Source organism: Rhea pennata, chromosome 11 (assembly GCF_028389875.1).
Source record: "Rhea pennata isolate bPtePen1 chromosome 11, bPtePen1.pri, whole genome shotgun sequence".
In the NCBI taxonomy this organism is placed as follows: domain Eukaryota; kingdom Metazoa; phylum Chordata; class Aves; order Rheiformes; family Rheidae; genus Rhea; species Rhea pennata.
Window position 1 is genome coordinate 9,317,226 of NC_084673.1, and position 144,179 is coordinate 9,461,404.

Here is a 144,179-nt window from a genome sequence, read left to right on the forward strand (position 1 = left end):
ATCACATCATATAAAGTTGAAGTTTCATTTTTTTTTTCATTTCCAGTTCAAAATACATTAGCTTCCAACGGCGGGAAACAAAATTTCCACAAACCAATAAAAATCAGTCAAATACAATTAAGACATCTGAGCTCATAATCACCTGAAACACCTTATGTGAATTAGACTTTTCAAATCAGATTAAAACATATGCATTCAAAGTTACAAGGTAACATTCTGCTACTTTTAAACACAATAATAAATCCAAACTAACCCAGTTAAGGCAGTATGTCAGAATGTGGCCCAAAGCTTTATATGCAAAGATATGAAGTGTAAAATTTCAGATATTTATAGAGGTGTCTCATCCCAATACAAATCATACACTGACGTGCTTGTCTTTTTCCATCCTATGTGGTCCTAATACTATCTAGATCTTGAAAGTGATCACCACAAAAGACACACAGCACTGAGCAGCTAAGGCAGAGGCAGTTTTCATTTAACTGGGGAGCAAGAATGAATACTTTTATTATAGTTTATTAGTTTCTCTCAAATACTAAGAGACTTTCTTGTATCTTAACAAGTAAAATTGTACAAAATTACCTTTTCAGTGAATTGTTGACTTGAAAATGTACAAGAACAATTTGAATTCTCTCAAGTAAAAAAATAAAATCATCCTACTACATGTATGTCAACAGAAACGTCCTCTTAATTTAAAGCCTAGTCTTACAGCATAGCCCTTGCCCAATGGCAGGCTCCCAAACAGAAATTTTTGGTATAATTCTCTAGAATTCATGAGGTGTCCTGATTTATTCTTATGCTGTAAGAAGCTATTTCGTAAGTTACACTTCCACCAGAAAATAGTTAACTTTTGTATTGATTAGTTTGTGACACTAATTATTTAGTCAAAATAACGTGTTTTCTTTCCCTGAGCATCTTCCTTTTGCTTCTCCTGTAAAGTATGTCTAAACAGAGGAAGGTGCGTTTTTTCCAGAATATATTCAATTACTCAAACAGTTTAAAAATTCAAAGAAAATTAGGTTCCAAATTCCACTCATCTGTTTGAAATTTTTGCTTCTGTCAGTGGGTCATTAGCTTACCTGAAACACATGTGCAGTAATATCTGACTAAGACCAGAACTGTCATCAGTTTGTTTTTCTTTTTTCTTTCCATTTTTTTTTTTGGGGGGGGGGGGGGGGGGAGGGGAGAGAGAGAGAGAGAGAGAGTAAGAAAACAGAAGGATGAGAGGAAGTGACAGTCCAGGGATTGTTTAAATAAGGACTCAGGAAAAGTATTTTTCTGTGGGAGGATCTATTTTTGGAGTATTTCAGTTTCATGTTAGTGTCAATGTGTCTATCTGCCTGCAACTTATTTGCAACTGATGCACACAGATAAAAGTGAAATTTCTGTACTGCCTAGACAATAAAAAGGGAGAAATTCTTTTAAGGAGAGGTCTTAGGTTCAAATTTCATGTCAGACTTGGACAATCAGATCAAAAATAATAACAAACAACATCAGAGCTCACAGGAAAATGGAACAGAAGCAAAGTAAGTTCATCAGTCTAAACAGCCATGGATGTCATCCCTTAGAGAATGCAAGAAATACATGCAGAGAAAAAGAGACTGTAATTCACCCGGTAACTCCTAGCTGCTATTCAGTGATAGTACTTTGAGAAGTCAAACCTCAGATCTTTGATATCATTATTTAGCTTTTATTAGAAAGAACTTATTTAAACTTTAATAGTTGATCACAGTTGAGTAATATTTGCACTTCAGCAACCTTCCATAAAAATGAAAAGAATACTTAGTATCAATGAATAAAATCTGTTTAAAAGATAGCAGAAAGTCAGCAGTACCCTTGATAACACATTTGCTTTATATCCATATGTCTGATTTAAATAACTGAATTTGATTTACATGTAACTATGTATGAAATAAGCAGATGCTCATAATTTGTAGGATATAAAAAAAAATATCATTTTCATGATATTTCTGGTGGCAAGATTTAAGAGAAAGATTCTCTATAAAAAAGTCTTTTAAAACAGGACAGATATTCCAGTCCTATATTAGAATGAATAAAAATGTAATACTCGAACAGAAATCCAGAACTATTTTTCATAATATCAGGCTAGTATCTTAACTTCCAAGTTAGAGAGTCACTTTCTAATATAGTAAGAACCCATTATATTCTCAAAAGGAAAGGCCTTTACAGATCTCAAAATTATTTGTAAAATGAAAACCCTGTTGCTTGACTACCTTTCATGGGAAGATTTATTAGCACACATATAGTTTATACACCTACAGTTACAGTCTATGTAGCATTATATTTCCTATAAACTGAATGCAATATGTGTAAGTATATGCCCTCATGCTCTTTCTTTTTATATATATACATGCATGTAAAATACATATATATATCTGAATGTGTGTGTGTGTGTGCACACATGTATACATACACAAAACACATTTAATCATCACTAAAAGATGTGCAACTCTTGGAAAGTCCTGCTTAGATAGATTTCATTGAAGAAAACATTGACGAAAGGAATGTACTGCTAAGGAGCATGAGGATTTGAAAGAGGTATATTTCTTTAGACAGATCACTAGTATACTTTATGGTACTTTATGTGTGGTATAGTTAATTTAGTAATTATAACTCCCAGTCACTGTCAAAATTACTAGTGTGTACAGATAAAATGGTGTGCATGCTCCAAGCAAACAGACCAGAGGTGTGCTTCTCCCAAGGGTATACAGGTATAGCACCTTTAAACAGAATTTATTTCGGGAGTAGATAAATAAGACATAAAGGAACAGTGATTGGTAATTCAATATGAAAGCAAAAATACATGTTCAAAAATATGTTAAAAATATTTTACAAATAATACTTAAGACTAAGATATACCATAAACTTATGTAGTATGGTAAAATGAGAAATCACTGAAAGTAATAAAAAAGACTGCCATTACAGTTTATGTTTGGTTTTTTTTAATCTATTTACATCACCAACCAGCTTAGTTTCTTACAGAACCCAACTGACCTCTTTAGTAGACCTCTGTTTATTGAGATTCAGAAGGATTTAAAGATACCCTCCAAAATTCAGTGCTTTTTCTGATATGATAGGCAGCTCTCACATGAATGGCAGATTGTGTGCCACAGCTTTTGACATCGAGCGGCACTGAGCTTTGGTAGACATGCATCCATATGAAATACAGGCATCGACATTACAACAAAGAATGAAGAACAAGATCTGAGAGCCATCTTTGGCAGTTTGCATTGTAGGGCTACAAGCAGCAATGCAACTAATACACACTGTAAAACTGGCAACAAATATCTATTTATTTTTTTTGAACCATACATAGCACTAACCACTCAAAAAAAAAAAAAAATTCTAGAACTTTAGCTATAGACAGACATTTCTGCAGTGGTGTCGAGAGTGGCAATATGCATCAAACCAAAGGATGTATTTCTCCAGGAAGCTGACAGAGATGGGGCTCAGTAATAATAAATGCAGTCTACCCTACAATGAAATAACCTAGGGAAACGTGTTTGGTATTTAAAAGAAAAACGTAGAGTCTTCAATTACAAAAACAGCATTTGGTCAACTCTGTAATTTTTGTTCTTCACTTACTCTGACCTCTATTCAGCCAGAAATATTATTTCTGCAATTGAAAACTAGTACTAGAGAAACAGAACTGGTTTTGGCACTGACATATGCCTCATGACTCAGGACGCTAATACTCGCACAAAAAACCAACCAAACAAACAAACCTCACACTAAACAGAATGTTTTAACTGGCTTCCATTTATCCTTCACCTCCCTGAGAAGCGTAGAAATTCATATTCACCACACATTCACATTCAGTAAGTGCACATTACATTTTCGTGAGACTTTCATGAATCCATTTAACCACCAGAAGGAAATGAGCTCTCCGAACAAGATTTAGGCCAGTCTATGAAAGAACTTCTTAAGTAAAGTGATGTATACATGTATGAAAAAAAAAAATGGAAGAGAATAAAAGAAAACAGTCATCTACCACAGATGAAAATGAAACACTCTAAGAGGTTTCATTTTTTTTCATTGTGCATTTGGAGGGTTATTATATTTGGCTATGCTGATCCACATGAGAACTATTGATTATTGATCTCAATTAATAATCCAAATCCTAAAGGAACCTTTGTTTCAGGCATGTAATTCTTTTAATGTTTAAAATTATGCTAGATTTTTCTAGAATTTTCTCTTTTTATAGAATACAATAATAAGCACGAAAGTACTAGGAAAGGTAGATCTTCAGCTAGGTTAAAAGCAAAAGAACCAAGAATCTCATGAGTAGTAGTTTTCGCAGGAGTGATCCAGGTTCATCTCAAGTAACTGCAAGTACGTGACACATTTAAATTAGAAATGTGGTTATCACAGGTTCTCTTCATACTCAGTGTAAGAAAGTAGGCACTTCTGGAGAGTACGCAGTACTAAAAATCTAAAAATTAAAATAACCTGCTACGCTTAAGCTCTATGCCTTTTCACCGTCAGAGGTTTAAAAAAAAATAAAAAAAAGACTGAGGGGCAACAGTATTTTCACTTGGGATGCCTTAGTTATATGAGTAAGGTTAGATTAGATGAACCTAGATCAATATGTCAACTCAGTATTCCTTGATTCAAAAAATTGGGTAAGTTTCAATTCAAGCATTCGAAATTTTTTGGTACTTTTCTTAATCAAACATTAGTTCTATGTGTATGAATTTTACTCATCAAGGAAATCCAACCCAATTACCTTACAAAAAAAAAATCTAGATTAAAAAAAAAAAAAGAAAGAAAGAAACAGCAGAAAACACAAAACTCCGAACTCCTACGTCTTCCTGATGAATCATTCTACATTCAGGGGTAATTACCCACAACAAGTATCTCTGCATACTTCCTATCACCCATCGATAAGGCATTGAAGTAAACAGTTGTAGCAGCAGTAGCTGATATCCATCCACTAAACTATACTTTTTGCATAAACTCCTTCTGACATCAGGAATGAGGTTTCAAAACAAAACAACTAGTTACATGGTGGCACTGAGTCAATAAATACCACTATTATGTGTCTAACCACTGAAAGTGCTGCTTGTTTAGTTTGAATCTAAGTACTGCAAAGGTATAATAAATATGAATAGTGACACTGCCTAACAGATACATAAAGTTCTCCCAAGGAAAAGGATTTCATTATAGAAAATAAAATATTGCTCTGTAACAGTCATAGCTATGATTATGCAATACAATATGCTAAATTACAATACGTACTTCATTATTAATAGAATTTATTTTACAGACCAAATAGCCAGATACACATTTTTATAAGAGCGGAATAGCAAATGTGGAAGAAATTATAGGCAATAGTCATGGTGACATTCTGCAGTCCAAGAACTGAGGCAATGTGAACATTAAGTACAAGCCTATTTTAAATATCTTTACATCAAACATACAGTAATATGTAAGAATTCCATGTTGTAGTCTAACTGATGAAATATTAATAACTTTTTAAAAAGAAAATTACATATACTGTATACAACCCAGTTAAAAGCAGTGTTTATATTTCATTTTATTCTAGCAAACTATTATCATATAAGTCTTCATATAAGTGCAGAAAACAGGGTTCTTTATACTCCTTTGCTTCCTAAGAGATCTTGTGTTGTATATGAAATGCTAGTATTAGATGATGCACATTAAGCATTATTCCCTATAATGTGAGACAATATACAGGAACTTGCAAACAAGTTGCAAACAAAACAATGATATTGATTCTATTAGTTAATGAATCATACTAAATATCAAATTATAATGTAAACAAATTTAAATTAAAAGATGTTACCTATATAGTGAAATAACTTGGGAAAAAAACAGAAAGCCATTCTTTATCCATATACTTGCTAACAGTGCACTAAATTGTAGGTTCCATCAAATTTATGCTATCTCCTATTTTATCACACTAAAAAGCAAACCCCTGGATTTATGTTTTCTTCTTTTTAAACTAAAAGTACTTCAAAAGATTAAGTGTATACCACCTGGTATGCAGATATCATCTAGACTTCAGCAAGCAAAATGCAAAGTAAATTTTATTTTAAAAAGTTAAGTGAATACTTTCCAGTTATTTAAAAGGTGAATATTTATTAAAATTTTTGTGGATAAGAAAGCAGAAAGTACTGATTTTACACTACACTACTGTGCCTATAAAATGAGACAGCATTGATTTGATCAATTCTATCTATGATCCATAGCTGCAATATCATCATTAAAAATATTATGGAATAGCTATAAATAACACTTAATCCTCAATACATGTAATGGTGCTGTAAGTGATAACATTTTTTTTAAATGCAGGGAGTATAAAGAACTTCACATTCTCTTTTTAATGTATGAATAAAATTTATTGCTCCCTTTTAAAGTATTTATAGAAAATATTTCTAGTTGATTCAAATGAAATAAATATGGAGAAAATCTGGAACAAGATGATGATTAGAAGCAAAATGAGAAAGCAAAAGATTTACCATAATCGCCAACTATGAAGACTGATGGGTCACGTTACTTTTTTCTTAGCAAAACTACATTATAGAACACTGTAGCACAATGTACTAAAGTCTCTTTGTCTTTCTTTTTTTAAAAAATTCTTGCCCTTGATACCTTTCAGTAGGGCAGCTTGAACAGTTCATCGTCACTTCCAAACCCCTCTGGAGATCAGACGATAAAATTCTTCGGCAATCAGAGACAGGACAAAGGGCTTTCTCGTGCTATTTCCTTGTTTTCATGTTTGCTGGCTTAACATCATTGTGTACACGTACGACTTCAGTATATAACATCGGATGCGATGACGTTCAGAGCTGGCAAACAGAGAAACAGCATGAGAAAAGCCCTTTCCTGCATCATTTTCCCCACACATTGCAAAGTTTTCCTCCAAATAATTACCACATCAATCACTCTGTGGTTTGAGAAGCACTGAAATATTGTGGTTCTAAGCAAGCAACCATTTTTGGTGTGTGTCTCTGTGTGTGTTTTCAGGTTTCCATACATATAGAGAGAGCTGCACACATCTATGTACAGACAACAAACTGTTAAAATGGAGCCATATAAATCATTTCTTTGTATGTTATTCTAGGTTTCCAACTACTGCTTTTTGCTGTATCAGAACAAAACCCCCAACTGCTCTAGCAAGAATATAGTTATCAGAAGACTATCATACCACCTAGAACATGTTGTACATGGTTTTAGCAAATTTGATCTGAGAGCATAATTCCCAGAGCATAAAGTACTGGAAGAGTCATTTTGCATCGTTGACTCTATTCATGTTAAATATAGAGTCCTCAAAATTAACAGAAATTAATCCTTTCAGATTAATTATTCCACAGGAAAGAAAATGCTTTCAATAGCACATTCACCAAGACACTAGCTTCTTATTGGTCAGGAAATTGCTATCTATTGCAAACCAAGGAGTGCAAAACCTGGGAGAAAACAGGTAATAGGTTTGAAAATTAAACTGAAAGTCAAATCAAACTTCATTGCTGACAATGATTTACAGTGATACATCATTGAAAAAGTTAGGTTGTGAGCAGGTAAGTGTAAACTTTTCAGCTATCTTACTGAGAAATCAAGATGAAATGCACTTATGTTTAAGAATAGCCATTGTATTTATTTATCCTGCTGATACTCCAAGGCATGCCCCTTTAATGGAGGGAGTTGCATACCATTCTAGTTTACATGCCAATCACCAAATTGTTAACACTGAAACTTCATCTACCAGCTTAAGTATATACTCATTTTTAGTTTTCACTGGAAAAAAAAAAACTGTAGTTTTCTCCAAATTAGTTTTAACTTAAGCGTTCATATTTAAAATCTTTTTTCCCCCCTCAAAAACATCATGATTTTTTTTTCTTCCCTGTTGTGCTCTGTTTCTGTTCTCTACAATGGGGCAAAGGGGCATTCTATCAATATCCTCCCCCATGTTTTTGGGGTAAAAAAAAAAATGCTGTAAAAATAATTTTGAAAAGGTTTTTTTCAAAGCATTCCACAAAAGAAAAAAACTTTATTGACCAGTTTTGCTTAAGTTGATTTGCACACCTAAGTAACTGCTCACTAATCTAAGAGCCTCAGAATTTTCCTTATCCTTCATTTAGATTTTTTTTTCTCTAGATCTCCAGAATTTCAGATCTTTCTGAAATGTATATACATGGCAGCACATCAGAATTACCAGCAAAATTACCAGCCAAAAAATTAAGAGAAAATAACAAGAATAATCGGGATTATAGTAATCACTTCTGAAATGGCTTTTACTAACACCTATTTATCTGATATTTAAAAGAAAATATTCCTTGAGAGTAATTTACTCCAGAACATGGGTATGTCACATTAGTAGTTATATCTACACTCCTTAATTTATCAGAAGCATCAGTACTGGTTATTGACAATTGCAGGATACTAGATTAAACTCACTGGTCTCACTGTTACAAAAAACAATGTTGTCAAAAAGCTCTAACTTTGCTCCTGAAAAGCTGTACTCATCTGAACTTGTTACAGACGTGCTGTACCAGAGTAGATTTTTCAACAAGCAACAAAAGGACAGGAATCACAGCTCTGGATTTATATGACTTAGACATCAAATACCTATAGTACTTTTATTTAAGCATGAGGCCAAATGATAGAACCATTATCTTGGTAATATGTATGTGTACATCTACACCTACAGATGTACATATCAGAGTCTGCAGAGCTATTAGTTTCAAGAAAAGCACAGGATTCTTTTAATTCATATTCTAAGCACTCTGCTGTCATACTGAGTGAAAAACTATAATGACTTTCTCCACATTTTAAGTTGGAACCAGAAAACTAAATATACCATAACTGTAAGCAGGTCCAAACAATCCCCAGTAAGAGTAGGGTTCCCAAAAAGGCGATGTATTTTAAATGAGGTCTACTTTCCATTTAGATGTCTATAAGGAATATAATATCTACCTCCATTTAGTTTCCAAAAACAAGTGTCAGCAGAGACCACTGTGTTATTTAAAAATTTCCTTTCTACCCATAAGTGTGAATACGTCCACATACAACAGAATCCTAGCAACTAAAATCAACTAACGAAGATTTACATTAGTAAACATGAGAAAGTCAAGCTGCATACCTGTTCAATCCCTCAAAACATTAGTGAAGATGTATGCTAGCAGTGGAGCTAAGTTAACATTTACAGGACAGGAGTCCACCGGGAAGCAAGCAGAACCATCAAACAGCATGTAACTTCAGCGTATGATTGTAACTTCCAGTTGTAGCAATGGTACAGAAATCAAACGTGTACTGAAACTTAACCCTACTCCCCAGTGATGTTTCCATGAACAGTCATATTTCTTCGCTAACAGGAAGTCAGATAACATTTGATCAATTTCCAAATTCAAAGTTTAAAACAACAATACAAAAGGTCTCAGGACCCTTCCTCAATCACAGGTTCTTTTTTCACGGAGATTTGTACTGCTCTTGAAATCTGTGTTATTTTATTTTCAAAAGAAAGAATGTCTGAGATAACATTAATTAAAGGAAATTTTAATAAAGTTTTGTGGTAGAAATTTCTTTGAACCCCAGGTGTCAAAGACCCTAGTGTCTCCTATACTCATGCATGATTCAGTTATACAGCCTGATGTCTAGACAGACATTTCAGCTGTCTAAATATTATTCAAAATATTTAAGCAAAGATTTCAGATTTTTAAAATGTTACATACTGCATGAAAAACAGACCATCTTTGTTTTTACTTTCTATCATGCTGATGCAAATGCAGAAAGAGTTAAAAGATTTGTGATAGTATGGAATAAGTCATACACAGCCTGATCTCACTGAGATAAATGTCAAAAGCAATCGAGCTCTCATAAAGTCTGCAGACAGACAAATTTTAAATCTGCTGTATGCTTTTCTACCAAAGAAATACGTTCTTCCAAGACATTCACCACTAATGAAATGTTGAAAGTCTCTGACACTGTAAGCTGACTCTGTAATAAAACACTGTAAGTTAACTTGATTTTACAAGTCTTCAAATATCCTAATTTGAAAAACTTCCATGAACAAGAAGCCTGTTTGCAATTTATCACTAGGTAAAGCTTCTTTAGTACAATCACCTCAACTACCTCCCAAAAGAAAAGTCTGAGAGTTCCAATTCTCTGTCACTACTATTGATTAATTCCTGCTGTATGACTTCAAAATAATACTGATAAATACCTCGCTCCCTTGCCCTATCTCACACACAAATTACACAGAGAAGCTTGATTTCTTCCTTCTGTGTGTTACATTAGAAACATACTTTTCCCTCTTCAACTTGCTTAGTATAGTTCATGACCTGGTGTATCCTCTGCTGCTTCAGCAGTCTCTGATTCCTTCCTAATAAAAATTTCAGCTATTGCTTTGCAGTATTTATTAGTACATATGGTCACAGAAGAGATATTTTGGTTTTTAGCAGCAAAACCTTTCAGGTTTTGTGAGCACAACTGCTGTACTGATTTTGTCATTTTACAGATCAATTCGACAAATTTAACAGTTAAGCAAAGAAGTAATTTCCTTTTTTTAAAAAAATGAATACTATTCTGATACACACAAAGTTTAGAGCCTCACAGAAAAATGGATTTTTATGTATAATTCACTATTATTTCAAATATCTGAGTAGAAACTTAGTGTTTCACAGACAAAACTAATATGAGGCCTATTAGTATCAGCATCCATTAGAAACTAAAGAGAGACATCTTCATACTTAGTGTATTTTATCTTATCTCTTCCTTCAGAGAGATTTTGGCTTGTAAAGTGATGTATTATAGTAACTGTTAGTGATAAACTGTTTTCTTCTCCACATTAGACATCATTACTTTATTTTTATAAATCAGCATATTTGACTTTTTAACCAAAAATATTCTTCAATTCTCCTAGCTGTCCTACAGTTTTCTGGAAATTTCGAGAGTACATGACACGCAGAGGTATCATTAATCACAAACTTCCTGTTAGTCTCTGAGGTTAGAGGATGGCTGGGCAGCATGACTTCTGAAGCACCGTGGTAGAAGCTCATTTTTGTTTTGTTTGGATTCTTTACTGGATAACAGTGACAACTCTAAGAAAGACTGTCCTAAGTTAGCTACTAACAACCTGGAAGGAAGACAAAACTGTGCAAGCTACAACATAAAAAGAACAAGTTAGGAGCAAGACCAACTGTTTAAATGATTTACTAAGGTTAAAGAGATACTTTGTTTACACATATAATGAGATACGATTCTGTCTTTGTGATCAAAGTCCAACACAAAGGATTTAACTCAAATGCTCTTTCTTGTCCCAATATCACATATATTTATTAATGAAGTTACCTGTATTTTAGTCAAGTAAGTAACAAAAATATTAATTCAAATGTTTAGAGAAAATGTGGTTTTCAAACTAGTTTAAAAGGCCGTTGTGAGAGAGTAATTAATTTCTCCAACAGTATAGTCACTTCCATAAACAAAATAAAACTTTAAAGAAGGATAACCGTAGATTTATTAAAATCAACACAATACTAAACATTAAGCTCTTGTAAATTCAGAGCATAACAGTAACATAATTTCAGGTAGAGCTAAATTAAGGTAAGCTAATTTCAGGTCATGAGTATTCCAAAAAAATATTACTGTGTTTTTCCAGATAGGAAACTTCTGTTATCAACCTTAAGATACAAATAAATGAAAATGCTCTATTTCCCAAACCAGTTCAGCAAAAAGAAATTGTTTCCCATTCTGCTTTAAAAGCCTCTGAAGGACTGCATTAGTAAAAATCTAGAGTCATGTGCTCCCTTTCTTTATTAGCAGGCATGACAAAACGTTTTTGAGCATGCAATGGAAGATGACTTTTGGCTCAGAGGAACTATACCAGGAACTATATTTTACTAGACAGAATCCTTTGGATTCAATAGAAAAATAACTTAGATCAGGCTCACAGAGAGGTTGAGGACTGCACTCTCCTCAGTCAGACGAGTTCAAACAAATGAGTGAGAAGTTTTCTAATGTATAATTTAATTAACACATTCAAATATCTTTAGTAGAAAGAATGCAAGTCTCAAAAAACATGTAAAATTTCCATCTCTACTACTGAGGTATAAACAAGAAGAATTTTTTTTTAATTCTTTTTCTGTTAATGTATCTCTGCAAGAGATTCAAGCTTTATAAAGAAGCAGGAACTGGATTACTACATTGATTTGTATTGTTAAGGGGAATAAAAATAATAATCAAACAACCCACCCTGCAGTTTTCAAAATGATCAGTAGTATATTCTGCTATAGCTAAGCTGATATTAAATAAATAAATAAATAAAAAACCACACACCGAAAAATAAATCCAAAGCCTCAACTGGAATAAAAATAGACTTATTCTGAGCAAGAATATGAGAACTATAGAGGTCACTTCAATTTTCTCATTATCAATAATTTAATAAACTCTCCCAAAGTATTTCTTTGATGTATCAGTTCCTTGACCAATTAAAATGTAATTATAAAACTATTTTCACTGGAAACTGTGATACTCATGGAGAAAGGAAAGTAATCAGAAAAATAGCAATTACTACTGATAAAGCTTTCCAGAATGTTAGACCCAATTTCCTGCAACTTAAAGCCTTTCTGTAGTATTTTGAAGAAAAAATGTACTGTATCATATTTTATTTTAAGCTGAGGATCCTTTAGACATTTCCTATGCTGTACATTTCTCAGGAGCTAATACCTGGTTACCAGGTCTAGCAGCAAAAGTAGGTGCAATCATACAGACGTTTTTAATTTTCCCCTAGCTTCTTTTGTTGATTGTCAGTCTACCAGATGTTAATAGCCCAGTATGTTTCCATACTGGAAACATGTTTCTGAAAATGGTGCTGAAACCCCCAGAGGAAAATCCTTTTCTGCTTTTGAGAGACCTTGAAGGAAAGCTCTACTCAAATGAACGCAGTAGTTCCAGATGCCATTAATATTAAGAACCACTTATCAGATCCTGTAAAGCATTATTGCTTTCCAACTGGCCTAGATCACTTCAATTCCTGAGCATATAATACTACAGAGGACAGTACCATTACTCCTCTCTACCTTACAAAACCGCAGTACTGTATACTACAGTAATGCAGGAAGTGCCATACTGCCATCTACAGTCAGGAACACCCATCAATATAACAATGCACTACTTAATTTCCTTACAGTCAACAGTTACTTTATTTTAATGTTCTCCCTTAACACTGATCAATCTCAAATGGTTTACATTTCAATGCCTCTTTCAAACGTGACATTTCAAACTTTTAATTCTTGCAGATAAAGTTATTCTGCAGTGCTTAAAACTACAGCTATGAGAAAGGAAAAGACAGACAGAAAGGAGGAAGAGAGTACCTTAAACTTTTCATTACCTGTCTGGTGTGTATGGGGCCTGGGGTCTTAAAGCCTCCTTGACAGCTGCATTCAGAAACACTGTAAGGGTCCGAGCTGCTTGATGAGCACTTGGAGAGCGAGTCGCAGCCCACCACAAAGGTGTTATCTAGAGGCAGTTCCTGAATGACATGGTGCTTCTTAGGGGGTACAGGAGTCTCAGGTTTAATTTGAAAGGTAGGCTGTGGAGAAGCAGACTTGTAGTGCTTTGCTAAATCTGGGCTATCTGGCTTAAATGTGGTTGGTGTGGTGGCCCAGTTATATTTTCCCATAGTCTGTTCTTCTAGTTCTACAGGAATGTCTAAAGTGCCATTTATGTGCTCGTGGCCAGGATCATCAGGCTTGGATTCTTCAATTGTCACAAAGTTGAGGAGGAGACTTTTTGGAGAACGCTTCTTCTTCTTCTTCTTCTTCTTGATCTGCCTGTTCTCTTGGTTTGGAGAAACCCATTCACCACTCTGCTTGTTTTTCTGGACAACCTTGTGCCTGGGTGTCTGGCGGCATCGTACTAAAGCAGTAACAAAAATTACCAGGATAACTGTCATTGTGCCTGCAATAATTGCAATGATGATCTTGACATAATCATTTGTCTGTGGGGTTATCTCACCATCCCCAACATTCTGGCCAACTGGAGTTTCCATATTCCTGCGCACTAGCTCTTGAACATAGGAACTATTGGTGACTGTCTCATTCACAAATAAATGCACAAGAGCTATAGTATAGAGAGACTCTGGCTGTCCTAGGTCACTGACTTTTATCACCAGTCTATGCAAGCCATGATCTGACATAATTACTTTCTCCTTCAAAGTAATATTGCCTGTTAATTGATCAATTGTAAATAAGCCCCTTGAGTTCCCACCTATGATGCTGTAACGGAGCTCTGCATTCATTCCTGTGTCATTATCAACTGCAAAGACTTTAGTAACTACAGAGCCTGGACTTGCTGATGTTGGAACCAAATCATATGAATAATTAGATGAAGGAATAACAAAAACGGGCCTGTTGTCATTTACATCAACAACATTGATAGTCACTTTGGCAGTCGAAGAGCGCTGCACTCTTCCTCCATCCACAGCTTTCACCTGAAAAGTATATGACCCCTGCTGTTCCCTATCAAAGGTAATATTAGGTCTTATTACACCAGTAAGTGGATCAATAATAAAATTGTCTCTACCATTTAATATTGAGAGAGTTACTGCAGCATTCTCACCAGAGTCAGCATCTGTAACTGTGATAAGCCCCACTGTACCATACATGGGTAAGTTTTCTGGCACATAGAAATTATATTCATTGTGAGTGAAAGCAGGGCTGTTGTCATTCTGGTCCAGGACTGACACTGTCACAGTAGCATTGGTCTGCAAAGGTGGCATCCCATTATCCTTAGCCAGTACAGTGAAGGAGTACCTGTCTTGCTTTTCCCGGTCCAGCTTTCTCACTGCTGTCAGAATGCCTGTACGGCGATCAAGGTTGAAAATAGGGGGTGCATCAGGACCCAGGATATAGCTGATCTCAGCATTGCGTCCGCTGTCAGCATCTGTAGCACTTATCTTGGTTAGCTGTGTACCAGGAGCATTGTTTTCAGGGATGGAAAGACCTATGATAGGCTGTGTAAAAACTGGGGCATTGTCATTTTCATCTTTAATTTTGATCAAAAGCATAGCAGACTGATTTAAGGGAGGCTTCCCTGAATCTGAAGCCACTATTTTAATAGCATATTCCCTTGTGGCTTCATAGTCAAGAAATGTGGCTGTCTCTAGAAGAAACTGATTATCAAAAACTGGCTTTAATCTAAATGGAACATCGTGATCTGTAAAACAAGTAACTTTTCCATTCAGATCAGAATCCTTGTCCATTACTGTTATCAATGCAATTTTTGTATTAAGTGGAGCTTTCTCGGATAAAAGCACTGTTCCATTCACCGGATTGATGATGTATCTTGTGTCTATTGATGGGACATTGTCATTAATATCTGTGATATTAACAGTCACTGTTGCTCTTGATGGAGTTGAACTGCCATCACTTGCCAAAACAATTAATTTGTGTACAGGGGATTCCTCTCTGTCTAGCGGTTCTCGTATGGTAATTAGACCAGTAGCATTATCAATGGCAAACAGCCTTTTAGCCAAACTGGAGATCTGATTGCTGAAATAGAAGTGAATTTGTGCATTTGAGCCAAGGTCTGCATCAGTGGCATGGAGCTGAGAAACCGAAGTACCTACTGGAGCATTTTCTGGAATACTAACTTCAACATCATTCTCCTTAAAGACTGGGCGATTATCATTCACATCAGTCACAGTGACTTGTAGAATGGCAGTGCTGGATCTTGGAGGAGTTCCACCATCTTCAACTTTAATCTTCATCACGTACGTATCCTTCTGCTCCCTATCCAGGATCTGTTGGACAATCAGTTGAGGCCACTTATCTCCCTCAGGTGTCTCAATTATATCAAGACCAAATACATTTTGACCCTACAAGACACAGAAAGAATGCAATTCAATATGGCAAAATATTGAAAGTGGACAAACATCTCAGCAATGTTCTGAAATTCTCATGAAAGGTATATACAGTAAACAGAAATGTAGGTTGAAATCTTTAGCTGGATTCCCATTCTGCTGTTCCCTCTCTGGCAAGCAGAGAGGAAGAATATTGCAATTATCTTCTTTTCTTTTCCCTTCTCATCCTTCAGAGGAGGAAAGGATGTAAAGGCAATTTTTAAGCTGTATCTTCCATAATTGCAGATCACTAAAACTGACTGTGCCAGATAAACAGAAAAACAAAACAAAAAGACCTGAAGCTATTAAAACTCTATAAAGATGTTGAGCAATTAGAATTTTGTTTATATTCCTTACATCTATCATACTTGTAATACTGAATGATTGCTGCTGGCCTGGTTCGTTTTATTGTGCTTGCCTCTTACCTTTACTAATGAGTAAAGGTCATAATAGTGTGTGTGCTCTAAACTCTTTTGAGACATTTTCAAACAAAGGGAAAGAAAATGTTCCTAGTGCGCAATGTTTCTTATTTCTTACTTTTGCAGAAGATTTGCATTCACTGTATCTTAATGCCCACCATTAAGTGAATGCATTTATAGGTCTAACTCCATGTAAGGCTGCTGTTCATTGGTATGTTTTGTCAGCAACAGAATCGCTCTACATGAATAATCATTTCTTTCAAAGAAAAGAACCATTCATCTACGTTTCAAAAACAGTTTACCACTTGCATAGTATTTGTGACAACATTAAACAACAACTACTGACATTCTAAAGTGAATTAGCACCCATTTTGAAAGAGTAAAACAAATAAGAGTTTTGGCTTCTTCACTGGAAGACACGTAAGCATATTAGCCTTGAGAATCATTAAACTAAATGAAGTTTACATTTTGAATCAATCAGGTTAATTCTTAGAATGGTATTTCTGTGCACTCCATAGAGGCAAAGTGCAAGTTTCATCTTTACCATATTACAGTTCTAAAAGCATTTTCTCAACTTTAGAGTAGTGATTAATTGGAGATAATCTGACTAGTAGTTATTTGCAATAAATTTCATAATTATTGAAATGATGCATTACATATTGTATGTTTTAACACAGACTTCTAGAGGAGTGTAACAGAAGTGACAGGGGGAGGGAGGCACAAAACAAAAAGAAAAATACAACAAACAAACCCTTCAACTCCCTTTTACTTCATTTGCACACAAGTTAATGAATGTGCACTGATTATTCTGTCATTAGTTTCTCTTTCTCTCTCTCTCCTTCCCTCTTTCTCTCCTCTCTTCTCAGCTTTTAACTATCAAGAAAGAGGTATTTTTCATTATAGTGAATGAATCTGATACAACCTTTACCTCTCCATCACTAGCAGTAAGCTACTGAAGAAGCAGATAAGAATGCAAAGAGTTCTTCCAGATTAATTATTAATATTTTAGAGTTTTGGTTTTTTTTCAATGCAAACATGTTTTCCAAGAATATTTCTTAGGATTCATTACAGACATATACATCTTTTAAACTACCAAAATAAAGAGAAAAACATAGTTCTTATTCAAGCAAAAGTATTTTACATGGTTTAAGGGATAAGATTAGGAGTGTGACATTAAGCTGCATTTTAACAAACACATATTCTAAGAACTGACAGTTCTCCCATTTTAAACATTCCAAAAATTATGAAACATTGTAGAAACAAATTTTTAAGACTACAAGTATCTAATTCTCTCCTTTATGAGCAAAGAAACTCTGGCAGAAACATGCACAAAACCTTCAGGATGAAATTCCTGATGTTGAAGTAAAGAGATATGCTGTCATTAAAATTCATTGAAGCCAAAGTTTCCTCCATGAAGTCAGATTCTTGTTCAGATTGAATAGTACCTCCGTCACCACACTATCCCTGTGATATCAGTTTTGTTGACACTAGGAAGGGTATCAAAAAAGTGTTCATAGTAGAAGTATAATACATAATTAAAACATATAGTACCTTTTGCCATTAAAGTGACTGAAAAAAATAATCCACTGCATTATATCCATCAAAACAGAGGGATGGGTGTGAGGAAAAGCTTTTTTTTTAACCTTACAAAACAAACTAACAAAAAGACAGTTTAAGTAAAGCAATCTAACAATTTGGGCCAAAATGAGGTTCTGCCCATTTCAGAGACAGAATTAGTTTGAATAGGCTCCAAGTTCTGATCACAAGACTCTTTCTCAGGGCAATAAGCAACTCTGTTACCTCATTCAATTTTCACAGCATCCTTCTGAGTGGATTAATGAACTATATTGCAATCTCTGAAATAATAAAACCGATAGTTTTATCATGAACTTCCTGATGCATATTTACCTGATCATTAGTAATGGATCCAAAGGTCCTTTTCGGAGTTGTTTTGGGCTGTCATGTAAATAAAAAATTAGAGAGTTTTTTAAAATTGTAACATTCAGATAGATTAATAAATACATAATCAATGGAACACAAACACTTAAACTTGAGGAGCATCTAGTATTACAGAAAGGACTGCATGTGGCAGGGTGTGCCTGAAGCCTACACATAACTTTGTCTCTAGACACGCACACTGCAGAATCACAGTCTAATTGAACTAATGAAATACAGAGTACACGGATATTCTAATGAATGTTCTTTCAGGTCAATCTTCATGTGGATTTCACTGTCAAGAGGAACTGGAAAAACATCATTGTGGCTAATGCAGGTTCCAACAGTATTGTCTGTTGTGTCCCAAACATCTTACGGATTTACATTTTCACCAATAAGCTGAGAAAACACATTGATTTCTCAAAGAAATCAGGAACACAGGAGGAAGGACAGAATAATACGCTAAATAACTCCACAGAACAGCTACTTGTGATGCACTGAAATTGAGACAATCACTACTTGTGATATTTTAAAAACATCACAAATTATACAATTGTATATACAATTATTATATACAATGTAACAATTACACAGTGCGACAGACAAAGGATAAATTTACACTGTCCTCAATCTTTGTTCAAGAGGAGTATTCTTTAGAGAAGAGCACAGGAGCAAAGACAATGTGTTGTTTTGTGAGCCTGGCATGTAATTGGAATACTTTTCTTCATGTACTGCAAGTTAAGAAGACACTTTCCAGCAAGTGTAACTTCTCTAGCTCGACTGAAACTTATACAAGAGTTAATGGCTAAACAACATGCATATTATAAACTTTTACTAGTGACTTAATTTATTTCAATGAATACTGCAAGGAGCTGGAGTGCACACTTATTTACTGCACCTCATCAATCCTCTTAAAAATCAGTTAGTTTCATTATTTGTAACAATCTGACTTTGTTGGAAATGTAAAACAAGCAGATTTAAAATGAGGAAGTTCTAAAAGGTCTAATATAGCAACACCGGGAAATTAAATCAGGGGTGAAGATAAGAGGAGGAAATCAGGTTCCCATTACAAATTCTTTATGATGGTTTCCTACATGCAGTGTAAACCTATTTTCACTGGTTCAGCAATATATTAAAAAGTAATTACTTAATAGTAAAACCTTTGGCAGAAAGTAATGCAGTTGTTTGCTACCTGCTAATAATTTTGGATATAGCGAGGTAGTGATTCTGTGATTCTGTGAAACCCTTTACAGATCTCCCGAAAAATTTAAAGGTAGGTCCTAGCCATTGTTTCTTTGTCTGATTTTGTCAAAAGACATACATACTATACAAAAGACAACTATACTATACAACTAAAAGACAACTATACTATACAACTACAGCGTTGTATTCGCAAAGGAAAGATTACAGTAGCAGAATTTCAATTTCCAATGCAGAATACTGTTTAATAGCTATACAATGGACAGCTTTTCTTAACAAAAGCTGAAAATTAAACTTGCATTTTTCTTTCAAACATGACACTTTGAATGTGAAAATGTGAATTCCTGAAGCCAAGCTAAAGCCCTAAACAGAAAATATTGTATATGACAGGCATTAATGGATGTAAGTTCCTATAATAGGTGGATATTAGAACACTCAGAACTGTAATACCTTAAGTGCTGTAGCTCTAATAAAGGCCCCTTGTCTGCTATCACTTATACACTTTCCAATTTACATGTTCATGCATTCAAAAAGATTAAAGTCTGCTCTCCTATTTAAAGGATGCGGAGCTGCTACTCCCATCACTGTGCACAGCTTACAACTAAAGTTACTTGAAATGCATGCTATTAAAATACACGGTCACCTTACAAACTGAGTAGCAGGACCTCAAAAGAGAAAAAAAAATAAAAGATAGGAAATTTTTACAATAAAAAGCTTGACGGATAAAAAAGTTTCTTACCTATTTGAAACATTAACTGTTTGTCAAAAGAACTACAGATTTTGAGAACATGGCCCAAAATTCCTGCAAGCTTAATTCATTCCATGGTTTCACATGGTTTCCTTTGAAGTAAACCAAGCTTAAATCTGACTAAGTTGAACCTGAAATCCATAGCAAAAGTAGGACTTGGAGGCTTCCAATCATACATGAACCTGAAGTTGTTTGTTGATTCAGAATCCTAATTAGCTTTATCTGTACATAAAAGACTTAAAATCTATATAATAATTTGCTTTTTCTCAGCCTCTGATTATAAAAGAGGCTCTATGAATAAACAGCACTGCCACAGCTTTCTTCTCCACATATACGATCAAACAAAGCCTTATTCTTGTGAAGCAGATAGCAAGCAAAATGCTACAGTAGGGATCAGTAAAACAAAGATAATAATGAACCATTTTATGTTGGAAGGGAGAAAAGTAGAAAATACAATATGGAAGGAGTAAGTAGATGATCAGGGACATTAATAATGATTTTCTGAACAGAGAAAAGGCTAGGAAGTATACCTAAAAGGCTAGGAAGGCTAAACACAGAATTACTTCCTTGGAAACCTAAGCTTAATGTTGCTACAAAAAGACTGAAGAAGTTCGAACAATTACATCTTTAGAGCCTCCTTAATTCTTAGATGAGTTGTTACTTTCTATAAAGTGTTGCATTCAACCTTGTCATATTCTGAACAGTGCCAGCTTTACATTCTAGATAGATACGAGTATTTTTGCTGTTCTTCTCAATTAACTTCTTAGCATCTAACTCTGAGTATTTTTATTAGAACATGTTCACCTTCCTTAAGAATAAACAATTATAGACAGAAAATTGTACATTTTTCACAAATCTACTTTTTTGCTGACCCTGATTTCGTTGAACAGTCTACGTTTAATTATTATCTGCTTTGTAACTGTGCCCTAATATCATTTTCAGCACAGCACCAGGTTTTAAGAGAATCCCTTTCCATCTTACATCTTCAGTCTGCAAAATCCTGTTCGCCTTTTCTTTGGTGAGATTTATCTTCTTTTGAAGCACAGATTACAATTTTTCTTTTTCTTTTTTAACCAAAGTTTTTATTTTAATTTAGAGATTACATACCTCTACAGATTAGGATAGGAGTAAAGTTGTATCCACACTACTGCGTTATCATGACGTGAAACTACCAAGATGATACCTTAAAATAAACTAGAAGGCAAAACTGGACTGTCACTTGAATAGTCTTTCACAATTTGGTTCACGTGTACAATTATATACTTCAGCAAAATATTTAACTGCCCCACAAAACTTGAAGGAATTTATCTTTGCAATGCTCCTGCTATATGAACAGTATTATAATTGCCTATAGGCAGCAAATTGATATATAAAGATATTTTACCAGTTGTCCAAGGTTTATAGCTTGCCTGAAAGAGCCAGCCACTTCTATTAAATTATGACTCATGTCTTAAACTAAAATTAATAAATATAAGCCCTTCTTTTAGAGGTACTCTTCTCAAAGGAAGAAAGGTTAACAGCTGTAGATAAGGGAACTAGGTAAGTAATCTCCCTTTCTAATCCTAACAGTTGTTCAGATATGCATGCACACCCTACTGAACACAAAATGATTCAGTATCTGAAACATGGATTAAGTTATTTAATATGTTTGAAATTTGCAATAGGTTACCATATTCCTACAACTTCATAATGTTCCAGACACCTGTTCTGTTCCCCAGTATGTTCTCTTTGAATCGAAGTACAGATGTAATGAAGTAAAAATGTTGGATTTAGGTCAGGGAAAAATATATATATATTGCACAGGTGAATTTTGTAATAACACAATATAGTTGACAAATACAGATTTGTTCACCTTCCTAGTTAAGAATAGCAATGGGAATAGAACTTAATATATCTAAGGAAGGGAAAGTAGTAAGTACATGTTTTAGTGATAACTTTCTAATGCATTACTGTGGATCTTTCAGAGGTAACAGGTAACAGTTCTGAACTGCTTTTCAGAACAGCTGTTAAATCACAAGCCCATTTTGCTTTTACAGACATACAAGATACCTTAGGCTCCTAATCACACATTTTAGAGTTCTTTGATGAATGCTGATTGGGTGTTGGATCAGTGTGAACCTGCAATACCCTTCTGTTCACTACCTGCTCTATAACCAGACCAGTACTTTCAGGCAGAAGGGGATTCAAACTGGCAGCTACTTGTATGCAAGAAAATATAAAGTAGTGACACCTCTGAAAATTCCTCTGACCTAAAGCAGAGGTGGTCCAAGATCCTTACCTTTCAGTAATTTCAATGGGAATCAAGAGCTATGGACATATACAGATTTGGCTCATGACAAATGAAAAAAAAAATACTTATAAACTTACGTTTATTAACTTACTGGTATTATTTCGTTCACTCTTATCCACACCGAACAAGTATTTCAAGAAAAAGAGATGGTTTCTTTAAACAGATAGCAACTTTATCGAGTCAAATCCATATCTTAACTTTTAATACTGTAGTTTTACCAGGAAGTTATTTGGCAGAGTTATCTTATTTGATCTGAAGCCCTTCTAAACTTAACTGTCACCTATAAGTAAAATCCACAGTATGTTCCCTTTATGTTTACTTTCAGGAAAAATGTTGACAAAAGTTTTCATCTGAATGGCATGAATCTCACACACATGCACGTACACATCCCTCTCCTCAGGGAACTTAAGCCTGCAGAAGTATACTGAAAATAGAAGAACAAAATAAAAAGTTCTCTAGATTTACAACACAAAGACATTCTTTCATTTACAGAGACCAAAATACAGCATCATTGTATCACTCTTACGAATTTTGCCATTAAAAATACAGTCTTAATGCAGAAAATTTACAATTTACATGCGCAAAAACATAACAGAATGAGTAATAATTTCATATAATTGAGTTCTTTCATTTTCAGTAGTAATTCTGTCACCATTCACAAATAACTTTCAGGGGCTGTCAGCCTAGGGGCAAATACTGCTGAAATGACTGTGACAGTAAGCCTTTGTCAGACCTTCATTCTTTGCAAGGTTTTGTAAAACTCAAAGAAGAGAAAGTTTGTGTTAAGCACTTAACTACCTCAGAGGATCATTTTTGCTCCGATATAATAAAAATTTATCCTTTTTGCATTGTTCTGAGAAAACAACTGAGCTACTATATTAAACTGTAAAAGTATGTGACATATGCAAGTGCAAGATGCCACTTCACTACATATTGGAAGATAACAAATAACACTGCATTTTCAGAGTAATAAATCTGGCACAGTCACTCAGAAGATGCAGAGAGTGCCAGTAAGTACTAAAAATAGTACTAGAGATGTTGTAGAGAGATTGGATTCTTAAAGTGATTAAAAATATATCTGTTGACCATGCTGATTAGGGAACGCTGAGGACAGACATATTTTCTGATGTTGGATTTATTTATAAGGAAGCCAAATTGCCTCCTTCCTCCACCAGTATTTCTGACTCTACTTATCTGAATCAGTAGAACAAAACCAGAAGAGATAAAAGGAAAAACATTTCCATACCATAAGGTAGTAACTCTTGTTACTAAATCCTTTCAAAGCCAGCTCTCAAAAGAAATGTTATGTTATTGGAATGTATTGAAAGATTCACGAAATAAACAGTCACAACTTTCTATTTAGCAGATTCCCCAAAGCTCCTTCCCTGTGTATTGTTTGGGATCAAAAATCTTAAAATTGTGTATCATATGTGCTTTTGATCTTGTAAGTAAACATATTCAAGAATATACTCCTTTCTCTATATAAGAAAACCTAATTAGATTTCTAATTCTGCTTACCAATGACTCATATAACCCCGGACTGGATCCTCTCAAAGTTCTTCCTTGAGGTCAATTCAATCACCCTAGAATGGATGCTCCCAATGTACACATGTATACATAGTACAGTGATATGAAAGTTAAATGGTGCATAGTGCAAAAAAAAATCCCTTCATAATATGTATGCAAAGGAACTAGCCTGCTGCCTTCCTTTCCTTAGCTGAAAACAGCAACAGCTTTTGGGTAAATGAACATTATCACAACTACCAAATGCCAATGAGGCCCTACTAATGAATTAGAACTGAGAACTACCTCTAGACTTCTCATAACTACTCCACTAAGACAATAACCTCAAGTTAAAGACATATCACAACTCCCATAGAACTATTCTTACTTTGAGACACTTGCTAACAAAGACGGCATTTCAGCCATATTCAGGTTAGAAATAGGAAAATGATCATAAGAAAGTAGCCTCAGGGGATGATGACCCGATTCAATGAGAAGCTTAGCCTTCATATACTAAAAAGAGCATGATGAATATGCCAAACCAAAAACCATTAAAAGGTCCAGCTGGGCATTGAATACATTTGCCAAGAATTCTGGATGATGTTGGCAGTTCATGGCTTAAATTACTTGTATTGTAATTTTTATGCGTAAAAGACAACTATAGGATTGCTACAGAGATTAAAATAAATTCTAATAGAAAGCTAAGTAGTCCATACACTACAATAAACAGATTCATGTTCTGATATTTTATGACCAAAGCATCCTGGCTATTTATCTTGAACAAATATTTCATTCCTGTGAAACAACAGATGGCGTGAAACTGATGTAAAGATGAAAAGTTCTATCAACCATTCATAGTCTATTTTGAAGACTGACTTTGGAATTAAGGTATTCACACTTGGTGCTAGCATTCTAAACAAAAATCAATTCACTAATGGAAAATACTTATGTATAACTCCAGAATGCTATTTTTGAGATTACATGGGAAATAAAATAGAGAACAAAACTGAGAATACTATATTGTTTATACATTTAAATGTACTACAACAAATAGGTTGGAAAAGTCCCTAAAGCAAATGAGGATGAAAATTATGTTGCTAGGGTTAAAAATGAAGAGAAAAACGTAATCTCAAAGAGAAAAAGCCATATAATATCTTCCATTCTGAAAAGCACAGAGGAACATCCTGACTCAAAAAATAGAAGTTTGCTTAATAACACAAAGAGGAAAAAAATTACAATAATTTGACTTTGGAACATCAGCAATAACCAAAGCGATAATACACATGACATTAATAGAGCCAGCAATTATAGCACAATGTGAGAAAAATGTATTTCAATACTGACAGCTGATGACTCAGAATTCATTCCTTCTACCAATGTTTCTTTTCATTTCTTTAAAACTGTCTGAAATGCTCTTTGCTACATGTCCCAGCCTTAAAAACTCTATAGGGTCCAAGTATTCAGACCAATTATATTTTTAGGCTAAGGAATATAAATTACTTCATAATAAACCTTTCTTTCAGAAATAACCATACTAATGCAGTCAATTGCCATGATCCATAGCTGACATTAGAATTAAATCTATTCTTGAAAAGGTAGAAGAATGCTACTTTGGAATTACCTTTCTCTTCTCCTCATGCTTCCTTTTTTCAGGACGAAAAATATTACACACTGTGTATTTTGAGAAAAATACCAGGGACTATTTTCCATCACTATCATTCAATGTTAAAAGCAGAAGTAAAAAGAAAAGCACATTATTACTCCATAAGCTTCTTTAATTGTATATTTTGAGGCCAAAAAAAACATCCAGCAATAATGGAAATTCTATTATTTTCAAAACATTTTAAGAACTAGAAATCATCATCTCAAAAAAAAAAAGAGGTCATGGAAAAGCAAGTTGGGATAGGCAAGAAATTTAGAAGTATTCTGAATATTATCTTTCTCCTTTACTTCTGCTCCTTCTTTGCTGAAAATTGTTTTGTTAGCAACTTCTTAATCATTTCATATGTATGTGTGAAAAGGTAAATGCTCGTGAAATAATCTGGAAATGTGGAATAATAATAATAATAATAATATGGAATAACTTTGGGATTTGAATGCAGCCTGTGAAAAACATTATCTTAAGTTTTTCACGATAGACATCAAAAATATAAATAAAGGTTGTACTACTGCTTCCATTAGAATAACTTCGACTCCCTAGCAATACGCTTTCGCAACAATACAGACCTATTAGTCAGTTTCTTTTAGAACATGTGGTAACTATGGTAAGAAAAAATATAATGATATTCAAACGTTTCATGAACGGATTATGATAGTTATTGACTCCTTTAGTAATAAGGTTCTTATTCAGTAACTAATGAGGTTAGCAGCTTACAATTCAAAGTAAGAAAGTGACCGAAAAACAACTACTGAATACATTGGTGATGACTACTACCTCAAGACATAAAAAGTCAATCTCCCTAACATAATTGACTAATAAATGGTCTGAAATTCAGAAATCTATGTGAGGACTGTCTTTAAAGATAAAAAAGCAACCAAAGAGGAACAGCTTAATTCACAGATACTGATACTGGACATATAAAAGTAACGTAGTAGCACAGTGGAGGAAACCCATGGTACTTTGAAAAGGCACCTGTTCTTTCCTTTGTGACATATAAAATACTTTAAAGACTGTTTACGGCTTAAGTTTTGAGACAGTATAAAGATCATAGCTGAAGTATAATTTGGCCTAAGTGGATTGTTAGCAACCTGCCAGAATAAAATACGTCCCATTTATAAAACTGCTGAAAATATACATACTGTCTAAGCCATAATGATTTCTTCTACTGCATCTGCAAAAAAGATTCCAGAAGAAGCAATTTGTTAGAACAGTTTTCACCTATAAGCTTTGGAGAAAGACCACAGCCGGAAACATGTAAGCCGTATTAGACCTCTAAGTACTTGGGGAAGCTCTGATTTATACAAAAAGATAGGAGGGATGAGTTTTCAAGCAGCACAGGAAAGTGAGACAGACAGAAAGAAATCAGGTGTTTTTATCATAGGCAGAAATTAAGCTTTCAGGAAGAGGCTTATACATCACTCTTTAGACAGCTGCAAGATCAAGACATGTTCAGCTAGCTACAGATCCTTTTTACTGTTAGCTTTGGTAGCTTCAAAAAAAGGGAAGACAAACAGTTATTAACGAAAGAGCTATAAATACTACACCTGGACCACGCATTATGCAGTTACCTGCTTAAGGAGCTATCAATAACTGCAAAGGGAAAAACAGTTATTCATGAAATGGCAACTGATAACTGCATGGGGATTCTCAGACTTAATCTGTAAGTGAAAAAACACTAACACATTGCAACAAAATATACTAAAGCTGTTATCAAAAACTGTTAATAACTCATTGTGGTAAAGTACTACAATCATAAACGAACAAACTACTACTCACTGAAATAATGTACAGGTTATGTAAGTGTAACAGCAAAGCACTGGTAAGTTTATTTCATTTCATTTGTGGAAGTATTATTTTTTAGGAAAAAAATTAGACTGTCATGAGGAAAGCTAATGATAGGTAATATTTACAATTTCAATTTATGTTTTTCTTGTCAGTCTGTTTAAATGTAGGTCCCAGAAAAAGTCTGAAATACATTGAGACATATTTCTGCTAACCTAACTGAAGTTACTATTTCAAGCAGTGAAGTATCTATAAGCAAGAACTGCACATGCAACTGTGCCAACAACATACTCTGTATTGATATCCAATTAACACCAGTTGTTTTCTGCTCACATCATGCAGAAAAGAAAAAACAGACACATTAGATAAAAAGAATATTTGCTTACCCTCTGAGATTAAGGAGGATTTCATGGCAAACATAACACAAGCAAAAATTAAAGACTCAGTGGAGCTTCTCCTGAAGTCAAATGAAGCTTTGATCAGGCAACTAGTAAACCTCAATTGTGGCTTCAGTTTTAACTTTCAGAGAGATCTTTCAAGTGATACTGGTTTGTTTTTTTCACCTCTAATAGGTTATAATATCTGTCTGTCCCAAATCCAAGAAAGCACATTTTAAAAACACCTATTCTCCAGGTAATCATCCCCAGTATCAAAACTTATACATTACAGTAAAAAACCCAAAAGGTTTTCTCTATACTTTCTTATTTGAAACCTTCAAAGACCTTCAGAAAGTTAAGTTAATGAGTGGGCTTACTTGAAAACACAAAGGACATGAAAAACCCCATTTCTGCTGCAGATTTTGTATCTGTAATTAATTCAGACACTGCTGAATTCAGAAATTTTGGCAACCTGGTATTTATTAAAAAAAAAAATAAGACAAGTTTGGAAAATGTCGGTTCAACATGAATTTACTGATTTTGAACATGACACTTAGTATTCTTCTACAAATTTTCCTCTGAAGTGTACTATGCTGCAGTTCTATGTTAAACAAAGATATAAAAATTAACCATTCAGATGAGAATAGTTCAGTGACATTACTTAACAATAACCCACACTTTCTGTGACTTTCACATTGCATTTGCAGTTTCAGTATCAATATTTTTTCAAGACTTTTTAAACATTACCAATACATACATTTTTGCACATAGATGCAAACTAAACTATGATTTTTATAGAGACACTGTTTTTACTGCTTTTACTGTGATTTATTGGAGAAAATATTATAGATTTTATAATTGGTGATTTCTTTCCATATAGATAAAACTGAAGTTTTTACTTAATGCATTCTGGAAAGTGTCTCAAGAAGGTAGAGCTGATTTTTAACTGTTGTTTATGTATTTGGTTTCAAGAGGACTGAATAAACAAATCCTTAGCCTGTTAAGCTCAGAAAGCATCACTGTATCTGTGTTAACTAACATACTGATCTGTCTGGACATCAGCAAAACTTAATATTCGTGTAAGATGACAGATGAACTGAAGATCTCCATTTGACAGATTTGTGCCTTCCAGCTTAAGTCTATCATCCTTTCCACATGGAGACATGCTAAGTCATACATTATTGCTTTATGACAGCTAGTGTGAAAATCAGAGCCTCGAATGCAGAAAGATATAAGAACTTGTCCCTCACCCTAACTCACTGAACTTCTCATGCCTAGAAGCAAGGCTTTCTCCTCCAGTCTTCAGTCAATCCCCTAAAGGGATGTTAGGATAATGGAACTTGACAGTTTTACAGTAAGGATGCCATAAACCACCCTAAAGAACCCTTGTATCAACCAAGAAGAAGCAATTACCTCAACTCTTCAGTCACTGAATGCAAACTACTACCAGTTAGTGGTGGAGTTTTTATCTACTTAGAAGCACTAGTTCACAGCTAGGAGGACACAAATCCCCTTCAAGAATAAAATCCTGTGAGTATTTCAGAATTATTCTGTTCATAAATGATCCTTTATTTGTTCAGATCTCTCTAGACAAATTACCATTGGTATAAAGAATATTTTTATTCTATTTGAAAACATTTCAGAAGGATCATATACTTTTTGATATTTCAGGTAATAAGAGGTTAATTGGGGGAGGGTGGGAAAAAAGGACTTTTTAAGACGACAGATATTGAACTACATCATAAACAAATTAAAAAATTTTTACAACACAAACATGACGTAGAATAATTTTGAGGTGAGTAAGGAAGCCATAACAAAGCATAGAGACAATTCTTTTGTTAATTTTCCAATGTTCCTAAAGTTAAGTAACTGAAAAACAATGTGAAGTGAATATATTTTACTAAGCTTGCAAGGATAATGACATACCTAAGGGACTAAGCCTAAACCTACTCACAATTTTACATCTATTTACCATTCCTGCCAGAGCCCACCAAGTTTTTCTGTGATTACCAATAGAAAATAATATAAAAACAAAAGTTATTTGGTCCTTTTATACATTTGCAATGGATTAAAAAAAAAAAAAAGAAAAAAAAAAAGAAGTCACAGCATTCACAGGGCATCATCCCTCAAGAGTCTGTGTTTCACTTTATAGGTTATTTGAGTTGATGTTTTTATCACCCAGACAAAACTACCTGATCCAGGGAAGAGAAATAGTGGTAGGTAGTCAATTATTTTCATATAAATTGAAAGCTGGGAAAATGCTCTATTCCACTGTATTTGAATTATTTCTTTTTATTCCAACATAACTTTTATATCATAAGATAACATGAAAATTCTGTGCATCTTTGATATTAGGGTTTATTTCACATTAAGTATCTTTACAATACGCAATACTAGTGGTTTCTTTTCCACCCCCTTTTCTTTTCTTTTCTCTCAGGAACAACATAACTGAGGTTACCTAAATATATCCTCTGCTGTAAGTCACTGAATCCATCCATTCTTTGAAGTATTTACCAAAAAACTTGCTGTGCAGAGCTGAGACCTAATTTATCAGCATTTGGAGAGGCCCACTACAAGTTTCTTATGGGAAGGTATCAGGGTATGAAATAATAATTTATGTCAGTCTACATGCAAAAGACAGACAAATATTTAGGAGTGGGCATTCAAGGAAGGATTTTGCACAGAAAAATTTAAGAAATAAAATTAGTATCAGCTCTAACTATTAAACAGAAGCCAGACGAAAAGGAAAATTATTAAGTTGTAAAGATATATTTACTTTTCAATAATTAATTTCTAGAGTAGAAGACATTTACTTACAAGGTTAACTCTAAGACCACTGCATCCCAGAGCTTATTAATTTACTGAAACTAACTGATCTCAGGCTTCCAAAAACCAAAAAGGCTTTTAAAGATGTCAGCTTTACAGAGTTGACATCTGGAACTCTGTGAAGCAGTACAAAAACCAATCTCAATTGAATCACATATTTGAGAGAAAGTGTTAGGAATTTGTGAATAGTTTTAGTGTTTTCAAAGCCCAATTTTTCAAAGAATTGAAATGATGAGGGGAGAAGCTGAACTTCCCCACAGTCCAAGACTGCAACTTTCAAATCTAGCCCAATTGCACAGTACATGACTGCTTCATGAGTAAATTAAACAGAACCAAAAATCCTTAAGTACTTAGAAGGTAAGTGCACCAACAGTGAATAGAAACATGCAATGGCACTTTAGCTTCTACAAATGGATATAAAAGGAGATAGGATAGGTTTATACGAACAAGGTCTGTTTCTGAAGTCCACAAGCTCAGTAGGTAGTACTCATGAGTGTTTAAGGGACTCTTAGAATTCTTGTCAGCTCAGATGGCAATTAGCTACATGTCTGTGGAAAAGGCAGGGAAAAGATGTGGAAAAAAAGAGGCTTTGTTATAACATTAGGCAAATACATAAACCTTCTAGCACTGACAGGGAAAGATGTTTCAGTTCTGACCTACTCCCCACCACCACTGATGACATAGCAAAAAACCTGCTCAACATCATTCAAAAGATATGCTTGTCCATCCTAGAAAAACTCTTCCTGTGGGGTTTGTTAGACACTGAGCTAGGCAACCCGTCCTTCAACTGAGACTAGAAGCAGGTGTGCTGTGAGAAACAGAACAAGAATGCAGAATATGAGCCAAGCAGATAACTGTGGTGTCTGCTTGTGAGAAAATTGTATCAAGGGACATAACCAATCGCTTTAGTAGCTGGAGCGCGTGCTTGTCACTGTATACCCAATCACTGCGCTGTGTATGTCTTGTGCACAACTCATGCTTGCTGTATCGATATATATATTTTGCCTTCTGATATGGATAAACGTCTTCTGATCAGAACCTATCAGGAGTCCGTGCAATCAATCCCTTCATCTTCCTACTAAAGGACAGTTAAAAGATGCCTCAGAAAGACATGTATGACTGCGTATTTATTAAATTCTACACACTAGAAGGTGGCCTCAGATCTCGGCTGAAGTACACCTCCAAAGCAGTGTCTCCTAAATCTGCTTTAGAACTCCTCAATCTATTTCCTCCCCCATGCATGCTGGCATGCAGAACAAGTGAGAAGATGCAGTACTGTTCTGAAAATATATTAAGTATATTCCATATGAGCCATTACAATGAAGATGTAAGTTAACTTGTCCTTCAAAGTTATGCTGGATAAATCCCTAGGCTAATTCAATTAAGGTACTCAGATGTTCCCCTTCCCCTGGATCCATGCAAGTAAACACTCATAATCTACATCTCGGGGGGAGAGAGTAGTCAAATGCCTTTTTTTAGTCACACATTTTTTCACCTTCTATATGAGCACTGTCAAATCCAAAATCTGATTTTAATAAACACAGTATTTCTCAGAAAATAAGTACTATTACTACTGCCTAAGTACTCTTACTACTAGGCCAGCAATATACAAGTATGTAACTGATTTTTGGTTTAGTGTCAGTGAATTTTTTTTTTGGGGTGGAGGGCAGGAGAGGAGATCAGTGACTAATTAGATTTTATCTTACGACAAAAAGGTAAAATTAAATAATTACTGTGATTGCTGTATCAGCAAGTCAAGAAAACTTCCTATCTCAATCAAATATAGTCCTGGATTTATATAAGACTAAAATGAAAATTCCAGGGATTTTAAACAGTTTTAACATTTCAGCCATTCATCCTTTATACAATTAATTACTTGGTGGGTTACTATAAACTTACAAAGGGTTTTTGATACATGAAAGTAAGAATTTTGAGCTTAAATAATCCTATTAAGTGTCAAACTAATTTTCTGTAAGACCCAACAATATTAATGAATATTTATTTACAAGTGAAAAGAGCTCAGCGTTGCCTGTTTTCTCACAGAAGGTGGATGTTAGTAACAACCACCATGGCTTTCTGCAACTTGTTTAAAGAGATAGGATACTACTGCCTTGTCCTTTCATGCTGCTGGAACCTACACAGAAGAATCATCCACATGAATTTCAGGAGCACTATCTTCGGCTGTGGCATGCTCTCCCATTCAAGCATGGTTTGAGAGTAAAAATAAGGGTCACTAGCCAAGGGGTTTCTTTGGGGATCTATACCTTCCTGTTTCAGAGAGTTCCAAACTAGAATCACTTCTTCAGCTTTCACTTGAAAGAATGAAAGCATTGAAAAAAAACAAACAAAAATACCTGTAGGTTTAAGCAGCTGATGTTTGGACACCACAGAAAATCTGGTGAGCACTTCAGTTAAGATAATATAAAATTAGTTATAAAGTTAGTTCCAAAGTGGGTAGGCCTCCACAAATTCTGTCTGTGTCATTGTGCACTGTGTTCACATGGACATCAACCATCCTTCCTCTCTAACATATGGGTTGTGGAATTGATAAATCGTATCAGAAGGAAAGGGAAGGCTTATACTAAAAGACATCACAAGAGATGATTTACAGTAACAAGAGGTAACCTTCCTCATCAGACGCAAAACTGGCATGTTGTGAGTCTAAGAATCTATTTTGTCAGAATACAAAGGTATTAACTGACAGCTACAAAAAGATTATAGTATTATTCTAGAAGGAATCAATCAGCTGCTTCTGATGATAGGTAAATACAGGAATATTACAGTAAGAGTAATGAAACTACAGTAATAACACCAATCCTGTCACGTTAGAACAACCACCTATTAGCACACAGGCCTGTAGGACTGCTCTTATTGAAAAACAGAATTCTCTGCTCCCATGAAAGCACAGTCATGCTTTCGCTCTAGTCCACTGCTAGCAGGATATAGTTGCAGATACGTCAGGTGCCTGACTGACAAAAGATACTGAAAAAAATCAGTAAAAAGACTTCAATTTAGAACAGGCATTCAGATGAATTGATGTGGGTATGTAAGTGTGACTCTCCACTACAGTGCTCTGAGTTGGAACACTGTTCAAAAACTGCTCTGGAACAGCTCCCCTTATTAACATCTAACAGCAAACTGAAGAAATGCTTCACGTGAAAACCTTATAGCCATAGCAGTGGCCTCCGACACCTGTAAATTTTAAGTGTATTAATCAGATTATAGTTCATGGTAGTTTGTCTTTAACATATATAAACAAACATATATAAAATATTTCTAAATACATGTGTGTAATATCAATGTATAGTTGTTTACGTATATTTAAATATAAATATACTAAAACAGTGTAACCAATCGCAGCATTCAACACTGCAACTGCACAGCCAGACAAAATGCATAAACATTTTACGTAAGCATATACGCAAAACGATTACCCACATCAAAGAGACAAACAAAGACCTGGAGACCTATGTAGCTGCACGTAAGAGGCAACCAAATGACAGAAGAACAAAACAGGCATAAAGCAGCAAATAGGCAGGGAATCCTATTTAATATAAAAGACACAAGACTAGCAAAACCAAGAACAAGCTGCACTGGGAAAAGATGGATCTCCCTTTCAGGAGGAAGGAAGAGAAACATAAAACACTAAGGATGATCAAGAAAGGATGGAGAAAAAAGACGACAGCTCCACTTTATTTTCCACTTGTCATAAAAAAGAGCTCTCAAGACTGATCACATTGCTCCTGGCAGCAAAAGTCAAAGATCCTAGCCATCAGTGCTCACTATAGGACATCAGCTCTGTGGCACTCTATACTCAAAGCTGATTTATGGTAAGATTGTTGAAGACTAAGAGCTTTGCAGTATTTAGTGGTAATAACTAATAATGTGTGAGAACCAACTATCATCATGAAATATGCTGTTAACAAATTAACTTAGTAAGGTCTTGTTTTAAAGTTTAAAACTGGCTCAATTTATCAGTTTTCTAAATACTGCCATCTCAGCAATCTCTAATTCCCTGAGGTAATATACACGCACATACACATATATTCAGTCGCAAAAATTTGAAATCTGCAGCTCAGATGGCTCAAGTTGTGAAAAAAAAAATATTCTACTCATTGGTGAACTGATATCACAGTGGCCCCCAAAGTTACATGAGAATATTGAGACTACAAATGATTTTTTTTTCGAGGATCAGGTTGCTAAAGGCATTAATGCTGGATCTAGAGTTGTGATTTGTGAAATATTCAGTCACCTCTTTCTTTAAACGAAAAGTAATGCCAGATGATTTGGCTATTAATAAAATGAATTTCATAGGTAGCTGACAGTTGACGAAATGGCTCTTGCTAATTCTTTCCCATTTTGCAGCACAGCCACATGGCAATGTGACAACTACCTGAGGAAAAAAAAAACACAGAAAAGTGCATTTTTACACTTTTCCTGTGTTCTGAAAAGCTTGCTGAAGCTTATACACACCCATGCACATGAATATATATATATATACTTCTTCTAATATGTATTTTAACCTCATGCCTACCTGGACTCAGAACTACAATCAGTTGGACCTCACACTCTCTGAAATCTTCCTCTCTCCCATAGCAAACAAGATCCATTCATCTATAGCTTTTAAAAACATATATTTTTAATATATATTTTAATATATTATTATATTTCAATATATATTTTTCTGCTCTTATTTTCATGCTGTTACTATTATCAATTTAGTATCCTGCTATCTGTTGCCCAGATTCTTAGTTAAAATGTCAAACAAAGATGACTTTGCATGCTACTGGACATTCCACTATCTAAAACACCACATAGGTCTATCTGTTCGCAATGCAACCTAGGAATTTAAAACTTTATTATAAGCTTATTATAATACCACGTCTTATTTTCCTCTCTATCACTAGTGATTAAGGCACCAAGAAATATAGGCAGCCTGTATACGTTACATATTCTTGTAGTCAATGACGTGAATGTCAAATAATTTTGAGCAGGAGACTAACAGATAGTTTGCGCAGCAAACAGGAGAAGAAGGCATTTTCAACCTCTCATACACTAATCTAACAATTTAGGATGCATTTCTTCCTTATTCTAAACTCTCTGCTTAAGACAATCATATGAAAGTAACCCTTTACTTTGGAATCACCTTATCAATGTCAATTTTTTTCTATCTATAACCAGTTGTCTCTTACATACCTTTTTCTGCTATTTTCACATTTACATGTTATTCCTTTCCCCCCCCCCCCCCAACTGCATGCATTTTTTGCCATTTGTTAGAGAGGGTAAAAGAAGCTGAAATATGAAATATCTGCTTCTTAAAAGCTATTGGCATTGCTATCATTGCCTTTGTGCATCTCTTTGAATGTCTCTCAGTTTATATCTGCCAAAATTCACAGAGTTACTTCAACAAATGGACTCTTCTCTGTTCTGGAATAGCTCATCAGTATCAATATACATCGCCTCAGAATCACCTGGGCTAAGTTTTACTGTTCCAATCTAACAGTCATGCAAGCAGGAGACATCGACCCCCAGCAAAATATTTTTATACTGAAGTCTGTCATGTTGTTGGTGGTGAGACCACCAACCAACTTAATAGTCCAAGAAGACTGATAGCCTAACTGTGTATCACTTGGAATGCTGGAGGATGTCTGTTAATGCAGACGTGTGTGTTTCCTCATACTGTTACACAGACAGATGTATGAATATATAAGCAGCTTTCCACAAAGTGAAGATATGACATACTGTAATACACCCTGGTATGTAGGTTAACATTTCAGGATAGGTATTTACAACGTACCACTACTATGGTACACAGCTTCCTATTTTTAATGGGCTGGTGAGGGCTGACAACATTTGTGGGTTGGCACTAACACAAAGACACACAGAAATACAAAAGAATGGAAGAAACCCACCTTAAGGAGTTCATAATGCTGAATACCATTCACACCAATGTCAGGATCAATGGCAGAGGGAACAGAATAGCGAGAGTTAATCGCTGTGTTTTCAGGGATAGAGATGTTAATAACTGTTGAGGGGAAGAGAGGTGCATTGTCATTTATATCCTCTATTAGGAATCTGATCTTGACCAGTCTGAAGACTTCATCAGGCAAAACAGCAACCTCCACCTCATAAAAGCAGCGGTTCTCACTGAAGATGCCAGAACACAGTTTCTCCCGGTCTATCCGGTTTGAAGTAGTGAATATCTCACCAGTGTTTTCCTCCACCCGAATTAATGGTACATCCCCAGTCTTATACACAAGCTTGAATTGAAGTGGTGAGGAAAGGGGCACATCTGGATCCAGTGTTAAGTTAAGATCTTTCAGCAAATTGCCAATCAGGACATTTTCAGGCAGTTCTTCCCGCACGGTGTAATTCTTCTCCTGTGCGCCAGACTGAAATATAATACAGGCTAATAAGACTGCCAAGAGGTAGGTTCCAAACAGCAAGTCCATCTCCAGAATGACTAACGAATATTCGTGTAGAAGACCAAGAGTAACTGAAAAAAAAATGAAAAGAAAGAAACTTTAAAAATTGCAGAATATTGTGTTCTTAAAACGATGGAAAGAGAATCTTAGCCATAACAAATAACCCGAACTGCTGCAAAACCTAAATTAGTAAAATGATATTTTACTTGACAATTCTTTATAAAATCTCTTACACATGGCTTTAATTAAACCTTCTCACTGAACAGAGGTAAGAATCTTAGAACTGGATCACAATGAATGAACATATTAATAAGTACACATAAAGAATGCTTTTTCCATGGGATTTTCCTTTGCTACTCAAGAAAAATCCTTCTTTGAACCTGCTGCCATGTTGTCTTTGACTTCTTCCTCTTGTCTCCAAAGAAAGAGGTGGGTAAGAAATTTGCAAGCATTCATCTGCTGAGAACCAGATCTTTTCATACTTCTCACTAAGAGCTGGCAAATCAGGAACACTTGTCTTTATTTTCCATCAAGTTTTACACTGACCAAATTACGTAACAATAAGAAAAGCTGGGTATTTTTGAATACAGAAACTTACAAAGGCAAGAAAATCTGATCTAAATGGGGGGGGGTCTATTGAACTTCAGCCAATGGGTGGAAACTCCATCTAACATAGCTATGGATATAAAAACAACGGTCCTTCTCTTTAGAAGAACAAGAACTGACCTAATCCTTGAATATAAACAGAAATACTACTATTCAATTCACTGAATTTTGGACTATATGTCTAAATGCGTAAGAGCAGTGGACAAATTCCAACACAGAAGGACAACAGCTGAACATCTCAAGTTTTCAATCCAGAACTAAAGATAACAGATTTTTCCTAGCAACAAGAATAAACTTGTAATAGTCTCACTTCTTCAACTGCCTACCTCCATGCCAGCTATGTGTCATTAATTTCCATTACAGTACTAATTTATTATGCTTCCTTGGGGGGTGTAGTGAGTTTTTCCTCTTTGACATGTGACAGTATTTAATACATCTCCTGGAGACCACCTGAAATAAGCTCTTTATCATTCTAAATCCACTTCGCTTTTGCATAAACTAAATGTTCTGGGATATGAATACCCTTAAAGTGAGGTATGGATTTGTTTGGGCATGAAAAAGTATTTTATGTTTTTCAGCGCAGTTTCTAAACAACCACACGTTCTCCCCCCCCAAGACTGTTAAAAACCTCAAACATACTGCAGGGTAGAAACAGGAAAGTATTACTTACAGGTATATAAAGATAAAAGCTTTCATCTCAGAACCTTTCAGAAGAGAAGAGAATATTATGCTATGTGGCATACTCTGTATTTGGGTAATTCTGCCTTTACAAAATCTAAGATAGTCTCAGACAGTCATTGTGTAGCATAGATGTTCAACAGGTTCCTTTGAAAAGAATTTTTAGTCAATGAAATTTCAGTTCATACCACCTCAGCATCTGCTTCTCATGTACCTGTGCTACTAACTGATCTACATTCTTTCCTTGTTCATATAAAAATTTAAATTTCTTTTGCTGTCTTTTCGGACTTTACTCTCAATTTTATAGCATAAATTTGTTTACTCTTGTAGATTAAGTTGCAGTAGTTTAAGAAATTACTGAAGCCAGTAATTCTTTTTACCTGTGAGTTACTGCCTTTCAGCAATACCACTTTAAGAGTAATTTCAGTCAACATGCTTGACTTTGCAGTGAAGTAGATTAGGAACACTAACATAGTTATTCCATTTCACCTTTGGAGTAGTAACCTACCTCTGACTGGGAGTAAGTAACAAATAAAGCAACTTGTTTTAACACTGCAAAGTGTATCTTTGTACATCAGCATGATTTAACTGTAAAGCATTTTCTGGCTTCATGATTATACAAAAGAAGCAACATGAAATAAAAATTCTACTACGCAAGTCTTCACTTCTGAAAAAAGACACTGGTCATTGTGGTAAATCAATTAATCAAGGATCACTTTGTGGGTGAAAACTGGATATGCAGTTTATGTGGCATAGATACCAACATCTGCAGGGTTTTGGTAATTCAGTTTAAGGCACAATACAACACTAGATAGGTATTCAGGAGTGAAGGAACAGTATAGTATAAACAGCTTTTTACAAATCCATTATAATGTTAACATTCTTTTAAATATGTGATTAAGGAACATCAGCAGATATTGATTATTAATGGCAACAATATGAGTTTAAGGAAAGCATCGTGACAATGGCGTGCAAATATACTTGCTACAATTTTTTTGTAGCTGAGGTGTTACTCTAATAATCATCATACCTCCTAAATGAATTGCACACAGATATTCAACCTGCAGCAAGAAGATATAATTTCAGCAAATATATTTTTATATTCACTACTGTTAAAATATATTTATTTACAATATTTCCATGCACAATAGCAATAAAAATGTTCTGGTTACAGCGAAGAGCTGATATTTAAATGTTCAATTCAAAACATTTCAGAATGGTGGCATGTTCTGCACATACCAAAAAGTGGCATTAACCTCCAGTAGAGGAGAAAAAGTGAAATAAAGTGCAATACTGTAAAATTGGAAAAATATACCATGTTCTGTCATCACTGGAGTAATACTTTAAACCTATAGTTCACTTCTGAGCAGGAGGATTAAAACATACTTAAATAAACCAAATTCCAGTACCTGTGTTAAACTACTTGGTGGCAGCACTGATATAAAAATTACCTATAAATTATAATAATATAAAAATGTTATATAGCGATACATATAATCTACTAACTACTCTTATACTTTAATATATTTTGATGATTAATAAGGCAATAAATGCTACTTTGCTCTTCTCTCACTCTGGTTTGGAGGTTGCAGGAAATTTTAATTATACTGAATAAATAAAGTTTGCATTTTATGAAGGAAGTTTTATAAGGCAATTTCAGGATGAGCACTTAAGTCTAACAACCTAAAAACTTCAGTAAAAGTTTTCCAAATCCATTCTGAAGGTAGTGACAGTACGAACAGATATTTTAGATTAAAAATAACTAGTAAGTAATCCAGTAAGAGACAGTTACAACCCCAATGGATTTTCTAGGGTTTATAAAACAGCAAGCGCAGGACTCAAGAGGTTTGTCTCCCAACCTGTGGATGAAATTTCCTAACCTTACATTATTATGCATATTTTGTTTATGAAATAAAGCTGAAGAATTCTGTTAGAAATATTAGTGTCATATCAAAATACAATAAAACCAAAAAATAACAGAATAGTATTATTATATACCACACTAGATAAAAGTAATGTTAATGTTTATGTTGTCTGTCATCACCACAGATTTTCCTGAACAAATAAAGGACATAGATACGTAATAAGTAGGCTTAGGAGCTTTTGTAGAAAACTGTCTAGTCTTGCGGTTGAAAAACAACCAACAATCATTTGTAATTCTTGAACTGCAGGAGCATGTAACCTTTAATAACCACAGCCATGGTCCTTTAAGGGGAAAAAAAATTCCAGTGTGATTTAAACTTGCTTTCTAGATATGTGAAGGAACATCTTATGCCACAGTGAAAGAGCTGTTCTTAAAGAAACTTATTTGTATGGTCATAGCGGTATGATGTCTGACATTTGTGTCACAGAACTGATTGGAATACTATGGCAACAGCAATGCAAATAAAACAGCATCATGAGGCACTCTAATAACAAACGATCATTTTGAAAAAACAGTTACGATATCAGAATATTTCTAATGGTGCACAAAATTCAAAATACCTCTTATATTTGTCTACATATTCACACAGTGCACACACGTATACTAGAAAGTGGGAGCTCTAAATATAAATAGAAATCTAAAAGCAAAAAAGAACAGCTAAAGAAATTACAAACGGAGATGACAAAGTCAGACAAAACAGGGCACTAAGAGTAATTGTCAGAAGCAAGTACATGAATGATAACAGCGGAAAAAGTTAGAGGTGAATTAAGAAAGCCAGATGTAAAAAGAACAAAAAAAACCCAAACCCAAAAAACATATGCTGAGCAAAAAGGCAGAGTGATAGGACAGCATGTGGAAGCAGGTTTTCTTCATAACTGTATACACGCAAAAAAAAAAAAAAAAAAAAAAAATGGAAAGGTATAAAAAGTACAAAAGGCTACAGTAGTCCATCTGTAAAGCACCTTTAATACGCCCAATACGCCCAAACATTCACTAACACTTTTAAGGTGGTTAAAAAAAAATTTACTAACAAAATTACTTAACATAAGGTAACATTAAGCTTGCCAAAGCATTTTCCCAGCTTTCAAAAGAACACATTCATGTGTTCACTGCTGACTTCTGAGCTAGGAAGGTAAATGCCTCTGATGGACAGAATGAAGGGTAGAAGTAGAGAATAGGGAAAGAACAATTATGAATTCTGTCTTTCATCTGACTATTTATGCACTAAAATATACATGCTTTTTGCCTGATACACTAAATACCAATGACATAACCTAAATATTATCATTTCTTCAGTTTAGCAGCTGTCAAAACGTAACTTGACAGGGAGAAAGAAAATAAAAACTATAATTACCTAAATGGAGTATGACGTAAACATAGATTCCAAATCTGTTCTTTTACAGAACACTAACTGGTCCTACCTGAGTCAAAATTCCTGTATTTTATTATAGGATTGGACTGCTATGTCTTATTTAACAGGACCACAGAAAAGTATTAAATGCAGTAAAGAGACCAGGTGTTCACTTCAGATAAAAATGAAAGATTGTATCTTGATACTAAGGTTCATATTTAACTAAGACTAAGAAAGATTTGCTAATACTTTGTATTATATACAATGTTATAAGTAGTACACAGTATCACTACAACACTATCAAGCTTTGAGGAAAAAGTTACGTAGACTATTTTAAGAGCTCAGGAATATTACACTGAAGTCTGAAATTGCATCACTATCCAAATACTACAATCATAACACAGAGGAAACCCTGTAAATATCATTCTCATTCTTTTTTTCATGTTCATGAACTATTTTAATTAAGTGTACAAATTCAGAGGTAATACACCTAACTTTTTCAATATAATAACCCTTTCTTTTGCTGCTGATTGACACTAGATTCTTAAATATGTGCATTTAAGACACTGCTAAATCAGTGTTTCTCATAGCAGAAGATCCCTGTAAGTATCTGCAAGTCACATGGGCTCACTTTGTCAGTCAGTAGTAGGATCAGAAAATCATTTAACTGAAATATGAGCTGTTTGTAACTATTCCAGTTTGCAAAGGCTTCCTACAAGATGTATACTGTCTACAGATAACCAAGCAGTTCTGTGCCATATGAGAGAAGTTTCGAATTTCTGAATTCTTCTGTTTAACGCTGACATAGTTACCAACTTCATTCTGTAGACCTCAACTGCTAATTGTTAGGTAGATGACTTTCTTGGTATTGCTGGCTTTTTTCTTTTTCTGTTTTTTAACAGTTATAACAGCTATAAATCAGTAATATAGCTGAAAATAGGAGTATCTGTTCTTCACCTCATGTTCAAGAAGCAAATTGGTTAACTTATATTAACTGAAGTTAACTTTTTAGAAAAGTTGTTCTAAAAAGCAAGCATACCCTTCAGATGTATTTATTACCATTTAAGATGACAACAAGAAACACTGAAAAGCTGTTTTCTAACAGGAAACACTGTCTTTTTTCAGGGTGAAGAAACAAATGATAGCAAACTACCTTTATCTTATTTTCACACTTCATACCATTTCAAGCAAATTATTTTGCAACCATCATTATTTATCTGCAGAATCCAGTCCGTATATTTCATGATCATATTCAAAGAGAAAGACTTACCTGTCAGAGAAACATACATTATCAAGGCTCTCAAACTCACTCCCTCACATTATTTCATCTAAGTTCAGAAAAGGATTGATTTGCTCTTTTGCTGTTTTTTATGATGATGATGCTGATTTGAGTGAGTTTTCTTTAACTCCCCCCCCCCCCCAGTGATGAACAAAATAAACTGGAAATTCTTACCACCACTGGAAAGCACCACCCCATACACTTGAAGTCAATGAAAAAAAAAAAAAAAACTGAATGGGATCCACAATTTGCTTCAGATTCCATGCTTTCCTGATTCATAGTCTTAACTAAATTAGAAATAGTTTTTAGTTGTTTACTTTTTCACAGGGGAAGGGGAGGAAATACTCTTTACTTAAAGAAATAAAAAGTTAATGATCAAAAGGTAGATTCTTGCAGTCACACAAATGAGAAGTCAGGTTACAGAAAACAAGGACACCTTATTTTCTTACCGCATCAAGAATTCTATATTCCTAGGACTAGTTTGCAACTAATTGCTAATTGCTTATTAGGACTTGTATCAGGATGCTGGAAATACTGAGCAGAATTATAAATATACACAGACAGTAATCATGCTGTATAAACAAACTGAATTCAGTCACATTGGCATATGGCATAAGGGGTAACTGTTCCACATGAATCCCCATAAAGTTGAATCTTCTTTCTTTTTATTAAAATAATAAGTACAGCCTACGTTTGGGAAAACATATCTAGTGACCACTCGGTACATGTTTAAAAAAATACCCTGTGACTTATTTCAGAAAACTGTAACAATGTGGCATCAAATTTATTTATATACTGGTGATGCTGCTATTATCAGCGAAACAATTTTGCACCAGAGCTGAACAGAAAGCTCAAGGTTGAGCACAGAAACCCTGCAAAAAAAGGCGAAGATCTCCCTGATGATAGCATGGCTACACTATAGTGTATGTGGTGGGGAGAGGGGATGGGGATGGAATGGGGCGCTTGTAAGGTTGCTGAATGTTACAATGCCAAAGCTAACAAAACATAGCATTGCCAATTCAAACATATATTCAGTAAAATCCAATAAAATGAATGACATTTTATTCAAGTAAAGCAAAAATCAAGTTACTAATATTGCAATGCATAATACCATACTATTTTATTTGTGAATTTGTACATCTGAATACATTTTTTTATATATTAAATGGCTGTAACTTTCAGATTTGATGCATAAACAGATCTTGATAGAACAAAATCTGTTTATACTTCAAAATTGAAAATCAGACTTCCGCTGAAGTAAACAAAAGAACATTCACCTACAAGCCACTGGCTAGAGAATGTGACATCACACTAAGAAGTTACGTTAAATCACCTGCGTGATCATTAGATGCATTTCAACTTTAATTTACTGCTTTTCAAAATGAAAGTAAATCAGATTATAGTCACTTGAATCAAGTCCTTTGAAACAGTGATTGTCAGTATCACCTGCTTTATACATAATGGGTTCTGCATCTCTGCCCTGCTGCCAGTTAGAGGTTGCCTACGCCATCCTCAGTATGAAATTCTCATGAGCTAGCAGTCTAATTATTGTGTTTGTCCAAAGATAATACACGTAATACATGGATACACACAGGAACACACAACAACTTAAAATGACCCCTGAAAGCTCCAAGGAGTACCATGTCAAGAGGCAACGTGCACAAGCTGAAACACAGGAAGTTCCACCTGAATATGAGAAAAAACTTCACTGCAAGGGTGACGTTTTCAGATGGCTAGCCCTATTTAAATACAAAAGATGAATAAATCATTGCAGCACGTAAAACAAAAGATTCTTCCAACCAACATATGTGACAACATGGGCTTTTCTCAGGTGAGCACAACCGCCCCCCCCATCTATCTTTTATTATAATATAAACCAAAACTATGAACATTTTATAGAGAAAACCCAGTATGAGACAGAACTGAAAGAGGGATTATAAATAAATTTCTCTTCACTCACCGTCTTGGTAGGTGAGCCTCTTTTCTCCAGGTCTGTATTAAATCTAAGCTAGTTCAGAGGTTTAATTGCTCCCCCTACAGGCCCTCAGGTCCTTTCCAGAAAACCTCTCCTTCCTGTCACCTCAACGCAAAGGCAAACCTACCATCTTTAGCTTCAGAAGGCCTCGCACCAAAAATTGTTAGAAGCAGGGAAATACCACGATTTACAAGCTCTCTTCTCACTTTCTCCCCCCTGCAGCTGCTTCGGGCCATGCTGCAGCCGGGATAACGCTCCCTGCGCGGTTCGCTGCCTCCCCTCAGCCGCGAGGCCGCGGCCACCACACAGCTCCCCCCGCCCTTCCAGAAGGTTCTCTGGAGAAGCATCCCCCTTGCCCTCGCCCAGCCTCCTGCCGCCATTTGCTGCCACTTGCCGCCATTTTCCACCACGCACCCTCCTCAGACCTAGCGGAGCAGCCTCCCTTGCTGCCAGTCATGACCCGGTAAGGGGGCCACTTTTAATCAGACACAAGCTATGTAAACGCGATACCGCCCAGCTGTGCTATAGGCATGCACGGAGTCTTTTGCCCTAGCTGGCAGTCAAAGAGGTTGGGGACAAAAGGAAGCTGTAGTTTTTGGAAATTTTTATGTGAGTAAGCATTCTCTCTGCAAATGCTCTCTGCAAGTTCCAAGTTATCACAGTCTGGCCTACATATAGTTCTGTGTTTCACAGGTTCAATTGGATAAATTATTCTGTGCTTGCTTTCTCAAAGCTACTTTAGTGCAACACTGCTGGTACAGACTTTAAGTGGCATGAGAAAAAATCCCTGTATTTAGAATCTGTAAAGCACTTCAGGGATCTTTCAAAATGAACGGTGCTATAGACATAAAAGGTATTAGGAAGAGCAGCTGCAGCCTTGCATGGTATTAGAAAAATCTATGAGAAAAAGTGAACCACCGTTTCTCCATTAACTACAGAAAATTATAGCAAAGAAAATGAAAAGCGATTTGGTATAAGATCTCTTGTGATGTATTAAGTGGGAGAGCAATAGCATCTGAGTCTGATCCCAGTTCATTATAGTTAATAGGATTAAGATCAAGCCTTACTTACTAATTCATATCTCACACTATTAAAGGCATGAATTTACCTCTCATGGCCTTAAATGTATATAAAATATGTATATAAAATATACATATTTAAAAAATCAAATTCAGAAACATCTTTTCATTATTTCCTTGTGACCCAACTCCATTTGTTTTTAATTACCTGTTGTTATTACTCTGATTCTTACAAGTTTTTCTAATGAAGAATTCTCTCCTTGTCGTATGTTTGTAGCACAAAATGACCCTGATTTGTAAGTAATTAATGATAACAATAATAAAAATAATAGTTACTTCATACTCTGATTTCTGCAAAATCATTTTTTCACATTATTTGATGTAACTTTCAGACAAAAGATGCATGGCAGGTTATGCACGAACTGCAAAGAAATCTAATTTAACACTACATACTAATGGAGTAGGACTGAACTTTTCATGACTTGATATTAACTCATACATGACTAAAGATATAACTGCTTTTGAAAAGTGAATTAATTAGCTGCTATATTTTAAATAAATTTCTTGTGACTAAAAGTTATGTCTTACTGGTATATAAAAAGAGGACTGCTTTAATTGCATACTTTCTATAGGCCGAAATGTAAAATATTTTTTTATTATTATTAGGAGAAAAAAAAATCACCATAATATTTTAACTGCTCTGGTAAAATATTTTCTATGATGTGCATAGCTCCTTTCACCCTGACAGATCCCAAAACTGCAAACACATGGATTGCTTCTCAAAGCACTGAAATTCTCTGCCAGGAGCAGTACACTAAATGATTCTGGAAAGGTAGCTGAAAACTAAATTATCCGGTGGAAATGATGGAGTTGGAATAGCTCTTTAGACTTAAGCAACTACCAAAATTCAATGGGACTACTTGTACAAAAGATACTTGGTAAACAGAGTCAAAGAATCAGATGAAACTGCATTATAAGGATACTTGAAAATGTGTTACATCAGTGTGTTGGGCAGGACCTGATTCTCCACTTTGAATTTTGTTTTGCTGTACAATAAATCTGGTGGGGGATGGTACAATAAAAAAGTGGGGGATGAGATCAACAATTTTCTCTTAAATTGATTCAAAGCCCAATAAAATCAGTGGTACTTCCTGTAAGGCCTACACAGTCTGCCAAAACTAAACCTTAATTTAAGCATGAAGTGAGCCTATGTATCTCAGTAACATATCTTTATTAAATATTTGCATAGAATGTGATCTGTCAGCATAGAATACCTCATTCTAGATTTTATTACAAATGTCAGGCCTTAACAAAGCAAGCTCTTGACTGTAAAATACCTTTGTAAAGTCAATGCTTAACAGAATATCAAAAAAATTGTATTTTTAATGTTTGCCAAGATGCGTAAGTTTAACTAAGATACTATGACTCCTTCATAGACCAGTTCTCAAATGAAAAATGTGCAGTTTTGCATTTCTTCACTGCATCCTCACTGAACTTGTCAGTAGTCAGTATGAAATAAAAGAGTTTTTGTAAAATGGACAAAATATTTCTAGCTAGAAATATACATTTCCATTGACTCAATGTGCCCAGCTACTGCTAATGATGTCTAGACACAACTGAGATAGGATAGACTGGGGCTTTTGATCTAGAATAGGAAAGTTTGGGATACTATTTCCAATCCTCCCTGTCTCCTGGATTCTTTTGACAAAGTGTAAGAGGATGAACAGCTTGAAAAGGTTGTTTAATGGAAAAAAAAGACATCACCACATTAATAATGAGATCAGCATACATCTATAAATAAGAGTCCTGTAGGTCTTCGATCTTCAAGGAAAAATATTTAGAAGTAATATTGAAGAGCATTTTCTGACAGATTATGGGCACATGATTGGTTTTATCATTATTGAGACACTACGCTGAGCATTTCTGAAGAAAATGGAATATCAGAAAATAGGAATTAAATGAGGAAAAATCTTAAAGGAATGTGAACAATGATCAGATTAAAGTTTCAAATAGATCTGTATTCTTCTTTTTCTGCTTTGTCTAATAGTCATGTCCGTACTCCGTAACCCCAAGTGAAAAAGCTAGTTTTGCATATAAATGGAGTGACTTCACCATTTGATAATAACTTATTATTTAAATTTAAAAATGACAGAAAAAGGGCACCAAAAATACCACAAAATCCAGACCGAACTTTTAGCTGTATTAATCACAACAGACAGAATCTCTGACTAATATGGGATTGTATCATTTGTAAATGTTATCATGCTTCACGTTTTGGTGACACTGCTTGTTTTACTCAAGTAGAAATGAACAAAGGTGTTTCAGTTATTTCTGCAAATAAGGCGTTTGTATTAGGATTGCATTGGAAGTGTCATGAAAACACATCAGATAGTGATAGAAAATATTAATTTTTATTAGCTAATTATGCCTCTAAATCCACCTACCAAGAAAAGGCATGTTTTTCTTCATAAGCAGAAGTCATTTTGAGTCACTTAAGATCAACGCAAATGACACAGGGATGTCATTGCATTTCACTTTACAAGATAAAAGACCACTAGTGATAAGATTAACTGCTTCACTCATTAGTAGTATAAGAATTAGTAATATTGATCTTTTATTAAATAAATAAAGAATAAAATTTCAAATCTTTAACAGCTGACAATGTTTATATAACCATCAGCAAGAACTCCTGCTGATTTAAAGTAAAATTGTAGATGCTTATAACTTGCAGAATTCAAGCCCGTGGTCTTTAGTAAAGAAAACTTGCTGTCTTGTGATAACAAGCTGTCAAAATACCAATGTTGTATTATATAAAATTTGCATTATATACCCTAGGCTAGGGCACATTTCCCGGATTTCTCAAAGATGTTCTGTTTTGGTATAGGAAATGGAAGTATTTAAATATCACAGTATTCAAAATTAGCCACAATTTCTATTACAACATGGTTATTATGACCAAAATATTGGAAAGAATTATGGCATAATGGGAACGATGTGGATTATTGTTATTGGTATACCTTATTGGAACTTAACAGCATTAGCCTCATACATTGTAAAGTATTATGGGATATTCTGAATTTTCTCAGATATGCCACTGTTAAAAATTTTGAGTATGATACAGCATCTTAGGTCTCCATTTTTTTTGCAGGTCTGTACACCTACTACAAATCCACAGTATTTCGTGTGACGCAGTACATGGCATCTATTTTCTGACACCAAGAGACAATGAATTCCTAGAGGGAATCTAGTGTCTCAAGATGATGTTCCTCTATGCATCAGTAGAAGCAAGCACATCTATTCCTTCACTAATGCTATTAGCAGCACTACTGTTATTTTTTTGATCATGTGCCATGTATCACAATTGGATTTTTTTTTTTTTTTTTTTTTTTTGACAAGAGTTTGAGGATGTGTATTATTTCTCAGACAATGCATAGTGGATGCCTCATCGTTTAAAATGGAGACTCGTTCTTTATAACCTGAGGGATACTCTCATTTCTTTAAAATCAGTGTAAGAGGTTTATGTTCAGATTCAGCTAGAATGTGGAAGCATACACTTTTTGATCAAATTACTAAAATACAAGTACTTAGAGCTCCTTTCTATCTGCACACAATGTTTATCTTGTGATAGAAAAGCTTTGAGATCTTCATAGAATATATGATGTCAGTTATAATGTACAACATATTTACTGATCGAGTCTACTCTTACTCAGATTAAAACACACACACACACACACCAGATTTCAGTATCTTTTGTGTCTTAAAGAAATCTATATAATCATCTGAATTCATTGCTTGAATTCATATCATTTCAGTAAGGTTTCAGGAGAAAGTGAAACAAGTAATTAACCTAGTCACATAGTGTCCTTTCTTATACCATTAGACATCAGTGCCATAGGGCTTTTTGTTTATTCATTTGTTGTTTTATCACAGGGACATTAGGGAAATCCAGTTAAAATCTATCTGCAACGTGAACTTCTAAGCTGATGACCAGAATAGTGTTCTCTGGAATGCAGATTATGTTCCAGTATTTGGTTTAGATGTATACCTTTCACATGGTCTCTGGAGAACACTGAAAAGGTTTGCACTTTCCGTGACTGCTAATATTCTAGAGTTCTATCAATGATAGCTTAAATTCAGATGATTATTTTGTCTATCATTGATTTATCATTAATTTGCATTTGAACTGAAATTATTATAAAAAGAAGGTGAATAACGATATTGAAATTAATCTGTGATTAATCATTTAACCATTTAACAGTATTATTTTTTAATCAAGGTTATTGAAATATTTCATTGTTGTAAATATTTAAAATGTATACAATTTGTTGTTTAAAACAAATCAATGTCCAAAAGCCTGAGCTGCACACCTTCTCAAGTCACAAGGTATCTCTTTCCACTGACAATAATGAGAGTCACCAACAAACAAATGAAAACATGAATAGAGCCAAAAATGATAAAGAGCTGTCTGTGACAGCACAGGAATAAGGCACTCAGATTGCAAGACTTGAAGAATACAGGTCACTTCTACCCTTTAGCTACTAAAAAAAAGAAAAAAATAATTTCAGCAAGGTATTGTAAGATACTCAAATTTCTTGTTCACTGTTATTAATTATTGTTTTCAGTAGATTGCTACCTGAGATCACATTGAAGTGTCTGTGAACTGTGTTCTTCTAAAAGAGTTGTTACATTTGCTCATTAGAAACAATAACTAATATGGGTCTTTTTATGTTTCTGAGCATAATACAGTAATCCAAATACTTCTTAAAATCAATGTTACTACTACGTTGTATTTGCCAGTTTTAAACCTCCCTCAAGAGAACTAAGGGCATATTACGATACTGGAGAATAGGCAAGTCATTATCCCCTCTCTCTGTGGGAAACTTTGATCTTTTACAGTAGTGAGAAAGAAAAAAGAGGAACATGTAGGTTGATATCTCAGCAGTGCCCACTCTGGTGGGGAGCTGGGGGGCTCAAGAGGAAGAGAAGAATGTTTTGGTAGTAATATAGATGAGTAACCGATTTTGTTCAAACAGAGAGGAACTTAAAATTACTTTCCTGCAAGGTAAGACCAAAATAATTGTATGCTAAGTTGGTTTTAGGTAGGTTGTATTTTCTTTAGATTTCTATGCATATATTAATTTGTTATAAGGTAGTTTAAGTGAATCTTCTTTTATTAGAAGTTAAAGATACTTTATTTTCACCTACTGCTTTTACATATTGTCTTTGTGGATGTATTTACCACTATATTTTAGCAAGCAGGCCACCTAGTGCCTAACAATCACAAATACTCTATAATGATCTTATGATCTTAAATGTTCTGCAAGAATTAACAGCACACTTGATCAACTGGATATGAATATTAACTTACCAGGATAGATGTATGCAAAAAAAAGATAATTAATTTTTTTCCTTAGACCAAGACTGTGACAATTTTCTATAAACATGTTAAACATGGAATAGATATACACCTTTTTATTGTTAACAAAGATCAATTTCTTTAGATAAAAAGCTTCGTAAATAATCAAACTACTTCTAAGATTTCTCAACACCAAGTATTTTAACCCACTACTGAAAAAATAAATGCTAGTCTTTTTCTACAAGTAAGATCTCCAATTATCCTTAGCCACATTTAATTTGTCATTTAGTATAATTAGCTGGAGAATGAAGTAGGATTTTAATAGTGTGAATGTGATGTTTAGCATTACCATTCTGAAGGGTGTTTTCCCCTTAATTTCATTTGTGTCACTATCTTAAGATGCAATTCAGCTTCTTTTAAGATTGTTGGCAAAGTTTCCATAAACATCAAGAGATACAGTGCTTATTAAGCTTTCTGTTTCATCTTGGTGATATACTGCTTTCCTTTACACTGGAATGAAAAGTCAGTAATCTGAAGCAGCAGCCAGTAGGCCCTCATAGTAAAAAAGACTACTTTCTTTCTTTACTCAATTATAAATTATCCTCAGTGCTTTTGTAGAAATAGTAGGATTTTTAGCCTGTGGAAAGGCTGTGTTCAAAGTTGTCAGACGATACTTGAAAATATTTTTTTTTATTTAAATTCTACGGACTGCTTCTCAACTATTCCAACTTGATGTGTCTCTCTAAAAGTAAGTCAGATCACAAATGCTTTATTCAGAACCAATGCTTTAGTGCTCCTAAACTTAGTTTCCCTCGGCACTGGGAGTATATAAAATTTTATCCAGTACTCTTAAAGTGCAAGTTATATATTATTTCAAAAACCTATTTACTCTGGAAAGCATAATACCTCAAAATCCTCTTTCTGGTTCAGTTTGCAAACCTGTTTAGAACATAAACACACACACACACACACCCTACCCCCATATGGAAAAGAAATAAAAACACTGAATGAAATAAACTTCTTTTGAACCAAAATTTAAGAAGACATTACCCATATTTACAATTCACCTAAAGAGTGTATTTCAAGAAGATTTTCCTTCTCCAAGATACTGAACATTCTAAATGTGACTGTGGCCATTTAGCTGTGCAATTCTAACCAACATCCTTTAGATTGCACTGCATCTACTACTGATTAGATTTATCTTCATGGACATTTACATTTAAAAAAAAATCCCTATAAGGTGTTATACAAGCAGTGTTTTTCTCAGTCTGGAACAGGAAGTAAATCCTGAATATGTTTGAAAATTGAAATTTAAAACTTACTCGGTTTGACAAATTGTGTTCATTTTCCATATAATATTTAGATTCAGTAGATTCAAATTCTCTGTAGCACTTTAAAACTCTGGAGTTTCACAGTAAAAAGGAATTATCCTTTGTGAACACTATAATTACTTCAAATTTCTTGATATATGTATTAGAAAGATAAAGGACACTTATTCATTACTGCTTGATTGACGACTTCTGCTTTTGTGATCTGGCAGACATCATCCCTACGCAAACATTAATAACAGCAAAAAAAAAAAAAAAATTTTTTGAAGCAGTATTTATCTCCTTTCCTAAAGAGTCTGGGGAATGTAGAATAGAGCCAGTAATGGCTGCTATAATTAAAAACTGAATACATGAACCAAATCATAACATGGCCATGAATCTCTTCTGTTATGGGTTCTTAGTTGGATATGAATGTAATAAAATACGAAACTAAAATTCATGAGTACAATCTACTGTCTCATCATGCTGGGGTGAGATAGCATTCTCAGAACTAAAAATCATGGGCTAAATCAGTCTCTAATAATAAATCATGATGTGAGGATTCATTTTCAGGTTTGTGGGGCTCCAAAAGCCAACAGAAATTTCCGTTTTTCTGATCTTGAGGAATCTACTATGAAGCAAGAGCCAAAAAGTGAAAACATCAATACTGGCTGCAGGAACGGCTGCACTCCCAGTGCTGCTTGCACTTTGCTGCCTAGCAATTCTCTTTCTTTCAGAATGACAACTGTAAAAGAACGCAATCTTAATTACATGTCTGGAGTAGAGGACCTGTGCCTGGTTGTTGTCATCAGTGTGTAACATCCCTTGGGTTACAGATTCTTCTCTCATTCATCTAAGTGCTCATGCATATTGATACGGATGCAGCCTGCCAAAAATGATAGTACTGCACAGTAATTCTGCAACCATATCTAGCCTTATAGATTGCTGCATGGAGTAGTCTGCTAACTCAGAATCTTTGCTTTTACAGTTAGCACTGACACCAACTGCATTCCTTTGGGTCCCTGAAAACCTGAGTTCTTCTCCAGAAATCTCTCGGATTTCTTCTGGTAGGGAGGGACTTCAAGGGAGGCAAGACACATGTAACAAAGCTTGTCTTAGTATAAGGCTAATCTATAAAGCTCTGTCTTTATTCTATCCGCAGCATAAGACCAGATTAGAAATAGCAACAAAAGGTTTTGGTTTCCTGATGAACTAAAGGCTGAAGGGACAATGGAATTGGCAGTTGCAATTTCAACACTGGCATCTGTTCTAAGCTTGAGTAGCATATTCTGCTACAAGCAGACGCTAGATATGACAGTATATCTCTATATCAAATCTAGTCCTCCAGTAGAAATACCAGTATTATTTGCAAAGTGGTTAAGCATTTATAATTCTTCTATTTGAGGAAATGGCCAATAGTATTAGCCATGCAAGTCTCTGTGGGCTAATGTAATTAGTCTTATGCATTTTAAGACCAGATAGAATGGTATTAGAGAGAATGGAGGAGTATTTTAATTGGATGATGACAAAATCCCTCTAAGCACTATGACTGTCTCCTGTGTTCAAAATCTTTTAAAAAGTTCACAGATTCCAATTGTTTTCTGTAATAACAGTATTTCTGTCTAAATTATATTAAATGTGTCATCTTATTTCCAGAATAAAAATGATAAAAGCACAGTCAACTTCAGCAAAGGCGATCACTTTCAAGAAAAAAATAATTAAAAGCTGTTACAACTGACAGTACAACACTGCAGCTTCAAAATTCTCCACTAATTACAGCTGCTAACTTTTAATAATCACTATTACAGTAACTCAGATTTGACATTACAATAGTATCCTTACTTCTTTGGGAGTCAGACTCTTGGGAGAACACGATTACAAGGTGAGCATATCCAGCCAGGACCACTGCAGTTTTGAAAAACCAGTGCTTGCTATTTGTTATTCTTGTTGAGAAATCTAGGTTTGTGCCCCTTTGCTTGCATGCAGTCCTTTTCATTAGGTCAGGCGAGTACTAAGTGTAGCTAATTTTCTGACAACATTAAGAAACCTTAAAGGGAATGGACATGGGTCCTTGAAAGGACCTTCTTTTATAGGTAGGCTCTGAGCCAAGCGTAGACTTATATAAACAGCTTTATACCATTCCTGTTCTTCTAAAGCATTTACATGATGAGACAGAAAAGAGGCCTGTCTGGAGCAAGTGTATTTCTTGGATTGATATTAATTAACCTTTACTTAGTTTGGTATGAATGCGTTATAGAAAGCAGAAAAATTCTGAAATTACTCTAGCGTAAAAACAGTTGATGATTTTACTCCTAGAATATAGTGTCTCTATTGTCTTTGATTTTATTAGAGGAGAGGTGAAACTGAAAATCAGAGCCATCTAGATGTTTCTCAGCTGTACAACAAGAGCTGTTGAGTCTTGGTCTCCCAGTCAGCCAGACTGAAGACTATGCCAGCATGTGTCTCCTTTAAGCTTGTGCACTTGGCGTTTCTTCCTGTGAAAGCTGGATGCAAAGCAGAAAGGTCATATCTGAATTTCTTATCAGCACAAACTAAGAAGATTCCCATGATAGACGTTTTAGTCTGGAACCTGGGAAGACTTTCTGGGTCCTGGAACACTTGTGCATTACCTACAGGCTCAAAGCCTTAAAGCTGCACATTGCTATTTCTCTAAGGACATTTACAGAGCTTCATCTGAGTTTAGTAAATCAACTGTATCTAAAAAGCTTTAAAACAAAGTGTTTTTTAAGCCAAATCACTTTCAGTGATTTTATCTGTCATTGACATTTGCTTATGTAAAGAAGTAGTTCCATCAGACTATACTTGTGATTCAATGCATAGTGTGGAAAGATCATAGAAATTGTAAAATTTCTTAAGAAAATGAAACTAAACAAAACACAACTAAAATTTAATCCCTGATGTACTGTAGGAATGAAGCCTAAGATAGTTCTTCTCAACAGTGTGTGAAAATAAAAACTGAGGCAAATTATTTTCTGGTATATCCATGTTTTAGATTTGTGAAATTAATGGGCAAGACTTAGTGGCTCATCATGTCAGTGAATTTCTCACATTAAGCAGAATTACTATTAAGTAATTCTTACTGAGGAATTCTTTGGGCTTAATGGTAATACTAACATTCAGGTATGGACGGTTTCTTTCTTTAGAGTACAACCTGTTAAACAATCAAATTAACAGGAATAGAGAATATAGGAATAGAGAAACACAGCACAAGGGTTTCCAGTACCAAAACCACCTTCTGATATCTGGTATTACATAATTCCCAAAGAGTGATATATAGTCTATTTTGAGAGAGGGTGTAACAGAACAGTGAGAAAATGTGAAGTTTGGAGTTACCTTACCTTAACAAAAATCTTCCTTCAAATCAAGATCCACTTACTTTTAAAATCTCTATCTCTGTTACTGAATAGCTGAGTAGCTACACCCCAAGACAGAATTTCCAAATGAACCACCATTCTGTTTCCACAGCAGGACATCAAGGCTATCTAGTTAGATACCCTGTATCCTCTGTGACTTTGGTTCAAGGGTCCCCAGAAATGCAGTTTCTATGCAGCCATCTTGCCACTCTCCTGGTTGTTACAATTTTTTAAAAGGCCTTCATGGAGGGAATTATATACAGCAATTAATACAGATCCATACATTGTCACCATATGCTATGAAATTTTCAGAGGACTCAAATAAGAATGATGTGAAAAGCTTTCAAGGCTACTCTTGGTCCAATCACACTCTATCTAGACCTCACTTATCTCCCTGTCTTACCAGGTTGTATTCAGCTACCTGAGTCCATGATACTCACTCCAAAGTAAAACATTGGGGGTTTCATGGGGAGAAAAAACATTGTCAGAGTTGGTTCTGGTCTCATCTGGTTTTGAAAGTAATCAGAGAGGATTGTTCCATTCCATTTAATGTATCCCAAGAGTAGAAGTTAGTGGAAAAGAACTTCTAAAAACAAATGAGTGAGGTTCTAAAAAAAAAAAACCACCCCAGGGGATCCTATTTCAAACACAAATATTTTCTTAAATTGCAGGTGCTCATAATCACTTGTAAGGGAGAAGACTAATTATGGTAGTCTTCAGGGAGCTTATAACATGGTAAATAGTGAGAGCAGCCTAGGTTTCTACAAGTTATTTGTAAATGTTGCTCAGGCTTTTAGAGTCATCACTGGTATATGAACTCTTCTTTTTTTCATTTTGTTGTTAAGCATTGGGTTTGTTATCTTTTTGTGATAAAAATGAGAAAAATACTTCAGTTCTTACTGGATTTCCTGCTTTAAATTTTTTTTAAAGCTTTTCTATTTATGTAGAGGATATTTCTGTGCTTGCTAAATAAACATGTAAAATCTTGTATTCATCAACTAAAAATGTTTGGTTATGTCATATATTACCAGCATGTATTTAAGCCATGGTGGAAAAAAATGTATTTTTTTATTATATTTTTTTTGTTTTCGTTTTAAGAATGAATGTGTTCTTGTATTGAGACAAATGATAAATGCTAAAAATATTTTTCATATATTACTATGTAAAATTGCTATTGTACTAGAACACAACATATGATAACAGCTACAGATTTGGCTTAAAAGATTAGAAGTCATACATTCAAAACAGCCAAAAATTTTCTGAATAAAGCTTTTGCACAGCTACTTGTATCTCGAATATACTATGTATTTAATCATCATTCTGACTGAAATTACTACCTGCCCATGGAAGATATGTACAAGCTATAAGCCATTTGTCCCTTTTTATATGTTGGTAAAATAAGGAGCACAGAAGAAAATCTTCTCTCTTTTAATGTATATTCCTTAGCTAGTAGCTCACCACAGTATGTCTGGACTCATGAATAAGTTTTAGAATTAATTAGAATAAATTAAAATCAAATATAGTATTTGCCCAATAAATTCTAATGAATACTCTGTTATCACTTTGGTTTCCAGTTGCATGTCATTCAGACAGAATGCTGTAAACTTCAAATATCTCGTTTGCCACTGATTTGTGGAAAAGAAAGGGAGGAAAATGTGAATGGAAGGAAAAATGGTTTTCCATTTGAGAAAAGTAGAATCCCCTTCCTCCAGTTTCCTACCTGATTTTTAAACAGCAGTATTTAAATAAAATTAGCTAAAGTTTACCCTAGTATAATCCCAATAAAGCAAATTGCATAGAGAAAGAATTTATTTTAGAAGAATAGTATAGCCCTGTACTATATTCTGTTGATTTCTATTGACCCTCCATTGACTTGGACAAGACTCCTATTGCCTTAATTTGATTAGAATCAATGTTAATTTTGGCATTGGTGAGAGATTCATTGTTACATTATTTCTAGTCTTACTTATATCAATCCAAAATACTGGGTAGCAAAAATTCTCTGTTATATAAAAGGCATAAACTGTCTCTAATACTATAGCATTATACATTTTCCTACCTGAACACTACATTTGACAACAGCAAGTAACTCTTAATTGCTAGAGTAAAAACTACAGTGAAAAATCTCGTATTACTTAATAGAGTGCACAGTCATAGATTAATGTGCTGCTAAGTACATGTGTTTTCCAGCTTTAAAATGTAGCATCTTGGAAGTGAAATCCTGTGAGTGAACAGTTAAAGATCTTTTCAACTCTTGACTTTTTGCTTGGTACAGCTAATTAAATGATCGGTTAATTCTAACTCTAATATTCTTGGATTGCATACTTGCCACTTAGATCTACATTCATTTGAATTTGTAACAAACTGTCTTGTTATCCATTTCATTTAGGTCCCAGTGACAATTTCTTAAAATGATAAGTTAGTAATTAATTAACAAAAATAGCTACACCTCACTGAATTTGGTAAAATGTCTAGTTACACAAGTATGTGTGTGACAGGTACCACATATTATTTGATGAGCAGTCTAGTTAAAGATATAAACATGGTTGTTCAGTTACTTGAAATACTTCTGACATTTATTTGAATTAGAATATTCTCAGTTTCTCTGAGAAACTTGACTGTGGTTTTTTTGAAACAACACTAACTTTTAAAATGCAATGCTTTATGAACTACTTCAGTAGTAGCAATTAAAAAAGTCATTGCAGATACTAATGCCAGACCTTCCTGCAATTAGGGCAGGAGGAGGGTGTGCAAACCAACAGGTCTTTTGACATGGTGGACAACTGATCTTTGAATTAGGTTCATTAGATATATGGGTTGCTCTTTGAAACTGTGGATATATAATGAAGCTCTGCTGTTAGCTCATACGGAAATAATTTGAGAATGCCATCTTTCTGACCACTGAAAACGTAAGCTGATAGAAGCAAATTAAGACTGTAATACATAATCAGCAAACACACTCCTGGATCCACTACTCATCAACAAGGAAGAACAGGCCAGGGATGTGATATTGGTGGCACCCTTAGTTGTAGTGACTATGGAATAGCTGTATTGAGGATCCAGAGCAGACAGAGGAAGACAAGTAGCAGAGTACAGTTCTGGACTTCAAGAGAAGAGACTTCAGCTTATGCAGGGAACTCTTTCAGGTGGGTGAGATCCTGTATGAGGCAGCTTTGAAAGTAAAAGGAGCTGAAGAGAGCTGGCAGATCTTTAAGAACAACCTTCCAAAGTAAAAGAGTACTCCATTCTGATACCCAAGAAAATGAGCAGACATACCAGGGGACCAGCTTAGTTACACAGGGAACTCAGGCAGATCCAGTGCAAAAAGCACATATACTGGAGGTGAAAGCAAAGACAGACAACAAAGGAAAAACACAGATACTTTGCCAGACATTCAGGAATGGTGATATGAAAGCCAAATTTCAACTACAATTGAAACTGGCAAGAACTATCAAAAGCAACAAGAAGTGCTTTTACCATTGTTAGCAGTAGTAGAACAACAAACAAGGAAGATATTGGCCTAATGCTCAATGGGGAGAGTGACAGTAAATATGGATAATGCTGAGGTTCTTAAAGCCTTTTAAAGCATAAGGGTCCTGGTGGACAGTAGGCTAAAGAGGAGTCAGCAGTGTGTCCTGGAAGCTAACACCACAGTGGGCTGGGCCAACAGCAGCATGGCCAGTAGATAGAGGGAAGGGATAATTCCCCCTTACTCAATACGTACTCAACTTCCTTTCAAATGCTGCATTCAATTTTGGGCCTGTCGGTACAGAAAAGATCTTGAAAAACTGGAGTGAGTTCAGCAAAGGGCCACCAAGACAGTCAGGGGCTGAAGCCCATACCTTGTGGAAAGGGCCCAAGAGAAAAGGGTATATTCAGCCTGGAGAAGTGGCTTGAGGGGGAACCTAATAGCAGCCTTCCGGTATGCAAGGTCCTAAGAAGACAGAGCCAGGCTCTCTATTGAGATGCACAGTGGAAGAACGAGACAGGGTCATAAACTAAAAGGCTCTAACTAGATACTAAGAGGAAAAAAAAAACACTCTTAGGATAATTAAGAATTGGAGCAGGTTGTGACGAGGTTTTCAAGGCCCAACTGGACAAAGCCTAAAGCAGCCTGGTTTGTATTCAGTGCTACTACTGCTCTGAGCAGGAAGGAGATTGGACTAGAGCTCTTCCAAAGTTCCTTCTAGTGTGAATTCTATGATTCTATAAAAATTTAATCTCAAGGATAAGATTCAGGTATAAATAGGAAGCTTGATTTGTGGTATACAGTAACATAGTACTTTCAGCTCTCAGGGCAGGCTAACAGTATCAAAAAAAAAAATCTTCACAGCTTCACATTTTTGTCAAATCAAAAGGTCAGTGTCAGTTTTTTAATACCACCCAATATTCTCAAATAAAAAACCTTGATGGGCAAAACTGCAATTCAGAACTATTTTAAATAATTTTTATTAGCAATACTGGGCTTATTTGGCAGATTTTTCCTTTCTACTAATAAAAATGATTTGAACAATGAAAAGAGGTTCACTTCCTATAAATGTATTATATGTATTATAGATCTGTTAAACTAGTCAGCAACCATTTAAAACTGGGAAGCTTCCTAGCAAACGGAAAAAAAAATTTTCACATAATGTAAATAGCATTTACCAAATACTACAATGAAGCACGCTATTTTACGTCAGTTAAGGAACAATACTTCAGACTTTCTTACAACACATATTTTCAGAAATGCAAAGTATTCATCCTGATTATTAAGTAAAAAGAATGTCTGCATAAAACAAGTATTTCCCACAAAATCAGTAAAAAACCTTCATGTAGTATTCCAGATTTAAAATGACTGATTCAAAGCAAGAATGTACAGAACTGTTTTATATGAATTTCTACTTGCATGATGCCAATATATATCAACTCCCTAGCTTAGCAACTAGTATTTTAAGAAATATTTAATGAAAACTCTCAAACACCATGAAAATTTTAAGTTGTTACAACTGTGCAGCTTACAAGCTGCAGTGCTTGCAGATACACACCTAGAGAATTGTACTATGTCCACCTGATTAGTCACTTTTATTTCATAATGCTCATATAAGAAAATGATGTATTTCGGTTCTGTGTATCTGCAAACTTTGAATAAACTTCTACCACTGATAAACAATGAAGTCACTGTACAACACACTATAACAACATGAAGCAAGTATATTATCGTTAAAGATGGAATTAAACACAGTTCAATAACAAATTGATGGTAACTTCCAAAAGCCTTCTCAAACCAGAAGCAAAGTTTTAGGCAGTGATACAGTCTTATTATATTATTATTATGCACAGTTTTATTTGTGCAAAGTCATCATGAAAATTTTATATACAATTTTCCTTGATAAGTGAATTTCTATCACCCAATTTCTTATAAACAAGTATTTTAATAGATTAAATATTATGTGGTAACTGAAATATATATGCCCTCTGTCTAAATATAATTGCAAAGAAAGCAAAATAATATTTTTTCAGCATTTCAACTTCATAGTTACAACCTTTTCTAAGTGGGTGCACTACATAAAGGATGCCAAATCTCTACTCAGGAGAGTTCTACTCATACAAGTATATATATAAAATGTCAGAGAAAAAAAAGGGGGGGGGGGAGAGAGAAGGAAAAAGTATTTTCTCTCTAAACCTCACTGAAACCATATCCAGTAGGTGGTCGTGCTTTAACTTCAAAAAACATGACTGAACTTTATGACTTTCTGCCTTTACCTTCCAGCAAGTTTTATTTTTGGTTCCTTTCAAACTGAAAAATGGTCTAGGAATTTCTCTTCAGGTTTAAAATAATTAGTAAACCCTTAGAATACTCATTATAAATAGATCAAAGCGTCAACCCAACTTCATTACAAAGGCAAGCCTTTTAGATCAAACTTGAACTACCACCCATTCCATGTATGTCCTGCTGATACCCTACTTTGGTGTTAAATTATTAACACCAAAACACTGAATAATTCATTATTGAACGAAAAATAATATGAAACTTCATTTATACAACTTTTATACCAATTAAATTTTCCCTCTTTTTTATTTCTTTTTAATCTGAGTGTTTTTGTGCTTTAAATGTAATGGCTGGATCCCTTATTTAATAGAGGAAACAAATTTAAAGGTAATAAGGAAGTCAACAAAATGCAAGTCGAAAGTATTAGGTTTTAATAGAAAAGGTAAAAATAAACATGCTTATAATGAACAAATTCTCTTATTCTGACGACAAGCACCTAGAGTTCTTGACAACACTTCCACAAGTCAAGAAGCCAGGGCAATTTAGAATGAATGTAATCGGGTACAGTAACACATCGCGTTAAAGTAACAGACAAAGAGTGTTTAGATGTTGCTGTCATCTGCAATATCCAGTTGGATGTGGACAATAATATAAACAGTTGGAAACTACACTGGAGATTGGAATTCTGGAAAGAACTAAATGATTTTTTGTATGCCATAAAGTTCTCTTCTGTGCAGTTTCTGTAATTTGAAGGGAAAGCAGTCAATAATAGTATGTAAAACGTTTTGCTGGAGATTTCAAAATATATTAAAGGAGGCTGAGTGTAGCACAAAAATACAGCAGTACCAAAATTTTTGAACTTCTTATTTCTTTAAAATTGACTGACAGTACACTAAGCCAGAAGCACTTGCATGGTATTTGATGAAAGCTCCCTTTGATTTGTAAATATAATGGTAAAAGGTAGTTTATCAATCAGCTGGCAACTGCAACAGGTATGTATTTCTTCCAAACATTTTAACTGCATTAGGTTATTGCGCAGTGCATTAGGTTATTGCGTACTGCTATTCCTCCCACTGTGGCATTGTTTCAGAGGTCTGCCGAGGTGAACAGGTCTTCAGGCTTACACTACAGCCCATACGAAGTCTTTCAGCCGAGAAAGGGTTGTAAGGTTGAGGTTTGTACTTTCCTGTACAGATTCCTCCATGGTCTTTTTACCATGAGCATTCACACTGATGCACTCAAACTGCTGTATGTTCTAGCTTGTTTGCTTGGCACTTTTAAGTCAGAGCAATCCCTTCAATTTCAAAGTAGCAGATGCCTTTACACGAAGTAAAATCTAACTACAGATTTAAGTTTTACCATTTTCAATTTGGAACAGCATGTTTAATTTAAAGAAAAAGTTTAAAACTCTAAGAACCTTATTTCTCTCTCTTTCCTTTAAGCTTCTACCAAAACTTCAATACGATTAAATAAATTATTTTTGATGGCAATTAAAAAAATTAAAACCTTTTTCGATGGTCTGCAGTAGCAGCCTCTAAAGGGGTTCAGAACATGCTGTGTGAATAATGATAATAAGGCTTGCAGTATAGCTAAAAAGAATGGTTTATTAGTAAAACTGCATGACAAGTCCATAAAAGAAAATGCCCTTCCACAGATACGAAGTTCAGCTTATCAGTATATGGCAAAAAATAGGATCATGCTACATAAACAGGGAAAAGGCATTGTAGGTAAGTGCTTCAGCATTCAATAACAAAACTACATACTATGCTGACTCACTTATACTACTAGGTAGAAATTAAATTTCTACATGTTCTGAGAATTTTTATGATTTTATTGACTATGTTTCAGGCAAATGCTGACTTGTGTATTACCAACATGAAAGAAGCCATTTAAAAATAGAACAAATGAAAACCCAAGCCCTGTGTTTCCAGTAAAGAACACATCTGGACTTGGACACACCTACAGGTAAAAATGCAAATTTTGCCCAAAAAATGTAATACCATCTTCCAGATCTTTTTTCAGTTAATCTTTTCTTCGTATATCCATAATAAAGTGTTAATAGAGAATTATGAAATCCATAGTAAATCTTCTCCTGTCAGGACCAGAAAATAAGTAGTACAGAAAAAACATACCTCTTTTTTTTTACTTTATTCCTATTATTCAGGAATAAAGTTATTAATTGCACACATTGTACATCCCTGGATTTTTAAGGCCGGAATTGTATATTTATGTTTGTACATCACCTTCAGCAATCAGTCCCAATTAGCACTTTTCAGTTCTTCATAATCTAAATTCTGTATCTCAAGTATCTTTCATTTCTAAAGATACTATGTTCTACTCCATTATCACTTATGTCTGAGCAAATATAGTCTATATTGTCATTCCCACTAGAAACAAAAAAGGAGTAATAAAAATAATATAAAAATAAAACTCATGTTACAGAAGTTATCTAAGCTAAAAAAATGAAAATTAGAAATATTTCTTCGAGACCAACTTTCCCCCTCATTTATTATTTTTTGTCATTCCTAATTTAAACAATCTTTACAGTGACTCCATGGGACTGAAACTCAGAAACAGTATAAAGAGCATCTGCCAACAAAATTTCTTCTTATTCTCCCAGATAAAACACAGCCATGCAAAGTTAATGTAATCTCAGTAACTGTTTCTCAGCATTCTTCCAGTTTTGTTCCTCCTGCACTTGCATGTGCTTACCATTTAAACAACTGCACAGTGTATAGTGCACAGTATATTGTTATAGAGCAGTTCAGACTAAGTGGATCTTTCTTTGGCCTTTTAATCTCCACCAGACTAAGATGCCTCTATTAATTCAAGTCCTCTCATATAACATATCTGGCAAAAGGAGACACCAAATGTTTGCAGGTGTCACAGGTTAGAGAGCAATGTTGAAACTTGAAATAAATTATTCTGTACTGCTACTCTAGAAGCAGAAAATGACATTTCACAAACAGGTGGATGGAAGTTGCAATATATTTTAGTTTTATATTTTTAAGTGGGAATTTCTGTTGTATTACTTACACTAATGCAACTGAGATTGCATTAATTCAGATTAATTCAGATTAACTGATAGTTCTAACATAAGCCATAACCCCTTAATTTGAAGAGTAGCCTTAAAAAAAGTCTCACTGTATAATTGGTGCATTTTATTTAGTAAGCATACTGATTTTAGCAAACTACTAATGTTACCAGTTATTCATGCAATTAATCTGATTTACACACATTCACCATTATTCACACTCTTACTAAAGGTTTTTTTCTTGCAGAAAAATAAAACATAAAAATTATTCAGCAGTTGAAGCAGAAATCAGACTTCAAAAATTATTTCCCCTGAGATATGAATAACTCATGGAGTCTTATCCGACTCTAGCTTCCAAACCAGCTTCATACAAATCTTTTGGCCCATTTGAACATACAGGAGCATAGCTGCACATGCATCTCTCATTAGCATCAACTGACAATTGAACAGCAGGACACAGTGTTTTCTTACTTCTCTCAAAATTTTGGGAGTAAAATCACTCTTCCTGGATAGAGGATTTGAAGGTAATTTTTCCAATGTTCTTAATGGGAATTGCATACATAAGAAAGTGCATGAATATCAAATTCTAAGAATATAGATTTTACTTTAAAAGTTTCTCATTTCCTTTTCTATGTGCATGTAAATCAGCATGGTTAAGCATAAACAGAAATGGAATTTAGAGAGATTACTTTGTTAGTACCATAAAAAAGGATATTCATATGATGCACAAAACCAGGCAGCAATTGGAAATAAGAGCTTTCCAAGGCCCATTAAACTAACAAATGCCAGGGTTTTTTCTTTGATTTGCTTTGTAAAGAATACAAGATCATAACTTAGCTTATTGGTTTCCTTGCTTACTGAAACTGAATTGTACAATGGTTGCCAATTCTACTACTTAGAAGTGGTCTATCACATACTCCACTTCTAGGGTTGCTACCTGCTACCATGTACTCAGTATTCTGTGTTTTTCCTCATATAATTTACAGGACAAAGTACTGTTATTCATACCAGTCATACATTCAAGTTCATTCTAAACTTTGGAGAAAGTGCTTCTGAAAGTTAGTATTACACAAATCAACATCAGATTTCACATTTCATCAAGATCATGTTTCACATAAGTCAGTATAAGTGCATTAGTGTAAGAGCATAAATTGAAGGACAAACAGGCTGTGTGTGTGTTCCTTTAAACTTTCAGAGGGAGTACTGAAATGTTTTTTGAATGATGTCACATCTCTAGAAAAGGTCTCTTTGAGGCACTGGTCAAGTTGATACACAGAAGTTTTTGTGAACCTAAGTAAAACAATTCAGGAATGCCAAAGTTAAGCTTGTACAAACAAAACGGACCAATTCAGTTTGTAGTAAGAGCCAGATCCTCTTTTGATGTAAAAAGGCTTTGAGCCTGTGGAATCATCATGGTATACAATACCTGAGACGTTGTACCATCCTCTGAGTTCAGAGCCATGCCTCTGTAAGGGCCCAGGTACCATAAAATGGATGTCTCTGCACAACTGGTTTTCACATATGGAGCAGTACTAGTGGCATTGCTCTGTTGGCTGACTTCTTTGCATGCTTTGGAAAGAAGTCTTTAATTACTAAGCACTATAAATGAAACAGTCTATCCATTTCAACTGGTGATTTTTAACTCTACAAAAGTTTTATTTGCTTACTTTTTCTGTGTCCTCTGGCAGTAAATATAATCTCTGAATCAGACATTTCCTGTAAGATAGCAACTTCCTGCTCTAGGGCCCTCTGTTTTGCTAGATAGTACCTATCTGCTGGGACACATCTTCTAAAACAGTAATTGCTGCCTAATCATAAAGTAAATGGAACACCTAAGGAACATGGAAGTGAAGTGCATAGCTAACATATATAATACTGTGGCTCATTTGCTGTGCTTTCAGATCAATCATTCCAAATTCATACAACTATAGATGAAATCAGCAGACTCCTAACTCGCCAGCAATGTCTGCATTACACCGCTATTACTTACAGCAGATTTCTACAAAAAATGTGTTATACTCAGCATATGTGTGTATAGTGACTATCTGATATGCCAACATCTTTCCATAATAAATAATAATAAATCATACTGATTACTGAAAACTCATTAGTTCCAAAGGTTCAAAGTTTAAACATCTGAAAATAAATAGGTCTGGACAGGTAAGCTATTCCAGTAGATACTTATCTTCATGGGAAGCAACCTATCAGCAATCTTCATCCCCTGTTAGAAATCCCTGTGCATTGCAATGCCCCTGCCGACTAGTGCTGCAGTGTTATTAGGCGGGGAAGAAATTAGCCTCTTGAGCAGAGTATAACAAATCCCAGCTACCCACTGCCTTGATAGACAACTCAACGTGAATATAAGCATCCACAGCCTACTACAGCAGTCCTGTGAAATGAGGAATTTCTTTCTCGTTGAAGCAACCAAAATCAATTCATTGCTCTTCTCATTTATCTCCAGAAAAAGAATTTTTGGAATGGATTAGGTAATTAGAAGGCTTCCATACCTTCAAAAAGTGATCATCAGTTGACCATGGCAAACTTCAAAGCATGACTTTTATTTATTGGGTATCCCTTGTTTGTTTGGTATCACCATTGCTGAATTTTTTGGTTGGCTGGTTTTAGTAGTTCTGTTACTGATGCCTTTAGCTGTTTTTTATCTTCTAGTTAGGCAGCAGCAAAAGCAACACATTTTACAACCCCCTACATATAACTCTACATATTTTCTTTCCTCTGTTCTATTTTTTGAAATATATTTAGGTGCTATGGACAAACACGGAATAAAATGATAAACATTTTCTTCATTAAGTTCAAGTTACAATACTTCAGTGCAGGCATTCCTGGCAATGAATAGCACAAGTTGTCTTGCTTACTGCACGTTAGCAGTTTCTTTCAGTTAGTCAGGAATCCCTGAAATACTTCATGCTTAATCACGCTGCTTAAACAAAACTTACTTTGATTTAATGCAATATTGTGCCATGTTGTTCAATGCCCAAATGTACTGATGCATGATGCATGATTCTGGCTTTTCAGTTTCTCTCCTCATCTCTGATTTCATTTTACCACTTCCTAACTTATGTTGTTGTCCTTCTTTTTAACTATTTCCTCCTAAAGAGGAAATTTTCATTTCTTACACTCAAAATACACATATCACTCATCATCTAAAATAAAACTTCTGCTCTAGGATTTGATAAACTAAATCGTTGATATTGTTAACTTTGGTAACAAATTCTTGATTAAGGTCTTAAAGCTTTAATCATCAAAGAAGTATGTTGATTCAGATACACAGGTAAGATACGCAGCAAATACTATGCAGCAGTATACTGCTGAAAATCTTACGTAAAATTTTATCACTAAAAGCAGTTGTACATCCTACACTACACCACAGCTACAGATCAAGAAAAGAAGCCCATAATGAAGACAGGGAAGCAAAAATGTACATGCTATTCATATAAAAGGCCAAAGCACTGTAGCAGTGCTGGGAAAAAAAGGCGACTAGGACACACCAATGTAGAACGAGATAGTATTGTCCAGTTTGTCTCCTTTGGATTTCTTCCCTTTTTACTCACATTCCACTACTGTGGTCTACAATAAAATTAGTTCATCCACCTTGCAAACTTAGCACAGAACTAATAGTATCTGGTTGGTTCCACATCATGACTTCACAGGATGATGGAGCTGTGCACATTGAAATGGCCCTCAGGAGGCCTCTAGGCCAATCTCCTCAAAGCAGTGGCAGCACTGAATTCAGACCTGGCTGCTTCAGGCTTTGGCCAGGTGGGTCTTGAAAACCTCCAAGGATGGAGATTCAACAGTGACTCTGGGAACCTGCTTCACTCTGATGATGATGATAGTGGTGGACAAACATTCCAGAGGTGAATAATCAATGACTTATTGTCAAAATTTGAGTACCATTTTGAGCAATTCACTTTTATTTTTTCCTTCTTAGGGAGGGCAAAGACTCATTTACTCTGTTACACATACATGTTTGAGAACTGTCACCTACAGCCATTCTGGTAACTCTAGTAGTTGAGAACAATGCTCACAAACAAATTGATAGTGATTATACATGGGTGACACCTATGCAATCATTTTACTGGTTGTCAGGTCGAACAAGAACCTGCATGCATATCTATTATGCAGACACCTTATAAGGAGCTAGTAAATGATTAAATGAAATTGCTGTTTTCATAATGAATTAGCACAAGATCTGTTGTTCATAACATTTGGAAAATTTAAATGCTTTAACATAATCCAGTTATAAGTACTCTGCAGCTGGCTGTTAAAACAGATTCATCACTTAAGCATTTTTAAATTTTTTATATATGTCATTACAATATGCCAGAACTTGTTTATACTTTAGAAATAAATCATTTTTAATTACCATGGGTCAAACCTTGGTAACTAGTTCTGTGAAGAACCAAATTCCCTCCTTGGGCAGCATGCAACAAAGCAGGAATGGGAGCTCAATTTGCAGCACACTTCAATATAACTGCAACAGCTGCAGTATTTGATCAAGACAAAATTTCTCTACCACAATCTCATTCAGGGAAGCAAAATAGAATTTTCTGTAAATCTGTTGTGAAGCTGAGCCTGCTTACATAATTTACACTCTTCCCAAGTTTCTAGCATGTTATATTTGCCCAAGAGAAATTTGGATCGTGTACAAATTCTGCTCTGAATCTCCAGTATTTCTCCCACAAAATTTCCAGTGCTTGTGGAGGCATAATGTGTTCAGTACTACACATCAGTGTTGCAAACACTCGAAGGGTAAAGGGGAAATTTTGACTGAGCCAAAATCATTCCTTCCCAGTCTGAAGGATCCTTCCTAACACATACGTGATTTAGCCTCTGAAGATTTAACATCTTGCACTAAACACCCCTCCTTCCCCCCCCCCCCCCCCCATGGAGAGGATGTTATGGAAGATAGCAATCAAAATACATTTTCCATATTTCATATTAAATCTGTGAAGAAAATGCATGTATCTATGGTCTGTTGCAATCAATCTGTCAGAATCTGCACAGAACACAAAATACTATGCACTCTGAAAGTGTATGCTGTTAGCTATCCGAAAACCAATGAAGATAAGTAAATCACCACTTCTCCTAGCAGGTGAGGTAGTATTTATGTCATACCAGTAACACACCATAACCAGTAACATAACCAGTGCTAATCTGCACTGTAAAACCACTTAAAGAAAAAAAACGAACCATCTCTTTCCATGTCATACAAGAAATCTGCAACTATCTAAGAAACATCACTGGTAGCCTAAGTCAGTCCCTGCACAACTGTGATAGTTTATGGTCTACATATACGGCAACAGAGCAATTTCTAATGTAAGTAAATGCATAGAATTAAATGGCATTTTACCAACTTGAGGACAAAAAACATGTATATATTACATGCAGTATTTTCTTTCAAGGTGCACTGAATCATGACAAATGTGCATTACTTTGCATTGATGAAATTTCACACAGAAAGAGTCATCAGTCTGGTTCTTCAGCCATTACTGGAGTAAGACAAGTTTACTTCAGATTAAGTTGAGTCCCAGTGAATGCCCATCTCGTTTCTAGGGTTTTGTCACATTTTGCCTGAAAATAAGCTAGAAGGTCAGTGTCTTCTGTTCTGCTAAAACTTGCACCTCTTTTACCTTCAGCAAGATTTCCATACCAGATACAGAACACCATTTATCTCATAGTTCCCTGGCTACCTTTTAAATAAAGATATATAGAGGGGAAAAACATGTGAGCATAGTAGCACAGCTGAGTATTGAAGAACTTGTATGCTTCTGCTGTATTGAAAGCAAGTCCCTTTCATCATATTACCTGTGCCTCCCCTCTCACATCAATGAAATTGACTGGGTGTGAGTTAGGGTAACTTTTCCTGAAGATCTTTAACAGCAGTATTCGTATCTTATAAAACTACAAACACGTCATTTAGCTACTAAATATGCCTCTGATCTTAAGGAAGCATTGGGTAGCATGCTGTAGACTTAAGGCTCACAAAGAGAATTTTACCAGAACTCTTTCCTCTTCTGAATTTTATGCAATGCAAATAGGTCTGCTGTGCCCCTCAGAAAATTTTTATCTCAGGTGAAAATCCAACAGTCTTCTGCATCAGAGTAACTACTACTATCTTCATCCTTTGGTAAGTGTATCCTAGTTATCTCAGGACACTAATAAATCCTTAGACATTGCCATACGCACATCATCAATCAAAACTATACTGATCATAACATCAGCTTCCCCCAAAAAGCTGTTCTGCAGAAGAGGACTAATTTCACGGCTTCCCTGGTTCCTATCTTCTGCCCTTCTTTTTGAAGCTATTCAGCTCCTCACTGTTGCTTTTGCCTGTTAAGCACTCTGCATTGGAACCATCAAATTTATCTGAACGTTTCAGCACTTTCCTTCGGCACTTGGGCGCTTTTCCATGCGATTTAATGTTTTGCCTTGGTTCTTGTTCTCTAGCATCCTGGCAAAACGTTTCATGCTTTTTGGTATTCTCAGTACCTCAACGTCTTGCCTCAAAGCGTCTCTTTATTGTGATGCCCCAATGCCCACAACTTTCCTTGAACACTTTTCCGTTCATCCTGGCATTTTGCCTTGGTGTTGCAGTGTATTCATCTCAGGACTTTTGTGTTCCAACCATGTACTTTTCCAACCATGGTTTCAGGTCTGCAAATTTTTTCTTTATGACTGTGCTCTAATTCTCTCCTGTGCACCTCTGCAGCTGGTTCTTTCCAACCCCATGGTAAATTTACCACGCTCAAGGCAGGGTCCAACTTATCTCACACAGTGGCAGAACATAGTGCTCCTGAGTACCAGAATGTAGCTTCCTCCTTTTTTTCCTAAACTCCTCCTTTCCCCAAATAAAATAACTTAGCAAAAAGTACTGAATGACTGATCATCAAATGCTGACACAGAAAGTTAACGCAGTGAGGTTTACTCTTTTTGTGTGGCATGGGTTTCCTAGGTTTTTTGTTTGTTTGTTTTAAAAAAGTTCTGGTTAGTTAGATGAACAGTCACTGTCACCAATATTGCTGCTGCACTACTGTTACCATTATTATTTGACGTCTATTTTTCAGTCTTTTTCAAATCAAATTATATGATACTTTTCTGCATTTTCACCAGAAAAAAACCACTAACAGAATGATATCAAGCTTCATTTTTTTCCCCAGGATGTTTGAGTCCAGTGCTTCTTAATGACCAGCACTGTTGCTTTCTTTTGGAAAGAGATGATCATCTCAAATTCTTAATTTCAATGAATTAACTCCTCCTGGATCTGTGCCAATTTTTAATGATAAAATATACTGATAAGGATTCTTTTACCAATCTTTTTCCAAAGTTGGCTACTTCACTCAGCAATACATGCAAAAGTTACTGCATTAGACATTCTCATAAGCAAAGCAAACGGCTCTTAAACAAACCCTAAAAATACTTTGTTTCATGAAATACACTAAGTATAATTTCTTATAAATGTCTGAAAAACAAAAACACTAACTTTGAATGATGTTAGATACGTTGTTTTCTTACACATCAGCATAGCTCTCACACATCAATCAAGATGAATGCATTCATACCACTGTAAGTCTTTATATATATATATATATATATATATATATATATATGCGCTACATAATGTAAATATATTCAGCTTAACACCGAATTTAATTTCAAAGAAAAAAATTACCCTAAAATTGCATTTGCTTTCCTTACAGTTCTTAAAGCAACAGTGGCAAGTTTGGGGTGTATTTCCTCATCTCACCAAGTTAGTTAGAGTTAACATGCTGGTCAGTAAGATGAGAAAAAGAATTACATCAAGACCCCACCACAAGCCATCCAACTTTAAATCTTACTCTTCAGTAAGTGCCATGCAAGAGAAAGATAAAAACCAAACAAGCAGTGAACAGCATTCTTATTAGACTCCTCATCATGTCCTGAAAGCAGCAGGGTTTTGAGATAATGGCAACATGCAGCTATTTACAACTTGTTAACCTTAACACTAGGCTCTGAGAGCCAAACTGTGCGCTAGCTGGCATTTTTCCTAAAAAATTGCAAGCCTTTGTGAAGGAAATAGTCACAGTATTTCAGATTTTCTTTTGGTGCCTACTGCTTTCATAAGAAATGTTCTTTTGGGGGTCCAGATCTACAGAAAAGCAGGGGTCAGTGGAGACAGACAAGCACAAAATTGTACTGTTGGGCATATGATTATTGGCAGAATACTTTTCTGTAATTCAGAGAAATCAGAGTCTAAATGTAAATCCATGTAAAAAGAAAATGTAAAAAAAAGAAAATCTAATAAGCTACACCTGATATTTAAGACATACCCAAAGGCAATGCCACTATAAAACATGGCACAAGATTCTTTCAATCCATATACCTTTAAAACAAGTCTAAATTACCTTTTTCTACTTACTCTATATTACAACAATGATTCTACATGAACGAGTATGTTCCTTTACATTTTGTGATATTTCACTCTTAAGCTAGAACAGACTTGATGTCCTTATTTTTGTGCTGTTTTGCATTTGTTGCCACACTGTTAAAAAGGCCAGGATTGGAAGTCTGCTCAAGAGGATTTTGCACACGGTGTTTCAGGTCAGAGATAAATTTTACTGGAAACCTTGCTCAAAACCTGAAAGGCCAACATTTAACTCAGACCAAGGACATAAGCACACCACTTTCATGACCAGTGCATGTGCATACATACATACATAATACACGCATATGCTTTTAATACAAAAAAGAAAATGCACACACATCTTGAAAAAAAGTGCTTGATGGTAGGAAATCTTCACAAAATACTAAGAAAAGTCTGCAGAAATATCAGTCCTTTAGGGATGGCTAATTCTGTTTTGGAGTCCTGAATATTTCCAGCATGGCAAAAGGACCAGATTCACAGTTACATACTGAACTGCCGAAATCATGTTGTGAACGGCTGTGTCAGCTGAAACATATTTTGGTCATAATGTTGGGGCACAGCACTTTGTTATGCATATTATTTGCAAAGCGTGTGACCTCTTGGAAAGCTGAATTAATGTGAAACAACTATTGTTATGTTCAACACAGATGCGGTTAGGACATGGCTCATGTTTTGTTGTTGTCCAAGTTTTTAGTGTATTTATGTTCCATTAAAAAGTTACGCCAACAAAACTACTGCCAAAATTCACTAGAACTAAAAACAAACTGATTTTATGGCAGCCTCTAGAGCTTTCTACAGGAAACAGAGATTTACTGCAGTAAAATATTCACAAGAATCTTATTTGATATAAGTTCAAAACAACAATTTTTGACAAGTTAATTTAAGAATGTTTCTTTGCATTCTATCTGCTAGAAGTGTATTTCAAACTACTCTCTTCGCTGAGCCTGTAACAATTCAGTAGGAAAAAAAAACCCAAAAAACTAGGATTAAGCAAACAGCTTAATCACAAAGACCACTAATTATGAGTTTTTACTAGTATGTTACTGGTTCAGTCAAGCTTGAGTGAGTAATCAAGGGTCTGAAGTGCCTTGTGGAAATACAAGTCTTTTAGCAGTCCTGTGCTGTCACTTTTTGATTTGCAAAGAAAAGTAATTCACCAGAGGATTGAGCTGTTTTCTTGGAATTTATTTATTTAATCTACAGAGCTTTTATTAATTCATTTTAATTTAATTTAGAAAAATCAGCTTTTCAACATAAGGCCTTCCAAGCTGATTAACTGTGCAGGAAAGGGTTTTTTTTTTTTTTTTTTTCATTCTAATGCTTCTCGTAATCTAGAAATCAAGGAAATACTATTTTCCTGCTTCTTCCATTCAAATTCAGATCAATGCTATCCTACCTATAAAAATTTCCAAACAAAATAGTGAAACTGAATCTCATGTTGCAAACAGATTTGCTTTTAACCATACTTTGTATTTCATTAGAGAATGCTGCACTACAGACCATAAAGAGAAACAGGATTTTTTGGTTTGTAACATTATCTTCAAGATTTTCTGTTTCAAAAAAAGAAATGTACAGATAACTCATATTCATCTTTTCTTTAATGACTACTCCCAGCAGAATGTTTACAGCTTTTTTAACCTGTAAATCTCATGAATCTCTCAAGAGATTCATTAAAAACTTAAACACAATTTTCTTCTCTTACAACAAACAATACTCTGGTAATACCTTCTAATAATAAACATAGTTCAAGGAAAATTGAAAATCTGTGATTTTCCTACGGTTATGTAGCACATACACATTACCTGCAACATTAACTGTACATTTAAGTTACAGTATCTTGCCAAGCCATTGTTGCAATGAAATATCTTTTGGGAATTTGTTATGCAGATTCAAATACGGGAAGGATCAGAAAAACCTCCCAGGCTCTGAATTTCTGGATATTATTTTATATTTGAATAACTCTATTTTCTTGTATTTGCACCAATGCAACAAGAAACAGAATCTGTTTGCTAAAGCAGAATACTGACCTTATTCAGAACAACTTCTTTAAAAGAAACAAATGTACAACTGAACATTTGTAATATCCTTATAGAGATAGCTTAGATTAGCATTAGAATAGTGTAAGCAGCTCATTTTATAGCTAAAGCTGATTGTGTATGGTTCTGTGAACTATTCCTGATCATCAGTCAAGGAATAGCTTTTGCTGAATTATCACTAGTTCAGACTGGCTCATCAGGGCTTCTCTTATTAAGATTTATTTGATAAAATAATCCATCCCTGAATATAAGACGGAAAGAAAGTAATTGGGAAATGTTCCCAGTTGATGACAAAAATAGAAAACCTAAATGATGAAGAGTAACAGAAATCCAGTTCATCCCCTCCTCCACACAGTTTTTTTTTAAAAAAAAATCTACTGGAGATGACTAATTATATTGACATTTTTATATTCAGCACCATCAGGGTTGATCATCTCCAAGAAAGCCTAACCTTCACGTCTGAAACGGATGCTAACAAGCATGAAGTAAATGCTATGGAATATAATCTTTCTGTGCAATATTCTGCATATTCAGGAAGCTATACAATATACATATCAACACTCTATTATTAAACTTCCCATTGATGGAAAAGGAGTGCCTGCATAGGCTATTTTCTGGAATTCAAGGGAACTGATTTTTTTTCTGGCCTACCGGAGATTTCCCTGTAAAGACCACTTACTATTTATGCCCATCTAAAATTCACATCTGCAGGGCCTGAAAACGTCCAAGACTGAGGTGGTCTAAAGCTAAGACGCTATAGATGCTACATACAGCCTTTTATGCTCTTCAAGATAAATAATTAGTTTAAGAACCTTTCCTTGATGTTACGTGAAGGAAACAATCTAACAACTGTGCTTCATGAGTAAACAACTACAAATAAACTGCAGATAGCAGAGATTTATTGAATTTTTTTAGTAATAGTTAAGTATTTTTAAAAGGAAAGAAACCGTTCTTGTACAGGCAGCAGAAACAAAATGGATACTGAAATGGTATATTAAGAATCACTGACTGACAAAACTGAATGAGTACATAAACATGCTGAGTTTTCAGTTAAGAGTGGCCCCTCAAAAATGAACATAGAAGTCATTTTTAACCTAAATTTCAATTAAATTCATCATATGCAGTATTACCAATGGCATCAACTGATAAGGACATGGAAAATAAGTGAGAGTGCTGAAAGGAAGAAACAGTCTAATCCAATTTTACCAAAGTATCATGAAATGCTAGTTCAGAGATAACCACATTCATTGCTACTTTCTAGTACACAATTTTTGTTTTACTGCCTGCTTTGAAAAATAGTTTCATGATGAACCAAAGAATAAATTAGAGCTTTTGTAATCATAAAGATCCTTCAAAAGATAACTGGTTTTAATAGTCATGTTCCAAAATTTATGTACCTCTACTTTAGAGCTACAACCTTGGTTAGAGGGAAAAAAAAAGTCAAAAAAAGAACAATGCAAATTTAACAAATACAAGGTAGCAAAATCACTTCACTTCCCTCAGTGTCTCTGCACCCTACTCCATTTTTGAGGTTTGAGGAAAGTATTTGCGAAGTCCTTTCCAGTCTCAAAATACCGTAACTCTAAACAGGCATACAAGGTATCTAGCTGCAGATCAGCCCTGTTAGACATTTAAATGCCAGCCTACACAGTGTTCAGTTCTCATATTCTCAGAGCAAAAACTGGAAGGCTCTTTGCAGATTCTAGGAAAAACCTAGTTACACTATGAGTTAATAAGACACAGGATCATAGGATAATTCAAGTTGAAAGGGGCCTCCAGAGGTCATCTAGACCAACCTCTTGCTCAAAGCATGGTCAGCAGTAAGGTCAGAGCAGGTTGCTCCGGGCTTTACCCAGTCTGGTCTTGCAGCCTCCAAGGACGAGTCCTGCACACCCCCTCTGGGCAGCCTGTCCCAACTGCAATTTTTACTGTGGTGAACCCAGTTCATTCATCCATTGCTGTGACCAAGAACTATTTAAGGAACTTCAGTGCTATAAGAAAGTGATATATAGCATAATGAGGAACCAAACAGGTAACTTTTAGGGTGCTTTTCAGTAGAAGGTAGCAGTCCTTAGACCAGTTTAAAAATTCTTGTTTTTATAACAATTTTAAGAATCTTTGTTTCGTTTACAGTGGTCTTCTCTCATATCTAATGGAAGTACTTAAATTTATGTCCATAGGATAGTCTATTCTCAATCTAGTCATACTCCCTCTTATCCATAGAATGTGTTCAGTCCCTTTCTAGAAACTTCATTTCTTGCCTTTTTGTAGTGAATCTGTCAATCAACCTCTAGACACTCTTGTAATAAAGCGCAATAAACTATCAACATGAAGCATCAGAAGAATACTCTTCACAGATACAAATAAAATTACACTCTGTCCAATGTGTCCACTCCAGAAAACGAAAACGCACAGGCGGGGGGGGGGGGGGGGGGAGATTTGTCAGATTTGTCTTACAGCTATGAATGTCAACTAAATTTGGTCTTTCAAGACCAAGGTGGGGGGAGGAGGGGGGGAATCAGATTTTCTTATTCTCAGTTCAAGTGTTTAGAAAACTGAGGCTTCTTTTTCTTTTTTTCATTTTTTTCCCCACAAAAGTACAAAAAACGTACAGCAAGTCTTCCTTAGAACCAGAAATGAAACTAAAAGGTATTTCACAGATCAAAAGCAGCACTTTAAACTGTGTTCAGGAGAACACTGTTGAAATGCACTGAACAAGCAACTTGTTGAAGTTGCAGCCCATCTATATAACCTCAGTTCACAGAGGTCTCCAAAGATTACACCAAATAGCACACATTGACACAGGAATGGCAAGCTACATCGAGATACTGCTCCAAGAACAAAAATAACAGCTCTCTTGTTCACCAGGCAGTTCACCTTCCTGTGCTGTTCCTCAGTTATCCAGTGCTCATCGAGCAAACAAGAACAGCAAGGACATACCAATCTTCTGAATATGAGCCGAAAACCCCAATCCAGACAAAGCTAAAACCTGTGATCTATATGGAGCAATCAACATCTTTTTGCATAGAATATTTAGGTTGGAAGACACCTCTGGGGATTCTGCCTAGCCAAACCTGTTTGAAGCTTTTAAGTTCCATTAAAAAAGCCTAGGGCCTTTCCAAGCAAGTTTTGAAAATTTCCAAGGATTACATGAACATTTTTGGAGTATTCAAAATCAGTGGAAAAAAACCCAAGTCAGTTATTTCCTTTGGGTTACTACCAACTTTATCTTACGTGCTTTGAGCTTCAGCTGATCAACACCTATCCATGGTAGAGCTTTACTGCTGGGAAATTCAGCTGAATACACCATTCAAGTTTAAGAAAATAGAAAAAGGTAAAAGAAAGATATGAAAGATCCAGACAACTGATCTAATGTGAAGTAACACACATAATATAGCTCAAAATCACACTACCATAATAACTTAGAAAAAGCTGTTTTCAAGATGCCTAGTTATTCATTTGATTTCCAAAATTACCAAAAATATTGCATACAGGTTCCTGTAAGAACCAAATGGAATTATCTGATCTTGAAGATATATCTGTTTGATATACTAGATTCATCTTTGGTGTAACTTTATTGATACAACTCCAGAAGGTTCTGAAATACAACCTATCGTAATCAGGAATGATTTGGGGAACACCAAGGCTACTTAAATTAATGCCATTGTAGTTCATTTCTCTGTTTTCTGTCTTCTCTTGAGTACTGTTTTGCAGGTATTTCTATTCTCATTTCCTACCTGTTAAAAAGTAAAGAGTGGTTTTATTTGAGCATCTTTCATCATTTCAGCTTCAGTGTTCCTTAGATATTTTTGATACTTTATCTGTCTTCCACCTCAGTCATAGGCATGTATTGTAAAGGCATGGTGATATACATAGTATTATACATACAGCCACATCCACAGCAGTTAAAGAGGTGTTCTGATCCAATTAGCATTTTAATCTAAGTGCCCAAAATTGTTCAGAAGTTAGTGTTTTCTTGATTCTGTTTGATATCTCCATCAACAGCTTTGCAGTTTGATCAGCAAGGCGATGGCTTTAGCTGCAGCAACCACTAAATCAAGTCATAGAGCCAATACTCTGAAGTGACAGCATTTTCAGAATTTAGAGCCATACTGCACCACCTGCCAGCCTCATCTAAGTCACTTACTCTAAACCTTTTTTCAATGATTTCTTTCAAGCTTTTTTAACGTTTATAATATAATAAAACCTAAAAGTACTGTACCTGCCAAGATGAATTACATATGAGGAACTGAGACTGTAAATGTTTTTTGAAGACTGACGTTGCACTACTTTTTGATTCAGCTGTTATTTTTTAAAATATTCATTTTTGTTAAGTGCAGTACAATGAAAATACAAACACTGTGCATTAAGGGGACTCATAACATATGACACTTACGTGAATGAATCTGGGTAAATAGTCAGATTAAGCTTTCATCAAATTTAATAGGAAAATGTTCTATTTGTTTATATTTTCCTACTGATGCTGAGCAACATTAACCAAACCTGAAATCTATTTTAAGTTTGCAAGATAACAAATACCTGTATCAAACAGCCACTGAACAGATTACATGCCTTAGTATATGAAGATAAACATTCCCACATAGCAAAAATATACTAGAAATTTTAAAGTACCCTACACAGTGGTTTCAAAGAGCACCACTCAAACACAGAATTGGAGCCCAATTTCATTCATCTTAATGTTACAAACTTCCTATTGGGTTTGAGGTCCATAATGTAATACAGTCACAAAAAGACTGTCCCACTGAAACATGTTTACCAGCACTTTTTTCTCCATCTTGATGGATAACATTATGTATTTCAGACACCTCTCAGATTTAGTCTATCATTCTAAAATGATTAAAAATAACATCAGCAATCATAAATTCAGATGAATTTCATTCCGTTCTTTTCCTTATTCCTAAATCAACTCTTCTGCCAATGTTGTAACTTCTCTGCATTGTCTCAATCTGTCTAACTGAATTTTGAAGTTTAAACCAAGAGAAAGTAAAAACAATCTCTTCTTCCATCTGGAATTCAGGATTAATATGATTTTCTTAAAATATATCTGGGATTTTTCCCATGCTGGAGGTTCAACTTAGTAGCAATTAGTTAGGATCAATTTTCTGCTATGACACTCCTTTCTATAACTCACACTGATATTAAGAGAAGCTATACACACAGAGAAACTAATTTGAATCCAGCAGCATTTCAAATAATGTCTAGAATCCATACAAACACATTTCCATACTCCAAACTGTGAAATAACTAACCTAATAGATGGAGGCAAAGGACAGAAGGTGCAAGTGTTTAAACTGTCTTTGCTGAAGCAGAATTATCATAGATATTCTACAACTCAGGTTCTGAAGGCTGTATTCAGCTTTGACACGAATTTTACAGGCTGGCTGATAATCAGTCTTATTTGTTCGATGATCCTCAAAATACGTAATGTGAAATAAGAGGTAGTAAGCCACAAACTCAACCCAAATACTGTAGAGCCTAACTATAACAGGTTTATTTCTGCCACAACTTTTCTAATTCTTCTGTGTCTCCTCTTTTATTATTTCTTAAGTAATTAAAATCTGCTAGAATAAATTAAATAAAAAGTACATAATTGTTCCTTTAAAAAGTGTATTTATTGCAACTCTAGTAATTTTTGCAAGTTTTTATGTTAAGTTCATAGTTTGGTTTTAGGTTTTGATAGAATAATCACATATTTGAGTTGCACCATATTTTGAGTATAAGATGATGATTAGTTTTAATTTTTAGATGGTGATTAGTTTTAATGTGCCTAATATTACAGAGCTATCAGAAAACTTCATTGAGGTACAAGCTGTTAGTATAACAACTCTTTAATACAGATGATACTGTTTTAAAAAAATGTGTTTTTTTAATTGAAAGTGGACAAGCTCCAGGCTGCTCTTTCAAAGTCCAGTTCACTTTGAAAAATGGGACTTATACATCCAAACTATGGAAGTCCTTTTGAAATATAGCCCTGAGTTGTCTGATAAAAGTCATTAGCTTACTCCTTTAACTCAAACACACATTGTTGTCAAAGATCCTAAAGAAACTCAGTTTCTGTATCATTTAAGAACAGCATGAGTTCTCTATTATTTTATTCGTTTGCTTATTTTTGTAAAAAGGAGTCTGATGTCTTTACCAAGCTTTCACCTGCATGTTAAAATGACACTTTTACTTCCATTAGAAAATATCCTTCCACTCTACAGTATTATGCTCAGATAGATACTTCAGCTACATTAAAAAAAAAGTGAAAAAAACAGTGGAGAAAAGGAAAATTAAATTTATTTTCAGGGACAAGAGAAGAAAACAAGATTTTTTAAACCTCTTCATTAAAACATTAAAGAGTGATACAGTCAACACCCAAACTCTTTTGAGAGTCATCGGTATTTAGTTGCCCATGAACATCTCTTTATTCAGCACAAATCTCAGATCTTTCAGTGAAACTAGTATATGGTCCACTACTGACACAACACTGCAGACTGGAAGGTAGCACTGGTTCATTCCTCATCAGAAGGTTATGAAGCTTCCACACAGCATAACTGTATTCCCTAGTTAAGAAAAACTCAGTTTCTGACTACAATTACTAGTGAAACATTTGACACAAGACTAGTAATATCTTTGCTTTCTGCCTCCCATTCACTTTGAAGTGGCCTTTTTTCCCCCGCTCAATGTACTACCTATGTTTGGTGTTTTACCTTTTGCAGCTTAAAACATGGGAGTTAATGTTGTATGATCTCATTTCAAACATACTTTGTATTATTCTTTAAGGTACTTTGCGTGTAATTCTTGAAAATAATTTTCTTTGAGAATGTAGATAAAGTTAGCTTTATAAAGATAAAAGCTTACTGTTATTTGACTGAACACACTGTCTAAAAACAAGTAAAATGTAACGGGTGGCCCACTATTCTTTAGTCTTTTTAGAGGTTAAAGAAAATTTCTGTTAAGAAAATGTGGTTTAAGGTGTTTTCCTGAATGTTCTGTCTTTCTAAGAAGTTTATATATCAAAAATGGGAGGATGGGGAACAATATGTGAATACCAAAAATGGTATGATGGTTCAGTGTTTTTCTTCATCATTATTCCAGATTGTATACAATTAAAATACACTCATTTTCCAGTGCCAAGGGATTCTTCCATAATTTTTATTTCTACTATTTAGCAAATGCTGTAAGCAACTACATGTGTACGCATGCATATGTGATTTTTTTTCTCAAGTTTATGGCACAATCATAGAAAATAAAGTAGCTATACCTGCTACTTCTACTGCTATTTGGCCAGAGGCAAAGGGTCATTCTCAATTATTTTATAAAACTACAAAAAACTAACTAAGGCAACAAAACTCTTGATTTACCTTAGTTTTTTAAGAATTCATGAAACTGCTGACCTCCTAAACATTAAACATTAGTAACAATTTTTAAAAAGGATTCTATGATAATTAGGCACACACATATATTTGCCCAGCAAGCAGTTAACTAGTCTACTGTAATAGAATCCAGATTACAGTAAACTACTAAGAAAACCCTAGTTTACCATTCACTCTGGCACAGTTTCATATGCTCACAAGACAAAAAATAACACAGAATGAATTTAATGCATTTCATTTCCATTTTTTTCATCACAAGAGTTATTACTTTGTTGACTTCTATTCTAGATCTTAATTTAAAACACATTGCCACATACATTTTCCAAAAATCAATTACATGATTGACAAGGTAAAGCTGTTACTCCATTTAATTTTAACTTTAGCTTTATGCCTTGTATCTTGCATATATTTATAAATCGGTTGCAGCTACTATTATCTTAACAAACTAATAGAGTAAGGTAGTCAGGTCCCAAATTATCGCAGTCTGGAGTTACATGTGCTTATCACAGCTCGTATTCAGTCACCACTTAATTGTGAATTTTCAAAATGGAAGAAACCCCCTGCACTTTATGTAGCTTTAGTGAATGTTATGATGCATTCTTCCCCTGTTTAACACTGACAAATCAAATCTAGTTTTTTTGCCATAAACATCATAAATGCCCTAAGAAAATCTCTTTCCAATTTGTGAATCCAACTTGCACCTTGACATAATGCTTCCTATTGAAGCTACTCTCCATTTTGGGAGAGGAAGACCAGCATACTTAATTAAATCCCATGATCCAAGTAACCTGTGTGCCTGTCTCACAGTTTCCTAATTCGTGTCTGTCAAGAGACAGGAATATACATATATTCTTTTAATTACAGAAGCTATCACAAATTCCGCACAATTGAGTAAAGAAGAGTGTAAACTATGACTTTGACTGGCAGAGATCAAACTCATTTCCTCTTCAGAGTCATGAAACTTCTTTTTTCAGGAGCATTATCAAAAATGTGACCCTCTAATGAAATCTGAGCTAGAGGAAAGCTAAGGGCTGGCAGCGGACACTTTTTTCCTAGTTGCTCCCTACCGTACATTTTAATGGAACCTACTGTTCTAACAATCATCACTCAAATAATTTTCACTTCTCTTTCTCTTTGGGTATTGTGCACCATGGAATAGAGCTGGAAACAAAACTGCTTTCCTTTAGTGTGCCCAGGTATGTCAAAATAAATCCCTTAGTTCACAGATTTCCACACATATACATTTATTTAACAAACTAGCATAGCATAGTGACAATGAAGGTGCAAATAGCTGGTTAAATAAAATATGCTGTGCCTAAGGCATTGCAAACTTTCACTTGTTGGATTTTTCCTCTTTAGTATGTATTTCCTGCCACTTTACTAGACAGCATAAAGCTCACATAATTACTAATTAAATTCCTACAAAAATAATAAAACTATATCCTTAAGGATGTAACAGATAAACACTGATACACAAACAGACTGCACCACCAGAGACATCTTATTTCTAGACCAGCTTGGAGGAAGAAAATCATTCCCAAAACAACCATGTCAAATCAAAGCAGTATACAATGCAAGATGTTCCACCGGCAGGGAAGCGAACCAGGCAGTGTTTCTTAGCACTACAAACTGCCATATTAAACCTAACAGTGATAAGTTTTAAATACAGTGGGCCACCTCTGCTTATAATTTCACTATTGAAGTTGGAAGTCTCCAACAATTTTAACACTCATCTGCATCTCTGAGAGCAATATTTGGCTCTCTGCTGATCTGGTTATGTAGGCCCCCTTGAAATTATATAATCCACATGGAGTATTTTGCAATTTACATGAAGGAAAACAACACTAATCTGAAAAGAACTTTGCCTGAAAAGTTAGTAAAGCGCTTACTTTTAAGCAGCCTAAATTCTGCCATACATGCAAGCAGAACTGCCACAAAGCAATGCCTTCCATATACCCTATTAACTCCTGAACGAACGGTACAGCAGAAGCGTAGATTACGTAATGCAAGAAGCAATTATTTAAGGCTATGTTCCAATAGGAATGCTTCCGCAGACTCCAAGAAGCTTTGGTTCAGACCATGTTGGATCAAGAAGGCTAAAACTTATGTTATCTATGGAAAATATTTTTCTAGAACATCTGAAATACAGTCATTTTCAAAAGAATATTTATGAAAGCGATGAAATAGAACTTCAAATAAAAAGAATTTCTAATTATGACGCAGATGCAGAAAATCCAATCACAAGACTGTCTACTGACTAAATTTAAAGTTATTTTAAATCTAAATTGTCATTATTTATAATAACTTCATGAAAACTCTCCTGCAAACATTTTTTCATTCAAATAGGAAGTATTATTGGGTAATTGCAAAAAAAAGTATTCTTTTTCTGTGCTTGAAAAATGGATTTCTAAAAAGTATTTGTGTAATTAAAAAAGAAAAACCTTCTATCCACTTGAGAGATGATAAGTGGTATTATCATCACTCAAAATGTGTTTTCTACTCATCTTACTCTTACTCACAGTATTACACCTTAAAGACAATTATAAGGACAGTTTAAACTTTTGCTGTCAGTGGAGCTTTTAAATGTGCAAAAGCTAGTAGAAGTGTTTATGCTTTCTGGCAAATCAGTCTACTAATTCAGAAACCATAATTGAAAGAGATTGTCTTTTAGACCTATTTTCCTTATTTTACTGTTGGATAATGAGAATGGGTGTCTCCCCACAGACCTAAAGGGATAATCAAATTCCCATTTCTGCTCTAAATTTCCTGCTCCATCCTGCCATGCCTGTTATTTGCAGTGAGCACGAATTTTCAAAAGACCCAAAAAGATACCGTCACTAATACTTTACCACAGTAAAGAGAGACAACTGTTAGAAATTTCCTCTTAGGGATCTCATTGAAGAAAGAGGTCATTGGGACAAAAGACTATTAATCTCACTTATGAATTTGTATTTAAACTACAAAACTTTCAACTCCGACAACATACATTTATCCCATCCAATCCAAAATACTTGGAATAAAGATAACGAGCTGTATCTTGAACCTACCACCTGAACACAGCTAGTAGAGCACATTAAATTTTAACACTGAATCCACGTGCACTTTTACATATAAAGTATAGACTTTAAATTCTAAAATAAAACATGCACAAAATGTTTATAAACATTCGACTTTTCTGTATTGTTGAAGCAACTACTTTACTTTACTGTTGGAACAGGGCTATATAACTGATATAGACAGCTGTAAAAGATTTTAGGATCCTTCAGGAAAAAGGGTTATTTTGAGTGTAGACTGACCATTAATACTACTCACTGCACCTGTAATGGGAAGGCGTGATTACTGCAATGGCTGTTCTCAGGTGGACTACCTTAAAGGTGTGCTTTGGCAGCAGCACCCCAAAAATCCTTTTAACATTTATGTCTGAGAATCAACATTATCCAAAATTTAGAGCTGTTTCAGCTTTTTAAAAGGATACTGTCAGTGGTTAAGTTACAAGGTTTGGATTTTTGTTTTGTTGTTCTTGTAACTTTACCTTCAAAATAACTAACTGGAACAATGCCAGAGGCATTAGTTGAATACAAACTAAGACTGAACCGTTAAACTGAGATTGGACTAATTCCTGTTTTGAGCCAGTGCCCTAGCCCCTGCTTAACAATCACAGACCACTTTAAAATCTAGATTTAAACACTCACCTGGATCCACAGGGGCTTTCTAAATCTGAAAAGATTTTTTTTTCCCCTTTTCATCTCTAGATTTTTCAGGCAGGGATTATTTTCTACTGAGCTTTCTATAAAAGCAACTTCACAGTGCTCTACTAGCAAATGCCAATTTTGGTTATACATCATTGCTTTGGACCTCTCTGTTTTTTTTTTTTTTTTTTACTGCACAAATGTGTTTAACGTAAGATTAGATCCCATCTTCAAAACTGAATGTTAAATGACTAAACAAATGGGTGTTTCAGTGGAAAGACTGACATATTCTTAACTACAGCAGTGTGAATGACTCCAGTATAAGATTACTCAAGTCCACACAGAATACAAATGCAATACAGGACCACAGGTTCAGATCTTTGATCTCCTTTTTTGCAGAGGCTGTGATGTATAAAGCCAATTCCACTGAGCAGACAGTACTACACTGAATATAAATTATCCTTTAACCATGGCAAGGCACTCTTATGCTCACATTTGAAGAAACGCTGCAAGGATGAACAATGCAGCCATGAAGCAGTAAGAGTTCTGTAGAAAGAAATGCAAACCAAGATCTGAATGGATAACCATGTTCTGGAAAGACAAATTTGTTCCTCAGCTGCTGTTCAATAAAATTAAAGGCAAATCTGGAATACTCATACATACAGAAGTATGATTGAAGAACACTGCTTGTTCTTTCTATAAAGAAAAAAAAAGCATTAGTTAGTACTACAGGAATACTTGCTTTATTTTCCAGATTAAACATCATTCCTATAAGCAGCATAACAATTGATTTTTAAAATATGGACACCAGCAATCTCAACTGAACATGGCTTGAAATTTAAACACATCTTGTCCAGATACCTCTTTAGTGGAAGAACCCTCTGCCTACTGAGCTTACACTAAGCTCCCTGGAGTTCAGCTATTAATATTCTAAACCCATCTTTTACAATTCACAAAAAGTCTCCTTTTGCCAAAATAAAACACTTGAGAGGAATTCACCGTGCTTAAGCTGCTTTTCCTCATTTTATTTAAAATGAGCATTTCTTTCTCAACTTTATTCTATGCCAAATATACAGTATGAGAGACACTCAAATGTGGAGGCATTACCTCAGCTTACATACACAGTTCAAATGGGAAAACAAATTACTTCTGACCACCTCAGATACTTGTTTTGTTATATTCTGTATGATTTTACATCAACCAATTCTTTTTCAGCTGTACAGAAATACTAATGAGCATTTTTACAGAAAATTTGTGTGTTATCTCTGTGGAGTTATAACTTAGATGGTTCTAAGAAACAAGTCTTTCCAGCTGTGATGTTTATTTGTATACCACTTTGTCTGTACGTGTGAAAATGTTAGTAATTTAAATAAATAACCTCCTCTCCCTTACCTCTTTTGACCTGTGTAACCTGACCGATCAAAACTACTTCCACCACTGACAAGCAAAAAGTCAAAATCTATCTTTAGCTTTCTGTTCTCTTTGGATTGCCTTTCAATAAGGCTTGAAGAAGGTGCTCTTTGTTAATCAGTTCTCTGTGCCAGAATGAAATTCAGCAAAAAATAAGGCAATTGCGAACTGATAACATCCACTGCCCTCAGCTCTGCTTTGGTTCAATAAACTTGAACATCTTCTCCCCTCTTTTGCCAATCGAGATAAGCAGGAACAATTACTTAAAATGAATTATCATCTCAAGCTCAGAAAGACAGGATCAGACAAGTCTAGGCAATCTCTCTTAAGCTTACAGTTTCTTTTAATGTCCAAGAGGGACAAATAAGTCCCTGTTTGCCTCTTGTCACCTACCTTAGAGGTGCTTCTTACAGGCTCCTATGCCAAGGTTGCAAAAGGAAAATGAGACAAATCCTTTGCTTTCCAGACCACCTACAAGGCTTCTGCTTGCAACCAGCCGGCTGTAAGCTTTGTGCCACTATGGCAAAAGTCATAAATGAACCATTCCTTCCCTTCCCAAAATGATACAAAATATTCTCTCCTTGCCTCCCTGTGATCTCCTCTATCCTTGCCTTTCTCTTATCTCCATAGCTGAAACCAAGTATTCTTTGGACATCACTGCAATGCCTCTAACCAATTTTATCTGCATCCAGAGCTTGAGTAAATTAAAATATATTTCAGCTTGATCTCTTTTTTATCCTATTCCATTACTGCACATACACAGCAACTTTAAGCTTACAGACATCCCTCCACGGTTCAAGAAAATCCTTCAATCAAAGAACTTCTTTTACAATCCAGCATAGTTTTTGCTCTCTCCTCTCTCCACAGCAGCTAGGCATTTTGATGCAATCCTCATTTAATGCAATCTCCATTACAGGATTATGATCACATCAATAAAATGCTCCATATGTTTTTTTTTTTTTTTCATCTCTTTCCCTCTCTGATTAGTACGAGGCACTATATCTGCAAAAACACCCAATCAAACAGGATGATGGGATGCTCTGGGGAGGTGGTGGGGGGCACACATTCAACACAGCGCAAACTGCCCATCAGAGACCAAGACAGTGGATCCCCTCATTCCTGAGCTACAGTAAGTTAGCTGTCTCCTTGCTGCGAACACAGATCACAAACATGGTGCATCTGCAAACTAAAAATATCTTTTACAATCACTTGTGAGCTCCGTGTACTTTTCACAAAAGCAGACTTTCATTTTACTTGACCAGTTCTAGCCTATTAATACTGTGCTGGATGAGCTGCTGCTGCTCTGCCGAGGAGGGGATGCTGGACCAAAGACTCGAAGCCGTATAAAAGGCTATAGGAATCCCGCTTCTCCCCGAGCCCCCTTCTTACCTTCAGTTCCTTCCCGGCAAGGGATGTCAGTCCCCAGGGCTCCTCAGCGCACCGCCACGGCGTCCAGAGGAGCGAAGGCTGCCCCGCGGCGTGGAAGTTGGGCTGCTTCGCAGCAGCAAATCCTCGATCCGAAACCCAAGCCGCTCCCTCCGGTGCGGCGCGCCGAGCCGGCTTCACAGGCACTTCCACGCGCGGAGCAAAATCGTGAACGGAGAGGGGGAAGGAAGGGGCAGCAGGATCGTAACTTTTAGGTAAGCCTGAGTTTGTTTTATTTCTGTTGGGTCGATTATTTGCCTTGCAGCTGCATGGGAGACGGAGGCAGTCGCTGCCGGGAAGCGTCCTCGGAGGTCCTGCCGCTCCCCCCAAGTTGAGCGGGGGAGACTTTAACTCGGCGGCGGCTCCGCGGCGCAGCGCGGCGGAGCCCCGGGCGCGCAGGGCGGGCGGCAGGAGCGGCGCGGGCGCCCGGCCAGGGGGAGCCGCGGCGGGAGCGGGGCGTCCGCCTCCTCTCGGCGGGCGGGCCGGGCCGGGCCGGGCCGGGCTGCTGGCCCGCGCGGCCGCGGCGGCCCTGGGGCGCGGGCGGGCGGGCTGCTGCTGCCGGCGGCGCCGCGGAGCCCGCGCTGTCCCGGCGGCGGCGGCGGCGGCTGGGCTCTGCCGCGCCGCCCGCGCCCGCGCCGCCGCTGCCGGCCGGCCCTGCCCCGCCGCGGCTGACATCAGCGCGGGGCGGAGCCGCGGCGCCGAGGCGAATGGCCGCGCCGAGGGGGCTTCCCCGCCCGCCGCCGCCCGGAGAATCCCCCGAAAGCGGCGCCGGGGCCGCCCCCGCCGCCCCCGCCCGCCACACGCGGCGGAGCGCGGCCGCCTCGCGGGGGCGGCCCGCGGCGGGCGCCGCGCCCGGGCCGGGGAGCCGCGGCGGGCAACGGGCCGGCGGCGCCCGGGCGCGGGTCTGCAGCGGGGCGAGCCGGCAGCGCCGCGGACCGGCCCCGGCCGCCTCCCGCCCCCGCCGAGGGGCGCAGGAAAAGCCCCGCGGCGGCGGCTCGCGGCTCCGGCCGCCGGCGGGGCGCCCTGTGCGCGCGGCCCCGGCGGAGCCCGGCGCGGCGGGGAGGAGAGGGGAGGAGCGGGGCCGGGCGAGGGGCGCCCCGGCGGCGGCGGGGCGAGCGAGGCGCCGAGCGGCGCTGCGCCCTCCGCGGGCCCCGGCGGGCGGGGGCGCGGGGCCGGTCGGCTCCCGCCGGGGCGGCGCGGCGCGGAGCCCCCGTGCGGCGGGCGGCCGCGGCCCGCTTGCGGGAGGCGCCACGGCGGAGGCAGCTGCGCCGTCCGGGCTTGCGGGGCGGCATTGCCGCGGAGAGCTGCAGCCGCTCACGAAGGCTTCTGCGGAAATACGTTAATTAATAGTTAATTTGTGGTGTTGATTGTAATAACCTGAGGGTCTTGAGTTATTTGCAGTGCTTTGCCCGATGCCTGCAGTATACACTTCTCACTGAACACAATTATTAGTAAATAATCGAGCGTTTTCTCTGTACATTGCTGTTGGGTGAGAAGACAGTTTTAAACTCTTTACTGATGAAGAAACTGCAGCACATGTTTTTATGTGTGCATCCTTATTTTAAAAATTAGTCTGAACATCTATGTGAAGCCCCCCTCCTTTAGTATTATTTTTTAACTTGCTTCACTCTAACAGGATGCTAGACAGTGTCTCAGTTTTATAGCTACATATAGTTTGAACACTACATTTTGTGTGAGAAAAGGTACATAAGAGAGGGTGAGAGTCCTACAAACAGTTTGTCCAAATCCAAACCTTTTCGGTACCTGCTTACTCATGCAGTGAAGTTCCTGGAATATGGACCCAGAATGAACAGCTACATGGTCATTAGCCATACAAAAAGAGTACAAAACCAATTTTTTTCTAGGTTATGTTTCCATGTCATGTATCAGTCACCTGAGTTTGACCACATCCACTGTATCTTATTACACTGGGTGATAAATTATATGAAATTAGTGAACTAAATTGTGCTTTTTTTATTTTTAGATTTGACATAGGTACCTCATTACATAAAGACAGAATAATACATAGAAATTGGGAGTTCGTGTCCCAACTGCAGTATAGCATAATGCTGAGGATGATGCCTACATGTCAGTTATACTTATCAACACTTCTGAAAATTTTGTAATAGGAGGTGAAATAAAGCACATGTAAACGACAAGAAAAGGATAAAAAGGAAAGTAATATGCAGGTATGCATGTTTAGTTTGCACCGTGTTGAAGTTGTACAGATTAAGACTGGTTGTCAATCCTTTTAATACCTGTTCCCCTCTACTGTCATTACAATTAATTTCTGAGATAGCCAAGTCCATAAAAATTACATGTTCTAAGAGATTGCTCTGTATTTTACAACAAAAAAAAAAAGCGATGAACGAATTTTTGTATGTTATTTGGACATTGTTATGTCTTCTCCCTCTTGCCTCAGATTAGAGTAAAATAAAGTTATTACTTGGAAATACTTTTTTCCTGAAGGACGTTTGAATGTTACTGGGAAACAAAATGACCTACATGATGGTTTGTCCTGTGCAAGAGCAATCAACTGCAATAGCATCAAATATGCCAGAGAAGAAAGTAAACAGCATGTTGGGGTGATGATAAAGTATTGTCTAAGCATAAGCTACAATGGACCCAGCAGTGTCTTGTGTTCAAAAGAGTTAACATCTGCTTTAGAAAATAGTGTTTGTGGATGATTGCATCAAAAAGTGCCCTCTTTATTTAAGAAGGAATAAATCTATTAATAACAGTTCAGTTTGAACTATGTTTGAGATGCACAGCCAAATGAATGTAGTGAATACTGTTACTCCATTAGGGGGAAAAAAAAGGTTCAAAGAAGATGGCATATTTAACCAATAATGGAGGCAAAATCGTGAAAAACTCTTTACAAACCAAAACAGTTGAAAACATGAAAATGAAGAGTTAAGACAGAGTTTTACTTTGCCCATACAGTAAATGCATTACTTTATTAGAACAAGGTATTTTTGCATATCACAAGGTATTGCTGCTACCCTTGATTCAGACCAAGGTCTAAATCCTGAAATTGTTTGTTACTCTAAGCACATTAAGAGGCCCCACAGGAACTATTCACATGTGAAAAGAGCTAGGACTAGAGCCAAAGTTTTGCATACTGTGAAGGTCAAGCTTACTTCTTTTCTAAAACTTTCACTTAGTAGGAAAACTCTAGGAAATAGGGTTTCTGTATAGCACATTCAGCTGATTCTTCTCTTTTTATTTTTGTTGGGTAAGGTGCTGTATGTGCTGTGGCCGTTTTAGAGCATTTGTGTACTAGCAGGTCGCTATTTGGTACCGGCTGGCTAGCAGGCAGCTGCCTTGCAGAGCAAGGGAACTGTCTTTGTCTTCCCAGATTACAGTTATGGTTTCTCTTCACACAGACACTGATTTTTATAAACTTTGCAAAACTTAAGGATAAAGTTTCATAGATGCTATATACAAACAGTAACTTTATAGTTGTTGTGGAATATAATCTGTTAACAAAAATGCACTGCCTGTAAAATGAATTCTCAGCATTTTTGCACAAGTCAACAGAATACATTGCTTGAGTAGCCTTTCTTCGGTCACTCAGATAACTCATGGTGAGACTGTTGTAGGTAGTCTTCAAGAAAGATTGTAATTCACTTTTACGTCTCTATGCAAGAAAGTAAGAGACACAGGCCTTCTCTTGAATACTTTGAATGGGCTATATGCAGAGATTGGTGTAGGGAACAAAAACGAGCTACTCTTGACAGATACAGGTTTTTATCTGCTGAAGGCTCCACACAGGTTGTTTCCTTTTTTCTTGTCACAACTCGGAAAACAAATTTTAGCAACATTATACTACATATTTTACTGGGATTTTGCCTCAAGCTCAAGTAAAACTTCTATTTTTTTCCATAGATTTCTTTGAGCAATAGTATCTTTCTCTTCATTTTGCCTCATTCCCATTTACTGGAAATTTAAAACAAATGTTACTCGCGGTCTTTGAGTACTACCACTATTTTTACTTTTCAATAACAGAAATGCCCTGGTCTTACCTTTTGTAGGCCAGTGTTTATCTAGGTTGCACCATGCTTTATGAATGCCAATTGGATACTGTATATAGACTTACTATGGAATGCAAATAGTGGTTCTCTCAGAATCTCACCTTTTGCAGTAATCTGTAATTTAAAAAGGCTGAATAACTTCTAAACCTTTGTAGAAACACTGGTTTTGCCATTAAGAAACTGACATAACTTTTAGATCAAATCACTTTTTTCCACTCCAAGTCATAAATATCTAAAATGCAAGCTATCTGAAACCTTAATTTTGGAAAGAGTTACAAAACTCTCTGCTACAAAATGTCCTGTTGGAATTATGGTCACAAGTCTTGTGTTTTTACATTAGTGAAAATATTGCTATCCATTATTATATAAATAATAATAATAAGTGGCAGGCAGATACAAGACCACCACTAAAAATCTAGATGAGCAACTGTCACATGACTGTACGGCAACTATTCCTTTCAGTTCAAGAGTGGAGACATCATACATATATTGATAGTATATAGGAAGTTTAGAATGTATTATTTTTAGCAGAGCTGTGATTGCTAAAAGAGACATTTTTGGGGAAGAGCCAGGCACATCAATGGTATTTATCATCTTGCCGGGCTATTGCCAGGATGATGATGATAAGGAATTTTGAAAGTCCAGTACTTAACAGCAGGAGGTAGATCATATTAACTTCATTATCTTAGTTGTCAAGTGACAGTGGTTTGTAAATGTCATGAATTATGTATAAAATACCTATATTTTTAGACTAACCGTTTTGAGAATTCACATATACTTACTGAAATGCATGTTTTTTAGAATAGGTATGCAAAACAAGATTCAAAATGGGACTTTGTGCGCAAAGAATGACATTTGTGGACAGAATTCCCTGCTTGGTTACATGAACACAGGTCAGGAACTACAACATTGATGACAATGCAGGTGCTATCTTGAGATGACTTTAATAAGAAGAAAAATCAGACTGAGTCTTTAACGTAGTAATTCATGAATATCTTGTATATGATAAATATTTGTCATCTGTCCTTGATAACAGAAATTCACTTCAATAATAAAAAAAAATGCTGAAACCATTCATTAAAATTAATTTTGTAACCTTAACAAGTGTTATAATGTGCTGTTCTCTGCATCTTTAAGGGTGTTTGGGGATCTGTGACTTGTGAAACAGAAACAAACTAAGAAAAATGAAATATATTGTCTCTTTTGCTGTACTTTACAGCACAGCTTGTGTTTAAGAAGCAGTCTAGACATGCAAAAATGCTAGAATAAACAATACTTTTTTCATTATTTTAAATTAGCTGTACTTGAAAGCTGTAAATTTTAGTGATGCATGCTAACAGGATTGGATATTTATTCAAGTATCCAACACAAAAGATACTTTAGGAGAAGGCTATTTTGTTACGTGCTATTATAAATGTAAGGTCTCTTCACAGTTAATGCAATTATAAGTGGTTTCCTGTAAAAGAAAAAACTTACTTGATTTCCGTATAACATCAGCGTATTTTACTTAGGGTTATGAGAAGCCACATACTTTTTTTTAATCTTAGAGACTTGCTTAACCCATATTAACATATAAACATTATTAAATACTGTTTAATACTTATTATAGGACTTCAAATATTGTTTGGTCTTAAACAAATATTCTTTTTTCAGCTGAGTTGTGTGAGCAATTAAAGAATAATCAACTGGAGTCATCACTGAGCTTTTGGATTTATCAACGTAAGTACAGAAGTGAGCTGTTTATTCTGGAGTACAGTGATGGAAGTAATCACACTAAGGTAACAGATTTTCTCTCTGTGGCTACGTAGGGTAATAGTAAAACAGAAAGTATCTATCCTGATAATTGGGTTTTTTTTTGTCTTATAGACAGAGAAACAACTCTATGACATAACAACTCTGTTAAGATACACAATTTTAGTATGCTGCTGAGAGAAGCACTCCAAATTTCACACACAAATCAAAGATTTCAGATGAACTTTTGAGATGGTATGCTTGATCCAGCTATATGTTGCATCAGTTACAAATTATTAATTGTTCTTAGCTGTCAACAGAAACTAAGATGATGTAAAAAAGACCCATCATTGGAACAAGGGAGTTTTGTAAGGTCCTGAATGAGTAGTCTTCTAGAGTGTTTAAAGCAGAAAACTGGTTGTTCATGTTTGACAAGTAATGGGATTAGTGCAGCTCCTTCTTCTGCTCCTTCTAGAGATCACAGTGCCCTTTTTCAATGGAGCTGTGTTCAGTAAATTAGACATTAATGTGGATCTTGGAGGACTGATCTTTGTTTTCCACCAGGGTACTCTCTCTTTGACCTGATCTTTGGCAAGTCACTTGATTTCTGTGCCTGTTAGATCTTTTTTAAATATGAAAAGTAATACTTCACTGTCAGAGAGAATTTAAATATTGTCCAAATACTACTGCAATAGAAATTATAAATTTGATATAGCTCAGGTATTTCACATTTTAAAATCTCATTGATTTCATGAGTATCCTATATGCCTGAGTATGCTGGATTTATTTGTACTGTCCTGCTGAGATAGCAAAGACCTGTTAAAACAGAGTGCTTTTTAAACCTTCATCAGACTTAATTTCTTGATTTATTAAGTATATTATGCAAAAGGTAAAAACATTGCTCTTTAGTAATAAGTTTTTTTTTTTTTTTTTTTTTTTTTTTTTTTTTTGTTATCCTTTTTGTCATTCCTTTATGGTATTAGTGGCCATACAATATTGAAGAGGTTTCCTCTCCAGAAATTAAATTTCTGAAATTTCCTTGAGGTATATATACTCAAGAGACTCAGAACCTCATCTAAAACACAATTAAAATTGGAAACTGCACTGAGCTCGGAGTGCACTGGCCTGCATATTTTTTGTGTTTTGCTGGAATTAGCATGTATGGAATAGCAAGAATTATGAGAGTAAGCTATGTTCTTCTCCTCAGAAAGAAAAAGGAATGGAAATGAGTCAGACAACAGGTGTATTACACTGTAGTATATCCATAAACTTCACACTATTGCATACTTATACTTGAGTTTTCTGCGGGTGTTTATTCTTCTAACCACAACCCAGCAGACTACAATAAAGCTGAAGGCTTTCAAGGAACCAAAATAGGCCAACTCTTTTTGAAGCTGTGTGACAGGACTACTGAGATCAACTGATAAACTGTTTCAATAGTTTTGACTAACTAGTTTGATTTTACAGGTAGGATAAAGAAGTTGATGCTTTGGAAGTTCAGCACTTTGGTGCAGAGAACTCTCCAAACAGGTTTACTCTTGTGGAAATCAAACTGTTAAGTTGTGCTTAAATGCTTTGCTAAGTAAATCCCAAATGACAAAGCACTTTTTGGAATCAGAAGCTATATTAACTTCATCTCGTTTTCAAACGGTATATTCTGTATTTGGTGACTAAGTTCCCAGTAGTTTCAGTAGGGCACATTCAGACTATACCTAAGCAAAGTCATTATTTGGCAGTCATCACAAAAGAAGTCCAGTAACACCAGCAATGTAAGATCTGCATAAAAGAATCGGCCTCCTCTCACATTAATATCCAGACAGAAGAAAGCAGACTCTCCCAATAAGCTGATGTGCTTAGAATCTTTGAGTAGTTAGAAATAGTCTGTTAAAGAGAGAGTGATTTGATGAAGCCTCATTGACAAAAAGATTTCTGAATTTCTGTTTTTTTCCAGGTAAAATACAGGTATGCGAACCATATTGTTTTGCTTTCTGAGGCATGATTTGCAGGAATGATGTGCCTTGGTTTTTCATGCTCTGTGATCTAATTCTCAGAAATGCTAATTAATACTAGTTTTTAAAATAGGCCCTGGGAAAAAAAAAAAAAAAACAAAACAAAAAAAAAAAAAACACAGAGGTATTTGTGCCCATATTGTCAAAATCCTTTGAAACTAACTTTGAATCATTTACTCCCTCATGTGACAGGAACTAAAGAAATTGTTTTGCAAAGCAGAGTTTCCAAGACAGAATATTAACCTGGACCTAAATCAAAAATATTTATTCATGAAATGCTATCATTATGAGACAGGATTTTCTGAATAAACAACTGCTTCAGGGTCACAATAATAATGAAGAATAGGTATGAATATCTCTAGCTGTGTACTACTACCAAGTGCTTACTTGTTCTCATTCCTAAGATTGCTGTATTTCAATAGTGAGTGAAGCTGTTCATTTAAAAAAAATGCTTGGGATGGTTTCAGAAGGAAGAGTTATGCAGGAAAGTGTGCCACTGGGATATAAACTCTTTTCCTTCAATTTATGTAACAAAATGTTCCTTGCTAAATTCATCACAGGATTATACAATCTCCTTCAAAACAAGAGCACGAAGTGGTTTATTGACAAGAAAACTAAGCAGTCCGTGTGGACTTACTTGTCAGTCTTACTTGGTTTTTGATTTGACCTCACAGACCATTTTGGTCTATCAGTTTTACCAATTTTGGTTACTAGGTATGGACACTAAATTTACTTGCTAAAAAGTGTATTTGCCAACCAAAAACTGAAATTTCATTTAGGCATTTGTTCATCAAATCTTAACATGTTGTTAATACTTCACTGAAATATCCACAATGAACTATGAGACATATGCATGCAGAAAAATTCTACTCTAAAACCAAAATCATTACTGAATTATAGCAAAACTCTTTTTCTCTTATTTCTAAAATATTTTTATGATTGGATAAAATCCATTTCTTCTCTCTATCCTGTTGGATGCAGTGAAAAGCAGAATATAATTTGCTATTGATAGGTGATCTGAGCTCTCTTTGACAGTTTATGGCAAACTGGATGCAGGCCCTTGTTTATAAAGAACTGGCCAACGGTATTTCTGAACCTGACCAGAAATATGATACACAATTATGACAAGGAAAAATATTAACCTTTCTCTGTGCCAAAGGTTACCTATATATAGAACAAATACAGTATTTGTGCTTAATAAAACTCATACTGTTAAAATGCTTGACAAAATTGAAGATACTGAGGTAAAAGCTTTTTGAGATAGTGAAATAATACCAACTAGTGATGCTTCAGGTATTACAGCTTCAGAGAGAAGACTCTAAAATGTTAATGCTAGTGAGAATGCAAATTATATTACACAAAATGAAGTGGTTGTAAGTTGATCATACTCCTACATTCTGTCTTACTGCACCACAAAGTGATGCAGTAACTGGTGAATGATTTTTCATTTAGACTTTCCCAATTATCCTATGAAGGATGCTCTGAATGTTTTGCAAATTAAGTGCCTTCAATGTTATCAAGCTAGAGATACACTAGTACTATTCATTTTTAACATATGAATTTGTATGTGTATGTCTTATTAGAATTTTCCATTAAATAGTGGGGGAAAAAAAGGCTCCTCACATCTGAAACTATTTGCTGCAAAGTATCAATTTCCCCAACAGTGTATATTCTATAACATTTTATATCACTGCTTATAAAAATCAGTTTAATTTATTGAGAAATCAGTCACTATTATTAAAAACTTTATTTTAGACATGAATAGTTTAATCTAGTGAAGAACTTTGGGTGATTCTGTATGGCTAGTATCTGTAAGTAGCTGCATTTCCCATAGCAGAATCACTAGAGGGAGTCATAGGCAATGTTACTCCTTCAGGTTCTCCCATAGCTTTACAATTAAAAATTGAAGTAACTTTTTTTTTTTATGCAATATTTAAAAGAAAAATTACCAGATAATTTTCATCACTATAATTTCATTTCAGTGCCTAGTTACTGACTATTTATGAAACTGTTCTACCTTCACAAGGCACCAACAGCAAATCATGATCACGCTTAACAACCAAAACAAACCAGCAAGATAAATGTCTCATGCAAGGTTTTAAATTAACGTATTTCTCAATTAGTCTTAAAAAGCACACAGGCAAAAAGCACAAAGGAACTTCAGAGCAAACAGCAAAAGAGAAGTCAAATATCACTAAAATCATTTAAAATATATTAATCAGTGTAAGTTTTAGCAACACTTCTGCACCTTTGTAAAATGCAACCCACCATAGGCTTCCTTTGCTTTTAAGTTTAAAATCTAGACTTCAGTTCAGTAGAAGAATATGAGTTTTAGTTAAGTTTTCTATAATATTATTGTTACTGCCAAAGGAAGAAAATGTTTGTTGGAAAAAAAAGAATGCAATACTTTGCTCTAGACCCTTTCCATGTTGAAGCCTAATTGCTAGTTCACAGAATTTCTTAAAACTGAAGAATTAGAAGGACCTCTCAAAAATTTAAATATATCTTTTTGTCCTTATGCCTCATTAGTTGTGAATACAGTGAAATAATATGCAGATCTAAACAGTGATAGTTTGCAGGTGATGCATTTTACATGTAATAAGACAACTGACAACAAATTCTTCTTTGTTTTTGAACACATGATTATTCTTTTTCATGACTGGTAGCTACCAATATAGCCTGTAGATCTTAAAAGTGCATTAATTCAGTGAAATTAGTGTGTGCGCCATTCCTGAGTCCAATAATGAAATAATTTTATGAAACAAACAGCTTTGTACTTACAGCACTTATTAACGGAGAACAAATTTTTTTGAAAATATGGATAATTATCCCACTATTTGAAAAGAATATGAGACAAAAAATAAAAGTGACATTTTCTTAAATGCTTAAATGGCTTAGATATACACTTTGCAAATGTGTATGATTAGCTGTACGACTGCCATTTGTGGCTGTGATTTCTTTTACAGACATAATCATGGTAGTAAAAGATGATCTGGTGCAAAGATGATTTATATAAATATGCTTTCACCCTCCTGAATGCATATAACTATTTTTAAACTGACATAAATATATATTAATCAAAGATTTTGGAGGTTTGTCATTTTAATTGTATCCATATAAACTGCAAAATTAAATTTGGGCTTATAGTAAATATCATGAATTTTCTCTGAAAATTAACCATAAAATAAAACAGGACTACAGCGTACTAGAATAAATCAGTGATGTTCAAAGTTATATCACAAAAAATTAAAAATCAAGTGACTGACAAAGCCTGTACTAGAACCTCTCTCTCTTAACTCCTATATCTGTGTTCAGTTGATTCAATAAGAGTTTTAGGTTTTAATCTCATATATGATATAGGCCAAATGACTCTTTGCACATTTAAAATATCTATTCCTACTAAATATACCTCTGAAAACAGTTTGCTCATAATTTCCATTATTTGCTGGTAAACTTTTGCTAATGTTCTTAGCTGTGTTATTTGGAAACATTACAATGTCTTTAAATATACTTGATGAAATAGATTTAGGAATGAATGAGTTTTTAAGTCAGTATCTTTCAAGTTAAATATTACAAATAGTATCATTAACATTTTTAAAGGTATTTTGGTTCTCCTTGTACGGGATAAATTCATGAACCAAAAAAATCCCTAGTGTGATACTGCAGAGTTTAATTAATCTAAGTGTAAGTAGCCCAGAATACTTAGCATTTGCTACGTTTGTTTATGATGTTGGCTATATGATGGATCATAATTTGATCAAAAATTATCCAATAATATATATCTAATAATATATATTTTATAATGGATCATAATTTGAGAGGAAGTTGGCTGAAGTTTTAGTTGGCTGAATAGGCATGAGGTAGGCTCTGCTTCCACCCCAGTGATCGATCTTGGGCACAACCTTCAAAAAATTACCTCTGCCTTCCTTTCCAAATTTTATCTGTATGAACAGAAGTCGAAAATAGTAAGTATTTATCATCATTACATTACTATCATCATCATCATCATTATATACACAACTCAACAAGACAATCTCTACCTACTGCAAGTACCTGGGATCTCTAAGTATTACTCTAATTATTGAGAGTGTCTATGTTTAAGCTGCTTAACTTCTGCTATCATAAAACATCTTGTGGCTTTTTTTGGCTGGGAAAAGTTTTGACATTTCTATTCTGAAGTATACAAATACTCATTTTGTAGAGAAGACAACTCACTTTTTCATGAGTTTCATAATTTTCTTTGTATTTCTTGAGGAAATTTAAGCTCAAGAAACACTAGAAAAAATGCTTTCTTCTTAAATAAGATTACAAAAAAATTACTTCAATTGCTGTAACTATACAAAGAGTGAACTCAGACAAGCCCACAAATTACAGAAGTTTAAGAAGATAAGCTATCAACTGACTTTAAGTAATGGACCAAGTCAGTGCCCTCAGCCCTGGCAAAGGCCTAGTAAACTACATTCACTTAAACTTTGAACACATTCCCACCCTGCATTTACAATGTTTTAACCACACAGGTAGCAGTTGCCATGGTTAAGCTGATACTATGCCTTAATGTGTTGCTGTTACAGTCACTTGTGTGCCTGAACCCCTGCTTATGGCAATGTATTTCTGCTCATAAAATTCCCTGCACAGACAAGACCAGCTTTTGCTTTTATCATTATTTCAATCGCTTTAGTGTAGATCCAATTACACAGGTATAAAAGTGTTTCTACTGGCATACCCTGGCATAAGTACAACAGCAGTTAAACAGATAACACTAGAATTGGGATAGATGTGTGAATAACAACAGCTGATCAACAGCTATGCTGATAAAATTTAAATGATATCAAGCCTAAGTCTTACCCTATTCTGATAATAATGTCTGTTAGGCGTCAGACTTGCTGGATATGAGAAGAGAGTAAGACCAGAAGCTGATCTCAGTAAAATCTCCCTGAAGTTCATGTGGGCTACCCTTTTACACAAATGAGAGTTATCCAGGTTTTTTGGTACACTGTGGACCTAATTCAAAATTGCACAGGGGTGGCAGCAATGAATGTCAGATTGATGGTTAACTCTTAGGCATGTACGTTACGGCATTGTCTTTAATTATACCACCACAATTTCCCATTCACTCTGCAATTCTTTTAGTGCATGAAACAGTGAAATAGAATGTAGATCTCTTTACAGAATACAGTTTTCTCCTGACTGCAGCCATAGGTCAATTAGAAAGCAAAGACAAAGTATTGTAGTCTTTATCTGTTTCTGCTTTTATTCATTTGTTTGCAACATGTTGTAAATGAAGAGCAGGGGCTTGATCTGTATTAGACCTGGACTAAGAGTGTCTTGCGTTGCTCTATAGAGGAAAAAAGTCCAACCTGTAGTCTGTACTGCCATGTTATTCAGGGCATAATCTAGCCATAGTTATACAAAATGGTTTATCTGAACTGAAAATAAAGTATGCGTTGTTGATATGTCTGCCAAATTTAAAACATGATATAAACTAAAGTTGACAGTATAAGACACTCAAACAAGGCTTCAGGGATTCCAGAATGTACCTTAATATTTATTTTTCATATTCGATTGCAGGTTATGCACAGGTAAGTGTACTGCTACCCTGAGGGTTTTAAATGTAACGTAGTCAACCATGATAATACCTTCAGTATCTCAAAAGACAGTTCTCAGAGTGACTAATATGAAATGAAAGCAAAGCTGAGTGTTTTTCAGACTAGTGTTAAGTTGCCTCTAGAGTTATTTTAGTAGGTTTCTGAAATGTTTTCAGTATTTGCCTACTAATAAAACAAAAACAAGCATTTGCCCGTTTATGTCACTGTATGTTCCAGCAGTCAAAAAAACCTAACATTAACTTGCTTTTATAACCCTGTAGTACACGAGAAATTGCTATCTTCTGGTCTATCCACCACTTCCTGCAGTAATTCAGACTGGTATTTACCAGTTCTTTGCTCAAAAATTAATCACTAACCACTGACACATGTACATGTTGTAGTGACAAAAACAAATTAGCCAAAATTAGCCTTCTTTAGGTTGCTCCCCTCCATTTTAACCTATCTCTTGGTGGTGGAACATGTAGGAGGTAAGTCATACACATATCATGTGCTTATAGGTACTTGTCTTAGCCTTAATCATTTAAAAGTAAAAATGTAGTACTATACTACATTTAAAGGTATTTGTAAGTATTACACAGACATGTGCAAAAACTGAGTTGTGCCCCACAAGAAAACGTTTTTTTTCAGATCAGGCTTGCCAGGATGCTCTAGCTGCTTTATGTTGCTCAACTGGTACAAACAGATCTGTATCTGGCTTAACAGTGAGCAAATTTCAAGCAGCTTTATATTGTTAGGATAGCACAGAAAAGTACTACTGAACTTAATTTTATCTCTGATTAAAAAAAAAAAAAAAAAAAAGAAAAAAGAAAGAAGGGGGGGGTAAAGTTAAGCCTAGGCTTCCTACGCAGTCTTTTGCTGGGAGTTACACTTGCAGAATGGGATCAACAAAAATTAGCATGCTAAATGAAGGAACACTGTACCTAAGGCTGTATCTTGAATTTCTATCCTTCTTTGAGGCTCAGTGATACTACGATATATTGTTTTGTATTTGTAGCATGGAAATCTCTCCTGAAATACCCAGTTTGAGAACTAAGGCATATCCAAGCCAGAAGTGATGATGCCCTCTTGCTCTTTTGCTGTAAGCAGTGCTGTTGTAGAGCATCCTCACAGGATACAAGAGACCACGTACTGTTCTGACCTCTCTATGAAGTGAATTCAAACACACATCTACCTCCTGGTCTGTGGGCTCTTCTGAAAACACTCTAGAAATGACTGCTTAATTCCATGTATATGAATAATTATTGGAGCAAGGAGTGCCTCTCATGTGAGTACACCGACTAGTGTGGTAGACTAGTTCTTTCGCTGTGTGGTATCAAGAGCCATTACCTGTGCTTAGAGGAGGCTGTTACATTGTCACTTCAACTAAAGTTCTGTCTCACTTGTTTCACCAATGTTTGCAAATAAAACCACATTCTTCTGGAAAATGTGGTATAACATAATTCTGATATGACTGTGATTGATTTCTGCATTGTGCTTGTCTTCTAGGCTGTGAGATCTTTATCACAACTCAGTGTTCAGATGGTAGAGGCCCTGTCTTGATATAGTGGGACTGCTGCACTGTGTACTTCCTTTTCCCTTACCATTATCATGGCTGAATCAATGATTTTTTTTTTTTTTTTTTTTTTTTTGTTATTAAAGCATATCAAACATGGATCTTAACTTGGGACTAAGTAACAAAGTTTTCTTACTGATTTTCATTGTGGTTTATCCTCCTAAGTAAAATTTTTGATGGAAGAAAAAGATTCATAAATCGAAGTATTTTTTTTAAATGGTACCTCCAAAATTTGAAAAGGAAGATTTTACTGGAGTGTTTCAAGCTTATTGCATTGTTGGATTCACTGGATAGAAAAAGGCTCCTCAAATTTTACTCTTAGGTTTCTTGCTTTCTAAAAGCAGAATGCATGCATGCGTAAACCAAGAATTAGTGCTAAAGGTTTTTGTGGATTATAAAGTTATTCACATCAAGGGACTTTGGTGACATTGTACTAAACTAAAAAAAAAAAAAAAAAAAAAACAGAGCTAAAGTGATTTGCTCTGTCACCAAGATCCCTGTAATGTACTTACGACCTTTTTCATAGTACTCACATTTTTAATTTATGTTGCACAAGAAGAAAATTGTATCTCACTTCCTTCTCTTTTTTTCTCCACCTCATGCTTGTCTTCTTGGATACCAACTACATACAGTATTTCTTTCTATTTTTTTAAAACTATTTGCAAGAGTACGATTAATATGTATTATCTCTTCATTTGAGCCTATGTTGTTTTGTTAACTGTCACCAGGGTTAAATTCCATTCCTCTATACATGAGGCTATTGAAGTGTTACTAACACTGTTTGGAGTTTATGACTTCTTTCTACTCTTTAAATGTTGTCAATGAACTTTGGGTTCATTGCTCCTCTATTAGTCTGAAGAATTGTAAAGTGTTAGGTAGGTTTTTACAGAAGTGATGAAGCAAAATGAGCTGCTTCTATTTCTTATTTTACAATTTTTTTAGACCTCAAATTATTCCAGTTTATCCTTTATTCATCTCCACCTTTAACGATGCTGTTTTCCTGTTTCTGTCTGTAATTTTACTGCTGAGGAGGATGCTGCCATTAACCTAGCCCAACTTACTTCACCTTCATCTGGCAGACCACAGACTTATCTATGTAGACCAGTGCAGCAGAGTGCAGAGATCCCTGAAGCGGTATGGCTTCATAGAAACAATTTGCAGCTGAGCAGATTAGCTCTGCCTTTCGAACTGGGCTAATACGATTATATTCAACCACATTGACATGATTATATTGCTTCTAGGCTTTATGCCTGCATTTCTGCACACTGTTGCATTATGGCATACAAACCTATCTACTCGGTGACCTCGGCATTGCCTTCGTTTTCTAGGCTGTGAGAACCACGTCCTAGTGTTAAATTTATAGTGACCGTGTTTTGTGTCAGTGGGAATGCTCTGCTACAACACAAATTCTTTCACACCCTCTGCCCCTGGCATCATGGCTGAATCAAACCTTGCGCTATTTCCCCTTTATGTTTTATTAACGTTACTAGAGATGCTCTTTTTACACTATGAGAATGGCAACGAAATCTAGCCTGCCAGAGAGTGCTGGAAACAAATGCTTACCAGAATAAAAAGTGTATTTGCTAGTGAGTTGCAAACCTCAGTCTGAAGTAGTAAATCATGATTTTTATCCCATGTCCTCAGTAGTCAATCCTTATCATATGCTGACTGCATGCACCTGTGACAAATGTCTGCGAATAAACCTCATAATTTGGCACCTTTCTACTCTGTACAAACCCCCAAAATGCACGACTGCATTGGCTGTTGGAAACTACAGAGGTTTTCACAGAATTATTCTGCTCTGTTTCATGAGAAAGATACAATGCACTAACTGATTTGAAAACAGAGTGAGTTTCTTTTATAACGTGGTCACTCACTAGGCAGGCTTTCCACAGGGCACAGCAGCTAAAGTAAACAGAAGGAAGCTTGCTAGTGCCCTGCCATGCTGATGTTTCTAGAAAAGAAGAAAAAAAACCCTAACACTTCACTGCATGTAGAAAAGACAGTGTAAGCACTCTGTTTAGAAAGCTTTAAAGCATAATTGAAATTCAACATGCAGATTTCTATATTATTACAATGCTGTGTGCACTAGATCATTTGCTGAGCAGCCAGCATTTTAAACAACACATTGCAAGAACTTTGTGCTGGTACAACAACAATGTAGAAAAATTAGGATGACAGCAGTAGTATGCTCAGCCAGATAAACATTCAGCAGCTGAAAGGGGAGCTACAGTGCAGTGCTAGCCTATGTATTTGGAGAATGAAACATTTCTGGTTTCATGTGCAGGTGGACCACAGATCACTAGTATGACAAGCTGAATTCACAGAGTTAAGCTACATAGGTACTGCCAGGTAAGCTCACTGATCTTTTTAACCCAATGAACATCTGACGTGATATGAGATTCGCTAAATTGTATATTGCAAATCAAGGTCAGAAGGAAAGGTGACTCAGTATTTTGTAACATTCTCTCTGCTTCACTGCCTGAAAACAATCACGAATTATAAGGTACTTTTTACTGTGATAATCTGATCTCAATTTGAAAATTTATTGGTCTAAGCTAAGTGTATCTAAACACAGATCTGCAAAAAGTGGCAGGAAAAGCTTTGAAAAGTCATTTTATGTTTTACTTATATTACCACAGTGCTTTGGGAGATAGGTGACACAAGCAGAACAGTGCACAGGAGAATCTGGTCCATTGTGCAGTGTTAGCTGTGCCAAACCTTAATAATATTGGCAAAATGATCAGACCATTAACTTAAAAGTGAGTTTCTGATTGCGAAATGTATGTGTTACATACACAATACAGAACAACATTTATTGGAATTGTAAAATGTGTTTAGGCTTTGTTCTCATAGTAAGTCATATTAAAAAAATGTACAGAGAAATAGTGTGTGAAAAAGGATATTTAAGCACATGGACATGTATTTACACTCATTGAGGTTTTTACCTTTCAAGACATACTCCAAGATTTGCTGTCACTCCTGGGACTTTATGAAATGCCTGTTCTCTAAATCAGTTTCCTGTTTATCTACTAAATCTTTTTATTTCATCCAATCTAAAGAACTATTTACAAGTGAAAAATATAACTATACATTGGAAAGAGGAATACATTAGCTCTTTAATAAGGATGTAAAAGAAAATGTGATCTTGGATTATAGCTGTATTTGCCTATAACTGTAGATCATTTGCAAGGCAGACAGTAAAAATAAAAGATTCCCTAGCAACCCTCCCCCCTTCAAATGTCTGCTCAAGCAGAAAAAAACAACCTCCCTGCATACATATGCCAATAAGCCACTGTGGGGCAGTAACAACAAAAATATTCCTTAGCAAAACAAGGGTCTTGGAACAGCCAGGTTGTGTTTTCTGAGTAAATGATACAAAGAAGAAAATCGGAACATTAGGATTTCCATTCTTCTGTTATGAAATGTTCCTAGGCTTTTGGGGAAACATTTTATACATATGCTTAGCTTCAAGTCCTTCAGAAGGGATGGTTGCATACAGTTTGAGGCTATGCTACTCGTTTTTAGAGCAATGAATGGAGGTCAAACATGAGATATGCAAGACTGTTTAGGACACTATCTGGATTTCCTGTGTGTATAAACTCCTGTATCTGAGGGCTATGTAAGTTCTTGTCAAGTGATTATTCTCTGTGCAGGAATTTTTCACTTACTAGAGCTGTACGTTTTCAGATCTACAATATCACTCTATTATCATCTTTTACAAAGGTGAGGCAACAGATTTAATGCAAGTAGCATCAGGAGCATTTTTCCATGTTCTTCTCTTCATATGTACCAGCTAATGAATCCTACAGCTGATTCTACTGGTACTTTAGGATATGAAAGATGATCCTGTCATCTCATATACAAACTGGGGATCCCTCAGTGATGTTCCCTGGGCTTCCAGTATTCCTGATTCTCACGGTTAACTTTGCTGCTACGTTTTTCTTCATAAATACAACATACATAAATAAAAAGTATGAAAGTATGAAAACCCTATTTGGCAGTTACACTTACCTAAACATATCTGAGGGACTAGGCAGCCAGCCGAACTACAGAAAGAATAGTGGGTTCTCATTACTAAGCTTATATGGCTGCATTAAGCCTCCTCCTCAAATTTTAGAGTTTCCCCTCAGTTAAGAGGATTGCAGTGATATTCTTGTTTTCTCTTCAAGTGGAAAATGTTGTGAAGATTATATCCAGCATTTCTGCCTCACAGAAAAAAAAAAAAAAAAAAAAAAAAAAAAGGAAACAATCAAAAACCTGTTACTAATACTTTTGGCTTATTTACCCTGCAGAACCAAGACAGCCAAGGGAAGAGATTGTATTTAACTGGAGTATTAGTAGAAGAATTAGATAAGCAGATTCCAACAGCAGAACATTTAGTTTAAGGTATGTGGAAATAGTAACTGTAGCTGCATTTTTAGCTGAGCTCCATGAGACATCTCAGCTGTGTTCATATTAGAGACAACAAAGAATGAGGCATACCAAAAGAGCTCAGCATGATTTTCACATTCTAAGTTCAAAGAGATGCCAGCTATAAAAACAATCCTTCTGCCTGTACAATACCTAACAATTTGTGCATATCGTAGCAAGGTTACATTATAAAAGGGGGATTCAAGCTGAAAACAGACACTTGGAAATAAGGAAATTAGTCAGTCTGAGTCCATCAAATTAAAAATAGGAGACAATAATAGTAGAGCCTATAGTAATTTGATTTACATAGTTACTTTTAATAGATCTTTGTATTTTGTCACTTATACTTTAAATAGATCTTTGTATTGAAGAACCTTGCTAAACTCTGAGGCAGCCTTTCTATGACAGGCAGTTGTATAACATCCCATGGCCATTGTGAATCAATCAAAAATCATACTTTAGGGCCAAAAGTGCTATAAAATTAGAAGAATACATTTTTGGTTATTTTCAGATCTCAGAATTCACTTTTCCAAGCGTTTCTCTCCAAACACAAAGGTACCTCCACAAAAACAAACTCTCAAATGTTCACATAACTAATTGCTCTTGATTTAAGAGGAAAAAGAAGAAATTTGAAAAGCATATTTTCCTTAGAAAAACTGAACAAATTAAATTACCACCTCAGCTGAGTTCCTACACTTTGGGCTGCCTTATAGTCCTGGTAGCAATTCATGCTTCATAATTTGAGTCAACCAGTATCTTCAGTTTCTGCATGCCTTTCCTCTGCTTCCTCACCTATGTTTTAGTAAGTATCCTGATGTCTTGTACTCTGTTGCCTTTCACCTAGCCTGCTTGTCTTCCCTCTATCAAAATCTAGCAATTCAAATTTTGACTATCTTTCACTATCTGGGTTCTACTAGAAAATCTTGGAATCAAATAAGATAGGTAAAAGATTATTAAACTTCAGAATCTTCTCAATTGCTAGTTGTTAGGTTTCCCACTTTCAGGATCTGCGTCCTAAACTAAGCAGTATGTTGAAAACTAGGCACCAGGAGTTCAAATGTACATTTTACTGGAAAAATTAAAGGACCTATGGTGAAAATTACATGAAATGCCTGAGAATATAATCTTTTCGGATCCATCATCTGACACATTCTGGAAAAAAAATCTGTGTTGAAATCACTGATTATATATACCAGGTATAAAAGCAGAAATGGCAGTTAAAACCTTGTTCAACAACGCGATGTTGCTGTATTTCTTTACTTGGAAGACTGTTCAACCAACTTGCTCAGCCAGGATGTTCATCCGGCCCGTTTACCATTTATGAGACATTGTGTTAGCATTGAATTAGCTTACAGATTGTTTTAATATGACTTGAAGCAGTAGGGTGTATAATTGTTTGAATGTTTCTTTCCACTGGCTGCACAGCATTACTTCTTTCTGCACCTGAGAAGGCTTTTTCCTCTACCTGAACACTTAACGAGCAAATTTCCAGACATTCGGAAGCAAATGCAAACAATTTAGAACAAATCTCGTTCCTATGATTAGGGCCTAAAATGAAACTCTGCCAAACAGAGCCGATATAGCTAACTCTTCTTTTCAGTAATTCTTGTTATTTTTCTCTTTAGCAAAGCGTTGCAGTGTAAGACAGCCTTCCTTATCCTAGCTCCTGTTTTCACAGAATAGTTGAGGTTGGAAGGGACCTCTGGATATTATCTAGTCCAACCCTTCTGCTCAAGCAGGGTCACCTAGAGCACTTTCCCAAGATTTTCTGGATATTTCTGCAGGGAAAAGGAAAAAAAATGTAGTTTTAAGCTATCACAGTAGAGTCTGTATGAATACAAAGGGTATGAAGATTTATGGGAATTAATAGCTTTTAGTACCCTTTAACATTTGTCAAACTGCTGACAGTTATTTTCTGTAATGGTTTTCTGTGTACTGTCTCCCTTTATTGATGTTGTGAGTTAAATTTCCCAACAATTACTAAGTGAACTTTACCAATGAAACTCAGGCTTGGGAATCCCTATGATTGTGTGCTTTGAACTGCTTATACATATACTGCCTACATAATACTTGCATCAATCATAGTAGTGAGAGAGATATGTACCATTGTGTGGCTTAGTTAGTTAATGTTTGCATAGCATTTTCAGTTTCGTAAGTAGTCAAAAGCACTACTTTTTTTTTTTTACATCTGGTAAAAGTTTTTGTAAGTCAGATACAAAGCACTGAATAAAGGTGGTCAGATGGGCTGGCACTTAACTGGAAAATCAGCAGAAATCTACAAAGTAGGGAGAGTAATTACTGTGCAATGCAGAAATGAGAAAATGGAGCCATTTGGGATATCTGGTATTAAACCTTCAAAGCAATGTAAATATTTAATTCTTTTAAAAATTATTTTTATGCTATGCATTAGCTTGTAAGGAATATGGCATGTAATGTATTTGAAAGTGCTTCTTAGCCAGCATGGGAGGTAGCAAAGTGCCTGATGTATTAAAGCTTGTGTATGAACAGTATATTTGTATTTAGCTGATTGGTTAGAAGAGAACATATTTATGTTCTAAGTACAGACTGTTGTATACTTGTATTTAGATAATCTTTAGAATGTCACATATTTTACTAAGTCATGAGTTTGGAACAGTAATGCTTAGACTAGGAGTTCAAGGAGTGCAACACATGAGCAATGTTACAAAAGCAAGTAAAATAACAAGCAATAATGATAGATACTTTTTATTTGACTGTTGTGCTAATGCTTCCAATCCTCTTGGACAAGATGTAATATGACAGCTGTTTTATATACAGGTAGATAAAAATGGTTGAAGTCACTTGAACAAGGTCTTCTCATACCTGGGTCATACTTGCATGTATGTTACCATACATGATGAAAGTGTACAAACCAAGCATATCCTATTATAAATTAAAGAGTGTCACTATACTCTTCTCATTCTGAAGTTAGGAGCAGGAACTATGTTAGATCCACAGGAACATCAGGTCGATGTCCATTACTACTGAGTCCTGTGATCATTGATAATTTATGAAGGTAAAAGGTTTGCTGCAGTTCCAAATGTCATAAATGTCACTATAATTGCTAGCCTTTGGGCAGATTGTAAACTTTGTAATGAACAGATCAGAGGCTGTGCATGAAGTTAGCAGTTGGCCACCTCTAAGTTTTATTTTGTACTATTTTTTAAGTAACTAGTGAACATATGCTATCCACAAAGCAATGAATTACGTATTTTTTCCACTTAATAATACTGTGGTACACAGTTCTCAAATAGTAATGATGGCTGACTGTGGTAAGATTGTCACATAAGAGATATCTTGCCTTCTGCAGGATTTGAAAACAAAGCATATGAGGAATAGGATGGGCACACGGGTATATTTGAGTCACACAGGAGGGAGGGCGAGCAATAACCAAGAAGAGAATTCAGGACCCTAGGCTCAAGCTAGTACCTTAAATACTATGTCATGTCACTTACCCAAGACACTATCAGAAGTTTTGTTACTACAAGCATACTATAAAGTTAGAGTGTGTGAAAATGCATGATCGCATTTCGGATCCATTGTGTCTAGTACCTACTACTGGAAACAGTCTAGGAGAGAGTTTTTTACTTCTGCTTTTTCAGAAACATATCATTGACACAAGGAAATATATATCAAAAGAGGTTTGAAAATGATTTATTGAAAAATGTAGTTTTTGCCAACTGAACTAGACTGCTGAAATGTAGAAGCAGCTACACTTCTATTAGACTAACATAAAATAAAGAGGTGTACCTATCTCTGGAGTCCCTCGAAGGTCCCTTCATCAGTTATCATCTTCAATTCTTGTGAAAGAAGCACCGAGATCTCCAAATCATGTGTATCAGCTGCATTTTCCCCTCCCCCAAATCTAACACAGGTCTCTTTATTGCAAAAAACCACCGTGTCTGTGAAAAAATTCTGTCACAACTCCATTATGGAGAGGGACCTTAAAGGAAAACTAGCAGAAGGACATCTGTTTGTTTTTACTAGTTGTTTTTGTGATGCTCCTTGCTCTGTTAGACATATAATTGTTGCATAACTGTTGTTTCTATTACTCAGATGACCACTGGTTCTTTGGCTATATATTTATAAAGTAGGCAAGAGATAACAATTAAACATGAATGCATACGCATCTCTGTGGGTGTAAACTAAATACTGCAGAAGATAATTTGAAATTTCAGGTTGATTCTTGCATCAAAAGCCGTATTTTTATTTGATTTCTTAGAATATGAGGTAGTTGTTAAATACAAATATAAAATTAAAATGCAAACGGTAAGTATTTCAAGAATCACTTTATTGACTGGTTTTAGAAGAAAGAGTGATGCTCAACAGTGATGCAATGCACCTGGGATCTAGTTCTCCTGTCAAAAGTAGGAAGTAGTGCCAGACCTTAAGCAACTGCATTCTAGACAGCCTGAAGAGTATGGAAACATAGAATAAGGACAAGTGGGACTAGCAAGACATATAGTAAATGGAATCAAGTGGGAACTACGATACAAGAGAGAGATGGAATTTGAGCGAGAGCTGAACAGGGCCTTTATGTGACAACGACTCTCAAATGAGGAACTTCTGCCAATAATCAGTAGATGCTTCTACCAATAACTGGAGAGGAAAAAAGGAGTTTTTGGAGGATTTCAAAGGTATGAATTCATGACTTTTTCCAGTTACTCAGGAGGCCATTTGTTCTTTGGGGTATACATTTATAAAGTAGGGAAGAGATAACAATTAAACATGAGAAAGAGTAATGTTAAATAATTTGGTAGTGGAGAAGGACCAGGAGAAAAAACAGAAGGCAGGTAAATAAACAGAGAATAGTGAAATAGTGCAACTAGTGGATGCATAATTTTAAGTTCCGTTTGTAAGAAAGAAGGACAGAAGAGCTGACTACAGTACCGTATTTTAAAACTGGAAAGAGCAAAGTTTATCAGTAGCATGAAGGGAAAAAAAAGGAAAGAGAAGCAACTTCTACAAAGCTGATGCTGACTTTGAGCTGGTGTTATGCTATCGATTATTAAGTGTTGAAAATACAGATTCTGAGTTAATCAAAAGACAAGGCTTCATGGAAGTACTACTGGCATGGGGGTAAACTGGATGATCCATTGAAGTGCCAGGGTGCAACCAAGGGCAGACTGCTCCCTAAGGGATGTGGAACTAGCAGCAATAACATGGCTGGCAGGGCAGGGGCCTTGCCAGCCAGGGCTCATCCTGCAGTCCATGAGTAGGGTGAGCAAGGCAGATCTGCGGAGGAAACCAAGAGTCCAGATCATCAGGTAAGTCCCTGCTGATGAGAGAGGACTGAAGTAAAGCCAGGAACACAAGTCAGCAAATCAAGGTCAGGATGAGGTCAGTATCAGGTCTGGAGATGGTAAACAGCACCTGGAGACAGTAACACAACTCAGTGACTGCCAGCCAAGTCCATAGTGAGGGGGGCACGTTCAAGTGCAGGCTGGAAATTCAGTCTGCATGGGTTGAGGTCCAGCTCTGGTCAACAGCCAGGCACAGGTATGGCTGTGATAGAGCTGGAGACAGGCACACCTATGACGTAGCTCAGGCAGGGGCTGGTGGCCCCAGGCTGAGCTGAAATGGGATTCCTGGGTCCACTGGCAGCAGGTGAGGAGAGGCCCCAGAGGAGGCTGCTAAGGGTCACAAAGGCCTATTATTAGTGCCCTCAGGGTCCTGACATGAGTTCTTTTCAGCCCCATGATGGCATTAAGGAAGAAAAGGGCGGGGGGGAAGGAATGAAGAAAACTTAGGTCCAGTGGTGTAACACTGGTATAACATAGGACTGCATTACATTATTCTAACCACAGCTGAGCTGCCTCAAAACATACAAAGTTGTACTGAAAAGAAAAAAAGAAGCAAAAATGGTACCAAAGGAAAAAAAAGGGGGGGGGGAGTGCAGAGAGGCAAAGAAGGGAAATACTGTAAGCTCTGAAGGTTCCTGCAGAGAGGCCAGGTAGGATACATCACAAATGCCTAACACAGATAGGTGTGTACAGATTTCTGACTTAGATCAGCAATTAGCAATTTTACTTTTTCCATGAATATGAATATTTTTCAAAATGTTTATGTAACTACTAGTTTCAAAAAGCCAGAGTGACAATCTGCCAATTCTTCACATCCAAATATAATTCCCACTTTAACTGACAGTAGCTTTTTAATAATCTTTCTGAAATATATATAAACAAAAGCATAAAAAAGGAATATGAAAAAGATATATTTTTGTGTCTACAAAGAACTGTACTTACAGTTGTGATGATTGAAAAGATAGCCTTGTTTGTAGGATAAGAATATGCGGACAGATTTTTTTTAAAAAAGTCATTACACTAAATACACACTGCACTTTAATCACGTTATCATTACATAGCATATAATCCATGGGTAAAGAACTTGTAACTTTTTCCTACTTTCAAATGACAGTTAAATCTTCTAGTAAACTCCTAACTTCCTCTTTAGCATTCTGCATAAAAACACATCTGAAATACTGTGTTTTGTATGAAATTGGAACAGGAACACTTTGCCTTTTGATATCTGTTGAGAACTGAATCTCCGTTTATGTGGGAAATGAAAAGGCTGTGGTAGGCTGTGCAGCAGAATGATAGGTTGTGTGCTATAAAACAAAGAGAATTTTGGCACATCATATTGGTGTGAAGAAGCACTGCCGTGGGGCTGTGTAAAAGGTGTGCAGGAGTGGAAGAATAAAGAAAACAGAAACAGAGAGAAGCCAGCTGTGAACAGCAGTGTTTGAGTTTTCACTGAACAACCTACAGTATAAAATGTGAAAAAACATTATCATAATTTAAAACTATTTTTAAATCATCACTAGTATGACCTCAATTATGTTTCCTTTCCCTGTTCCACATTTACAACCTGAGAGAAAACAGTGAGAATGACTGCTAGCAATGCCAGATAGTACACATTTTCTTGTAAGTATATTTTCATACTGAGCAAATGTCAATACAAACACCTGCAATTTGTATTGCTCATAACAGTAAGAAATAAATATAAGGTGGCTCACCACCACTGTCTTGGAATAAGGTCATTACTTTGTAGCTGTCACTGCATGTATATTTGCAATTCCCAAAGTAAAGCATATTGATTATTAAAAATATTGCTTCTTGCCTATTAAAAAGATGAAATAAATACTAGTTCACAGTCTTCAGAAATGAACAGGCTGTGAACTATAACGTAATTTGAAGGGAATACTCTGTCAAAATGGACTACTTCATTACAATTAATTTAGTTAACACTTATTTTCAAGTTAAGTGCAGAAACAAACTAAAACCCGATGCTGTGAGAAAAACATTGAAATTAATTCAACAATTATTACAGGTATCATGACAAAGAAGAACAAAGTCTCAACAGTTTGTACTTTTAATTTTTTCTTTCTCTGTTTACGTAGTTGAGCACCTGATATCAGTGAGTATTAGTCAGTGGAAAAGAACAAGATTCTGTGCTGAACTCTGACCAGAAACATATTAGATTTGTATTCATTCCCTTCTGTGTTAGCTGACAAATTTGGGTAGGAAATAAACTCTTCACATCTCTTTGCTGAATGCCTGAGAAATGTGGAAAAGGCAGTAGTTGCCCAATCTTTGCTCTGTCTTTTGTACCTGCAGCGAATAATTGAAGGGACTGCACAGAGGTATGTTTCTGTCTCCTAGTACTTTCATGTCACAGTTTGTCCCTGTAAATGAAAAACCAAATGATGTTTTTGAGCAGGTAACAGGCTTGCTCCTTCAGGCTTTCTGGGCCTGATGCAGAACCTACTAATGCCAATGAAAATCTGCAAGTGGCTTCTGTGGGGAAATGGTTGTGGAACAACCTCTGGGGCACTTGCAGATGCTATGTCCAACATTTCTGTAGGGGTCAGAAGAGAATTAGCAATTAGTTAAGAAGTGGAGGCTCTATTATTTAGCTTGGACTTTTTTATTATTATAATTTCAATGATTCTCTTTCTTTTTAATTTTGGAGTAACAAATAACACTAAACATTTTAAAATTGATTCTTGCCTAAAGAAAAAAAGAATTCACATAGTATTGCACTTACTAAATGGCTAGTTATGAAAAATGTCTACTGATCCAACCATACAGTGCCTGTCTTATTGTGGGAACTGGAATATAATATAGGACTATGACTGTGTGAATACAAGTTACAAATTTCAGTGAGAACAGTACTATTTTACACTGGATTCCACACACCATCATGGTGGAAGGTACTGAGTGAGTATGGCAGTCAGTTAGTCCTGCCCCTTGCTACTGTAAACAAGTACATGGTACTCTTTTTTATTTTAACATGGTTCTGAATTACACACTTTACAGAAATCAGGATTAGATTTTAATGCATTTTATACAAAAAGCCCATTTCTTAAAAAAGATCTGTTCTAGTTATTCTGCTGTCAGAAATATATACTTTTTAATGTGTAAAACAAAAAAGGTTTTTAAAGATTTTTTTAAAAAAATCTCATTTTTTTACTGCCCAGAACAGAAAAATTAAAACACAGATATTTTAGTGTTGCAGTAGAACAGCACCGTCAGGAAAATACCATTAGCTGAAGTTAAATTGAAGTAGGTCAAAAAATACAGGACAAAAAATAAAGGACAGCTGTAGCCAAGTTATCAATTAATTCCTTAAAGGTGCTAAGAAAATATTCTCATCCTATAGAATTGTTATGCTAAAGATTAGGAAATAACCCGTAGTAAGTAAAGGATGAGTAGGAGAAGTGTTAAGAAGACTTAACATTCTTGTATTTTAGTTTAATTTTGAAAGTTTTCCAAAAGCTAAACTGTATTGTTTGTTCACAAAACAGTCCATAACATCTCACTCATTTCATAATATGAAAGAATATGGAGTATTTCATTTTGAGTCATTTGAAATACTTAGTTTTGATTTTCAGCTATTGGTGATTTTTTCTAGTTTCTTTTTAAAATTCTTTTCTAGTCAATACCTTTAAATAAAAATACATAATCTAAAAAATTCTCTGCTTAACTTAAAATATTTTATATTATTTAAATGTATTTTCTATTTTTTTCTAAGAAGACATTAAAACAAATGCAGTTTTACAAAGTGATGCTTTCTATGTGAAAACTTGTGATGAAAATCACTTTTTCACGGTATTATCATAGCTGGCAAAAGAACTAGGTTGCATTTTATATAATGTGAATATGTATTATATATATTGTTATATGCATATATATTTATGTAGGCATTTATAACTCAGCCAAACTCCTCTACCATAAAACGCATTCCAGTTTTGTGGCTACCTGATCCCCTTTATGGCTGGGATTTTTTTTCCAATTTGGTAACCTTGACACCACTGTTTATGGAAGTTTAAACTCCTTGACAGTACTACTTGCTTGACTGGGATTAGGTGTTGCAGTTTGACATACATCACATCAAGTATTTGAAAAAATGTGTTCACTTCTTTCCTGCTTCTCCTACCCAAAGAGTGTATTGTAAAGATTTTGTACATACGACATGTCCATACTGACTCAAGTTCCTTCTAGATGCTCAAAACAAATCTGAAAACAAATGATTGAAATACAGTTTTCAGTTTCCACTGCATATCCTATGATGGTGATTGTGCACCTTTTTCTTGAAGGTGTCAGAGAGTACTGGTCCGGACTACTGCATGATCATGTTTGGACAACGCCACTACTTTCCCAGCCTTTATGCACTGTCCTTCTAACTTGGAATAAGCTGCAAGTTTCATCAGGAAGTCTACATTGGTGTCAAGAGTTGGCCTTCTTAAAACTAGTTAATAACTGTGAAGCTCTGTAAGATGGGCTTCAGTATCTTCTTCTAAAGTAGTGAGTAAACAGTACATTTTTACAAAATTCATGAGAAACTGCAAGGGCAGCTGTAAGCCTTATTTAATATATGTTCTCCATTATTCTGATGGAATAAGCTATTTGTTACGCTTATGATCGTCCCTTTTTCCTGTCTGAGATTTTCTATGTGCTCCTTTCTGCATTTCTTTTTAAAAGATCTTGGGTTAGTCTTGATCTTTTCTAAAAAAAAAAGACACTTGTAGAATCTTTCAGAGGAAGAAAAACTGCTTTCAAATAATTCATAAGCAATGAATTTGAGGGGATTTTTATTCAAACACAACTTCAGAACGTGTACGTTGTTCATATAAAAGCTGTCGCCCACTTTGTTGTTTGATTTTAATTGTGCCCTTGTGTCAGTAATGCAGAACTTCCTATTAGCTGGATATTCCCCCTTTCTTTGGAAAACTGTACAATATCATGAAAACCTGAGAGAAAATCAAATAATTTCAGTCCAAATTAAAAAGAATTAGCTACTCATTGCAATTTTTTGGGGAGATACAATCTTGGAGCTTTCAATAACTTCCAGTCATGCTTGTATTAGAATAACTGATCAAAAATTCTGTATATCATCATATTTGTTATTATAAGTAGGAAGGAGACAGTAGTATCTATCTGTGTTACACACCATAAGCTTCTCAACAAAAATTACTGAGAAATTCTTGATCAATTTGCAGCTCTCTAGCAAAGTTACAGTTCATGAATCACAAATTAAGATTTCTAAATTAAAATAAAAGAATGTCTAACAATGAATTTGGATATTCCAGGAGCTGATGTATTAAGAAATTAAAGCAATACATTTAAGGGATTAAGAACTGGTAAGTCAGAGGGGAATTGTCATCGAGCTGAAATCTTTTTGATAGGATCCTAATATAATTGGTTCTTCGTCATTCCCTGCTTCACATTTTATCAATGAGCTTGAAAGAAAACATCATCTTTGATAATTACTGTGGATTACACAGAGACAAATATCGAAGAGGACAGGTCAGTGATCCACATCACTCAGGTGACTTCAAATACATAATAATCCATTTTAATACAGCCAAATGAACCCCCATATATTTAGTACCCAAAATATAGATAATACTTACAGAATAAATACCAGAGTGACCACAAGATTTTGGGGATATCGTTGAGTAGATGATTGAGCTTGGGCTGTTAAACCAGCAGAAGCAGGGAAGTCCAGACCCGCTATCTTAGTATCTTAATAGTTACTGTGGTAAAGGAGGCAAGGCCAATGCCAGGGAGCAGCAAGGGGCTGCTCCAGATGGTGCAGGGTAGCGGAGGGCCAGGAGGACTGTTGGATTGGGGAGGGGGGCAGGAGGGCCATCAGGGCAACGGGCTGCTCCGGAGGACGGCAGGCCAGGAGGGCTGCCAGGACAGCGGTCTAGGGCAAGGGGGGGCCAGGAAGGCATCCTGTCTGCACAGATCCGGGGCACCAGCCCCACAGCCCACAGGGGAGGCAAGCATTTCCTATTTACATCTTTCCTTCTTATCACCTCCCACTAGTCCTTTGCACCACTTTCACATGAATGAACTACCTGTGTTTCGAGATACTTTACCTAGGTCTATATTCTGCATTTGGTACCTGAACACATTTGACCATTTATTACCTTGTTTGTGGCTGCATTAAAGGACGCTGTGTTTCCACCACTTGGCAGGTACCACAGCTCACAAGCACTAATTCTCATTAGCGTTTGGGTTAGTTAGCCCATCTCTACTTCTCAAATAATGAAAGCACATAGTCTATCACTAGGAAAGCTCACAACAGTCACTTTTAAGTGACCAGAGACTTACCAGTCCCACGCACAGAGTTAATTATATCAGCCTACGTTGTCAAGGAAGACACACAGGAGAGCGGGCAATCACTGGCCGCACACAGCAGTTAGGCAGCGCGCAGGGGGAGCAAAATGCATCGCCGCGAACGGCATCCTCAGCGCCCAGCTCACACCTGCCCTGCGTGGCCAGGCCAGGCCCCGCCCCCTGCCGCTCCCCTTCCAGAAGCTTCCCGAAGCTTCCGTGCGCTCCCCACCACCCACACCCGCAGCCGCCAGCCCCGCCCCACCCCACCCCGCACTGCGAGGCCCCGCCCCCTGCCGCTCCCCTTCCAGAAGCTTCCCGAAGCTTCCGTGCGCTCCCCACCGCCCACACCGGCAGCCGCCAGCCCCGCCCTGCGCGGCCAGGCCCTGCCCCCTGCAGCTCCTCTTCCAGAAGCTTCCAAGCGCTTCCCGCCGCTGAGCGGTGCTTTGCCATAGCGTGCCGTGAAGTACTGGGAGAGGCGAGGGGAGGTCTGCCCTCGAGGTGGTCTGCCTGGCGGCAGGGTGACTCTTCTGCGCCCATTGGTTGTGGTTGTGTGTCGACCGATTGCTTTTTTGAGTTGCAGACTGTTGCAGGTACTTTGCAGTGTGTCTACGATCTGCAAAAATCCTCAGGCTGTTATTTTTCATGCCTTTCTCTACTGTTGTATTTTTTTAAGATAGCCTGCATAGATCTGTCTTAAAAATAAATGGAATAAGGGGTTTTGATTCATTGTCTTTAATCCTGGTAACAAGAATAAGCAGACATATGATGTTACTTGCTTGGTCCCTAAAAATAGCTGAGAGAAAAGGAAACTTCCTCATGCGTCAGCGCGGTGGTTTGATTTATTTTAGAAGATTCACTGCATCCTCAATTTTCTTCCACTTTTTCTTGCAATGTGACTTGCAACTGCTGCTGCTGAGTTTCATGTTTGGTTTGTTCATGCTGTTAGAAATCCATGTACAGTAAACTCGTCCAATTTGACTTTTGAGACATCCACTTTGCATTCAACAGCTTAGTTCTAAGAACCTAGAAGGAGTATGCTCAAAAAGCAGTATGCAGTAATTCATGTATTTGCTAATAATGAAAATTCCTCACTTACCTAACCTTTCTTGGATTAAATACACTTTCAAAGCTTGACATATTTATTTTGGCTTAAGCAGTATTTTGTGTTTTAGATTCCGAAAGTTTATTTTCATCAGCAAAAGAATCTGTTATATTACAGTATGTATTTATGAAAATTGCAGGGCAGTTATAACAGAGAGAATTTTCAGGCTTTCAGTCCGCACTTTGCCAACAGGGTGTTAGTGTTTGCTCTCTTCTTCCCAGGGCCAGCTTATCAAGCTGTGTGTCTGCATGTGGGATGCTGTTTCCTCTGTGTGTCACCCCCTCCTGGAACCTGCATCTTGCCTTGTTCACCAGCCATGCATGTGTCTTCTGCTGCCTTGGCTACTCTAGTCACTTCCAAGGTAAGGCCATGTGAGTCACCTTGTTCAGCTGCTGCCCAAGAATTTGCATCCTGTTTAGTTTTGGTAGTGCCTCCTTTTGTTCCCTTGGCTAGTAAAATAAAGAATTTTGAGCATGAGCTCTTCACAGTGAGCTCTTAGGCATGTTACAGGAGAGAGCAAGGTAGTTCTCACCTAATTCAGTAAAGCCATTGTCTAAAGAATACCATATTCTTTCTCTTTAGTGGAATAATTTTTATATTACAGTTAAATTGCATTTGAGTTCAAGCAGGAGCTACTTTAGAGAGTGGAAGGGGCTTGTTCTGTTTAGTTTATCTACAGTCCACCAATTGAAAATGTGATGCTTGATTCCTCCCCCCCCCCCAAAAAAAAAAGTTCTGAAGATGTATTTTGTGATCATCATCCTGTTGTAGAATTATTTTTCTCTTGAACTTTAATTGAAAACTGAAATACTTGCAATTTGTAACTCACTTACGAAATCACTACAGTAATTATAGCTTTCTCTCAGGCTTACTTGTCATTTGTGGCTGATAGCAGTGTTTGAAAGGTTGACAAATACAGGGATTAGATTGGTAGAAATTAAAGTTAGCAATTTTTAATTGGAATTTTTATTCTTCTCTTGTGAAACATTGCTTAGCTAATAACTGATTTTTTTAACATGTTCCCAGCAATCAAAATGTCTAAATTAACATCTTTTTTCCATTTCTGCTGTGTCACTTTTTAAGTGATCTCTTCAGTCTTTAAGTTGTGAAGTAGTAAGTCATTGCAAATGCTGTTCGGCTTTTAACTGTATACAGAATATAATGTTCCCTTTTCTGTGCTTATGTATTTGTCTTAAATATTTACTGCATGCTTCTGTACTATTGAGTTCAACAGAATGTAGACAGATCCTTGAAAATAGGCATAGTGGGGCTTTCTGAATGAAGACCAGTGAGTGGCTGAATGAAATCTAATGAGGATGATGAAGTGGAATGAAAGCTGAGGATCTTGGCGATTGAAGTTAGAGTTGGAAGGAGGAGAATCTGAAGATGGCTTCCCAGTTGCAAGTAGAGCATAGAAGTTGAGATTTTTTTGATGTTACTGGTGAATTTCAGAGACTTTTGATCATATGAACTTTTTTTCTGACAAAGCTGGCAGCTATCATTACTGATTCTTGCCTTGGATAGGCGAGGTGATTTCAGTTAAGAGTAGTACGTGGTGAGGGTAAAAGAAAATGTGTAATGGTGTTTGAAGATCCCCTGTAATCCCATGTTCCAAAAGGTAAAATTTTCATTTATTCCTTCCATATTTAGAAATGAGCAACCCCCCCTCCTCAAAGAACTGTTTTTTTTTTTTTTCCAGTATATAACCAAAGCAGTTCTTTGAAAGCCTATATATGGATGCCATGATCTAGTGGACAATGTGGATACCTTCCAGAAGCTGTAAATATGAGTGGAAATTCTGGCCTGACTGATGATGATAAGCTATTAAACTATTAAACTCCAGGCGTAATGTTCAGACATATCATATGATATTGTTCATATGTTCGGTTTCCTGAGATGGTTTTAAAAATAAATCATATTCTTATTAATAATGCTTATTTTCTTGTCATTGGAACTTCTGTAATCTCATACACTGACCTACTTCCTGTTTTCCTTTTATTAGACTCTGCTGACTTCATATCTATTTATTTTAAATAAACAAAGTAGTCAAATACAGCATCACAAATGTACCACAAAATGCTAGTGTTACCTCTGCTAACAGTTATATCAACTCTCCAAATTGAAAGAAAAAGAATAAAAATGTTTCTTAAAATATATCTTTTTTTTTCCTGTAAATATCTGTAGGATATAACTCATTAAAATTCTATGTTTTTGTCTTATTTTTCATCACTGTCCCTTTAATAGTAGCATGAACCCTTTATGTATGTGAATTGTATAATCCTCTTAATGTTGACGGTCCCCACTTTGTACTTCAAATGAATATAGTCACTACAGTCAAATGTGGCATTGTGTAAATCTTGAGAGAGAGAAAAGAACGAAATTAATCTTGATTCTTGTGGCATGCCTGTACTTGCTGCACTCCTAAAACTATTCCCGATTGCAAGTTTCCTCTGATTTGATACCTGCTTTTATCAATCTTCTCCACTAACTCAAATATTTTTAAGGTAACTTTGCAGTTTTACTGTTGATGCTAAGTTGTCTGTAAAGCTCTGCTAAACTGCAGATAAACTATATTACTTCTCTTACATCTTTCTTGTAAAGTTTATTTTACCCTTGAGTCTCCAACATGTCTTTGTTAATATCATTTATTAATGACTTAAAAATTTGAGCTGTTAGTAAGGAAAGGCTGTTCTAACATTCTTCCAAGTAGCTCTTTGAGTTAAATACTGACTTCAGATACTGTCACGAGAGTGAATCTTTCTTTCTTTCTTCCCTTGATATGTGAAAATAAGTGTGTTGCAGATCCTTCTCCAGTTAAATTACTCTAGTTAGAATTTGTTTTCCTGTACAGTTTTCTAGTTTACTGTATTTTTGAATGAACAAGTCTCAGTTTTTAAAACTATGCTAAGAATTTCCTTATGCCCTTTTGACTCTTCTTTTGAGTCCTACAGAGAACTCCAAGTTGAAATCCTCATAATGGAAAATGATACAGAAATAAACAAAAACAGATGTTAGAGTGTTAGCCAGTGAAGTAGGCAACAGTCTCTCTGCTACAGGTGCAGTTTTTATTGAATATTCTTCTAGAGTCTGGAAATTTGACGTGTTTGAGTCAGGCCTTACCTGGGGCCTTTGTCTCGTTCTCTCCCTGCGCGCTCTTAAGTCCTCTGCCCGTTGGCCCTGAGCACCCGGTCCTGGCCTGAGCTGTATCATATGTGTATCTATATCCAGCTATGTCTCCTAATGTCCTAGCTTACTCTCAGTAGCCTGTCTCTGGTATTGTCTCTGGCCCTGTCTCCACAAAAGTTTGGATTTGTGTCCTAGGCTGCTCTCTATGCCTGTTTCCTGCTGCTGCTGACTGTGCTCCCTAGATGGACCATGGACCTGTCTTGTTACCTTACCTTTTCTGGGACTGTCAGTGGAACCTGTCCTTGCACCAACTTAGCCTTGTTCTGATTCGGTGGGACTGTATCCTGTTTGATGCAGTTGTTGCCCCTCCCTGACCTTCAGTCACTCTCATCTCTCAGCACCACCACCCCAACCACCGCTATTAGAGCAGCCCACCCTCATGCTGCTCCCTGACAACTGATACATAACATCCTATTTGCAGTTTCTTGAAATGTGGTCACAGAACATCCTGAATGCCCTGTCCTCCATCCAGAGCTCCCATTGCAGAGTTTACACAAAGAATCGTAGAAAATCCCTTTCCTAATTAGAGGAAAACTTTCCTGACAGTGGAATTCTTACGTGGCATCTGGATCAGTAATACTTCAGAGACCAGTAGCCAAAGCAAGCAGAATCTGATGAAGGAACACTTGCCTTAAAGATGGTCTTACAGCAGAAGCAAAATAGACAATTGACTTCCTGGACTTCATTTGATTTCTCAAAAACCATGAATTTTAGAGAAAAATCTGTATGATTCATATGAATTGTTAAACAGTACATTTAGAAACATGGAATACTTGGGCAAAGATAGGAGAGACAAATCATTCACAGTATTTTCTGTCTTGTTAGAGCAATGTGCTTGGGATTATTCAGACCTAATAAAATTCTTCACAGCATGGGGACAGAATCTCTCCTCTCTGCCCATGCTTGGGCTGTATTTTGGATTAGTGATTTGTCTCTAAAGAAACTGGGCCAGATAAAATGTTTGTTCTTAAATGCAATAAAAACAAATACATACTAAATTGTAAAATTGGAATGTCTTTCTATCAAGTGAAATGGAAATATTTTTAGTAGTTTTGATTATTTAACATAAAATTAAATCAATCTTAAGCTGTGTAGGAAACAGGAGCTCTTTTGTATAGTAAGATGCAAAGACAGATCTGTGTCTTAAGCACTTTGGTGCACTTTCTGTATTGGTACCTTTGTATTTGGATCTAGGGTTCTCCTGTAGCTCCTTCCTACTCCCTGCATGGTGTGGAGACCAGTACAGGGTAACGTGAGCATCCTTGTGGGCTGGAGGGACAGAGATACCAGTCTGATGGTGTTTATGTGCCTAGAGGAAAGGGAAAAAAGGGATGAATCTTTGATTCGTGTACTGTCTCTGTTTTAATACAAAATCACTCAGAACAGTTTGACGTTAAAAAAAACATACTCTTAAAAGGCCTGACGCAAGTGAATATTTCCGAACAATAATCTGCTTTGTTAGAACTTACTGTCATGTGGAGGGTATAAGATAACAAAGCGTTTGTAGGGAAGCATGTATGTTTTATTGTGCCTTTATGGCAGAATACCTTTATTTAAGTATTTGGGACTCTTCATGGGAACAAATAGTATCGCAGTAGTACATACATGATATAATGGAAATTAAGGGAAGAGTAAAAGATAGGTAGATACAAGTTTGTATTCTCTTACGTGCTTTTGTGTAAACTGCTAAAATATGGTATTCCGGTAACAGTTTAATAAAACAAAAGTTCACTACTATATTGTCAGCTTTCTTGCACAAAACATGAGCTACAGAAAGAATTCCAGAGAAAATGGACAGTCTGGCAATCGTTTGAGTTCTTTGTCATGTATACATAGCTTCTATAACACACAGTATGTTCTGTCTTTCATGTTTCTATATCACAAAGAAAACTATGGGAGCTCTCTGCAGGTGTTCAGCAGTTTGGAAAAAGTTTGAAAAGATTAGGGTTTAAACAAGGAGTGTTTAGCTGATTTAGGCTGCAGTAGAATATTTTAGACAGCACACAACAGGGTGCTACTACAACAACTGTAACAGTATCAAACTAAGTGACATTAAAAGGAAAAAGATGATTTAAATGCGGATTTTCCAGTTCTGAAGAGGGTGGGGTGTGTGTGTGGTTTTTGTTAAACTACATGGTACCTCAGAGTTCCCAGAAAACCTGCACAGCAGAACTTCTAGTGAACCTCTTGGTATTTTTTTTTTTTGTTGTTCTTTTGTCCTTTCTTCAAGCTTAATTAATTTCTCTGTAATTGTAGAGTATTATCTAATTGCATATCTCTAGCCTCTTTGTAATGGTAGCACAGATCCAAGCACAACTTTTGAGGAATGTATTCGTAAACTTTGTAAATATATTTGATTCTGAATAAATAATAATTCGAGGTTGTCATCTACTGTCATTTTTTCATTTCTTTTGGAAAACAGGTAGGTGTAAGGTGATTAGTAGCTGGTAGCCTTGGTCTTTTATACAACATACATTTTAGTGGTGCTGCAATATAGTTCTCAAAAAAGGATTTTTCAGGGTTATTCCTGTGAGGTAAGGAGAACGCCAAATAAATGCTAAATACTTTGTTTTATCTATCATGAATTCCCTTTTTATTTAACATTTGTAGCAGAAAATAAAGCATTATATGCTAAACTTTCACAAATACTGAGCAAGTAAAAAGGGCTGGGGTAAAAGAGGAAGAAATCATTGTACCAATCCTTAAGGATTGCTTAAGACCCTAGCAAAGTATTTTATTTTGAGGTTGCTAATCTTTTCACAGCCCTGAATCGGGTGTATGTAGTTTATGCGAGTACTGTAAACACTTTTGATATGGTTTTATAATAGGGTCTTAAATCAAAATCAAATGATTTTCCTTGTGAAGAGAGCATCAGGCAAACTGCATCAAACATGCAGATCAAATTTGAACCTTCACATAAGTATGTAAAGGTTCAATATATGAAGCTGTGAAGATAGTGGTCTTAGCCTCCTGTTTATCTGTTGAAATTTTGAATAAAGGTCTTGTGTGTTTTGTACTTGCTGCTGGATGGAACTGCAATGTCTGACAAAGTGAATTCTGTGAAAAGGAAGCCTCAACTGATTGTAATGCTTCTGGAAACTCACAAGTTTGTAGGAATGCAGCATTTACTACTTATCATGTTATACCCCTTACATGAAGCCAGCTGTCATTACAGAAGCAGAAATGAGAGTTTACACTTTCCTTATTTGTTATATTGAGATTCTTGACAGTCTTGTAGATGGTAAGGCTTAAGTAGTAGTCCTCCTTGTCTCCAAATGCTTGTGACTGTACTTATTTCCTGTGTCGTAGTGTAAAAGTGGTTAAAGGACACTCCCTGCACTTTCTTCAGAGTCATATTGAAAATTTGGGGAATTATTATTATAAAACTTGTTATACCGTTAGGTTTGTGGTAATGGCTAGTGGCATTTTTATCAGTGATTCTCCTGACCTTCTGTATTTTCTGCCAAAATTAGATTTCTCATTAACAAATCCTGTGCCTCGTTCTTTGACTCCTTGATGTCAAAGTATATATTGTATAGGTGGCTTTGTGTATTGTGGTCTGATTTCAAGTGGTTTTTCACTACCCCTCCCCTGAGTTCCAGATAGTTCAGTAAGTCTTGCTGAAAATGCCTGTTTTCTTCAATACTGGCTGAATGCTTAAGATATCTTATGAAAATGTATCTGGGAATACTGCATCTTCGGTCTCATACTGTGATCACTTTAAATTGGTTTAGATACTTAAAAGTCTCATTGAAAATCTGGCCAGATAACTTTGTCACTTCTGGACTGGAGAGCTTGTGGAATTTTTACCCTTTGACTTCAAAAGCATCTCTTCTGTGGTTAGGTCCACTGTGCATTTCCAATTTGTCAAGCTGGGTATAAAAATTGTTGCTGAAATGCTAAATAAATAGCAGATTACATATTCTACATCTAAAACTAAAAGAAGCTTCAACCGTAGCAATCTTTGAATCCTACTGGATCAAATTCTTATACTGTATACCTTGATAAATTTTTGCAATTGTTTGTTTAAAAAGATTGTATTTTAATAAATAGGATGTCTTCTTGGGCTGTTATCCACTTAATAATGGATCGATATGAACCAGAAGGAAATACTATTAACTTTTCACCCACTCCATGAAAAGTATTTGTTTTGGTAATACATTGAGATGGAAGGAATAAACATACTTAGACATTTTTTTTTCTTGGCTTAGGTATTAAATACTTTCAGTTGAGTGAAAGCAATATATACTTACGAAGAAAAAGGTAGAAAGTTAGCATTAAACACATGGTTTTATCCAGAAGTCTGTATCCAAAGTAAAGAATGGGAAATTAAGCTAGTCATGTGCTAATAAAGTTACTGAAAGAACTATTCTGAATATCACAAAGAATATCAGATTACAGTGAGCTGTAATTATTAATTTAGGCACCATGATTACACACTGCTTCAAATCAGTACATGATAGCGCTGGTGTTTAAAACCAGCATCTTGCTAAAATGTTGGAGAGACTCCTCATCAACATTGCATGTGCATAACTCAGTAGCCCTAATAGTTGTGCAGTTTAACTTGCCAACCATTGCTGGGTGGTCAGTGAATTCAAAGGAAAGAACTTGACATTTTCACTGTCTTTGGACTTCCTTTGCATTTTGTACTTCATTCTCAATCTGTTATTTTGGTTAAATATCTTTCTTGAGCATCCTTCTGTGCCACTGCCCTGAAGCATAGAATCTGCATGCTGCAGGTTTTATGTTCTAAGTGTAACATTTCACAGCACCTGCTAATTGCACTAATTAACAACACATCCTATCCTTTTTCTTCAATGGAGGCTACATAATATTTACATCCTCTCAGTGAAACTTTCAGAAAAGTTTTGAGTTTGGCTTTTTTGAGTAGCTGAATCTTCTAGCTCAACAATGTCTTAAGGTATCAGGTATAGTAAATGTCAGTTACATATAAAATTCTACCTAGTACCTTACCACTGTGAACTGTTCCTGCTTGGTTTCTGATACAAAGATTACTGAATTGTATAGAAGAATGCATTAGATAGCACACCAAGCAGAAGACATCAGCAGTTTGGAACATTCTTCAATTTATTTTAATGTCATACTATGAAAGCTAAAAATTTTATTTCTCTCATACATATTAATTTGCTACTAACTCTTTCTTATTTTTCTGTTGGATTAGATACAAGTGAATTCATATATTTTAGTATATTAGTAGTCTTACAAAGAAAACTCAAAAGAGGAGTTTAGTTTAGTTGTTCCCTCATTTCAATGGAAATATGAACACCTATTTCAGTTATTATGCTACCCTTTTTGCTTTAGTAAACTAGCTAACTACTTTGACACATTTCTCAAAATAAAATGGAAATGAATACTTGCAGACACTGAGGATAAATTTGATACTGTATGTAAACTGTTCTGATTACCAGTGCTTATGTATTATGTACTTTCTACTCAAAGATTGCAAAGTGCTTAAAATAATATTATTTTGAAATGAAGCAAGTTTTTCTTTTTTTAAGTAGGATAACTTGCCCTAATTCACAGTTAATTTATGACAAAAGCAGGACTAATCTCTTGAGTGGATCCTATCACACTTTAAGTCAATGGGTTGGTCACCTGTGTGGGTATATCTAGAGTTGAGGTTTTATGCAACTAAGATTGGGTGAAGGGACCTATACTGGTAGTGTGCAAGTTCTGTGGATCTCAGTTTGAAAGGTTAGAGTGACTATAGCTCTGAACTCTGATGAAACTAGACATCAACACAATGATCTAGTTTTAGAGCAGCTGTGTGGGTACATATTTCATTGTGTAACTTATAAAAGAAGTTTCTGTCCCTTAATCTCTGCATTTGTGTAGGGTAACTTCTGGGCGCTGAGAAGCTGGACTCTGCACTAGGGCACATTTTGCAAAAAGTAGGAAGATCAGTTAGTTGTTTGTGGTTTTGCAAGGCTAGTTTGTATAGTGGTATTAACTTCTTAGTGTTCAGGTGAAACAAAGGAGACAGTCATATGTTAGCTTGTTTGGGGCCCTGGTGAGTCTAATGTTCTGTGTGTAAGCATAGCTGCTCAGTTACTTTTGTGTTGTCTTACCCTTGACTAAACTTGATTTGGGCTTGCACGGCAGCTTTGAAATGTCTGAAAATACAAACTGAGATAACTGAGGTAGGTATCTTAGAGAATCAGTAAGTCTGGTGTACAGTTAAATATTTGTAAACAGTTTTGGAATATGTAAAAATTCTCAAGTTCTTAGCTACATAATTTCATTTATTTTAGTTTAGTGGATGCTTGGAATTGTTTCGGTGCTGAATTATTCAACTTGGTATCCAGGTTGGAAGTACAAACTGCTGCTTATGTAAACCTGAAATAAAACCTACAGAAGAGTTTCTGTACTGAATTATTCAACTTGGTATCCAGGTTGGAAGTACAAACTGCTGCTCGTGTAAACCTGAAATATAACCTACAGAAGAAAACAATTTGGGGAACCTGCACATCACTAAGAAGAGATTTTATCAGTGCCTAAATTTGCTTAATATTTCCAAGATTCCTTTTTTTGCAGTCTACTGTATTACAAGTGCCAGAAGTAACTGATTTCTACTTGAATTTGTGTACGTCTCTAATGGTCAGAATTGAACGGCTGTAAACCTCAGTTTGGCTTGCATATTATTCATATATTTTGAGAATGGTGAAAAGCAGTGAAGAAATTAAAGACAAGACTTTTTTGTGTGCTTACATAATTAATAATCTTCAAAAAGAAGAAAACCCATCGCTCTTACAATGCTAGAATGGTGGAAACAAGCCTATATTGTCCTTTCTAGAAGGAGGACAACAATGAAGTTTTCTGCCCTTTTCAAGAAAATGATGTGGTGTTTTAGTCTGATCACAAGAAAAGTATCTTTTGTGTTTGTGTAAAAGTAGAAAAAGAAAAGCCTTAGTTTGAAAATCACTGACATGGTAGATAAAAACAATAAGCATGAGGCATTAATGGCTCATATGAGGTATCTGTGGTAGTATAACTACTTTTTTCCTATTATACTCCCTCAAACATTCTCTCCGAGTTACAACCAGATGATCCTTGTTAAAAACTGAAAGCTAAGGAAAACCAATCTCCCTATATCTAAATTGGAACCTCAGAAAATCGTAGGTAAATAGTTCTGGGCCCTGGTGTTCTCAGGATGTCACGTGAATGTAAAAGAAATGCTCATCGTTCTGTGTATCGTCTCATTCTTGACACCTATTCTTTGTATAACTTTAGTGTTCTAGGTTACTGCATGTAGTTGACTGTCAAAAGTGTAGTTCTTCTATAGTCTTCTATTTTAGCAAACGCAAATTGTGTATTAGACATTTCACTGAAGAACAGTTTACTGTGCATCTAAACTGGCTAAAAATTGTAAAGTACAACCAAACTTACTTAAAGCAGTTTAACAAAAATTTCTTAATCATTTAATACAAACCTGAGATGCGTAAATTTTCCTCATTTTTGAATGTCTTTAATAAGCTTATTCTCCAACATATTCTACCAAACTGTATGTTTTCAGAGGTATCTACTGCAGAAGACATCTAGTAATTTTACTTGAAAATTAAATCCAGGTAATGTGTATTTTCAACTATACAATTGGGCAATATGATTAATTTTCTTTATTTTTTCTGTCGAAAATAAGATGCTTTTAGTGATACCTGTCTTTGTAAAGTTCAGAGATTTACATCTGGCATAGGCCATAAAACTAGCTATTTAAAAAAAGGTGCAATTCCATCAAAACTTAGTGGATTCACGTGGGTATATATGAAACCATAGTGTAGTCAGGAAATATATACATTATACATCCTGTTCTTATGATTTTAGTTATGATAATATATAAGAGTTTCTGAATGTCAAAAAATCTGTATTATCTATTTTGTTCTTTCATTGAAAGATCAATTCTCTGGTCATTGAAAAGGATGTATATCCTTGAAGGACATTGAAAAAAAAAGTACTATGTAATCAAGATTGCAACAACAAATAACTATTTTTAGCATGTTGTAAATGGCCTGTCATAATGCCACATTTGTTGTCAGTACTCTGAAAAACACAAACTGCTAAAGTGATGTAATAACAGGGCATCTCAAAGGGTGGTTTTCTTGGAGCTGTCATTCACAGGAACATCAATTCATCTGTGTTTTTCTCTGCTTTGTAGTGTCTTACCGTTTACGTAAGTCAGATTCATAAGTCCAAAGTTAGCTTTGTTTTCAGAAGAATCTTTTCCCCATGTTATTTCAGGAGTCTTATAATCTGGGCATGATAGATGCCCAAGACAATCTTTAATCTCTTACATTTTTCTACTTCGAGATTTTCAAGAGCTAACTGCTTCTCCCTCTTTAAGTGTGAGGGGAAGTGATATTAGATGGGGATCAGTGCATTGAAACTGTGCCAGCTGAGATTATTTGGCTCTGTATTTGGCAGAAGGTGAGTATAATGCACGTACTATGATGCTATAAGGGAAATTGATGAATTATATGGACACAGTTAAAGAGAACTTCATCCAGTGACCGAGTTATATAAGTGTTGGCAAAGCATAAGAGAAAGTAAAACCCCATCAGGTATCTTTCAGAGCAGGTACAACTTGTTCTGGAAGTGCTTGACTGCTGTGTTTTGGGCACTTACCCCTTGTGTCTGTTGCCATTGCTATGCTGGATTCAGTGAGAATCACTGAAAAGCACAGTGCAAAGTGAGCATGTATATACTGAAAATCACAATGTCATCTGCCCTGTCCTTCCTCTTAAGTTCAGACATTCTTTTTCCTTCAAGTGAAGCTGCTGTGATTCCTTTCTACATTAACTATCATATTTTTCATGTCTTGAAGCAGAAAAGTGCATCTCTGAACAGCTTTTCTTTGATGTGTTGGAACACTTGCTTTAGAAATACCTATGCTTCTGTTTCTAAGGATATATTCTTGTCAGAACTTCTAGCTTAACTAGGCATGGGATCTGACTCTTTAGAGGGTGTGTGTTTATTTTTTTGTTGTTTGTTTTGTTTTAATTAAGTGTTGAGTATTGTACCTATCTGTGATGTAGACATTTCTATCTGAACAGAAGAAAAGCTTTTCTTGATTGGGAGGGTGGTTGAACACTGAAATGGGTTGCCCAGAGAAGTTGTGAAGTCTCCATCTTTAGAGATACTAAAAACCCAACTGGATGTGGTTCTGGACATTCTGCTCTACCTGACTCTGCCTGAGCAGGAGGATTGAACCTGGTGATCTCAAAAGGTTTCTTCCAACCCCAAATACTGTGATTCTGATTCTTAGTCTGTTGAATATATGGTAACAGAACAGAATAATATACTGTTTCTGTGGATCACTTTTGATTATCTGTCAAGCCAGGCTCCCTTCTATATAGATTTGGATTCATAAACAATGCATTTTTATATTCTGAAATATCAAAATGGTCTGTTTCCACAACATACATTGCTTTGCTTTAAAGATCCTATCTGGAAAGCATCATCCTTTGGTTGAATGTGAGAGGCTACCAATTAAATTTGTGAATTAGTAACAGAGCAGAAAAAGTAACAGCCCCTTCCTGCTCCCCTCCCCGCCCCCAAAGGTACTCTCACACTTCTGTTTATTTAAATAAAGGGAAAAAAAGACACAGTTTTCCAAACTCTGTGACAATATGCTTGAAGGAGAAATGTTTGATGCTACAGCTTTGACTATTTTTTTTTTGGTTATTACTTATTGATCCTCATTTTATACAGACAATGCAATTCTTTATTCACCTCTACACTTAAGAAAATAATATTAATTCATGTAATCAGGAAGCATTACTTCAGGAAAGCTGCAGACAGGCCATAGTAGTTAAAAACATACTGTATATTCCATGTGATGAATGTACACTTGGGAAGTGGCATGTTCATGTTGAAGAGTAGTGTTTGAATTTTATAGAGGGTTTTCTTGACTTTATTCTCATTTGTCTGTACCTAAGATGTATACAGCATATTCTGTGTGAATAATGTCTGTTCGGTTTATTTACGTACATAATGTACATATGTATCATAATGTTGTGTCTGCTTCTGAAGTGGACATAAAATCAGGAGCCTGACAAAGTGATCACTTAATTATTACCTGTAGCGTGAAGAAGTAGCTCCATATGTTTTGATTCTGCCACCTTCTAATTTACTTTTATGTCCTGAAGTTCTTTCTTGGGAAGAGTTTGTGCATAGTGGATCATTGTGGGTGTTCTACTCTGTTTCCACTCAGGCTTTACAGGTACCTTTGTCTTAAACTCTTTAGTTCCCTTTTTCAGGCAGAAGGATTCTATTGTCAGTCACGTTTAGTAGTAAATTAAAATATTTGAGAATTTTTGAAACATTTTGTAAAATACCTGCGACAGTGTTGTTAGTTCTTAAAAATAATAGAAGTAACTAGATCCCTTCATTTGACAGTACTACTTCCCATTCCATTTTAATTAAGATTTAAAGTAAATTCTGGCTGATATGGTAAATAAGGTTCACTGCTGAATCATGAGCTACTTCTGTCTGCAAACAGGATTTCTGTCACATGCTTGTGAGGTCTGAGATAATAGCACATGCTTGTGCTCTGCTTCATCAGTGTATTGACTAGAGTTAGGAAAGCCAATTCTAGAGAAATAATGGAAACAGTGCAGAAAATACCTGAGCAATGAAACGAATGAGGCAAATCTTGGTAAGACATAAACATTTGAGAGAATCAAAGGTGGGAAACAGCTGGAGAGCAGGTAGGAAGACAGTCTGCTTTTTTAGGATTAGCAAGGTGCAAAAAGCTGAAAAACGTCAAAATCTTCCATCTATGTAGAAGAAAAATTCTTGGTGTTGCAGTGACTGTCCAGGCTCAGTGATCCTCTTGAGAGATTAGGGCAAGATCCATCTGTCTCTAATGCAGCAAAGAAAAGATTTGAGAGGTGTATGATACATCTACCTTTCATCTTTTCCTAAAAAGAGATGCTACAGATTCAGAGCATCTGTGTGGATGAAATACTATGACAGAATGTGTTTAAGGAATTGTCAAACCAAAGAGGCACTATACCTGGGATGTTACATAGTAGTCACACTTTCACAGGATTTTAAAATGCAGTCATTGCTTGAGAAGTGTGCCGGGAACATGCTCTGTTTCTCAGTGGGAGAAGCAGACCTTCACCCATTTAGATTAAGGGTGCTAATAGCTTCTGGAGCAGGAGACTGGAAGCTACCATCATAGATTTTTCTGACCCCATTTAAACTCTATTTATAAATTATGGCTTTTCTGTTGCAGGTCTGGATTTACTGTTTACTAATGTCTTCCAATCCAATTGAAAATGACAAGAAATAAAGTTGAAATCATTTTTTTCCTTGATTATGAATTTGTTGAAAGACGGATATGTATACAGATTTTTCCTCCCCCCCCTTTTTTTTTATTTATTTATTTCTAGTTCAAATATTTCAAGTTCAGGGGTTTTCTTCCTTTATGCATGGCCGAACTTTCTCAGTTACTTATTTTCTCCTTTTGTTTCAGTTTTTAGTTCATATAAATTGATAGGATGGATTGAACTTTTAATCAAGAAAGAAAGGATTTGAGTAAGTTAGGTTGTTTCCCTCCTTTTCCCCATACTTTTTCTGAAAATAATACTTAAATGGAACAAAAAGCATCTTTATTTTTTAGTGGTAAAAAGAAAATTCTTTTATCTTTGAACAGGAAGAGAGACCTTTATCGTATCTTGAAATGGTTTAAAGTGGAATATTTTTTGTCATCTGTCAGCTTGAAAGGTCATGGTTTAGGCGGTCATTCCTAAGCCTTTTGGATAATGTTTACAATTCTCTCAAATGACTTAAAATGGACTAAATTGTTTTCAGCCGACAGTCGTAAAGGTCATGGTGGAAATCTGTTTAGTCAGCTTTGCTTGCTTCCTAAGTACACATAGTAAAAATCTGCCATAAACTGCAGCAAGAAAGAAGTTTTAACTTTAAAAGACACTGGAGGCTAAGGGAATGGAATGTACCCCTTGTGGATATAAATTGCTTGGCAGAGAATTTACGAAGCAGAGGTCGTTAGGGCAAACTTTTGTCCAATCACTGCCAGCTTCTTCCTCTTTCTTCTGTCATCCCCCTACACATTACACTTCATTACTTGGAGAATTTGTAGACTTAGGGGTGTTTCCTACTCACATGCTGGTTGCTTGTAATTCCCAGAGACTTTAATGGGAGGTAGACACTTAAGGGGAAGAGGAGGAACAGCCCATACTTCAGTCTGAAATTTCCTGAGAGTCCTTTTCAGCCCTTGCTTAAAACCAGAATCTGTTGGTCTTGTTGTGTTACCCTCTTTGTGCAGTACCTTACTGTGAATGTCATCATGTTGATTACAGTGACAGTTCTTGCTAAGGTACTGCTAAATACAGTGATGAAATAGTCTTGCTATTAGACAAAAACAAAATAAATGACTGTCTCCTGGTTCAACCGTCTTAATCAGTTTGGCTTGATACTATTGTAGCAAGCAGTAAGTTCAGAAACTCCAGCTAGCAGCTAATGCTACTGAGCTGGTTCCAGGCAGCTTCTGCTGTGTTTGCCAAGTCTTTGAAAATGGGGTTCTTAATGAAGTTTGACCTGTTTATTAGTCAATGTATAGTGGTGTCCTTTATATTTTATCTGAAGCATTTCACATCAACACAATTAAGACGTATCTTCTGTGTATACATTTAAATGTGCAGAAGGTGCTTCTGACAGCTCATACGCAGTCTCATGGTATTTTTATTTTGACCAGAGACAGATTCATAAAACTAGATGAAGTTCATCCAGTGTAGGACCAGTGAAAAAAAATGTGTGTGTGGGGGGGTGGCAGGTTGCCACTCATGAGTCATCTGATTAAAATGGCTGGTTAAGAACTGTTAGAACTGCAATTTCAAGCCTTGTCTAAATGCTAAACTTCTGCTGGCTTCACCCCCCCTCCATCCCCTCAGCTTGCTGTGTATAACAGAATGAGAATGAAGTAATACCAAGTTGCAGGATTTGCCTCAAACTTTCCAAGGGCTGTAGAATGGTGGAAAAGTACTTGTGAAAAACTCACTTGCTGTTATTCATATTTGAAGAAGAGAAAAAACTTTCATGGGTTATGTTTTGGACATTACATTTGTTTTTATAAAGTAAGCATCAAAAAAGCCTATCTTTGCATTTTTTACGGTTACTGCAAAAATGCTTGTTTACCATTTCAGAACAAAATCCAGGTAAATGTTTTGGGATATTGTAACTTCTTAGTTCTAGTATAAGCGTTAGCTTATACTTGAGTTTGAGACTTAATTTCAATCTTTTGAGGTGATCAGAAATGTTTTTTTGTGTGTAGAAAATATCATGTGACAAAACGAGGCTACTCATCATTGAGCTCTGTATGCTTGTCTAAGTTGTTGTGCTTTACATTTAGTTGCTGTGCTTTTAAATCTCAAGATTCTTAATCTGATTTTAGTGAAGTTTATTAGTTTATATTCAAGAGTTCCTTTATTATTATTATTATTGTTTTGGAAATACACGAGAAAGACCGGGAGGCTGCAGAGTACTGCAGTTGTCTTCCAGTTTACCTATTACATATTATTTAATGACTAGGGCTAAAATTATATTCAACAAAATACAATCAAATTTATTTGATATAACTTAATTTGTCTTGATTTGGAAAACTGAAAACACCTCTTCAACTAACCTCCTTCAAAGTATATTGAATATATTCAATATTTATAATGGTGTTTAACAAGGACCTTGTCCAAAGTAGAGTGTTCTTTGAATCAGTTAAAACATTAAAATAGATCAGAGGAAATAGCTGTTTGGTTGTACATTAAAAATGTCACTAGAATGAGCCTACATCTAAAATTCATGAATTTTAGAAATACAAACAATAGTAGAACAAGGACAAGAATGAGGTCAAAGCACAGCAAATGTGAAATCTAAAAACTTACAGGGTGAGTTACACATCAGCAAGGGAAGTGTTCATGGTGATTTGATTATTTTTAAGCAGTAGTTTAAAATCTGTTGCTTGTTTCATGGCCTTGTTCAAAAGTTGGTGTGCCTAAGACACTGGCATTGTGTACTTACTCTATACTCAGATTTTGCATGGATATTGCAAAGTTTGCCTGGAAGAAAATTTGGATGGATCTCAACTGTTGTTTGAGATTTTTGAAGCTCTGAGGTATACTGAAGTGGCTTTTTGGTTCAACAAGGTACTGTCCACATCTAGGTCTGCAGGGTGAAAACTTGCTGTGAAAATTTGTAAATATGTAAATACCAAAAATTTACTTATTCATGATTACAAAACAAGAGGGAAGAAGAAGCCATTCGTTAAAAATAAAGGAAATGTAGCTTCCTCTTACAGTACATTGTTCACCCTGCACACTTTGCACACGGTCTTACCAACTTCTAGGTAGCAGTTCTACTCTTCATAAATTGGAACTATTCTCCAACTGAGAGAGTCTGAAAAGGTCCCTAACTTCCTGGCCTTAGTACTGAATTAAGGAATTTAACTGGTTCTAATCTTGATATTCTGACATACCTCTCCCCATACTTTGAACTGAGGATCTATACATCACTCCTAGCTCAAGTACCAATTGAAAGATATCTAATGTTTGTCTTTGTTTGTCCCCCTACATCACATGCATCTAGCAAAGTTGCATTCTGCTGTTGCCTGATACCAATTCACATAAAGAAATACAGATCTAAGATGAAGAGTAGACAGGTGCTCCACATGGATTAAAAGAAGTAATTGGTCTGTTTCTTGCTTTGGTGGGGGGGGGGGGGAATTAGTGAATTTGCTCTTAGTCTGAATCTTCTGTAATTCAGATGACCAACATATGCTGATTTGTTTATAGAAAAATCGTATGCCTAGCTGTAATTGACATTGACTTGCCTTTTGAAAAGGGTAAAGTCCTTATCCAGACGTATTGCAGGCAACTTTGCGGTGGCTATGGAGCCAGTCAGTGATGAGTCAAAGGCACCCCTACCTTTCTGCTCTGTTCTCTCGTTACAAAGTTGAATAATGCCTGACTGAAGATAGTGCCACTGATGCTGTGTGAAGACAAGTGTTTGTCATTCACAGAAATCCATGACGTTGGGCCTGCAGGATCTTTGTGCATGTAGAACTGGGTGTATCCACACATATCCAGGATAGAACGATTTTTTTTGTTTGTTTTTAAGTTCTGACATATATTTATTTTATTTTGGCTGATAGATACTGACTTCTAAAAATGCAAATTATTTCTGAGAATATTAGAAAACATTTTATTCCTTTCTTAAGTGCAAAGCAGTCTTCAGTATGAATTCAGAAGTTGTAAAATAGCTAGAACACCAGCAAGAAATCTGTAATTCCATATACTGAAATATTTGTGGTGGTTGTCAGGATTCTGGAGAATTGAAATCTTTTGGTTAATGTGATGGGAGTAAAGACTTTTTTCCCCCCCCTTTTCTTTCTTTTTTCTTTTTTTTTTTTTTTTTGAATTGTGAGCCCAAGAATACAGTCCCTTAAGAGAGCATATATTTTGTAAAATAAATTCTGCTGCCCACTCTTTGAACCTTGGTTTTTAATCATGAGAAATTCAATTAAAATCCTTCCCTTTCCCAAAACACTTTCTTAGACAGCAAGTTTTCATTCTGTATTTTCTAATCAAAGGGTTAAAACAGATTTTTGGCAGAAAGCGCTCTGACTAAATTGAGAGTATGATGAAGCAGGGCTACAAACCATACTCAGGGTAACCCAAAAATGCCTAAATGACATTTGATGATAATAACATTTTCATGAGAATAGCATTTTGGATTTTCATGAAACTTCATGGCTTTGACAAGGGGTTTGGATTGGTTGATCTCTAGCGGCCCCTTCCAGCCTCAATCTTTCTGTGATTCTGCAAAAAGTGAGTTTTTCCGTTTTAATTGGAAAATGAACATTCAGGTGTGTTTGTTTGTTTGTTTTTAATCCATGTTATATTTCCTCTTATGATTAAAAGGTTGTCTTGCCCGTTTGTGGAGATGTGGGAGTGGTATATTCTAGGAATTGTGATGCCTAAATAAATGCTATATTGAGCAGATCAGAGATAGCTGCTTTTAAGAATTTAAAACTTTAAGTACATAAATATCTGTTGACAGTAACTATACATGCTGGGCTTTATGTAGTCTGTGGATTAGTCTGTATGCTGACCATACTGGCTATAAGCAGTAGAATTCAGTCTGAAGTATGATGGCTACATTTACCCTTCTCAAGTTCAGCTGTTGGCAAGAATTATGTATTGACTCTCAAGTTTTAATGCCATTGAAAGACCAAATTATGGAAGTTAACTTTGTGCTGGTCTTGATTTTTATATAGTACAAGACTATTATTCTACAGGAAAATTGGTATGCTTATATCTGGAAACCTTTCTCTGTTTTCTGTTGCATTTGATGAATTTTATTTTCTTTGCTCTTATTCCTCCCCCCCCCCCCTTTTTTTTTGTTTAAGGTGTGGTGGTTTTTTTTCCTCCCATCTTCCCTTGGATTAAATCTCCAAAAGTCATGTTTTAAATATAAAGCATTAGTGGTATTTTCTGAAAATATTTAAGCAGTCTGGAAACTAAGAAAAATGAGTCACTGTTGAAAAAGATATTTTTATGCCTTAATTGTGTGCATTAAAGGTACATCTTTGTAGCTAGTCAGCCAGCCTGTGACTGACCAGCTCAAACTTTCTCTGCTTATTCAATTACTTGAAAGTTCTTTATAAACAATAGTGATTTTTAAAACACTTGCTAAGTTTCCGCTCAAGAGTCTTATTTTCTAGCATTTTATTAAGCTGTGATAGTAACTTCTCTTTCTTTTGCTGATCAAAATGAAGAGTTTGAAAATGCGGTTCAGTGTTTGCTAGGCTTGGATTAACACTTCTGTTGATCACTGAGGATGTGTTTTCATAATGACTTTAAGATAATCTAAGACCACATTCCTTCCATCGTCTACTCTGATCTTGTGTTAACACCAATGACACTGTGGTTTGTTATCCTAACTGAAAAATCCCCACTCCTCTCCCCTCCCCCCTTTCAAAAAAATCTCTAATAATGGCATAGGTGATGATAGTGTTTTAGAGTTAGGGAGAGTGGCATAGAGAAGTGGAAGGATTAGAGGTGTACTAAGTCAAGGAGACTGGAACGGGACAAAGAATTTGATGGAAGAGTTGTGGCTGATAACTGATGGAAAAGCTGGTGGAAGTGAGCTGGGGAAAAGAGAAATAAAGCGTATTGTCCTTGAAGCATGAAATAAGATTTCCTTGGGGCTTTATTCTAGTTCTTGCAGACTAAGTATGAAATCTGCTGTATGGCAGAGGATGTGCCTCATTTCCCTCTAGAGGCTGGCCAACATAAAGACTGATAATCATCTACCCCCTATGGCTCAAGTGGGCTTAAAACACTATTGAATAGAGCATAAGTTGTTGAGTAAAAGATCCTTCTTTTGTGTGTTTAAAAAAATCAGAAGGGATACAGTGAATGAAGTGGAATTAAGTAAAGGGAGAAAGGTGTGGTGATTGAATGCTCTCATGCTAATGAGAACCATACCCCTGTCTTGGCAGTAGAGTTCATATTTGGGACTGAAGTCTTAAAACTTTGAAGAAATAGCCACTGACTGCATACATTGTCTTTTCTGGGTTCCTGACTTCAAGCAAACACTGGGAAGAATCCTTCTGACTGCAGGGTACATATAATTCTTAAATAATAGGTGCTTTGAACTCTAATTGAAAAAACTTTTTAAGAAACCATGTCTTGCATAACTTAAAATGAGTTTCCAAGTTAGTAATGGCTTTCACTGTTATGTATCTATTTTGTATGTATCTATTTTGTTATGTATCTATAACTGTGAAACATGGATAGTACTTGTTTTACAGTATTGATAAATGTATTTTAGATTGTGAAGCCTTCAGCCATGACTATGACTAATCATTGAAAAAGTTGTGAAGAACTGAATTCTGTCTTTTAAGCAGGCTTGTAGTAGTGTGCAACAGATGATACAGCAGTATGTCTAGCAGTATCAACTAATATCTGTTTAATATTTCCTTTTATCATCTTCTGTCCAACTTGTTAATAGGAAGAGTTAATTTTTAGGAAAAAAGAGAACAGGACTGGCAAATTGCATGTAAACTTAAATAATGTTTTTATTGCAAATTTTAATTTTCAAATGTTTTAATTTGTCTTGCTTGTCAGTTATTTGCTAGGTTGAGGAAGAAAATCAGTTTCTGATGATACTTCGATTTATGATTCTTGAATAAAAACAAAGAAGTACAGCGTGGAAAAATAGATGTATGCAAAAGGTTAATACAGGATTTTGAAGAGATTCAAAAAATGGATACGTGGAAAGTGGTTTGAAAGCTGCTTTTTTTGAGTTTGTCAAAAATATTTGCAAGATCTTATCCAAACAGCCTTGAGAATTTAATTGCAGACATGTGGAGTCTGTAGGTGTTCTATAAAGAAATCTTTCTAAAACTTTTCAGAAGTAGCATTTAGCAAGATAATTGATGTATTTGCTTTAATAATTTTTTGCCTATTAAACCAGTGAGTTGTAGATAAAATAGGTTTAACCTCCTCTCTCCCAAACACCAGCCAAACAGAAAAACCCTTAAAACCTGAAGTGTAGCCATCTAAGAAGCTCTTTCACAGTGTATAACTACATTTCCAAACCCAGTGTCAGGTTTGTATTTCTCTGTTTTGTGTTTGATGATTTGCCCTGTAAGCTACGATACTGTTTTCCAATAAGGAACTTGTACAACAAATTTCTAACTAAGATATCAAAGTAATAATTTATTTTGAATATTTTGGAAGGCAGTGCTTTGTTACACTGTAAATGAAGTCCCATACTGTTTTCAAATAGTGACACATGACTTTGTCTGCAAGATAAACTGGAAGTGGCTTGACTTTGTTCTAAAGTAGAATGTACAGATGGATTTTGTTCTATTCAAGTAATAAGGATCAACACCTGAGCCAGTTCTGTATTATTATCAGTAACTTAACAAGTATGGAGTAACATGGGCTGGTTCAGTGACTCAGATAAAATAAGATGGTATAGGCTGTTACTATGAAGTAGCATAAGGAGTATGCATGATCTAATTAGAGGAAATTAAGTAAAAATATGCTCTTTTCACTGAGATCAACAAGTTTGTGTTATACTTCTTGAGGTGATAAAGGAGAAGCAGCAAAGAGCACAGTTGCTTATTCATTTTCTACAAAAATAGAGGAGCTGAAATCTGTGCTTTAAAATTTACAAAGTGCTTGTATAACGTGAAGGTACAGAAAATGCTATGTTCTATAAAGCATTAATTCTCATATTTCATAACTAGCTAAGTAGTTCAGGGACTGCATGTGATACAGAGTTAGGAAAAGATGCTATGGGTTTGGTCTAGTGATTGAGATCTGAAGTCTTTGTGCAGAACTGAATGGGTGCTGAATAAGGTCTTGTAATGATAAAGATTCCATGCAAGTTTGTGGGTTGTGTGATTTTTTTTATTTTTATTTTATATTTTTTAATTTGCCATGATTTCAGTGTTGATTATATGCTGGTTTGGAATGTATAAACTGTGGGAGTGCATAGTGATGTGACTTTTTGTTACATGCTGTTGTAGATAAATTTGCAACTTTATGGTTTAGAGGGAATAGGTGAAAAAAATCTTGCTTTAAATACTTACAGAATGCATGTAAAAAGCAATGGTTCTCTATATTCCTATAAATAGCAATTGAAGGCTTGGAAAAAATGAGCCATAAAAGTTAAATAGACCCTAATAGCTGTGAAATCCATAAGATTTTTTTTTTCTTTAATACCAGTGAAATTATTCTGATAAAAGATTGCATTCATCCCAGATACTCTAATCTGGAAAGAAAATAAGGGGTTGAGT

General features: G+C 35.8%; 1 protein-coding gene across 1 annotated transcript; it reads right to left on the minus strand.

The window, feature by feature from the left end:
* Positions 1-6,459: 6,459 nt before the first annotated feature.
* Positions 6,460-89,136, minus strand: LOC134145154 (protocadherin-11 X-linked-like). The gene is made up of 5 exons (XM_062584397.1): positions 89,023-89,136; positions 36,530-37,113; positions 18,205-18,252; positions 13,367-15,853; positions 6,460-6,830 (listed from the first exon to the last, which is right to left on the minus strand). The coding sequence occupies exons 2-5, from the start codon at positions 37,067-37,069 to the stop codon at positions 6,825-6,827; spliced, it is 3,081 nt and encodes a 1,026-aa protein (XP_062440381.1). The 5' UTR covers positions 37,070-37,113; positions 89,023-89,136; the 3' UTR covers positions 6,460-6,824.
* Between the last annotated feature and the right edge of the window lie 55,043 nt (positions 89,137-144,179).

Bases quoted from the DNA above. Each gene is read 5' to 3' on its own strand.
- LOC134145154 (XM_062584397.1), bottom strand. From the start codon at position 37,069: ATGGACTTGCTGTTTGGAACCTACCTCTTGGCAGTCTTATTAGCCTGT. The intron at 18,253-36,529 runs GTGGGTTTCTTC...TTTACATGACAG, and splicing joins AGCATTATGAACTCCTTAAG to CCCAAAACAACTCCGAAAAG. The intron at 15,854-18,204 runs GTAAATATGCAT...TGTGTCTTGTAG, and splicing joins GATCCATTACTAATGATCAG to GGTCAAAATGTATTTGGTCT.